This window comes from Magnolia sinica, chromosome 8 (genome assembly GCF_029962835.1).
Source record: "Magnolia sinica isolate HGM2019 chromosome 8, MsV1, whole genome shotgun sequence".
In the NCBI taxonomy this organism is placed as follows: Eukaryota; Viridiplantae; Streptophyta; class Magnoliopsida; order Magnoliales; family Magnoliaceae; genus Magnolia; species Magnolia sinica.
In genome coordinates this window covers 4,518,767-4,643,047 of record NC_080580.1, presented here as the reverse complement: position 1 = coordinate 4,643,047, position 124,281 = coordinate 4,518,767, and the positions used below count along the sequence as shown (strand labels likewise).

Here is a 124,281-nt window from a genome sequence, read left to right as displayed (position 1 = left end):
GATTTTTCCATAAGTGCACGTCTATTCTCCACTTCCATTTGGCAACGTGGGCACGAAGGCGGTTTTTTTTGGAGGAAATGGATTGGCTACTTCCCCCTGACATCAGCCAATGGCTGCTGGTCGGTGCTCTGTGGGCCTCACCATGATGTATGTGTTTAATCCATGCCGTCCATATATTTTTACAAATCATTTTCAGGTATGAGGCCAAAAATTATTTATATTCCAATCTCAAGTGGACTACGTTACAGGAAAAAGTGTTGAATGAGCGTCAAACATTAAAAACATTTTGGGACATAAAAGTTTTGGATCAAGTTGATTTTTGTTTTTTCCCTCATCTGGGCCTGTATGATCTAATCAACATATTGGATGTCAAATAAATAGTACAGTGGGCCTTAGGAGAATTTTAATGGTGGATATCCAATCACTATTGTTTTCATGTGGTGTGGTCCACCTGATATTTATATCCCTCTCATTTTTTGAATATGGTCTAAAATAATCTGTAAAAATGGATGAACGTAATGGATGAAACACATACATCCTGTTGGGGCCCACAGAGCACCGACCACCCGCCCCGGGGCTGGTGTCAGGGGGAGTAGCCAATCCGTTTCCGTTTTTGGATCGTCCACCTGGAAGTCTCTGCCATGAATGAGCCACGTGGCACAACTTTCACTAATTGGATGGCCGGGAAGTGGAATTCATCAGTGCAGGTGGATTTTTTGGTACGAACTAAAGGCGCAGTTTCCTGATGTCTATGATTCATAATTCCAGGGCATGGTTTGGTGATCTAAACCGTTGATCTGATGAGAAGCACGGTTTATGATGGCTGCCTTCAAAATATTCTAGATATGAATGTACTTACCTTTCGATCGATGGCCCTAAATAGACGATGAAGAAGACGGTCCATATTTTAAGGAGAATGATGGCCTAACGATCAAAAGGTTGAAATATTTCAATCTGATATTTTTATAGTCCCCCATCCATGGCGAGGCACATCGTTTGAACGGTTTGGATCGTTGAAACATGTCTAGAATGTACGGTTTCCTGTGCGTCAGCAAACGTCACGATGCACACAGCAAAATTCACTCCGCATTCCCATCTAAATATAGGCAAAAGAGAACGTGGGGCACGTGTGACGTATTGTATTATAATAATCCTGAGAGCTTATTACATTCAGGACACGGCAACTCGTGTACCCTGCCGGTTTACCACTCGTGTGAGAAATCACTACCATGAAAACGATCAGCCCCATCAGGAAGATGACCATTCTCTAAATTCAGGAAGATCCGCTCTCCAAATGGGCCTACCCAACCCAGTATCACGGCCCAAACTCGGAAAATGGGCTCACAAAATTTTTGATTGCCGAATCCGGCACCGACAGCCTCCATAGTACCCCATTCTCGGATCTCGGCACTCGTATACCAAATTTCAATCCCGAGATTCTACAAAGAGGATTTTTAGTATGTTTTTTTTTTTGTAATGGAACATAACTACAAGCATAACCAAGTCATAAAACAATATCACTACATATCCACTATATCAAAAACTTTAAGTACAATGCGAAAAGAGAAATACAAGGTGATCAGAAGGCTCCAAAATACATTGATACACGCTCCTGCTTCAGCGCTGCTGCGATCCAACAACACTTGCACGGAACGGTCGTGCATAAACTTACAAAAACTTAGAGGATGGTATAAGTGTGTGCGCAAGGTAAGTGTCAAATATGCAGTATCAGAGTAATGCAAAAATATGCGGGTAAGTTCATGAATACTATCAGCCGTACCAAGGCTATGTGATGCGAGACATGAATGATATCGTCATACCAAGGCCATGCGATGCGAGATATGAATGTTATTGGTCATACCGAGGCCATGCGATGCACGGCGTATGTAGCCAAATGTTATATGCGAGATGCAAAGCATGCATGCCAATCCTCATCAAGTACACATATCAGTACAGTTTCTCTCTGAGATATCACTAGGGTCTAATACACTTCACACTGATTACCGCCTCCCTAGCCGCACAGCCTAGCAAGTGGAAGAGACCACACTATCCGCCTGACCAGTAGTCTATCAATACCTACCCGGCTCGTTGATAGCGGACTCAGTCTAGCTTATAACCCCCTCACTCGAGCGGATAAGGCCACACCCCCTTCCAACCGACCACGACACAATGGGAGAAGCGGCCTACTGGTATTCGACACTCGGGCGCTCGTATATCCACTCGATCTAGACATTAGAGCATTTCCTGGTACCAAAAAGGTTCTAGGACTTTCACTCAATGACATCCTAAGTGCCCACAATGTTAGAACTAAGTATTTTCAGTATTCGATACGACCATCCATGATGTGTCTGTGGAGTCACGGCCCTGATGTCGCTAGGGCGTACAATGATCATGACACACAAATGCGAGTCCATGAATCACACTGTCCAGTCATGCAACAATCCTGCGCATACTACGCACTCATGTGGGTAACTCCTATCAGTGAGTCTCATAATGGTCTACCCAATGGCATATGCTATGATCAGTCACTCCTCATGCCAAGCATACATATGATGCGAATGGGTATGAATCATAGAATCATATTAAGCATGTTATAAAGTGATGAACTATCAACAAGTATGGGCCTATCAATGGGCCCTAAGGAGAGTTACAATGCGAACATTTAACCAACATTGTACTTACAATGTGGCCGTCAAACCATCATTGCTCCCAAGGCATAGCTTGTCATAAACATTATTACATAACCATGGTGGAATCACACATTGCAATGGGCCTTATGTACATCTCATTGAACCTCGACCCATGGGCATCAGATACATCAAATGGGCCTTATAACATGGGGCTTATATATATCTAGGTGGACCTCAACAAATGGGTCATAACTACATCAAGATGGGCCTAATCATATGGGCCTCATATATATACCAAGTGGGCCTCAACAACGGGACACAAATACATCAAGATAGGCCTAATCACATGGGCCTTATATGTATGTGAATCATATTAAAAGATTAGTTGGACCGCACTCCAAATAACAGTGGTGAGAATGAATTCCACCATTTAAAACTCTCAAGGCCCACCATAACATTTATTTTCTACCCAATCTGACAAGGTCACATGGACTTGAATCAAGGGAAAAAACAAATTTCCTAATGATCCAAAACTTTTGTGACAATAAAGGTTTCAATGGTAGACACTCAATCCCCACTGCTTTTGTTGTGTGGTCCACTTGATACTGGATCTGTCTCATTTTTTAACTCAAGCCTTAAAATGAGCTTTCAAAATGGTTGGATGGTTTGGATGCAACACATGCATCATGGTGGGTCCCATAGATGGACGACGTGGATGATACAGGTGGGACCCATGGAACTTGGTGATGCCACTACAACAGCTATAGCTGGAGTGAGGTACACCAGCCGTCCCACTCCACACGTGGGGACGGTGTGGTAACACACTTACATCAATGGGTCCCACGTGGGGCCCACCATAATGTTTATATGCCATCCAATCTGTTGATAAGGTCACGCAGACCCAAATGAGGAGGAAAAACAAATTTCATAATGATTCAAAACTTCTGTGAAAACCCAAATGGGTTTCAATGATAGACGTTCGATCCCACTGTTTCCTGTGATGTGGGCCACCCGAGTTATGTACACGGCTGATTTTTGGGCCAAATGCAAGGTGTTAATGTTCCACACACATTACGGTGGGGCCCATAGCTGGGACCCACGTCCCTGGCTGTTCACGCCCAGCGCAGGAGCGTAGCAGGATGCTGCGCAGCGTCCTCTGGTGCTAGCAGCAGCACCTGTTGCCTCTTTTTTAAAAAAATAGATTTTTCTACGGTTTTTCCCATGTGGGGCCCGCATCGGTGGATCGACTCCACTCATTGCATTATACAACTTATAACAGATCCAACAAGCCCAATATTGAGTATGTTTCGGTGTATACAAATATCAGAGTGGATTTCAACGATAAAACCACTATCTTCTATGCTATGGCCCGCCAAATGATCGGATTGGCTTCATTTTTCGGCTCAACGCCTAAAATAATCTGGGAAATAGGATGGACGGAGTGGATTTGATCCTTGCATCAAGGTGGGGCCTGCAAGAGCGGCCCACCAAAAATCTTTAAATATTATATATTTTTTTTGTCGAACACCCACTATCTGTTCAAACTTCACAACCACGTCCAGCGTCCCTAAACGCTGGACGGACGGCGTGTATATACAATTCATCAAGGTGGGTCCCACATGGACGTGGCCCACCTGATTTGGATCAACCTGATATTTGTGTCTTCCCATCATCATTAAGGTAGGGCCCACGTGGCCCAGACGGTGTAGATCCTACACGTCCATCAAGTGGATCCCACGAAGATGGACAACATGGATAAAATACACACATCATGAGGCCATGAACAAGGGAAAAGAGAGAAAGAGAAAGAGAGAGATCGAGTGATGGAGGGACCCCGGCACTATGGGTCCTCCCTTATATGATTTACAACATACATCAAGTGGGTCCCATTACATATGGGCCCACCGATCAAAATCAACAATGGCGATCCTTTCTCCATCGAAATGCAAGGTTTAGATGACCCTATCCATGCAAGGAAAATAAACATCATGATGGGGTCCATGGGAAATGTCCCCATCATGGAATGATCATGAGGATCGAGGTGGGCCATCGGTCACGCCTAGGGTCCAAAGTGAGATCCATACCATCAATCGGTAGGCCTCACTTGGCCCATTATCAAAACATGAAAATCTAAAGCACCCACCGTTCGATCTTTTTGGTCTGATAAACGTCGATCTCCTTGTGTCCCTCTTTGATGGAGGGTGATGAGAATGTAATGGCTAGGATGAAAGATTTTGGGGTGGGAAGTGGGCCACACAAAACACACTTTTCTCTCACTTAAGATGCTTGGACGTCCACCACTTTTGCTTGAGATTTGAAAAGTGTGTTGAGAAAGAGAGAGAGAGAAGGATGGTTATAAAAGAGAGGTGATGGATGTGAGTGATGGATGTGAGGTGATAGTGTACTTGACATGAGAGTTGATTTGGTGTTACTTGACTTGGGGAGAAAGAAAGCATGGGTATGTACTTTGATTGATTGATTGATTGATTGATGAGATGGGTTGTAGAGATTCTCTTGGGATTGCAAACACGCAGTGTTTCTTCGAAATAAACGCGGGCCCACATCTATTGGCTTGAGTATCGAATCGGTATGCAAGACGCAGCATTGGAACCCCGGTAATGGTGCGGTCGCAATGATACAAGCCTCGGATTAAGCTGACTCAAATCTACAGGATATGACTTAGTGTCACACGCAAACATCGATTATAGGTCGCGGGTTACCGAAATTCATCAGGAATAATCGCGGGAGTCGACGAAACAGTACGGACTAGGATACGGGCCTTACACCCAGTCTTGAAATAAACCTAACCGGAACTTAACCCGACTCAGTACCAAGTCCAGCGTGCCTAACCCAATTCAAGTCCAGGTCTGTCGTGGACTAACTTGGATTGAGTCCGACCTAGTCACAGGGATTGAGTCAGGTCAAGTTCAACATCGAATCGAGCCGAGATGACATTTTTTTAGGGTTTAAGATTTAAGTTTAAGGTTTAGAAATGGCTCAACACGATTCAGCCCGGCTGCACCCAAGCTAGCCTGAACACATCACAACCAGCCTGGACAAACCCGAGCCAGTCCAGACCAAATACAAGCACCAGACCCATTCCAAATTATAATAATATAGCATGATATATTTCACAAGAATATATGAAAACCATAAAACAAAAGTCTTCCCGAATACAAAATTACCTTGATTAGTTGATTTGAAGAACTTTATGACTGTCGAGAGTCGGCAGTGAGTGGGTGGGTGTGGATGAGCTGCTCAGTCGAAATGAGTTATCGAGCTAGTGGTTATCAAGTCAGGATCGTCAAGTGTGGGAGATGAGGGAGGGAGTGGAGGAGAGAGGAGGAGGACGAAGGAAGGAATGAGGTAGGGTCGAGTGCGGTAGGTAGGTTCGATTAGATTTGGGTGTTTATACACACACACAGACTACTTGAACCGGAGTCAATCGACTCGAGTCAGTACCAAGTCGGATTTCAGGTAAAGTTGAGTTACTGGGTGACTCGGACTTGACTTAGTTTGATTTTGGATTTAAGCAAAGTCTACTCGGTTCGGATCAACTCACCCACTTGGTTCAGGTCGAGTTGGGTCTAAATGAGTCGGACGAGTCAAGTTTGGTGAGGCGACTCATCCCGTGCCCACCTTTAGGAAAGACAATGTGGTCCTGGTCAATTACTAATATATACGTGATATTCATGATCTCACCCGTACACAATGATCATCACCAACCCTATGTACAAATGTTGCAATGCTATAATTTATATATATATATATATATAACTGTCTGCTTTTAGGACAATGGGTCAAATATGCATGATTTTAAAGTATTTGAAGTAACCTAAGACTAATGATTTGACATGGGATCCAACCTCAACTGTATGCAAGCCCACCTTAATGTTTGTGAGAAATCCACTCTGTCCATCTATTTTGCTGTCCCATTTTAGGGCATGGACCCAAGAATGAGGTAGAACCATTGATGCTTGAAGTGGGCCAATGATGGCCCCAAGATGTTTTAACGGTGCGATACAATCCCAGTATTTTTTGTTGTGTGGCCTAGTTGAGCTTTGGAGCAGCGTCAATTTTGGCCACGCCCTTAAATGAGATGTTAAAATAGATGAATGAGGTAGATTTCTCACCCGCTATGTATGGCCGTGGAGTTATTGCTCTAACAACTACTTTGATAATGAGGTTTGCTTATCCCACACGGTTGTAAGAGGGAGACCATCTACACACTACATCACGTGCCATCTTTGGCAAATGTGTGTGAGATCCATCCCATCCATAAAATGGCTCCCATGAGAACTTCCTAGAGCCACCATGATGTATGTATGTGATCGAAATTTTCCATCAGTTATGGCAGCTCATGTTAGGCCATCAGCAGATCCTTAATCTTGCTCCGATGGTAGACTCTCAAGAGTTTCAACACCCGGTCAAGGGTTCGACCTAATCCATTTTTTTGTCAACTGCTTTTAGGGCATAAGTCAAAAAGCAAAGCAAATCCTGATAGGAAATAAAACATACCAAACTAAATAGTGGAGATATTGAAGCCCACCATTGAAACTTTCCTAAGGCCTACCTGCGATTCAAATCTGCCTCATTTTAGAGTTCATGGCTAAAAATGAGATGATAAAACGGATGGATGACCACACACATTCATTAAGGTAGGCCCTATTAACACCCATCTTGGAAAGCCACCACGTGTTGACACTACGGGTTTGATACTCGTGAAAAGCATATTCGTGCTTCGAAGATATGTTCAACGAATCTTCCTTCGACGATACACATTCCATTATTAATGTGGTGGCACAAACTCTTATGCATACCTCTATGGGAGTGAATCATTACATGCCATGTGGCCATGATTAGCTAGCCAATTAATGAGGCAGCGTGCCTGACACATCTATAACGACCCACTGAGTTGAGAGGACGAATCTTATCACGAATCCAATTATGATAAACTCAGTAAGGCTATCTCTCATAGTCCTTCTAAAATGGTAGATTTTTCTAGAGACGTTTGAAGAGTTTGTGAAGATTATAAAGATTTCGAATATTTGAATATCATACCAATATCCTTACAAATTCGGTTGTAGTTCGGACCCAAATCAAGAGAAGCGGACATTAAGTAGACTGGGTCCCAATTCATACAATAATTGGAATTAAGAGAATGGGAGATTCCGATGAAATACCCACAAATATGGGATTAGGATCTGGTAGATCCAGTCCATCAGCCCCTCCAAGACCATGATTATAAGGGAGTGGGAGTTAAATATAGGAGGTGTTTTGATTAGTCTATCTAAATTACCATAGTCGATTTAAGGGCCAAAATTAAGGGAAAAGGTTTCCTTGGTGGGTATGTTTGAGATGCAACATCATCTAGGAAATTGTCTACACAAATATCCAAGAGCCAATGGTCCAAGATGCATACATAAATGATTCCAAATTTATATGCAGTTGTTTCCTAAAAAGAATTAACTATGAGAAAAAGATCTAAAGAGCCAACAGTTTTGGAGTTATCCGAAGACCTTTCTATTTAGAATACATGTTGAAAGTGCGGAAGATCCAAGATTAGTAAGAAAACCCAACGAGGGTTTAGTTGCCTCAACAACTATTAAAAGGAGCATGTGAATAAGAGCTTGAGGCCCCATGCTAAATACAATTATTTTTTATAACATTTATCTTTTCGCTTATCCTATAATAGCATAGTTTTATCATAGATCACTATTATCCAGCATCCACCACTACAGTACCATGAGATTAGATTAAATGTCCACAACCTTAAGTTGTTGCATCCCGATCAACTAAGTTCTTACTTGGGCAATCACACCTCTCTGTTCACATCCTACTCACCATTCACCTCGATCATCTATTCTTATAGACAGATCATGTATTTATCTCTCGTTTTTTTATTTATTTAAATTTCTTTATGTTAATTTGATATTCTATCAATTGTAATGAGCTACATATTCAATTTTTGATAAAAAGCAGCATTGTTTGGCCTTTTTTATTTATTTTTTCATCTTCATTCTTTTGAGAATTTTATTGCAATTATTGGTGAGATTTTTTTTAAAAAAAAAGTAATAAGCCAAAAATAATCCATCAGGAAGGACTGATCAATACCGTTTCACAAATCGCTTTATTGTTGATCATAATTGGTGGTTAAGAGGATAACTAGTTTATGCTTCCAATCTCAAATCAGTCTAACTCAATGCAGAGGGCACCAACGTTCCATCAAACATTGAGTCGAGCACTACGACTCTGGCATGCCAACACATCATGATCGCACACGAATTCTAAATACAAGCCTTCGATCGCACATGTGGCTTTGTTTTGATTGAATTGTTAGCAATAAACTCCGTGTCGAATTTGCTGCATGTCCACCCATTTCAAATAGAGTATAACTATTAAAATAAAATGGTATAGGGGAAAATTTGACTTTTTGACACGCTAACGACGTTTTTCTATCATTAATCATCAGCCAACATCAAATGAGCACTTTTTTCACCGTATTTGTAAATGTGAGGTGGGTTACTTTAAATACTTTAAAAGCAGGCATTTTCGATCGATGGTTCTAAAGGTAAACAATCATATGAAAAAGACCCTAATAAATATATAAAAGTATTTTAAACATATACAGGCATAAAATAAATAAGAGTGATTACTCTAGTTGTTCTTTAAATTTTGAGATTAGATACAATGTTACTCACCAAGTGAGTGTTATGGGCCATGTATCTTAGTATCATTTGCTCCATGGCCACCTAAAAAGTTATGGGATATATTTGTTGTTGCTATTATATTATTATGTGGCCATCTCATATTATAAGGACGCTTTTGAAATATTAGTATAGACGGTCTCTACAATTGGGCTCTTATATTAGCAGGTGACTTGCCCTACTTTTTCATAAGAGTATGAGTGTATCATGGAAATAGGCTCTTGGTGTTAGACTTATCGAGTACCTGGATCTGTTGATGGAATTTAAGTCTTTAGACTCTGAAGGCCATTGTGTTTGGATTATAATTGACTCGTGGATAATTTTTAGACCTAAGGATATGTTGGGAGTTTAATGTCTTAATTATTTGTACTATGACTCGCTTTATAAGACCTTTTATAATCAATACAAGTAGGTGTGGTGGGGTGTGCACATTATATTTCAATTAAGATAACATGCTCTAGCAAGAGATTTAAATTTTTTATTGAAAACTATCTTATGGCTTGAATGTTAGGACTAAACTTTCATCAAGTGGTATTTTTTTGCTCATTGAGCTTAATACATAGCTTTTAAATGGTTTTACAAACATTTTCAATCGTTAAACTTATATTTTAACTATTGAAAAAGTTTTGATTGTACTTGATAATATAATAGTTTGGTTATGAAAATCTACTCCTTGAGTTACACAGCTATTTGATCAATGGTTGATGACCATGATAATAAAATGATTTGATTGAATATAGGATATATGGTTAAGGAATGATTATAAACATCCAATGGAGTATAATATATGAAAGATTGTAAGATGATAGAGTATTATAACTGGTGTCTTCTTAAAATCCAAATTCTTTATGCATAAATCTTATTAAATAGGCAAAGGGCAGTGGAGAGAGCATTGATTGTCCCACCCCTCGGACTTCACTTGTAGACATAGAGAAAGATGGAAAATAGAAGAAGGAGAGAGAAAGATGGTATCCGCCTTGCAACGGTTTTATACATTTTTTTTTTAAATTATGTTCTTGAATTGCTCTCACCTTCTCCTTCATTTAGAATAGATTAGGAAGAGACCTTAAAGTTTGAATGATCCACGTTGATAAGTAAACAAGTTTTTAGTAGCTCCAATCAAGATAATTATATGGTCATAGTATTGATAATATCAAACGGATATATATCTATATATTTGTAAATTTAAAATCTCAATTTTTGAAAGCTTTAATTTTCCACTGCATTTTAAAAATCACAACAAGGCTCGTTAATATATTTTAATGTCCCAAAGCTAAAGTCATATATAGGTTCGAGGGCCGTGTGGGGTGTTTGAAAAAAGGAAAAAAAACGCATGTTAAATGATAACGAAGAAAAGCCAACTCATTTTAATTCAAAGGCCCATAAATATATTATTATTACGATCGTCCACCCATCTATCATCTAATTACTCTTATATTCTAAAAATGTTATAACATTGTCTCTTGTATTGTTAGTCAATGTTATTAATAGATTAAAAGCATTAAAATGACAAAAATACATATTTAATTGAAACCTTACTTCTCGTTTGCCAAAAAGCTGCCTAGCATGTTGCATGCTCCAAGCAACTTCACGAGATCCATGCTATCCGTAAGGTGCATTATATTTTGGCTTTGACCCTTAGTTTCAGGTGGGCCTCACCATATGACATAATGTGAAAATCATACCTAAAAGCTAGTATGGCCCACCTGAGTTTCAGAACAAATTGATTTTTGGAAGGTCTCTTCATCCCTGTGACTCAAGTCAGATGAACAGGTTTGATGGATATATAAACCATGTTGACCACACAATCAACTGATAGTGAGCATCCGATCCTAACTTCCATGTGGAGGTATATGTGAATTGCTTTAGGCTGCATTTAGATGCAAAAGTGAATTGAATTGCACAACAATGACATAGTTTAAGGTTTTCCATATAGAGGTATGTGTGACATTGCTTTAAGCTGCATTTGGATGTAGAAGTGAATTGAATTGTACTTCAATGGCATAGTAATCCTCGAATCATTCATTTCAAGTCCAGCCTAAAATAAGCTCAATTATGATTTGAAGCTCAATCTCTCAATGATCCTATCTTTTTCATTGGAATAACTGAGGCTTTAAACATTTCAATGATTGTATTGACTGGAAACATTTCAAACTTTTTCATTCCATGCCCAGTGAAAATCATCTCAACATAGACTAAAAACAAAAATGCATTCAACGATTTTGTTTCACCATGCATTTTTTCAATAATTTACGTGTCAAAGAACAAATGCAAGTATGGATTGAAAGTTAAGTCATCTCAAGAAAATTCAATTTTAGCATATTCGCATTAACAACATAAAGTATTTTAAATGCTTTTTGATGTCCTTATCCATGCCTACTGAACAAAGATGGAAACCTTGCAACCCCCCTTCATGCTTTTCAATCAATCTTTCTTCACAAAGATTTTTCAAAATTCAAAAAATAAAAAATAAAAAATCTTTCTTCACTTTGCAGTCCCTGTTGTTTGATTATAAGGAGGAGCTTGGAAACCGTGACCTTTAAAACAATGGGTACAAAAAACTGCTGGATGATTGTTCTGTTCTTTTTCTTGTATAACTGTACAATCATTTAGGCCTAACAAAAAGGGCTGGTCCACTCCAATCTAAAAAAAAAACCTCAAAAAGGAAACTGTACATTATGGCTGATTGAACAAACCCTGCAGGAATTTAACCGCACTTCGAAATCTTATTGTCAATCGGGAAGGCTTGACAAAAAGAGTTGGCCTACCCCTCACAATAGTTACATCTCTACCTGCATCCAAGATAAAAATTGTGTTACATCAGACAATTTGAGTTATACCAAAATTTGTACTATCAACATAGAATACTACTTAGAAAACATGCTTACCTTTAAGAAAAAAAATACTAATTACTCGAACGTTGATGGTAATCTTCACAACCCAATGATTGATTGTTATCATATGGTGGTAATGATGGCTGCATATGAAAATTCACATATCAATTAATATGATTTTTAACCATTCATAAATTCAAAAAGTATATTCAATAATATGCCAAAAACAAACGATCCTTTTTACCTGGCTAGGCAAGACACTTCTCGTAGATGAATCATGTAGGGTGCTTGAGGGAATTTGTTGGTAGAAGTTAATACTTGGTTGAGATACGGAACAACTCATTCCGGTAATATTTGAACTCTAAAAGAGCAATAAGACAATAATGATAATTCCAATAAGCAAAATTTATATAAATGTTATATGTAATATTACAAGTTCTTCCTTTTTATTTTTAAGATGAAAATAGGAAATATTACAAGTTTACTAAATTAACTTTCACTTTTACCCGACATTCGATGTTGAAAAGGTTTTGTTGGAACATGCTAGCATTAGGTAGTTGGTACCATAACTGCCGTTCCACTAAGGCTTTCACCTCCAATTGCATCCTCTGTGATGATCTGAACCTTCCACTTTCTTTATACGGAGTTTCTATAGAACGTTATCACGTGCGTTGTAAACAGGACATAGCTATGGATCTCTACCATACATGTGGCATATAGCTTAATCTCGAACCGTCCAACTCACTTGGATGGATTTTAACGCAAAGTTCACCCACTGTTACCTAAGATCTAACGCATGATATTAGAAAGAAAAAAAAAAACCAAGACGTAGTATGTGGTTCCCTCCAAACTCAGCTGATCCAAAACTCCGATGGGCTACATCACATGAACTTGGATTTTTTAGGCGTAAATTTTACATTGTTCCAGTTAGTGTGGCCTATATGAGTTTTCTATCAGGCTAAGATTTCTTATATAGCGGGGACAAAATGTTTCTAACCTGATAGATGGACAGGATTTCATATATACATCATGATAGGCCTCATAGAGCATGCTTGTTTTACGTGATGACTAGGCTAGCCATGTCCAATAAGGACTAAAATGCATCAGATCCACCTCGTTCATCAAATGCAACATCACAATTTCACGGTGGATCCTAAAAATCAATCAAATCAAAGACTCAGGTGGGTCAAAATATAGAGAACGATGTAAAATCGTTCCTAAAACCTCTAAATTCATGTGGTGTGGCTCAATAGCAAACTGACCAGACTTTGTGGGGCTTATTGTGATGTATGTCTTATACATGTTGTCCACAGGTTTTATGGGCTCATTTTAAGATATGAACTCAAAATTAAAGCATATCGAAACCTTGAGAGGACCACACCCTCATGGCCCCCAGATCCATGGGTTCTGCCCCCTCGTGGGCGCCAAATTCATGGGCTCTGTCTTACACGAGTCACCCGCCTTGTAGAGTCCCAAATGGGATTAGGATCTGGTGGATCCAGTCCATCAACCCCTCTAAGACCATGATCAGAAGGGAGTGAGAGTTAAATATAGGAGGTGTTTTGATTAGTCTATCTAAATGGGTTACCATAGTCGATTTGAGGGCCGGGATTAAGAGAAAAAGTTTCCTTGGTGGGTATGTTTCAGATGTAACATCATCTAGGAAATTGTCTACATGAATATCCAGGAGCCAATGGTCCAAGATGCGTATATAAATGATCCCAAATTTATACACAGTTGTTTCCCAAAAAGAATTAATTATGAGAAAAAGATCCGAAGAGCCAACAGTTTTGGAGTTATCCGAAGACCTTCCTATTCAGAATACATGTTGAAAGTGCGGAAGATCCAAGATTAGTAAGAAAAACCAACAAGGGTTTAGTCACCTTGACAACTATTAAAAGGAGCATGTGAATAAGAGCTTGAGGCCTCATGCCAAATATAGTTAATTTTTATAACATTTATCTTTTCGCTTATCCTATAATAGCATAGTTTTATCATAGATCACTATTATCCAGCATCCACCACTACAACACCATGAGATTAGATTAAATGTCCACAACCTTAAGTTGTTGGATCCCAATCAACTAAGTTCTTACTTAGGCGATCACACCTCTCTGTTCACATCCTACTCACCATTCACCTCGATCGTCTGTTCTTATAGACAGATCATGCATTTATCTCTCATTTTTTTTAAAAATAAATAAATTTCTTTATGTTAATTTGATATTCTATCAATTGTAATGAGCCACATATTCAATTTTTAATAAAAAGTAGCATTGTTTAGCCTCTTTTTTTTTCGTCTTCATTCTTTTGAGAATTTTATTGCAATTATTGGTGAGATTTTTGTTTTTTAAGTAATAAGTAAAAAATAATCCATCAGGAAGGACTTATCAATACCATTTCACAAATCGCCTTATTGCTGATCATAATTAGTGGTTAAGAGGATAACTAATTTATGCATCCAGTCTTAAATCAGTCCAACTTAATGCAGGGGGCACCAACGTTTCATCATACATTGAGTCGAGCACTACGACTCTGGCATGCCAACACATCATGATCGCACACAAATTCCAAATACAAGCCTTCGATCGCACATGTGGCCTTATTTTGATTGAATTGCTAGCAATAAACCCCATATCGAATCTTCTGCATGTCCACCCCTTTCAAATGGAGTATAACTATTAAAATAAAATGGTATAGGGGAAAATCTAACTTTTTGACATGCTAACGGCGTTTTTCTATCATTAATCGTCAGCCAACATCAAATGAGCACTTTTTTCAACATATTTGTAAATGTGAGGTGGGTTACTTTAAATACTTTAAAAGCAGTCATTTTCGATCGATGGTTCTAAAGGCAAACAATCATATGAAAAAGACCCTTATTAATATATGGAAGTATTTTAAACATATACAGGAATAAATTAAAAAAGAGGGATTACTCTAGTTGTCCTTTAAATTTTGAGATTGGACACAATGTTACTCACCAAGTGAGTGTTATGGGCCATGTATCTTAGTACCATTTGCTCCATAGCCACCTAAAAAGTTATGGGATAGACTTGTTGTTGCTATTATATTATTATGTGGCCATCTCATATTATAAGGGCGCTTTTGAAATATTAGTACAGAAGGTCTTTACAATTGGGCTCTTATATTAGTAGGTGACTTGCTCTGCTTTTTCATAAGAGTACGGGTATACCATGGAAATAGGCTCTTGGTGTTAGACTTATCAAGTACCTGGATTTGTTGATGGAAGTTAAGTCTTTATACTCTGAATCCCATTATGCTTGGATTATAATTGACTCGTGGATAATTTTTAGACCTAAGAATATGTTAAGAGTTCAATGTCTTAACTATTTGTACTCTGGCTCGCTTTATAAGACCATTTTATAATCAATAAAAGTAGGTGTGGTGGGGTGTGCACATTATATTTAAATTAAGATGGCATGCTCAAGCAAGAGATTCAAAAAATTTATTGGAAACTATTTTATGGCTTGAATGTTAAGACTTCACCAAGTGGTATTTTTTTGCTCATTGAGCTCAATACATAGCTTTTAAATGATTTTACAAACATTTTCAATCGTTAAACTTATATTTTAAATATTGAAAAAGTTTTGATTGTACTTAATAATATAATATTTTGGTTATGGAAATCTACTCCTTGAGCTGCACAGCTATTTGATCAATGGTTGATGACCATGATAATAAAATGATTTGATTGAATATATGATATATGGTTAAGGAATGATTATAAACTTCTGATAGAGTATAATATATGAAAGATCGTAAGATAATAGAGTATCATAACTGGTGTCTTTTTAAAAGCCAAATTATTTATGCATAAATCTTATTATATAGGCAAATGCAGTGGAGAGAGCATTGATTGTCCCACCCCTCGGACGTCACTTATAGACATAGAAAAAGATGGAAAATATAAGAAAGAGAGAGAAAGATAGTATCCGCCATGCAACGGTTTTATACATTTTTTAAATTATGCTCTTGAATTGCTCTCACCTTCTCCTTCATCTAGAATAGATTACGAAGAGACCTTAAAGTTTGAATGATCTACATTGGCAAGTAAATAAGTTTTTAGTGGCACCAATCAAGGTAATTATATGGTCATGGCATTGATAATATCAAACGGATACATATTTATACATTTGTAAATCTAAAATCTCAAATTTTGAAAGCTTTAATTTTCTACTACATTTTAAAAATCAAAACAAGGCTTGGTACTATATTTCAATGTTTCAAAGCTAAAGTCATGTGCAGGTTCAAGGGCTATGTGGGGTGTTTGAGAAAAGAAAAAAAACGCATGTTATATGATAGCGAAGAAAAGCCAACTCATTTTCTTTCAAAGGCCCATAAATATATTATTATTACGGTCGTCCACCTATCTATCATCTAATTACACTTATATCCTAAAAATGTTATAACATTGTCTCTTGTATTGTTAGTCAATGTTATTAATATATTAAAAGCATTAAAATGACAAAAATACATTTTTAATTGAAACCTTACTTCTCGTTTGCCAAAAAGCTGCCTAGCATGTTGCATGCTTCAAGCAACTTCACAAGATCCATGCTATCTATCAGGTGCATTATATTTTGGCTTTGACCCTTAGTTTCAGGTGGGCCTCACCATAGGAAATAATGTGAAAATCATACCTAGAAGCTAGTGTGGCCCACCTGAGTTTCAGAACAAATTGATTTTTCGAAGGTCTCTTCATCCCTGTGACTTAAGTCAGATGAACAGGTTGGATGGGATATATAAACCATGTTGACCACACAATCAACTAATAGTGAGCATCCCATCCTAACTTTTCTGTACAGTACCATAACTGCCGTTCCACTGAGGCTTTCACCTCCAATTGCAGCCCCTGTGATGATCTGAACCGTCCACTTTCTTCATACGGAGTTTCTGTAGAACATCATCACGTGCGTTCTAGACAAGACATAGTTGTGGATCTCTACCGTACATGTGGCATATAGCTTAATCTCGAACCGTCCAACTCGTCTTACTCACTTGGATGGATTTTAACCCAAAATTTACCCACTGTTACCTAAGATCTAACGCATGATATTAGGAAAAAAAAAAAAACAAGATGTAGTATTTGGTTCCCTTCGAACTCAGCCAATCCAAAACTCCGGTGGGCTACATCACATGAACTTGGATTTTTTAGGCGTAAATTTTACATTGTTCCAGTTGGTGTGGCCCATCTGAGTTTTCTATCAGGCTAAGATTTCTTATATACCCGGGACAAAATGTTTCTAACCTGATAGATGGACAGGATTTCATATATACATCACGGTAGGCCTCACAGAGCATGCTTGTTTTGTGTGATGACTAGGCTAGCCATGTGCGATAAGGACTAAAATGCATCAGATCCACCTCGTTCATCAGATGCAACATCACAATTTCACGGTGGATCCTAAAAATCAATCAAATCAAAGACTCAGGTGGGTCACAATATAGAGAACCACGTAAAATCGATCCTAAAACCTCTAAATTCATGTGGTGTGGCCCAATAGCAGATTGACCAAACTATGTGGGGCTGATTGTGATGTATGTCTTATACATGTTGTCCATGGGTTTTATGAGCTCATTTTAAGGTATGAGCTCAAAATTAAAGCATATCGAAACCCTAAGAGGACCACACCCTCATGGCCCCCAAATTCATGGGTTTCGCCTCCTCGTGGGCCCCAAATTCATGGGCTTCACCTCACATGAGTCACCCACCTCCTAGGGCCTCAAATTCATAGGTTATGCGGGCCACCCACCCCGAATGTGCCCCTACATCCCACAGGCTACCCCACTCGAGCCCATCATTGAAACCTTCCTAAGGTCTATGGTAATGTTTATTTGTTATATAACTTATTCACGAGGTCATTAAAACATTGACCAATGAAAATGCAAATATTTGTTTGATCTAAATTTATGCCCTTGGAGAAGTTTTCAATATTAGATATTCGATTATCACTATTTATTGTGGAATGGTCTGATTGAGCTTTGGGTGTGCTTCAATTTTTGGATAGCCATTCTGAAATGAGCTTAAAAAGTGTATGGATGGTGTGGATACGACACGTACATCATGGTGGTCCCCAAAAAGTTATTGAGTTAGTAGTATCCTGTCTACTTTCTTTATCCTTGTACCACCCATGAGTAGACTGGATGGCATACAAACACCATGGTGGACCCCACACCACTTGATTGCATACTAAGTTACTCAATGCACTAGCTATGACATAGCTCGTTACATGGGATATTGAGTAAACTCTATGGGACCCACCATAATGTATGCTTTCCATCCATTTTATCGACTCATTTTAGTACATGAGCTAAAATTACGCTTAGGTAAACCACAACACGGGAATCCATGGGGGTAATGACATTCATTACTGAAACCTTCCTATATCCCGTAATAATGTTTATTTGTCATCCAATCTATTCACAAGATCACACGTACATGAATGAAGGGAAAACACAAATGACTTAATTCAAAACTTCTATTTTTATAGCCCTTTAAAAGTTTTCAAGGATATGCATTCAAGTAGTTTTCAAGAGTAGGCATTCAAGTAGCTCCAATCCCAACCATTCAACAATCTTTTGTCCTTAAGATCACTAAGAATTATAAAAAAAACTGAGTTGAGAGATTATAAATAGCCTTCTCCCCTTCTCATTTCAAGGACGTACCCATCCCCATTCAAGAGATTCAAAAAAGATCTCTTAACCTTAACCTTAGCTATTTAGTCATCCTCCACCAAAGAAAATGAGAATGAGAAAGAGAGAGAGCCTGCCTATTCCTAATCTAGCCTGTACATGCTTAAATTTTGAGCTGATGCCATGGGATAAGTAAAAACAAATGTGTAAGTGATATGGGCAAGACACATATATCAAGGTGGGCCCCACAAAGTTACTGGGTTACTCATTAAGTAATCCGTGCTATTTATCCTCTCACCTTTGATGAGTGGACTGGATGGCATATAAACGCCATGGTAGACCCCACACAAAACTTTGACAATTTTAACGGTGGGACTTCCCATCCTAACTCTTTCACATGTTGTAGCCTACTTTAGTGTTGAATCCGTCTTGTCTTTTAGCCTTATACCAACTACACGTGGAGGGGAAACAGATGGATGGCATGGATCCCGTTGACACGAAGTCATGTCATACACGTCAGAAGCACAATAAAAAAGGCAAACGATTGTCTCCAAGGTTCCTAAGAATGGGTATTTTCATCATTTCATTATTGTAGTATGTTATCTTTGGTTATAGCATTTGTGAGATCCGCTACCAGATACCAGAGCAATCTGATATCACACACGCACCTATGTGTGTGTGTGTATGGGGAAAAAGGTTATATGCAGTCGAGCTCATGGAAACTTCCCATGAGGTCAAGCTGTGTGGGCCCTACCGTGATACGTGTCAAACATCAACACTGAGCATTTGTGCATTTGATGGGTTCCCTTTAGATGATGGTGTTGTGTTTTTAAGAATAAAAAAAATAAATTTCAAAAATAAAAGTTATTTTTAGAAAGTAAATAAATCTATTAATTATTTAAACTTTCCATAAATGGTGTGTATAGCCTGTCGGTAAGAGAAGGGGTTTTTGCTTATGCAACGAGGGTTCAAATCTCCTCGAGGACGATGCGAAGCACTATCCGCGCACGCGCTCGCGGCGTGGGCTGTAGGGCTGCTTGGGTGCTTTATTAGGCGCACTTAGCACTTCGCACGTGTGCATCGTCGCGAGGAGCTAAGAGAGCCTTAGTCTTTTTGGCACTCGGTTCATATATTTTGGGCCATGGTACCCTGATGTTTTATTACCTTTTTTTGTTGATTAAGAGTAATTGTGACATAATTGTACATGTGTCACCTATGCCATGTGTTGCTTATGTTGATACAGTTTTTCCTATTGGTTAATTGCTCCTGTCTAGATGTGTACAAAAATAATTGCCATAGGACAAAGAGTCATGTCCTTTCATGAAAAAGGCAATTATTTACTGTGAATGGGTATGGATTTCTTGAAGAGGCACTTTAGCACTTCTTTAGGAAGAAATCCATAACCTTTCAATTGATATAAATCCTGGATACTATAATCCAGAAGAAAATACTCTTAATCTTTGAGATTATATCATCTTCTATGCAATTACTCTCGATCTAATCTCTTGCTGAGTTTTTCTGAACGTTTTAAGGCATATCGGTGTCAAAACTATAGATCTGTTCAACACTTAAATGTGTAAATTTTTGTATTGAAAATCGGATTGAGAGTTCATTGTATCCTGAAGACAATTTGCAGATTTCTTTCGTTTGCACTTGCTGGAACTTCTAGAAAAGGGCAGCAAATCTGTCTTGGAAAATTAACTATTCAAGTCGAGCCTTGAACTTGATAGATCTGATTATTTTGTTATCGCTTTCTTCTATCCTCCATTGTGTACAAGATACTCTTACTATTCTAACATTCAAGACAGAATTTTTATCTTTTCACAATGGAGGCAATTCATTCCATTCAAGTTATGAACCAAGACTTTGTACGACTGGATCGTTTCGACGATCAATTCTTCTCAAGATGGCAGCAGAAGATGCTTTTCTTTCTGACAACTCTGAAATTATCTTACATCTTAGATGATGATCTGCCTTCTCTGACTGAGCCAAAACACGATGACTCAGAACAAGTGAAGGCAGAACGAAAGAAAAGGAAGGAGGATGATTTTCTATACAAAGGTCATGTCTTAAACGTCCTCTCTAATTCCATCTATAACTCATACTGTAAAATATCCTTTGCCAAAGATCTGTGGACAAAATTAGATAAAAGATATAAAACTGAAGAGATCAGTACTCAGAAATTTATAATCGACAATTATGTCCACTTCAAGTTTAAAAATGATCAGCCAATTCTCTCCCAAGTAATCGAACTACAGAACTTGGTTGATGAATTGAAGATTAGTGGGATAGATCTTCCTGAAGAATTCCTGGTCGGTGTAGTAATTGTAAAATTACCCTCATCATGGTTTGATTATAAAAAGAAACTGAAACATGATAAAATGAATTACACTTTTGAAGGGCTTCAACGACATCTTCGTATAGAAGAAGAGTACAGAAACCGAGACAAGAAAGAAAGTGCTTCAGAAAATTATTCCAAAGCAAATATAGTAGAAGATGACAAGCCAAAATCTCAAAACTCCAAATCTATTCCCCCAGAGAAAGATACAGAGTTTAAGAAAAAGGGAAAGAAAAAGGGTAAGTGTCACTTCTGCAATAAGCCTGGACACCACGTAAAGGAATGTCGACACAGGAAGAAATAACTGAAAGCTCAGGCTAACATAGCAGAAGACCAACTTGTAGCAATGGTCACTGAAGCTAACACAGTAATATCCGATCGTGAATGGTGGCTAGATACTGGTGCAACCATTCATATATCGAAGGACCGAAACATTTTCAAGACCTATGAAGGTATAACAACTGGACAAGAAGTGAAGATGGGTAATAACGTTCGTGCGAACATTGTTGTAAAAGGAACAGTAGAGTTTTAGTTTACATCAGGCAAAAGACTAACACTAACAAATGTATTGCATGTACCTGACATGTCTAAAAATCTAGTGTGAGGCGATCTTCTCAATAAGAGATGATTCAAAATAGTGATTGAGTCTAATAAGTTAGTTATCACCAAGAATGGTATGTTTGTTGGCAAAGGATATTCATGTAATGGTATGATTAAACTAAATATTAATAATAATAATGATGTTTCCGTTTATATAGTGGATTCAGTATCTTTATGGCATGCTAGACTAAGTCATGTTAATTATCATTCAATGAAAAGAATGATGATCCTGAGACTTATACCTAAATATAAAAGATAACAAGAAGGAAAATATGATGTGTGTGTCCATTCTAAAATAATCAGAAAACCGTTTGGGATTGGCATGAGAAAAACATAACCCTTGGAGTTAATTCATTCCGATATTTGTGATTTAAATAATACCTTAACTCATGGAGGAAAAATGTATTTTATCACATTTATTGATGACTTCACTAGATTTTCATATGTATACTTGATAAAATCTAAAGATGAAGCCTTTGAAAAGTTTAAGCTTTATAAGGCCGAAGTGGAAAATCAGTTGAATGTAAAGATTAAAGCCCTCAGAAGTGATAGAGGATGTGAGTACTCTTCTAATGAATTCAATGAATTCTGTGAATCAAATGCTATAATCCATGAATTTATGGCACCTTACACACTTCAACAAAATGGCCCAGCGGAACGCAAAAATAGGACATTAGTTGAGATGATCAACTGTATGATATCAAATTCTGAATTACCACTAATTTGTGGGGGGAAACATTATTAACAGCAAACCGTATTTTAAATGTTATCCTACACAAAAAATTGGATATCTCTCCATATGAATTATGGAAAAAGAAGAAACCATATCTTCATTACTTCAAAGTGTGGGGAAGTATAGCAGGAGTCAGGATTATTGATTCTAAGAGAGTAAAATTAGGTCCTAGAGGAATCAGGTGTGCCTTTGTGGGTTATGGGATTAATAGTCCCGTATATAGATTCCTGGTTCTAGAACAAACTTCTTTTGCTTACAAAAACATGATTATAGAGTCTAAGGATGCTATATTTTTTGAAAATATAGTATACAAAGATTATATGAATAATTATACAAAAAGGCAGGTTGATGAAAATATAATAGAACCAATGAACGAAGAGCTTAACAACTTTCATGATAAATCTAATGCTCATCCAGAAGGAAATGAACTAAGGAAATTGAAAAGGGCAAGAAAAGAAACATCTTTTGGCCCAGATTTCTATATATTCCTTATAGAAGGGGATAGAAATGAAATGAGAAAGGAGAATACTCTACCAGTAAGTATTGAAAATAATCGATCAACACTTAGTGAAGCTCTCTCATCCCCTGATGTATAGTTTTAGAGAGAAGTCATCGACGATGAAATGGATTTCATAGTCTCCAATAACACTTGGTGTTTGGTCGATCTTCCACTAGGTTCAAAGCCTATAGGATGTAAATGAATTTTTAAAAAAAAGTTCGATGGAACCATAAATAAGTTTAAAGCTCGATTGGTAGCCAAAAGATTTAGACAAAAGGAAGGTATCAATTTTTTCGATACATATGCTCCTGTTGCTCATTTATCTACCATTATGACTTTAATTGTTCTTGCAGCAATTCACCACCTAGTAATCCATCAAATGGATGTCAAAACGGCATTATTAAATGGTGATCTAGATGAAGAAGTCTATATAGAACAACCTGAAGGGTTTGTTCAACCTGGGCAAGAGAAGAAAGTGTGTAAACTGGTCAAATTTCTCTATGGGCTCAAGCAAGCTCCTAAACAATGGCATGAGAAGTTTGATCAAGTAGTACAATCTAATGATTTTAGAGTAAACCAAGCAGATAAATGCATATATATTAAAGGTCAAATCATTATCTGCCTATACGTAGATGATATGCAAATAATTTGACCAAATGAGGACTGTGTGAAAGAAACTAAAAAGTTTCTAAGTACCAACTTCGACATGAAGGATAGGGGTAAAGCCGATGTAATATTAAGTATTAAGATTTATAATCTTAATGATGGAATAGCCTTAACACAATCTCATTACCTAGAAAAAGTGTTAAAGAAGTTTAATCATTATGATAGTAAACCGGTTTCAACCCCATTTGATACAAGTATTAAATTGGTTAAAAATACTGGTAGATGTAAAGTACAACAAGAATATGCGAGTGCTATTGGGAGTTTAATGTATGCAATGAATTGCACTAGATCCGATATAGCATTCACAGTGAGAATGCTAAGCAGGTATACTAGTAATTCAGGACAAGTATAGTGGAATGCGATTTCGAGAGTTTTAAAGTATCTAAAAGGAACCATAGACTATGGACTGCATTATAAATCATATCCCCCTATACTTGAAGGCTACAGCGATGCAAGCTGGAATGCAGGTAGCACAGAATCTAAATCTACAAGTGGCTGGATATTCACTCTTGGAGGAGGAGCAATATCATGGGCATCTAAGAAACAAACGTGCATATCTCACTCTACAATGAAAAGTGAGTTTATTGCACTTGGTGCTGCTTATAAAGAAGGTGAATGACTAAGATACCTACTGTTGAAAATCGTGTATTGGCCAAAACCTACTCTTGCCATTTATATCTTTTGTGATAGTCAGGCTACTCTTTGTCGTGCAATGAGTAAGACTTATAATGGTAAGTCTAGAAATGTAGGTCTAAGGCATAACTTTGTTAAAAGATTGCTCAGAGATGGAGTAATCACAGTGGAATATGTTAAATCCATCCTGAACTTAGTAGATCCCTTAACAAAAGGTTTATCAAGAGATTAAATAAGAAGAACCACTAAAGGAATGAGACTAAGATCCATAAAGATGTAACTTTCACTCTTAATGGCAACCCTACCTGTGTTTTGAAATATAGACTAGGTTTAAAGGGACAAACAAGTCAAGTATGTGACTGAAATATACACTAGAAAAAGAAAATTTGAGCCTCATTCCTAAAAGTCTAATGTTTGGTTTCTGCATTTCATAAGAGGCTGAATACTAACTCTTAATAGATTTATAAGTAGACTTTGTTGAGATGAAGCAGAATCATCTTTGATAAATCTACCTATATGAGTAGAGAAGTGAGGCTGCTTTTGAAGAGATTGGTATCATCTCTAGAATACTCATGAAATAAGGATACGCACAAGGCCAGAAATGTGCGAACTTTTAAGATCTCCAGTTATATATGAATAGATGTGGGTTATGTGTCCGGTGAGTCATATAAGGTCTTTAGTTCAAGACTAATGGGTTACTAAGTACCTGACATAACTTTGATACGTATACACTAAAGTAAAGGTTCAAATCTAAAAGATACCTTTACTTATGTACCTATTTATACTGATATGTCATTCGTTCAAAAATAATTTTATTTTTAAAATTGTGGAGAATTGTTGTGTTTTTAAGAAAAAAATAATAAATTTAAAAAATAAAAGTTATTTTTAGAAAGTAAATAAATATATTAATTATTTAAACTTTCCATAAATAATGTGTATAGCCTGTCGGTAAGAGAAGAGGTTTTTACTTATGCAACCAGGGTTCAAATCTCCTCGCGGACGGTGCGCGGCGTAGGCTGTAGGGCTGCTTGGGCGCTTTTTGGCACTTTATTAGGCGCACTTCCCACGTGCGCATCATTGCGAGGAGCTAAGACAGCCTTAGTCTTTTTGGCACTCAGTTCATATTTTTTGGGTCATGGTACCCTGATGTTTTATTACCTTTTTTTGTTGATTGAGAGTAATTGTGACATAATTGTACATGTGTCACCTATGTCATGTGTCGCTTATGTTGATACAAATTTTCTTGTTGGTTAACTGTTCCTGTCTGAATGGGTACAAAAATAATTGCCATAGGACAAAGAGTCATGTCCTTTCATGAAAAAGTAATTATTTACTGTGAATGGGTATGGGTTTCTTGAAGAGACACTTTAGCACCTCTTTAGGAAGAAATCCATAACATTTCAATTGATATAAATCCTAGATACTATAATCCAGAAGAAAATACTTTTAATCCTTAAGATTATATCATCTTCTATGTAATTACTCTCGATCTAATCTCTTGTTCAGTTTTTCTGAACGTTTTAATGTATATCGGTGTCAAAACTAGAGATCTGTTCAACACTTAAATGTGCAAATTTTCGTGTTGAAAATTGGATTGAGAGTTCATTGTATCCTGAAGACAATTTGCAGATTTCCTTCGTTTGCACTTGCTGGAACTTCCAGAAAAAGGGCAGCAAATCTGTCTTGAGAAATTGACTATTCAAGTCGAGCCTTGAACTTGATAGATTTGATCATTTCGTTATCATTTTCTTCTATCCTCCGTTATGTACAAGATACTCTTACCATTCTAACAGATGGGATATCCCAAAAATCAGCCGTATAAGAAAGAAACTCAGGTGAGCTATACCATCTAAAAATAATGTGATGATGTGCCTAAAACATATAAAAGCATTTAGTAATGTTCACTTAAAATTTGAATGCATATGAAACTTGGTTGACCTCTCTTCCTAGTGAGACACACGTAATGGATGGGCTGAACTTGTGAACCACACTTCGGTGGGCCCAATAAATGATTATGAATGTCTTAATGGGAGGATAACTCCTCTCAACTTTTGTATGTGGTGTGGCCCACAAAAGTCATAAATTGACTTGATTTTTAAGCACGAGGCCTACCATGGAATATATATATATATATATATATATATATATATATATATATGTGTGTGTGTGTGTGTGTGTGTGGCATGAGCTCAAAAATGAGATAGAGGCAAATCTCAAGTGGATATTACTAAAGTTTTGAATCAAGCTGATATTTATTTTTTTGTCCCCTTCATTCACGTTTTTATAACCTAATCAATAGCTTGGATGTCAAATAAACATTAGAAGGGGGCATTAAGAGGTTTTTAATGGTGGACATTTAATCACTACTGTTTTCCTGTGGTGTGGTGCACTTGAGATTCAAATATATCTTATTTTTTGTACAAAGACCTAAAATAATTTGAAAAAAAATGAATGAACAGTTGAGATAAAACACATACATCATGGTGGGGCCCACAGAGCATGGACTAGTGGCTACCTGTCTAATGGCAGTGTCTGTAGCTAATCCGCGTCCCTATTTATAAGGGGGAGCCAGCACCGGGCCTGACTCAAGATGGTGTGGCCAATACCGTGGGGCCCACAGTCCATCTGTTTTTCATTTCATTTTATTGCATGAGCCCCAAAATGAAGAAGATTCAAATTTCAGATGGACTATGCTATTGCAAACAATGGTGATTGAATATAAAAAACTTCACCAGGTTCACTGTAGTGTCCAACCTATTGAAAATGTCAAAAAAACCTAGATGAAAGTAAAAAACAAATACTACCTTGCTTTAAAACTTTTTTGGCCCATTAATGGTATAGTCCACATGAGAATTGGATTTACTTCATTTTGGAGATGGAGGGAGTGCTTATAGAATACATACATTGAGGTGGACCCCTTGGTAAGGGTCGCACCATCTTGAGTGAGGCAGGCCACGCCTGTCCGCTCTCCTATTATAGATGGCCCAAGATTGGTCCTAGCATGGCTTGCAAAGTAAAACATAGTCTCGAGCCCATCATGGGTCCAAAGAAACGAGTCTAAATAGCTAAGCTTGGTCCAATAAATAAATGAGCTTGAATTTTAGGCCTGAGCAGCACAAACTATACGGCCCTAAGAGAGTGTAGGGGCTAATATGATGGATGGATTGGATGTCTTGCACCTATCATAGTGATTTTTTCATCTAAACACTACTTATAAATCCTTTATAACTAGAGTATTTTACCAGCATCCAAACAAGCCTTAAATGTTTTAGTACTTGTGGACCCCACCGTGACCTGTGAAGGAGATCGGCCCATTAATTAGATGTACTCTTCCATGGTGAGCCATGGGCCAAACTATCAGGTCTATCCATGACTTAGGTGCAGCACACTACATAACCCGGTAGAGAGTCAATGCCAGCCCATTAAAACCTTCTTGATCATCCATAGGGCCTGGTAAAATATGGTTTTGATATCTAGCCCATCCATTGTGCCTCACTTGGATGAGGGGTCATACCAAATTTTAGGCATGATTTTTTGGATGCGAATCGCATCCTACCCCATCCGTCTCTAGTCACGAATGGGCAATTCTGTATAGAGGTTTACATGAGTCAAGTCGAGCTTGTGCCAAGCTCAACTCAGCTCGACCACTAGCTTACCCCAACTTGAACTTGGCTCGGCTTGGTCCTTGAGCTTGACTGGTCAGCTCGGCTCGGTTCAGTCAGTAGCTCGGGCCAGTTTGAGTTGAGTTTGAGCCAAGATCGAGCCGAGTTCGCCAATATAGCATTTTCATGAATACATGGACTACACATTCAAGTTCTCGTTGTATGTAAAACAGCAGCAACAATTTTACAAGTATTCCATCAAACACCTTGTAAGCAATACCAAAATCAAGAAAAAAAAATGGTATTTCCTTCATGTACATACCTTCCTTGCAACAGCCGACACGTTGTTGAGTCATTTGATTAAACACTTGGTGAGCAACATCGATTTCAAAGTAACCGAGTCATCGAACTAGTTCGATCCAAGTTTGGGTTCGAACCGAGTTGTGTCCAGCACGGTTTTTTCGAGCTAAAAAAATCAGCTCGACTTGGTTGAAACTTAGTTTCGAATTAAGTCAAATCAAGCTTTTTCAAGCCAAGTCGAGCGAGCTAACCTAGCTAACTCGGTTCATGTACAGCCCTAGTTCTGTGGGTGGGGCCACCGATGCTGTCCATCCCTTCTCTCATGTAATTTTAAAATATGTGCAAAAAAAAAAGCAGATACAAAGCTACCACATCAAAATAATAAGCTTGACTTGCATTAAATGCAAGAGTAATCTTTGGTGTGGTTCGTTTGTCCGTTACACCTAACTTCATTTTGTGCTCATACGTTCAAATAATCTAAGAAAAGGGATGGACATCATGGCTAAACAAATACATCACATTGCATCGGCCCACAGAAGTGCCTGTTCGTGGCTAGATACGAGTGGGTAGGATGCGGATTACGTCCTTATTTTTTATGATTTCGGACGTATACCCACTTGAGTTTCATCTAAGGGCTGGTTTTTGGCACATCCCACAGCTTACAGGGGACTTACCAAATGCATAACATGGATGTCCATCACACATCAAGGTGGGCCCCACAGAACTCGACCTCATAGTTGTACTTTCTATGTTTTGGGTGTTGTTTGGACAGTCCGATGGCTAATTGGGCTGATCTTAGGCTTACACTCAGGGTTCAATCAATAGAGTTTCAGCCCCTGGCCAAAGGACATTACTTGAACGCTATTGTAGGTGCACCATGATCAAAGCACCCATTTCTTATGAGTGGGGGCCATGTTTCACTGATCGAAACGGTTGAAACTATGGGACCCAGTGCCAATAGGGGATAACCCAAAAAAGTTCCAGATTGGAAGATACTAGCCATCGATTTATTTTCCCCTTTTCACACCGTTCCTGATATTAATCGGGCCGAAAGACTGTGCCAGGTCTGGCCCATTGATTCATTGGTCTTTACATCAACACGGATCTACTTCAAGATTAAACCCAACCAAAATCAGGCCAGATACAAAACCCAACGGGCCAACCCGGACAGTTGCTAGTCCTGGTGGGCAACTGATCAAAGGGTTAGTAACATGGGCCTGGCGGGCTCACAGGATTTTGGGCCTAACCGTTTGTTAATCAGGCCATGCACGGGCAATTCTTAGTAGGGGTGCACATCGAACCGGTAGAAATGTGGAACCGGACTGGAACCAATCAAACGGTTTGGTTTGGTCCAGTTCTAGTAGGGGTGCACATCAAACCGATAGAACTGTGGAACCAGACAGGAACCGTTGAATCGGTCCGGTTCTAGACATCACCGGTTCCGGTTCCAATTCCAAAATTTCAAGAACCGTTGGATACAGATTGGTTCCGATTTAGGGCCTTGTAGAACCGAATCGAACCGTTGATCCGAACCGTGGATCCGAACATTGGATCCGAACCATTGATCTAGATATGACTTTAAAATATAAAAAAAACCTAATCTAATCTCTCTCGCCTGATTGCCGCCCCTGCCCTCACTCTCGCCGACTGCTGCCTCTGCCCCTGCCCCTGCCTTTACACACACACACACACACACACACACACACACTCTCTCTCTCTCTCACCGTCTCTATTTGCTGCTGCCGGCAGCCTAGGCCCCTGCCTAAGCTCCCGCGCAAGCTCTGTGGCGCCCTTCCCAAGTCCCTACCTAAGCTCTACGGCGCCCTCTCTCTCTCTCTCTCTCTCTCTCTCTCTCTCTCTCTCCGTATCTGGGTGCTGTTGCGGCACTTGCAAACCCCTACCTATATCTCTGCGGCGCCCAGGCCCCTGCCTAAACCCCTGCCTGTATCTCATTTATATTTTGAGCGTCTCTTGACCTTCCATAACACTGAACAATTTTAGTTTGAAATATTCGATCCATTTGTTGGTTGGCAATATGATGTTTTCAATTTGAATTGAAACAATCCATCATAATTACTCCTTTTAATTAAATACGTGACAACATTTCATGGGAAATTTGTAGCTTATGTATTGATGTTGGCAAGTTCAAACTTGAAACAACTTGATTTTTAGGCCAGAACCGTGGAACCGATCCGGAACCGAACTGTTTTTCACGATCCGAACTTGTTCGATTCCGGTTCCAAAAATTGTAGAACCGTTAGGAACGGTTTGGTTTCGATTTCACCCCAGAACCAGATCGAACCGACTCGTGTGCACCCCTAAGTTCTAGAGTGCACCAGTTCCGGTTCCAAAAAACAAAGAATGTATAGTACGGTTTGATTCCGATTTAGGAATATGTAGAACCGAACCGAACCGTAGATCTGAACCTAGAATCGAATGAGGAACCGGACCTAAGTTTATAAAAAAAAAAGAAAAAAAAGAAAACCTTAAGTCTACCCAACCCAACCCTACTACATGTGGCTACCCCTCCTTTATCTCTCACTACTCTATCTCTCAATGGGTGGTGTTAGCGACCGTCGGAATTTATACATTTGGGCTGGATTTTACAAAGCCCAAAACTATTGGGCTGGATTTTACAAAGCCCAAAACTATGGAACCGATCCGGAACTGAATCGGTTTTCATGGTCCGGTTCCGGTTCGGTTCTAGGGTGCTAATAGTCTGGTTTTGGTTCCAAAATTCTTAGAACCACATGTAACGGCTCTGCTCCGTTTCACCTTAGAATCGGATGAACCAACCCGTGTGCACCCCTGACTCCTAGAGCTATACGGCCCAGCACAGCCCAGCCCAGCCCAGACCCAATCCACATTCAAGGTGTCAAGAGCGTTTGTATCATTTATCATGCATGGCGGGGCACACTTAATGAACAGCCAGGATCATCCATAAAAGTGGGTGGCCAGGCTTGGGTTGGGCAATGTATATGTTTTGTGGCTGAGATTCGATCTGTTTCATTTGGTCCGTGATGGGCGGCCAGGTTTCACTTTACGGGCCAGGGGTCTGTCCGGCCCGTTGATAGTCCAGTAATGATCGGCAGAGATCGTAGGGTTCCGATCTTTGTGGGCCCCAGTGATGTCCATGTAACACCCATTGCACCATCAGTCTCAACCATTCATGTTAGGACAGGAGCTTCCAAATCAGCCGGCTGCAAACTTAAGAAACGGTGGGTATTGAACGCACACCGTTGAAACCTTCCTAAGGGCCCACAATGACAAAATAAAAATATCAATCCGATCCAAAACTTGGAAGATTTGAACGGTGAACGTTCAATCCCTACTGATTCTTGTATTGTGGCCCACTCGAGTTTTGGATCTTCCTAATTTTTGGTCTGTCGCCCTAACACGATCTGTAAAAACTGATGGACAGATTGGATATAATATAGCCATAGCAGAGGGCCCCACAGGAATGAATTCGCGGTGGGCCGCGGTAATTCCCGTTATTTTCCAACAGAAAGAGGGGCATTTCTCCGCTCTCCCTTCCTATAAAAGAGCTGCCTTCTCCAACCCTAGGGTTTCTCTGCGCCTTCTAGGGTTTTTTGCACCTGTTTCTCTTTTGGCAAAACCCTCTGCGGCGAAAATGGTGAAAGGGCGCCAGGGCGAGCGTGTCAGGTCCAATCTCTCTCTCTCTCTCTCTCTCTCTCTCTCCACACCCTAGAATTCTCTCTCATCTCCTTTCTCTATCCGTCTTTCTTGCAGGCTGTACGTGCGAGGAACGATTCTCGGATACAAGAGGCAAATCCCATCCATCCAGAAAATTCCAACACTTCTTTCATTATCTATTCGCGATCTTGAATTTTTGGAACTTTGTTTCTGATTTTGGACGGTGCAGATCGAAGTCGAACCAGTACCCATCGACATCTCTGGTTCAGATCGAGGGCGTGAATACGAAGGAGGAGGTGACCTGGTACTGCGGCAAGAGGATGGCGTACATCTACAAGGCCAAGGTCAAGAAGGACGGTTCTCATTATAGGTGCATTTGGGGGAAGGTCACCCGCCCGCACGGGAATTCTGGGATTGTGCGGGCTCAGTTCAAATCCAACTTGCCCCCCAAATCCATGGTATTTACCGCTTTCTGCCGTTGAAGAATTTTCGTTTTTTCTTTTTCTTTTTTGATTGATTGATTGATTTTTTTGGTGGGTTTGTTTGCAGGGAAGTAAGGTTAGGGTATTTATGTATCCAAGCAACATATAAGGTTATATTCGCTATTTCCTTTTATTTATTTTTATTTATTTTTTAGGACAGTTTCTGTGCTCTGTCTGTGCCGAGATTCGGTACCCACAGTATCCAGACATCCATTGATGGTGGGCAGGAATCTCAGTTCGCATCTCGGAAGTGGGTTTCCGAAATGTCTGGTAGATTCATGCTGGCTGTCTTGAAATGGTGGGATGTGTGCGCACTGACTCTGTGTACACTGTGCGTATCAAAGCTGTGACTTGCTTTACTCTAGTTTTAGTGATTTCTGGTAGTTGGGTTTTGGGTTTGGTTGAATACGATTGTTTTGGTAGCTTGTGGGAAACATGAATGAATTGGTTGTGGTGATTGCAAACTGTTTGTCTGCTGGATCTCGCTGTGGTGGCCTGGGAATTACCCTGTTGTCTTTTCTGTGGTATGCAAATGGTTGGCTAGAACTAGAAATGGTTAGGGGTGCTAATGCCCCTGAACTTAATTGAAACTAGGTGTTCGAGTAAGAGATCAAGTACCAGGAGATAGCAGCAGAAATGATTTCATTATTTAAGACTAATTCCACAAACAATCATTGTTTGGAAATCATCTGATATGAGTTGGTAGTGTCTGAGTTGTAAAACGAGTTTCCACGCCAATATGGTGCAATAATAGGACTAAAACAGACCGAGTTGGGTGAATTGTAACATTTTCAGTGTCCGGGCAAGTTGCTATCCTGCATTGCTTCTTAAATCCATGCCACCTCATATATCTTCTCAAAATCAAGAAAACCTATGATGGCGGTTTCTGTCATCTTCTGCTTTGTTGTTGCTTCAGTCCACTCAAACAGACTTGCCTTCATGCATTCGGCGATGGATGCCAAAATAGAGATAAAGTTCCTGATGAACCTCTTGTCAATTGTGGCCAAGCCACGGAAGCTTTCAACTTCTTGAATATTTGTCGGGAGAGGCCAATTAGATTTTTCGTTGAAGTGCACTTCACTTAGAACTCATCACATTTTGAAGATGCCTGATATAGTCATTGTTTGGACGGTTTTAGAGAAGGATGTTGTCAAAATATACAACGAGAATTTTTCCTAGTAAAGGCTGGGGGATTCAACTCATAACATGAATAAAGGTGCTTGATGCAATGGTCATAGCCAGAAAGGCATGACTAACCACTTGTGCAGGCCATCTTTGATTCTGAATATTGTTGTCCATTATTTCCCTGAGGGATTATGATATGGTGATAGCCGCTAGAGCTGATCTTCGAGTAAGAGATCTTTGTGTTGGACACCATATCTAGCACATTCAGTTATGAGATGGGAAAGCGGTATTTCATCTTTTTATTTGTTGATGACATGACTGTCAACATGCTTTTTCCAGTTGCCATGTTTCTTCGGTGTTGATAACGCTGGAATGATTCATGGGCTAAGTCTTTCATGAATAAAGACTTTTGCTAGCAAGCCATATAACCATTAGAGAATCTTGCTATGCGCCATCTCATTCATTGATATGCTGGTAGATTCAACAAAGATGCTCCTGGCACCAAATCTACAGCGTGTTGGATATCATGCATGGGTGGCAGATTGTTCAACAGCTTATTTGGAACCATATCTTGATATTGGAACAAGACGTCCTGAATTATAGATGGGGGGTCCTAAGCTTCAGCTTGTAGATCATGCCTTACAAGTCTACATTAATGCTGCTCCTGCAATCCATGATAACCTTCATGCCTTGTCCTCCACAGTTCATGTGTTTGGAAAGTATTGGTTTGCTACCAATCTCCTTGCTCTCTTCGGATGCTGTCAGCATGCACCTAACTACGCATGACATGGGTTCTCCAGTAGGCTATCCAGTGCTAAATCGACATTTTCCCCACACCTTGATCTACATGGCCCTCATTCACTGTCCTCTTTATGCATGCTTTCGGGACTGACCTCCATCTCTCGCTGTATATCCACCCTCACCCTGTGACATTTAACCTTGCAATCCATTGTATTTCTGTGTAATTCATGTCACTGTCAAGTTGTACAATTTCTGTGCATTCCTCCAGAGTCAGGTTCTTGTGTACAGTTGGTTAAAAGGTGCTATATGCAGGTGCCTTTTGGAATGGTTGAGGCACTAGGCGAAGCCTAGCTACACGACTGCAGTAGCCAAGAATAGTTCTTTTTAGTTATGAATAGTGTTGTTAAAGGTGCGAGGCAAGTGTCCTCGAGGTCTGGAATGCTCCAGGTGGTTGGTGAAGCCTAGGCATACACCCAGAGTAGCCAAGAATTAAGTATTTTTTTACCTTAATGTATTATACATATCGCTGCATATTAATTTATAATAAAATTAATTTTAACATAATGAAATAAGACTAAGGGCATGTTTGGATTATGATTTATGACTATAATGTAGTGTAAAAGTGTCTTCATTGCAGTTTTACGATGTTTGTTGATCCAAGTAATTTGGCGGTCCAATGCAGATGTAATATGAATATATGATACAAGTAAAGGAATTTGTAATAATTACAATTTTACATTGTATTGTGGTGGAAACAACGTTTTAAATACCGGTAGCGTGATGCGTAGCGCTCAGCCCTCTATAACGTGTAGCGTAAATACGTAGCGTGTAGCGTAAGCTACACGATACCTCTATTTTTTAATTTAAAAATAGGACAAATATAATAAATAGTGAAAAAATGGAAAAAATATAAAAATGCCTAAAAGATGATTCATTTTATCAATTATAAGCATGTTAAAAAAGTTATTAGTTATCATTTATCAAAAGCCAATCCACATATATAAGCCAAATCAAATAATTATCACATCAACAACTTTCTAAGAAAACCATAGGTGGTGAAATTCCACTAAGGTGTGAGTGTGTGGTGGTGTGTGTGTGTGTGTGTTTAAAAAAATAAAAAAAACAACTTTCTAAGAAAGCCACTTTAATTAATAATGTTTAATTGAAACCACAAGTCACAATTATGAAAAGAAATAAAAATCCCATAGGTTAAAAGTATCAAGTACAATACAAGTGTCACATTCCTCAACATTAGAAACAAAGAAAACGTGAAAAAATAAAAAAAAACTAAAATAGTAAAAAAAATACATTGTAGCTTACTCTATGGACGCTACGCGCTACGTAGATGTAGCATATGCTACGACCCCTGTAGCGTGCGCTACAGGGGATTTACGCTATTTGGGACGCACTATGGCCACGCTACATCGCGTATGCTACTGCTACGCTACGGGCGCTATTTGAAACACTGGGTGGAAATCCCCTATCCAAACACACAGATCAGTGTAATATTTACCACAGTGATTAGGCATTTTTTTCTTGTTGATTTGACCTTATAGTATTCTAAAAGTATCATCATTACAAGTTTACCATTCCTATCCAAACATAGGAATCATCAGTCAAATTACTTGATTTCGCTCTTGCAGGTATTGTAATTTGTAATGACGACACTTTTTAATTACATTACGGTTGTTAACCGTATCTGAACACGCCCTAATTGTATAGCTATTTCATATCTTAGAGAGGTTGATAATTAAGTGATCACTTCAAAAAACTCTCAAATGAGAGTTATACACCACTTAAACACCCTAATGAATCCAGTAATGGAAGCTCAAATTGCTCCCATGAAGTTCAATGGGGTGGTGATTTTACTACACTTATTAAAGAAATCAAGGAGACGATCTCATGATTGTACAAAAAAGATTTAAGAAATTTGGGAGGAAAGGTATTTTTCATAATTCAAAGCTTTGATCTAAAGAAGTGAGGAAATTAAAGGTTTTTATATGACATGCCCAGGTCTTTCTTCTATAAGTGAATGTAAAAATGTCCAAAATACTATTTTATTCGAGATAACCCTAGGGGTATGCCATTTCTTTTATTGCAATGGCGTGCAGTTGAGCGAACGTCCATGGCATTTTGGCCAACCATGATAAGTATAAGATGGATTTGATGTTGATATTTCAGATTGTCTGTCTTCACTTCCAACATTGCATTTGATGATGTTTGCTTGATTGCCGCCATGTTTTTGTATTGCTTGTTGAAGTTCCCTTGGCTATGTATTTGTCAAAAAGGATTCTCATGTGAATCACTTGATTTTTGGTGCAGGGTAATGGTGCCCTGTCCGTGGTGAAGTTGAGTTAGAGGGATTTTGCTGGTTATTTCTAGTTCAAGGTTTGAAAGTTTTTTTTTGTAATTGGCCGCCAAACTAGTAGTTTGTTAGAATTTCTTTTCCTCTTGAATGGAAATGCAACATTCCTTGCGATATGGTTGTCAGTTTTCTCTGTTTGGGATTCTTTTCTTCCCTTGTTTTGCTGAGTTGCAAGCGGGAAACTCCCGTCGTGACTTCAGTCACAAGTTATTCAAGTAGACTAGTGTTTACAATTTGTGTTGATATTTCGTAGTGAGAGTTGTTTTCATATGCTTTCTTGTATGGGATTGGGCTCGTACAAGGAGCAATGTGCAGTCTATCTGTTCACCTATGGCCCACTGTATTTTGGAACAATCTGGATGGCGGACCCCACTTTCCATCTGGAAGTTTCTATGATGGATACCCCTTTCTCGGCTGGATGGTTGGCTCTAATAACATTGCTGAGCGCGTCATGCATGGTTTGTTACATGATTACACATGACGGAGCTTTGGGGCCCACTTTCCATCTGGATGGGTGGCATACATGCAACAAACAAGGTGGGCCCTGCTTTCCATCTGGAAGGTTCTATGATGGCAAACTCTTTTCTCAGATAGATGGTTATATCTGTAATAACATTGTTGGGTGGGTTATACATGGTATATTACATTTCGAGTGTTATTGTTGTGTAATTAGTGACATTGATTGCATGCTTTGTTCAAATTAACCACATGTGGGAAGATGCTCCACAAGGAGCAATGTGTAATCTATGGCCTGCCATATTTTGGAACGACTTGGGTTTGGGTGGCAATGGCATGCATGCCAACAAACATGGTGAACCCCACATTCCATCTCTAAGTTCTTGTGTGGCTACTCCTTGGCTAGCCCTGAGAAGGTTGTTGGGCGTGGAATACTTGGCATATTACATTCAAGTTTGTTATTTCTATGGAACAAATGACTTAAATACATGACGGAGTTAAGGACCAGAAATACATATGCTTTAATCAATCCATAATCTGGAAGACAAGTCAGTTCTCACATCTTCAATCTGATGGCGAAGATGATATGCCGATGACAGTAGTCCAAAAAGATACTGTTACTCTTACCTCTTTTCCTCGAGGAAGAGCAGATGCTGCATCCCAACACGAGGAGGCGCATTAGCAATGCGCTTCCCAGTCCGAAGTGGGGTGTGCTTTCATGGTGAGGGCCAGCGCACAAATACAAAATGCTATCCAAATGTAGTTCAGAGCAGGCATGTGCTAAAAAAATTATGCAGATCCAAAGCTCTAGTGGACCCCACACAAGTTTTGGATCAAGCTTTTATTTGTGCTCTCTTCATCCAGCTGTGTGACCTTATGAACAGACATCGCAGTGGGCCCTACTGTTTTGTGATGTGATCTACTTGAACTTTGGACCTGCATCATTTTTTTGGCTTGGCGACATGGACGGACGGTGTGGATAAAACACATACATCGCGTTGGTCCCTACAGATATTGGGCCACTTCGTTCCACGGGGAAATCCTTGTGGAGGGTGCTGCAGGCAATCCGCATCTGGGTTATTCCTCTTCCTCTATAGCCACGTGCAGGGGCACTATATATCGATTGCCGCTGATTGTACGGTCAAGATTTATCCTCGAGGCGAGGCCTAATCATGTCTTAATTGAGTATCCTAGTATTAGCTACTATTAGGAGTGAGTAGTTTTGAAGGAGTCGAAAATCATATCAAAATCAGATAGAAATCTTTTCTCATAAAGATTGCATTTGTGGCTCAAGCATATTTTTGTGGACCACGCCGAGGTCGGTCCAAGCACAGTCAGCAAATTAAAACCTAGGCACGAGCCCCACAGGCCTAACCTGGTCCCGCCGAATCCAGCCTTAGCCCGACCGCCAAGTGCAACATCTGGACCGCTCGTTAAGTGGGCCCCATTGTCCATGTTGCATCACAAAAATGCCCCTGAAATTACAAACAGTCTGGTGTGGAGTCGGGTGAGCCTGGCCTGGTTATTTAACGGGTTTCAATTTTAAGCCCGGGCTTCTCCTTCAGGCCTAGCAGGCCAGGCCCAAAATCCAGCAGGCCCACCCATCCAATGAGCGTGCTGTGTAAACTCTGTGGGGGCCCACTGTGCTGTATGTGTCTTATCCACGCCGTCCATACGTTTTAACAGCTCATTTTATGGCAATAACCCAAAATAGAATCATATCCAAAGCTCAGGTGGACCACACCATAAGAAACAGTGTGAATTGAACACCAACCGTTGAAAACTTTCAACTACTTGAGGGCCACATAAGCTTTGGATCAAGCTGATATCTGCGTATTCCCTTCATCAATGTATGTGTGACCTTTTGATCAGGTTGGATGACAAATAAACATCACTGTGGGCCTTAGGAAGGTTTCAACGGTGGACATCACTATCCCCACTTTTTCCTATGGTGTGGTCCACTTGAGCTTTGGATATGCTTCAAATATAGGTTCATACACTAAAATAAGCCATCAAAATGGATGGACTGCGTCGATATGATGCATACATCCACGGTGGGCCAGTCCCCTTCCCCTGACTACTGAGGACTTGGACGAACTCGTTTGGTCCAGAGGAGTCGAGTCGAGCCATGACTTGGTCGAATCACTCCCTACTCTTTCCGTTCTGGGTTGAGCAGGATAGGGTGGGTCTGACCATGTCTCATCCGGGTCTTAAAACCTTGCAACGCCTCTTTTGGGACAGATGGCCCAATGGATGTGACTTTTGAAACCCGTCTCATCCACAATAGTGGGCCCTACATTTTTGGATCAAGTGCATTCTTGCCACGTGTGTGGTGGATTTGATCACGAATACATCCACCATAGTTTTGTGCCATGCATGATTGCATGAGTGAAAATAATGCCAAAGAGAATGTTGAAAATGGGGCCCCACATCATCATCTTAATAGCCTTATCTTCTAATGCAAGCAAACGTGTCAGAATCTCCTCTGTCCAAATCCACAGTCACCAACCACACTTTCTACACATAGCGTTACGGTAACTCCTCTGTAGTTTAACACCAGTTAAAAATGGCAGTGACTCTGCCACTGTAGGCATGGCATAGTTTTATAATAATCCAGACCGTCAAAAACACTGATCCAACTGTGGATGGAGAATGAGCGTGAAATTACACTAGCAGATAATCACCCCCGTCTAATTTTTTAATTGGAACTTGAACCGTCGGTTGTACTTTTAACCATTCATTTCTCAACCGTTAATCGGATTGATAGGGGATTGATCCGTTTAGTTTCGAGATGTGATCCACAATCTGGAGTGTTTGTATAGCCGTACGTAAGTGCCACGTGCGCGCGTATGAGTCACCACCATTCTCAAGCTGGTGGTAAACTAACACAGAATTCTTGGCCAGCCTTGCAAGTTGCAATGTCGTAAAGGACATTGGAATGTCGGTCACAATTCAAATTTTAAGAGAAAAACTTTGATACTCCGGCAGAGTGTTATGGTTGATACACAGGCACTAAGATACAGACTGCATATGAAGCATGTAAGTAAAACTGTCAAAACTATGGATCTCAGTTTAGATTTAAATGAAGGGAAAAATAAGGTCATTTTATTATCGTGACGGGGGACATTTATTGGACGGTTGAAAATGGAGATATCCAATGGCCTTATTTCAACAAATAAGTGTCTGCTAATCTGCGGTTAGGATTATTCAACCAACCTGATTTCTTGATTTCTAATTAATGACGGTCTGTACTACAATTTATCCGGTTTAATTTAAGCTAAAACATGCTACGTGTACAATTTCTGAGTGCTTGCGTCTCAAGCGTCATGCGCTGCCAGAGTATCAATCACTTCACAAATTGTAATGGGCCGAAGACAACGGTCAACTTTGAGCGGTTTGGACTGTGTGATGATAATTGATAATAGTTTAGGGGTTGTGCCGTATCCGCTCTGGAACCCACGATTTCAACGGTCCAGATCAATTGCTTGAGTGCCACATCTACAGTCAACGTGCACTTGAGTAAGATCCACGGTACCCTGGCATGCATTTACGCTAATCCAACGGTACATAAAGAAATTTCTAACTCATCTTCGTTTGAAGGGTGATGAATCTAGATCATCAGTTCCGTCCCATGTTTACATAAATTCTAGTTGAACGGTCTCGATCATTATTTAGATGGGACAGAAGTGGAGAGCCGCATTCATCCCATCTGATAAAAGGGAAGAAATATCTACAGCTAACATCTTCCAATCTGAGATGTTTTAAGTAAATTTTCCATCCATGATGTGGCCTACAATATCAACCGTTTGGATCAACAAGATATGGGCCCCACCAGTACAAACTCAAAACAGAACGAACTCCCCACCCGAGCACGGCATAAGAGCTTATCATTTAAAGCAGACACGCTGTCTTCTAGAAGCAGCTTCTTCGCTCCGCATTCACATCACACAAATCCAACCAACATTGGGCCCGGTTCGGGCCAAGCATTGGATGTAATTGGGCCCATGCGGGCCAGGGCCCACTTATGTAACTACAATCGAGGCCCAGGGACAATTAGGTATAAGTTTTTATTCACTCACTTGTTACATGTGGGGTCCACCATTCAATGATCTGTACAGTTGAAGGAATGGGCCTTCAGGGCCCACCTAGACCTTTGCCTGTGATCACATGTGATCACATGGATATTGTGAGATCACTAAGGTGGTGAATGGATGCAATGATTTTTAAGAATACTGCGAAAGCAAACTATCAATATCATGTAGAAAGGAATATGTGCTTGGGAACCCCACACTTGTTATGCAAATCTCTGTTGGTAGTATGATCAAATGAGCGTTGGGTCGACACTACTATCTCTCAAGATAAATCTCTCGAGTAATTTTTTCACGTAACGTGTACTCGTCGGTAAAAAATCAACACTAGTAAGACGCCGTACAACACTACACATATCTTTCTTATACTCACAAAGAAAACTAGTTTTGATTTAAGATGAAAAATGGAGAAGAAGATGTTGGTAAGAAAGGAGGATTTTTCTTTCTTTTGCAATTTATAAACCTTAATCTTAATCCATCTTTAAATACTTGAAGCCATGTCTTGAAAAGGCCATGTGGCCGTGACGTTTTACATGCCTGAATAACAATAATCTGTTTAGCACAAAATTAAGTAAAACCTATGATCAATTGGGCTAAACCTAGTCCCCGTGTCTGTGAGTATACGCAAGCATGCATGTACTCACACACTTGCTTAAAAATTTTCAGGCCAAATTTCTCACCAGCTACACTCCCTATGCATGCATATAGATTTGGGCATAGTTTAATATACTTAACTCGAGTTTATGTTGTGCAAATATATATAAGCTATTTTTCTTCTCTTATACCATCCAACGTGGGATTAAAGAAAAGCATAAAAAACATAAAATCAAAACCAACACTTGAGCTCAGAAAACCAAAAAGTTTAGTTGAAATGCACGTGATAACGTGGGACCCACTATCATCAAATTCTCCTCCCTTGAATGCATGGGCGTGCTATGTTACGCGCAAACTGGCTAGCTTTCAATGGATCAGAGAAATGTACGAACAGGGCCCATCTGCAAGTGGGCCGCGGATGAAGTCGTGTCAAGCCCATTGGTATGCCCACTTATCTACGTGACATGGGGCAGTACGTAATTGCAAGAGTAAGCTAAGGCGATTCCAGCGGGGATTCTCAAAGTGGTTATTCGCAGCAGAAATGAGACACCCATGTGAGATGATGGCCGTTCATGAGGTAGGTTTAGACTATGGATGGGCCACTCATCGGATGAGCACACTATTTTTTTTTCTAGTAACATATGGACAATTTCCATTTCATGATGTTCTCACTACAATGCCTATCTAATGAGCGTCTTAGATCTCTTATACGTGTTCAAAGTTGGCACCTGTGCCGCGAATCCTCTCTTAAACATATACCCGCGCGAGTCACCATTTCATTTTATGGTCCTCCAGCGACAGAATTAGAGCTCCGACCGAGGAGCGGAGTATTTGGGAAAGTACGCGGATTAGATACTGACAGGTTGAGTAGCGAGTCGGCAACTGAAGTTACGTCACTAAGTTCCGTGGGCGCCACTATGATGTATGTGTTGTATCCACACGGTCCATCCATTTTGAGATATCATTTTAGGCGCCACTATGATGTATGTGTTGTATCCACACGGTACATCCATTTTGAGATATCATTTTAGGCATGACTCGAAGAATGAGGCAGATGAAAGCTGTAGTAGACCCCACCACAGAAAACAGCGGCAAGAGCGATTCCCACCGTTGAAACTATACTAAGGCCCAGCATAATGTTTATTTGAAATCCAACCTGTTCAAAAGTTAAAAAAGACATGCAATAAGAGAAAACATAAATATCAGCTTGATCTAAAACTTTTGTGGCCTTTAGAAAGTTCAAAAGTTTTAATGGTGGGTGTCACTGTCCCCATTGTTTTCTGTGCTGGGTCCTTGAGGTTTGGATTTAACTCATTCTTTGTATATTTCCCTAAAATAATCTTTCCAAATGGATGGAAGGTGTGGATACAAAATATACATCATGGTGGGCCCAAAGAACGTAGTGACGTCACTTCAGTAGCGAGTCTCGAGTCTCGCTACTCAACCTGTCAGTATCTAATGTGCGCCTATTGGGAAGACAGATGAACCGTATGGCACACAACGTCCACACCTTTGTACAGTGTACATGTGCTTTTTATTCTGTTAACTGGGACCCTACTCTCGATAATCCAGACCATTGGTATGTAATCATAGATGGAATATTTTATTAATTTTTTAATAATATTTATATAATCATAGGGTCCCACAAATAAAATTCCAGTACTCTATATATCTTATTAACCGTCTATCTGTAGGCCACAATTCAAACGTTAGAATCATTGGATAGAAGATATATTTAGGTTTCCAACGGTCAAGATTTCCAAACCATGGGCCTCACATCAGTAATAAAAACCATATACACCTACAAACATGCGGGCCTCGTGCAAAAGACGGGATACGTACGTCTCAAAGATCCAAATCAACGCTCTCACGCTTTTTCCTCTCTCTCGCAGACATATTCGGTACTCTGGTAGAGTATGGTACTTGATACACAGTCACTCATAAACTTCACACGTGGTTTACATGAACCCATATTAAATGTGAAATATCGGTTAAACAATCATAATCTCTAACTCATGGAAGCATGTTTGCTGAAATTGGACCACTGGAAGCTTTTCATTTCTAACCGTCCAACAAATGCCATTAAATGCGATAGAAAATACTCAATTAAACATAATTTTCAGTTCATGGTACATGAACATCCAAACTGGGGGCACATAATTTGGACAGTTTAGATTAATTTTTTTTATTGTCATATACGAAAATATAAGTGCCTGCGTATCATCTATCACACTCAACCAGAGTATCAAAGTTCTTTTCCTACCTCTTTCACTCACCACCGATTCGGAAAGGTGGGAACGAAAGTTTTCGGACGGTGAAAGTGACAAATGGAAGTGAATTTGGTTATAAATACAGCTGATGTAGATTTCCATCTGTCCGTCGCCGTTGTCTCTGATAGCGATTTTCTAATCGGAACTAGAAAAACCCGACTCGGGTCCGAGAAGAATCGGGATTTCAGTTCACACAGAAAATCACAGCGGGAGGCATTGCGATTTCGCGGAAAACGGCATTTCGCGGGAGTGAGGTAACGGAAAAATCTTCTTGAAATTTCTCTTCTCTGCGCTTCTTTCTTGTTAACGAACGCGAATTTCCTACATGTTCAGTATAAAGTTATTTGGGCCCCACCGTGATGTGTGTGAGATATCCACTCCGTCCATCAGTTTGGGCTGCTCATGTTATATGGTGAGGTAAAAAATCAGGAAGATCAGGGACTCGAGTGGGCCACGCCGTAGGAAACAGTGGAGATGGGATGGTCACCGTTGGAACCTTCTTGTGGTCCATCGAAGTTTCGGATGAGGCTGATGTTTTGTATTTTGCCTAGATCTTGCTGAGACTCACCTTATTAACGGGTTGGATGGCATATAAACATCACGGTGGGCCCCAGGAAGTTTTGCTGGACAACTGTCCGTACACATGGTTTTGATGTTTGGTGAATCTGGACCGTCCAACCAGTCGATCATGCTGCAGACAGCTTGTTGTAGAAACAGCACTCAAATAGAGCAATCCTAGCTGTCCAATTTGTGTCCTTTGAAGACAGTGAGAATTATAACGGGTCAATGTTCCAGATCGAGAAGGAAAAATTATATTAATTGGATGGATAGGATTTTTGGTTATGGAGGACCCACTGGATGGATGGCCTGGATTCACCAACGACATATACGGCGGTTGTCATTCGCAACTCGCATGTGTCGGCCACATGGACAGTTAGATCATAGTTTTGGACCGAAGATTTGGGCATTCTTCGTGGTGCATTGGCCAAAATCTAACCAAAGTCGGCGATCCTAACGAGCTGATCTATGATCTGCTGTAAGCAGAAAGGCACCCTTATTGATCTGTACCATAAATCCTGTGGGCCCCTCCTCGTATTTCCTATGACCCTCATGGATCATTTCGATTGATGATCCTAACCATATGGTTTATGGATGGCTAACACAGAATGCTGTTGCTTTAATATTCGTAATCATCCGAACCGTCTGATCTTAACACACTGTTCCAGCAGTAAGCCGGACTGACTTCACAGTCAAGATCAACAACTGGATGGTCCACATGTCCAATATATGTAATTTTGCACCATAATCCTCATACACGACATGTGCCATCCTGGCAAGCGTGTTGGACATTTGTGCAATGCATAAGACGGTCCCCACTGTCAAGGCGACTGTATATAAAATCAGGCCAGCCTGCTGATTGGGCAAGCCCGATCATATCAATCATTGGCAATTTCATTTAAACCATCCATTCTTTTTGTGTAGGATTTGATGTTTGAAGTTTCTTTTACTATACTTTGTTAGGATGATGGACTTGAAGTTGCAAGTAGTTCCCATATCGATCGCACTCATAAACAGATGATGCTACCCGTATAAAAATCAATTGAAGTATTGGTTTGGTTGGTCCAACCAACCGTTTCACATGGAAATGAATTGAGTAGCTGGGGCCTGCTTACATCAGTTCAGCTCAATTGGTTTTGAAAATTTTTCGGTGGTTGGCTCAAATGTCCTTATTTTGGTTGAGCTGGTCAGCCTGGATTGCTTTTTAGAACATAAAATCTGTAATTTAGGCCGTGTTTGGATAAACAGTATCCCGAGCAAAAGGAAAATGTTTTCCTTTGATTTTACAATCGGTCATGTTTGGATGTCAATGAAGACCATGGATCCCAAGGTAACATTTCCATCCGTTTACGGGTACACATTTCTTGCGAAAGGAACGTAGCTGTGGGGAGATTGGGATTTCCACTTGCAAAACAAACATGACCCATGAAAATGGAATCTATTTTTGCATAATCATTAACCTTTCCGTTTCCAGACCCTGGATTCTGTCTATCGAAACATGGCCTCAAGTCTACTGGGTTTTTCGATAGATGGGTCTTTCGAAGCTAAGCACCTTGAAGAATGGAGTGGATGACAGAAGGATTTTATCTCAATAGGTGGAATTTGATGGGACATATTTCTTATATCTCATTGGGCCTATGTAACAGTTGGGAAATTTTCAATTGATTCACCCCTATATATACTTTAGTTCCGAAGCATCTAATAGAGTTGGTTGTCTTCACGAATTCAAAATACTGGCAGTATTTCTCTCATGTATTGAAGTATTTCTGTCATTTCTGCCGTATTATTCAATCTAAAGTGTGTTGTAGGCATTTGCTATTGAATGATAGATTCATGAATTCTTCTGTCTCAGTTGAAGGAATACGGCCAGCATTGAATGAGGCCCACCTGATCTCTTTGTTGATCACAATGGAGTTATCTTCCCTCATCTACCACATCCAGAGGCCATGTTCGACTATGTGGTTTTGCCTTTTGCTATTGCTAGTTCTAAAGGATTCCAGAGGAACGGTCTCGGATTCCCCGTATTTGATTGGGCTTGGGAGCTATGACATTACAGGACCAGCAGCGGATGTCAATATGATGGGATATGCTAATAGCGGACAGACTGCTTCTGGAGTTCACTTTAGGCTCCGGGCCCGCGCATTTATTGTTGCAGAGCCTCAAGGGCACCGTGTAGCATTTGTGAATCTCGACGCTTGCATGGCCTCACAGCTTGTCACAATTAAAGTGCTAGAAAGACTGAAGGCGAGGTTGGTTTTGATCTCTCTGTGTTCTAACTCCCTCTCTTTGTCGATTTCGATCTCTCTATGTTCTAACTCCCTCTCTTTGTTGGTTTCGATCTCTCTATGTTCTAACTCCCTCTCTTTGTTGGTTTTGATCTCTCTATGTTCTAACTCTGTCTCTCTCTTTCTTTCGCATTAATATTTTTTAAGTTGCCACACTATGTGTTAGTCTAATCACCAGTGGCATCTCGAAAGCTGATTACATTGTGTTCAAAGGTTCCGATATACTACCTTTTTCTTTGTGAATTGAAGGATTCTGTTCACTCAATTGTGTAGAAAATCAGGTACTAGGCACATGATGTTGTGGTCAGAGAAGAACACACTGTGATTTACAAGGATGATTATTTTGAAGTTATTGTTACCTGAATCTTCAGTGGCACCAAGCAGAAGTGGGGCCCAGAAGTGGGGCCCACTTGATTTATATGCACCTTCCACCCAGTCAATCAGATGCATCACCTCAGAAATCCCCAGGACCCCAAAAACAGCTGGATCAAAAACTCAGGGGGGCCATTATATAGGGAACAAGTTGAGATGGAATGCCACCTTTGATTTTCATAGGGGTTCAAGTAAGACGCAAAGCCTCCCGATTTTTGGCCTACCCCTTCATCCAAACTGGATGAGGGTTCTGAATGGCCAGGACTCCATATAAACTAGACGGGTCTGAGCGTCCCATCTCACCTTGTACCTTGTTCTGTGACCCACTCGCATTTTGGATCGAGCAGTTTTTTGGGCCTTGAGGGTTTTTTGAGGTGACACATCTGATGGACATGTTAGATTACGTTCAAACATTGCATGGGCCCCACATCTTCCCCGGTACCACTGGAGCGCGCCCCATAAAATGCCGTGCATGCAGGACATATAATGATAACATCCATCATTTCACGCACAAATTACAATATCAATCCACATATTAAACCATATATAGTTTATATGTGATGTAGAGCAGGTCGCGGACAGTTTCATGGCCAAGATGGATCAGAAAAGGCCCGGTCGACGACAGAAGTGATCCGGACCGTCAGACCTTAAATTGGGCATATCTCGCAATCTGGAATGAGTTATTCGACGTCCCATATATGATTTTGGGGTAGGACAAGCTACTTTAGCCACCCAATGCCGGGTTGCCCACACTGAATTTGTGAAATACCACCAGATCGCGGTCGAAATCCCGTTTTAAATCTGTTTTTACTACAAATAGTAAGTTTTAGTTTGATTATAACTCTTCATCCGTTGGGCTTTAGGAGTTGCGCCCAACGTGAAAAGTGCTTAGAATAATTAGGAGAACAACGTGGTGAAGCCAAATTGGACGCTTACTAATTTTGGCCGAAATGTTACACACTAGTAGACATCACGACCGTCTATAAATAGTAAGTTGTGAATTCTAGGAGTTTTAGTTGCAGTTTGATTCTAAAATTTCTTCCATTGCTTAGTATCCCTATTTAAAGGGTTGTGAACTCGTTTATTTCATTCATCAATCAAATTACGAATTTTATAGAATTTATTTCTATTTTGCTTCTTTTTTTCGTTGTGGATTCGAGAAGTCTTTGTGAGGAGTCCAGAGAAGCTCCGTGGATTTGGAGTAGTTATCCTTGGGGAAGACGGTGATCGACCTCATCATGTTTATACCTGCGTCAATATGCTAGTTCAACCTACATGAGCCTGCCTACCCCTAGCGTACCCATACCATGTGCCAGAGGGATGCACGATCCTGGTAACCTTGGATTTTTTCGTTGCCTGTGCAACTTCCATAGAAACTCTTGTATCACTTTAGTAAAGATTATAGATATCATTTTAATCAATTTTAACCAAGGTTCAAAACCCACCGGACCGAGTCGACTCAATTTTTCTCAAGAACAAATTGAGTTGCTCCTAGATCATGTAATTTCACAGATCAGTCACAGGAAATCGTCAGTTTCTGTTGAAATGAAGTGAATTGTAATGTTTCAGCTCCTGGGTGAGTCGCATTCTGAAACCGAGTTTTAAAACTGTGATTTTGAGATATTAATCCTCGCATATCCAAACCATCGAATCTGGCCTTTAAATTGATTTTACGGTCACTAACATCATTTCTCGAGAATTATAGAGGATCTCATGCTATTCTTTCCGTTTTGGTAGGTATGGAGAGCTGTATACTGAACAAAATGTGGCTATTAGCGGCATTCACACTCATGCAGGACCTGGCGGTTACCTTCAATATGTAGTATATATTGTAACATCTCTTGGATTTGTTCGTCAGTCATTCGATGTTATTGTCGATGGCATTGAGAAAACTATTGTACAAGCTCATGAAAATCTCCGCCCTGGATCGATCTTTGTGAATAACGGTAAGAGGATATCCATATTTTCATTGTCTTTATTGTATGTATGCCATCTTTGTCGGATTGTCATATCTATTCCATACCGTCATTTTCATTATTTCCACTTCTTAGGAATTTGAGCTTCTGATTACAGGTGAGATCTTAGATGCTGGTGTAAACCGGAGTCCAAGTGCTTATCTCAATAATCCTTCGGAAGAACGGAACCAGTATAAGTATGATGTCGATAAAGAAATGACTCTCTTGAAGTTTGTTGATAAGGAGTGGGGCCCGGTAGGGAGTTTCAGCTGGTTCGCAACTCATGGGACTTCCATGAGTCGTACAAATTCATTGATAAGTGGTGATAACAAAGGAGCGGCTGCACGCTTTATGGAGGACTGGTCTAAACAGAATGGTTTTACGGAAGGTGTCAAAAGCATGTTCCCAGATGCATTTGGAACTGGTCTTAGCGAACCAAATAGACTTCCCCGAAGAGTCTCAACAATCATTCCTCATCCACACGAAAACCGTAGGTTCCTAATTGTTTTTGTTATCTTTCCACTTCTTTTCCAGTATTCTTACCCAACAATTTTTTTTTTTTTGGCAATTGTGGGGCCAGAAATGGCACTGGTGGGACAAAAAGGATTGAAACTCAGTTTTGATGTACTGTATCATTCACCATCAAAACTGAGTCATATCGATCCGTTTTGGGCCCATATTGACTATGGCCAAAACCAGTTCATATCGAGCTATGCTTAGCAGTTTGAGCCAATGCTTTAAACCTTGGGTGGGACCCACCTGTTGGTAAACTAGTATGTTGGTTATTTGCCCCATCATGGAATGTGCGTTTCACTATGTCACCTATCAACTGATACTAGCCATCTGTAGACAACTGTGACAGAGAGTCCACGTTTAAATGGGGCCGAATCAGGCTGTTAGAATTTATCTGATGGAGGAGATGCATCCACCATGCGGTCCATCATATGAATGATTGGTATCACTAGATGATGCACTCCATATGTACCGTCTTTCACATGAAACAAAAACTTTTGGCAGTGAATATCTTATTTATTTCTTTTAACATGCAGACAATGAGTTGGTGGAGCTTGCAGCCTCCTTTCCGGCTTCTGGCGGGATGCCAGTTATGAGGTCTGTAAGTGTCAGAAGGCGTGTCCGGCGTGTCCTCCAGCAGCGTAGCAGGCCAAGATTTGTGTCTGCATTTTGCCAATCAAATTGTGGAGATGTTAGCCCGAATGTGCTCGGAGCCTTCTGCATAGACACTGGCCTACCTTGTGATTTCAATCACAGTACCTGCAACGGAAAAAATGAACAGTGCTATGGCCGTGGCCCAGGGTAATTATCGTGCTTGCCCCATTTTCTCAAAATATGTGCTCTCACATTCATTAGATTGAAAGGGGAGTTATATGATACTCAGGAAGCTTATAACGCTTGATACACAGGCACTTAGAAGTTGTACATGTGGCATTCATTAACTCAAATTAAACCAACTAGATTGTGGAATCCACCATCACTAAATCCAAGTCCCAAAAGCAGATTGGTTGAACAATCCTAACCATGGTTTTTAGACTCAGATCAACTTGTCCGTGTCTTGAGTCGAGGTGTGTATCCGTATCATCCCAACTCACCCGAGTTGTGGGTGACTGGTCGTATCAAACTGGATCGGGTAGTACCAAATCCAAATCGACTTGGGTGAGTCGTATCGGACTGGTGGTATCAAACCAGATAGGGTAGTACCAAATCCGAGTCTTAAATCATGATCCTAACCTCTTATTCATGGACACTTATTGAAATAGAACCATTCGATATTTTTAATTTTTAACCATCCAGTAAATGTCTACCAATTCGATGGCCAAATAATAAAATAAAAGCGTAATTTTTTTGTTCATTATAAATTTAAACTTGGACCCATAATTTTGACAGTTTAATTTGACTTCTATGCCATGTATGCAATGTAAGTGCCCGCATATCGAAGTAATTTTTAAGTGCTTGCATATCATCCATCACACTCTATCAGAGTATCAAAAAAAAATCTCACATGTGAAATGTACACTTTTTTTTTTTTTTTTTCCTTTCAATCTGCTAGATACCCAGATGAATTTGAGAGTACTCGCATCATCGGAGATAGGCAATTTAAGAAAGCAGTGGACCTATTCAACAAAGCAACTGAGCAGTTAAAAGGGAAGGTGGATTACCGTCATAGTTATCTGGACTTCACGAATCTTGAGGTTATGATTCCTTCGAATGGTGGAGGCAGTGTGGTAGTCAAAACCTGCCCTGCTGCCATGGGATTTGCTTTTGCTGCAGGAACGACTGACGGTCCGGGAGCTTTCGATTTCAAGCAAGGAGATAACACGGTAATTGTTATGAAGTTAGATGGAATAATACCCCTCCTACTGTCAATGAGCCAAGGCAATGGTTGAAAAACAGTTTCAGTGTACTATATTGTTTGTCACCAAAACTGGGTCTTATCTCCCCATGCCTCCCCATTTCGGGCCGTATTGGCAGACAGATCCATATTGTCAATGGATGACACCGGTTTGTATCGGTGACACGTACCAGTTTTGAACGATACTTTAAACTTTAAGCCTGGCTGGCCCGCGGGGCTTCTGAGCTCAAGCCTCATTTTTAGACCCACTGGTCAGTCCTGTGCCCGGTTTTCAGGCCTGGCATGTAAATAAGGTGGTCCTCTGCCCAGGTTTGACAACATCTTTTATTGGGGCATGGCCCAAGCCAGGTCCAGTCAACCATGGTTTGAAAAATCAGCCAATATGACTCTGACAATATGAGTCGTATTGGTTTCAGTCTAAAACAAATTTTAGTCACCACACCAATACTGGACCGAGTCGGATCTGTTTCATTCTCCAGTCCTGTCACACTCCGACACCACTACATAAATCCATGATTATGACTGTTATGCAATGGCTTCAGGTCCGGGTTCTGGCCGACCCAAGCCCAACCTTAAATCAGCCCCTTGACACCCTGAATATGTGATTTGGACTCTGCTATGCATATAAATAGTTTGCTGATTTTTTTTTAAGTTTGATGCTATTCCAGGGTAATCCTTTCTGGAAATTGGTGCGGAATGTACTAAAAACACCAGATAAGAAACAAGTTGACTGTCAAAGTCCAAAGCCAATCTTACTTGATACTGGCGAAATAAAAACTCCATACGACTGGGCGGTGAGTTACTTCGTTTGGTTTCTTTTCCTTTTCGCATCCAATGCAGAGAAACATTCCATTATCTCTGTTCAATTAACTTGCATGCTGTGTGGTCCAATGTGGGTTTATGTTAGATGCCATATTTGCATGTTTGATGCGACACCTAAAAGCATGTGTTGTTACTTCGTTTGGTTTCTTTTCCTTTTCGCATCCAATGCAGAGAAACATTCCATTATCTCTGTTCAATTAACTTGCATGCTGTGTGGTCCAATGTGGGTTTATGTTAGATGCCATATTTGCATGTTTGATGCGACACCTAAAAGCATGTGTTGTCGTAAGAAATCAGTCCAACTATCCTATATATCCATCGAACTATCCCATCTATCCATCCAAACATCCATCTATATTTTAGAATATCGACAACACACGACATTTCGTCGGCAAATCGTCAACAACTGGAAAGGAAATGGAAAATTGTGGTCTCGTTATAGCCCTTGTTGCGAAAACGATAATATCACGATATTATTGTCAACAAAATTGAACACTACATACAACCATGCACCCATTAAAAATTTTTTGAAATGAAATTCTTTTTAATAAAACAGATTTTTGGCGATATTATCGAAAGATTGCCGATAGACTGGCAATACAAGTGACGCCTAAAATTTACACGGTCGAAAATATTGGCGATACATTGGTGATATCAATACATTGGCAATACAAGTGACACCTGGAATTTACACTATCGAAAATATTGGCAATATGGATACATTGGAGATACTTAGCAATACATCGTCGATACCTAGAATTTCTAATACTACCAGTATTATTGGCAGCGCTGCTGGTGTTATCGGTATTGCCAAGCTAGAGATACGGATAATATCAGGGATATTTCGATAATATTGGGGATACTTCGAACAATGGTTAGTTGAATTTGAATGGTCTGGATTAAGGAGAATATGGGCCACATCATACACTTTTAGTGGAATGTAATGTTCATTGAGAGGGTGAATGGTTATCATTTACACACAATCTGATTGATAGGTGTCCTCTTAGATTTTGTAACTGCTTGATCAATTGCTCAACTTTTGGATGCTCAACAAGGGCGCCCACATGTTTGTGCGTGTATGGAAATGGTACTATGAGGTCGATTGGTACTAAGAGGTGTGTGGAAATGGTACTATGAGGTCGACCTCATAGGAAGTTTATGGTTTAGACATCCAGCCCATCCATTGTGTGTCCCCCACCTGGATGAGGCCCCACCTAGATGTTTTAGGAGTGCTTTCCCATGATTTCAGACAGTGTGGCTTACCTGAGTTCTGGATAGGGCTGATTTTTAGCTCATCCCATAACCTAGAGGGGACCTACCAATTGCATAGCATGGATGTCCATCACACATCACAGTGGGGCTCACAGTACCATTTCCCATATGTGTGTGCGTGCGCACGCTTTTGCAAGCATTCAGTTTTACTTTTGGAAGGATTGCGACCAGTTTTACTTATGATTACGTCTAATCATGATTTTTGCAGCCTTCAATACTGCCAATTCAAATACTCCGGATAGGGCAACTGGTTATTCTCAGTGTACCTGGAGGTATGAGTAACGCATCCTCATGCATGAGATCAATTATTTAAATTTTTTTTTTTTTTCGCAATTTTATATCCATGTGGATAGTAACATTAAGAAAAGGAAACATGCAATCTTGGACCAACCATTTGCTCAGTATAACAAATGTACACGTGGGGTTCTCCCTTGGTTGGATGTATACCTACTTGTCATCCAATACGAGAGATCTTGGGCTTGGTTCACCAGATAAATGGTTTATATTATTAAAAGGCGGGCCACACAGCCCACACCTGAAAAAGGTGTTTTTGGACTGTGAATCAGAGTTATATAATACCACTGTTAAACATTTCTGCATCTGGGGCTTCTCCTCTCTTGGCTCCTGCCTCACTATCCATCCCACCTCCTCGTTCTATGCATCTATCCGAAGAGCATTCTGTATTTTCTGATGTTGTTTCTCCCCACAGAATTCACCACAATGGCTGGGAGGCGTCTCCGGAATGCCATGAAAGCAGTGCTAACTAGTGCGGGTCATGGACAGTTTGGCAGCAATGTTCATGTTGTTATCGCTGGATTGACGAACACATACTCACAGTATGTGACGACATTCGAAGAGTACCAGATCCAAAGATATGAGGTATTTTGTATTTTCAATCAATCATGCAAAAGCTGTTTTTTTTTTTCTTTCTTTCTTTTTAAAAAAAAAAAAAAAAGTAACCTGAATGCATGACTGGGTGACTCGGGCCAACTTGTCCTGTCTTGAGTCGAGTTTTTCCAGACGAGTCGGGTGGCAGCTCAGCCAAGTTGCCCCCTACTTCCTATTCTGAAAAAGGAGAGCCCATGGTTCGGTAATCCAGACCATTGGTCTGTTGATTTTCGCATCTTGGATGGGCATGCCCCCCAAAACTTTTCAGCTTGGAACAATTCAGCAGCCTATATAATGTCAGTTGAATGTGTACTGTTGTTCTTAACCATTTATATGAGTATCTATGGGCCACTGATCTGGAAAGTATTTGGAGTGTGGTCCATACATAACAGTCCATAACATATCAATAGTCGTGAGGCAAAGAAAAGGAAAATAGATTTCATTAGTGATGCAGGTCAATTAACCACTTGCCACCCGCCTCACACGGACCGTCCACCCTGAGTGTACCCCTGCATCCCATAGGCAACCCCACTCGAGCCTGGTGTGAAAATGCCCCTGCATTAATTAGTTCATGGAACACCCCAACACTCCAGTGTGGGGCCGTAAGAGCGGATCTGTGCATATCCGAATCTTATTCAATTAAGAATAACTGAGATCCGAAGCCGATCCGATATCCAACAGATCCCAAACACCCCAAATTCAAATTGGTTGAAGACTCAAAAACCTGAATCAGAATTTGATCTGAATATACTGACTACTGTCACTATTTTTTAAATACCTTTGCAATTTGCGAGGATAAAATTGTCTTGACATTATATAGAGATTCCGGGTCAGATCTTTATCGAATCGACTTGGGTAGATCTGAATCCGATCCAATTATATACACATCCTGTTTCCGTGACCCAAATTCAATCCAATAGATACGATTATCAATCCGAATCCTGATTTAAGACCGAATTCAAATCAGATCCGGATCATGATGAAGATAGTCTATTATGCTGCAAGTCAGGGTGATATACATCCATACATGCACATGGTTGTGTGCATGTTGCATGCATACATATGCTTAAATCTACATTGGTGATATACGCATGTATGATCATACCACTGCCTATAACGAGAATTTGACGACGACGACGACAACGACGACGATGATGAATCCGACCTGGTACTGTTGCATTCTCATTTTTGGGCCAGATCAGAAGTGTTTAGTGCATCCAGCCATGCACATTCCATGGGAAGCGCCAAAGGGGTCCGCTCCACAAAATGTGCATGGATGATTGATCGCCTTGTTCTATTCAATTGTCATGCTGGGTTGCATTGAAACAAGCACTACAATCCTCTGGTATTTGTATGTATACAAAATTCAGGTCCCTAAGGTCATCACATTTGTTTTTTGACATATTACTGTTGGTTTTCTCAGGGGGCCTCAACGCTCTACGGGCCCCACACGCTCAGTGCCTACATTCAGGAGTTCAAGAAGCTCGCAACTGCTCTGAGCAGTGGCCAGACCGTCGCACCGGGCCCACTGCCCCCAGATCTCTTATCCAAGCAGATCAGCTTACTCCCACCAGTTGTCGTCGACTCAACGCCCATCGGTGTCAAATTCGGCCACGTTAGGACCGACGTTCCCCAGAACTCTACATTCAAGAGGGGTGATATGGTGACAGTTGTTTTCTGGTCTGCTTGTCCGAGAAATGATCTCTTGACTGAAGGAACGTTCTCCCTTGTGGAAAATCTACAAGGTAGCCAGACGTGGGTCCCAGCTTATGACGATGATGATTGGTCCCTTCGTTTCAAGTGGTCGAGGCCGTCGAATCTCAGTCCTCAGAGTCATGCAACTATAGAGTGGAGAATCCCCTCAACAGCTGTTTCGGGTGTGTATCGAATAAGGCATTTCGGTGCTTCAAAGAGTTTATTGGGGACGATTAGACATTTCACTGGTACATCTGGCGCATTCGTTGTGATCTAGTGGGCCACACAAGTATGTCTAATGAAATATAATTATTAAGATATCTGTTTCAACTGTTGTAGATTTGGTCATTTCCATGCTGTTTCAGTCCATCCATCAGGTGCTCCCTCTTATGGTAACTTTACATGACAAATTCAGCCTGATAAAAAACTTGGGTGGGCCACACCATGGTGATGTAAAATCATGCCTAAACATCTAAGTTTATGCATTGTGGCCCTCCTGAGTAATGGATCAGGCTGATTTTTGTAGTGTTCATTCCTCCTGTTGAGGTTCACCTGATGAACAGGTTGGATGGAGTATAAACACCATGACGGAACTATGCTAAAACCAATGGTCAGCATCTCTTCCCCATTGTTGCTTGTGGTGTGGCTAATCTGGGCTGATTTTTGGGGGTGCTGGGTGCCAGGATGGTGCCCATGGGTGTCCCCATCCCCACTGTTCTCTGTAATCTGACCGCCGCAATTTTTTATCTGATGGATTCATGTCCTAACATGAAGTGCCACAACTAATGGATGGAGTGGATGTCACACAAACATCACATTGGGCCCACATTGCTCGGGCGTTTCGGGCTCTTCCTACAGCAGGTGGTTGACAGGACTCTTATCCCATCACCTGGGCTTGTGCTCAATAGAAAAGTTGCCAAAGCAGTGCTCTAGCGCACCATATCTATTTGTGGGACCCGAAAATCAGACCCACTCCCCAGCACACATTCCTAATGATGCCGCGGAAGCTGTCTATGGCGTAGTTTAACACTGTTTTAAGCCACCTGATGGGAACAAAAAACATTCCAAGTGGCACCCAAACACCTTAAGTTCTGAAATGGCGAAGATCGAACCGTTCTAATCTCAAATCCACAGCCCAGTCAGACCTGACCCAGTTCAGAAGGGTGAGTTAACACACCACCCCTAGGACAGTTCACCACTGAGTCAGGTGAGCCATGATTCAACTCGGTCCAAGTCACCGAGTCATTTAACCATGTTTCTCATTATCTCAATCCATGTCCTTTTGGGGCCTTTTACTTGCCCTTTCAGAGCCATCAACTTGAATCAACTCACTCCTGACCATTGTTATTCTGCCAAACCATCTCAGTCTACCTTTTCTCATCATGTTACCTATCGGTGCCACTTCTCTCAAATCCGTTCATATCTACTTCTATCCTTTCTCATTTTGCCACTCATCCATTTCAACATTTCAGCTATAGATTCAGCCACAAATCAGACACATTTCCGATAAAATCCTGTTCTTGTTGAAGGAGACATACATGACAACAGGGGCAAAAGAGTAATTTTGCTGTGTAATATAAGTAACTCCCATTATTTTCTGCCACCATTGCCAAACTGTCAATCAAGCGCTCCTCATACCCCAACACCCATTTGGGTTGAGGAGAGATGTTTGCTAGGCCCACAAGTAATGCAGTAGCCATCCACACGCCACCACACGTACCAACGTGGCACGTAGCCGTGATATCAGAGCCGTCCATTAAGTGGGTCCCATTGTGTAGATGCCCTGGGCCAAGAATCAGACTGGTCACTCATTAATACTTAGGCAAGTTCATTCAATCATCCTCTTTTTTGGTGTGTGTGCGCGTGTAAACCATGGCCCACCTAATGAGCTGAGCAGTCTGCTTTCTAGACCTGGGCATCAACAGGGTGGGCCCCATCTGTTGGCCCTTTGGATCTCATGCCTGTGCACTAGTGTATGGATGGGCTGCCCTATACAGGCCTGTGGGCTTATCAAAGCTCACCACCAGTAAATATCAATAATCAGTAAATATAAACAGTAGATACCAAAAATCCTCAAAATTTTGTTTCTTATATGCATAATCAGCCTATATTCTGAGCTGTTGATTACAAAAGTTAGTTTAACAAACACATCAATATATTTCCCGACTGAGAATGCATGGCAGTTATCACAAGTTTGAGATGTGTGGGGCCCACCGATAATGTGATCATTTCTTTGATCTAAACCGCTTCATGTCCATCATGCATCCCAAGAATCATCATGATCCAAAACTCAGGTGGGAGTTGGGACACACCACACAGAGCAAAGTACAATCAGGCTCAAAATCTATATATTCACATGGTGTGGCCCACCTGACTTTCCAAACGGTCTAAGCTTCATGTGTCCCCCCATCTTGATGGGACTCACCTGATGACTGGGTTGGATGTCATACACACAACATGGTCAATCCTACATTCCATTCAGAAGTTCCTATAGTGCATGTCAGTCCCCCCAATGTCCATTCCCTGTTGTGTGGCCCACCCGAGTTATGGGTCAGGCTAGATTTTTGGGTGTATGCTTAACATGGGAGTGCATCTAATGGATGGATTGGATGGCACACATCCATCATGGTAGGCCCCACAGAACACACGTGATTACTCCCCCTTGATTATATATATCCATGCTATCAAAGAGAAAAATGCAAGCAAAGAAAGGCAGACTATCTTCTCTCTAGACATGACATGAAAGCCCTGGCAACCTTGGAGCTAACAGCAAAAAACACAGCATTATGTTTACCAGCTTTCATCATATGGGTCATATATACACTACACTATAAATACAAAATACGCCGTGGCTTGAATGTCAAACAATGTAGGTACCATTATGGAAGCCTTCTTGCTTGCCAATATGGAATTCTACCCATATTGCATTTGAATACACCACCACCACTGGTTCAGCATGTTAGGTCTCAGCGACGGGAAAGTACAACTTTATTGATTCAGGACTGAGTGGGACGGGATCTGACGACATTCAGCACCCCTCGTGCAGTTGCCTGCCATTATTAGACACAATAGCAGCTCATGAGCTGTTGAAATCGACAACTGGCATTAGAAGAACATCAAGGCATTCCAAGCATGAAACTTTACCTCAAAGAAGGAATTGAAATTGAGGCGCAAGAGGAATCTTCTCAGAAACGGGGCCCTTTGGCTCCCCGCAAGCCTGCTACTGCGCAGTATTGTGTATAGGGAGTTTGATTTCTTGTTGAGTTCCTTCAAAATGTAATGAGAAGACATTAAAGCTCTGGAACAAAGAAAGCTGCATTATGCACTGAATGCAGAACCATGAAAGAGAGCTGGAACTGGTGGTCATGCATCTTATAATGTCTGAAAAGGCAATGTAACGATATCTTAGGAGAAAAAAAATCGATTGGGATCTCTCGTATCAAGAAATCTCTTGTATTGGGATCACAATTTGGCTGTGGTTGGTGATCCAGATCGTTAATCTGACGGCCCCTGCTGCCGACAGGGGGTGCTCTAAAAATGCCCAAAAATATGTAAATTAGCATCACTAGAAGCACACACTACCCACAAGCAATGTTGTTGAATTGCAAATGCGATTGCATATTGCTATAGCCTCTCTTTTTTTTTCTTTTTTTTTTTTGAAAAAAAAGAGAGAAAAATCAGAAGAAAAAAAATTAATTAGGAAAAACCATGAATAATTACTACAAGTGATCGGATTGGATTCTTTTACCTATTTGTTGTAGTTTGAGACTTTCCCGCATCAGGCACTAATCTATTTTTAACGCCTAATTAGATCAAGTAATCATTCGAATTATGAACTGAGCTCATTGCTTTTGGTTTCCTTATAATTGGAGCCATTAGGGTTCTATCCATTTATTCCCTCGACCCAAGTGTGAATTGATTTGGTACGGTTCCAAGAATCAAAACAAGATTTTCAAACAACCCGGTAAGGATGAAGTATTCTCAGAGTTCTCCATTGATACGACATGCTGTTTTTCCCATTCATTCCCTTTCAGGATCAGTTGTGGTCCTACAAACCATACTAATGGTATGGACGAATCTGTTGCTTCATCGAAATGTGTAAAAGATCCTTGCCTATTAGACCATGTATAAATTAAGTTATATACTTAATTATTTAAATATTCATATTATATTTACATAAAATTTAACAACATAATCAACAAGTTACATTAAGACTTAAGAAAGAATTAATTATTAGAAATTTCAAACATAGAAATTTTAATGATAAATGATTACTTGAACAACTTACAAACTACAACTTAATTTACAATTTACAAAAAACAAGCACAGCTTACAAAGTATGCCATCACATATGGAGTATTATGCCATTGCTAGAGTTGTACACGAGTCGAGCTTGGCACAGCTCAGCTCGGCTCGGCCAGCAGCCAACCCCAGCACAAACTTGGCTCGGCATGGTTTGGACAGCAGCTAACGGAGGAGGGCTCGGATTCCGTGATCGCCGGATCGGAGGGATTGGCCAGATCTTTGGACAGACAGAGGGAGAGAGAAGTGGGTGGGGTGGTGGGTTAGGGTCCAGCCAGGCGCTAGAGAGAGGAGAAAGGGGGGTGGGTTCTGGATAGAGACAAGAAAGGGCGGGGGGGTCGTCCTGGACGACCGGGTATTTATACCCAGTCAAACGAGTCGAACCGAGATGGGTTCGAGCCAAGGACCAAGTTAGCTCGGACTCTACTCAAATTAGCTCGACTCGGCCTGAACCCAGTTTCGAGCCAAGCCGAACGAGTTAATCGAGCTGACTTGGTTCATGTACAGCTCTAGCCATTGCATACTCACATATGCGATCGCATACATATTGCAGAAAAAAGTATGTCATCGCATACTCTCCTAATGGCATTTGCGATCCTTTTTTTAAAAAATAGCATATGCAATCGCACATGACAATAATGGCCATAAGATAGAAACATGGACCAGAAGTACCTCAGTGATATGTTCCAGCTCGAGTGTATTTGGGTTGCTCTCCTGATGTTCGATGTTCCAGCAGAACTGCAGGCACAGTTTCATTATGCTGTCCAGTATCCTAGAGACAGACCCAATGTCTAAGAAAGACTGTGAAATCAAGGCGGACAGGTATCTGCAGATCACATTCACAAACAAGTAAGAAATTGCCAATTTTCGAACATCTAACTGTGCCACATCATTAATAATATGAAGAGAAGAAGTAACAAGTAAGAATAATGTCCCACCCTAACTTTGATCACTAAGAAAACTTGAGAGCAAGAAAATTGGATAATCTCGCAATTTGAATGCAGTTTGTGATGCAACCCTGAAGAGGAAGATACTACGACCAGGTCGAATATGATTCCAGTCTATCTTGCACTGCCTGCTCGCTGTTTCCATAATTTCCCCACTCCTTTTTTACGTAGAGAAAACAAAGGGAAAAGGAGATGTATGATGGCTGGGGATTTGAACCCACAACCATTTATGAAAAAAGCAACTATTTACTATTCAAGTAATCTGTGATCCCTCTTTTTAGGAATGTCCAAGATCAAATGATGGATAATCTCCATTACTTTATAGAATCAACACTCCTTAATCTTTCATGACCTTCAGCGTTTCTTGATAATATTTCATAATTGCATTATATTCTTCTACCTTGGACAACCTGAACAATGACTATCATCTCATATACAGCATAATCATTTGAAAATCAAATAAATATATTCTGGATATTTATGCTTCCTTGGGATTTCCTTTTCTTCCTCCACCTAAGCTTTGTCCTATATCATATTTCTTTCATAATAAAAATATTTTATTTTAATTAGACAAAAACTAATGTTATAACAATTTCATGATTATAATCATCATCATAGCTGATAGCGTTGAATCAGCAATTTGGGGTCAGCTTTTCGAATCCTGTTCTTCCAAATAGGAAATACTAATAGAAATGTTCTTTTATATCTTTTGCACTTTCCTTTTCAGTTTTACATACGGCCTTTGTTTTATTTTCATAAAGAGTTAAAATTTTGATTCTGGTCCGAGGCATTGAGTAAGCTAGATTGAGTCAAACTCTTGCTTGAAAAAGTCAATCCCAGGCCACAATTCTTCATGGAAGATCAACAAGAAATATTTTTTTCTTTTTTCTTTTTATGACGACAAGGTGTCCCCGCCCCTCTTGAGGCAAGACTATTCCCTACGGATGCACGCAATCACCTGCCAACCACATGCATCAGGCAATCCACGGGGAAGGGAATCGAACTCGTGTCTGTGGGGAGCAAACCCACAACCCAAGCCATTCGCCCAAACCATGACAGGTTGCTCTGACACACAAAAAAAAGGGTTGCAAAAAAAGGTTGATCATCAAGAAACAATTACTTCCTTGAAACAGAAAAAGGTTGCTCTGACATGAAAAATAAAATAAAATCAGACAATTGAAAAACAATAAGTCAATTGTACGGTAAAGACCCAACCAGATTACTTACTCTTGGTGAAAGCCCACGAGTTCTGTAAAATCATGAGAATCTTGAACGCGAGCTTGCAAAACATTCCACTGGGATTCGATAACATCAACCTGGAAACATGGAATTTCATAATGAGAAATAGAACATGAATGCAATAATGTCGACAAATTGCAATGGGGACAATAGAAACTTTGGTATAAACAAGAATCAGTCACAAGGATAAAATAGAGTAAACATGTACAAGCCTACTTGGCATTATTTTTTAAAGCTCCCATCATTGTGACCTGGTCATTCAATGGACACAGCCAAATTCATATGTGCAAGCTCATTACCAGCATCAGTGGCTATCAATCTTTAGCATACAGTGACAGAAACAATGTGTGGCTGAACCGCCGTATGGCAAACTTGTTTTCCACTTAGTTCATGCTAGTAGGAGAAACTCCAAAAAGGCCCTATGAATTCACCATCCTGATAACTAGCTGCAAGACTTTCTACCAAAGTATGTCCAGTGACCAATCGCCAAAAAAACTGCCTGAAGGTCCACCAAATACAGGTAAAGTTGATGTCCCCATCATGAATGTTAGGTGAACCTTGCTTAAGACAGGACACCTATATCCACCATAACTACACAACCAGATGAACAATCACATACTATTGCATGTCTCCTGATCATTTTGAGGTACAATGGTTCTGTTTTAATGACCCTTAACCTAGAAGGAATCTTGAATCTGTCATCTCACCACTAGAAGTTATCAAAAGAAGCCTATAATGGCAGATCAGCATCTGAAGAAAAATTCCTACTATATTGAAATGCATATCATTAAATTGTTCTTTTTTCTTCTTCTTTGAATTGAGTAAAATGAGTAATATGGTGGAGATCAGTGGGATTCTCTACATGTATTATATTAAACCTAACTGACTATAGAATAATGGACTGGCATCAAACCAACCTGGATATAAAATTGCAGGTTTCTAATCAGAAAAGCCATATGCTCTCGAACATGCCACATTGGTCTGGAGCGTAGCCGACGCTGCTGAGAAATGGAGCAGTTCATGCGATCTTTGCGATTTTTAGCAAAATCTGTGTGATCTTGATGCATCACTGAAGCCCATGATTTCTCCAATTCCATTTGTGTTCGTTTGAGCCGAAGCAAGTACTGGAACACCCTGCGGTACCTGAACAAAATTCATTGTTTCCATAAATGAGATATGAAGAGAGCAATTCCACATTTCTTATTATTATCCAAACACGAAACCTTTTTTTTAAAGATTTTCCAGATATGAAACTCTTAAAGAACTTCCAATATAGAAAATCTTCCATCTCATGACTTTCACATTTACCATTGACAATAAACTGCATGAAGAAAAAATTGGGGAAAAAAAAAACAATACTGATAATCAAGGAACCTTACTTAGAGAGCACTTCTTGGGTAAAGAACAGCTGTAAGGGCCAATCAACAGAATATTCAAGAGCAATGCCATCCCAACCATCAAGGGACATCTCCGAAGCACTTCCTTGTGCAACAACACCTGAGTTTCCATCAGTGCTAATTTTCACTTTCGATAAATCCAGTTGAGAGGATGTGACAGCAATCCCAAATGAAGGCATCCTGGTAGTCGTAGAAAAAAAATACATATGCATGTGTTGTTTCCAATATCAACTAAAAAAAAAAAAAAGAGTAAAAGAACTGGTGCAAGGGATGATGAAAGAAGAAAATCTACTTGGTCGAACAATATCTGTAGTTGACGGAACAGCACTGACCTTAGTGATACTCTTGAGAAGTATTTGTCTTCATCACCTATAGTCTTTATTGCAGCCTGCATTATATCGTTGCCAATTATTCGTTTCACATCATATAATTCCTTTTGCAGCTAGGACAGGTAGATTAACATTAAGTTATTGCGGATTTGGCAAGTACAATCGTTAAAAAAATGGTCTTTAACAAAAGACGAATACCTATAACCCAATGGCAAAGCAAGAAATGCTCCCTCTGACCATTGTGTTCTTTGAGGACAGCCTCCTTAAACGGCATCTCATTCTTTTGTCAAGTGAAGTCTTTCTTTTTCTCTCTTTTATTTAAAAAAAAAATTACCAAGAGTGATCATTATTTAGTGGGTTTTTTTTTTTTTTTTTTTGGAAAGACTGCAGCTCATCTCTTTTGAACCTATTGATAAATGGAGGCGACCCACAGATAATGAAAGGTCTTGCTTCTCATGAAGCGAAGCGGCAATGGATTTGGATGCGGGAGTGGGCAAGTGGCCGTTTCAAAATGTTAGCAAGTATAAAAAGCTACGAAGCGGGAGCAGGAGTGTGAGTTTGAATCATGATTCAAAGTGGGAGGGGCGCCTATTGAAAAGAATCATGCAACTACGCCCTTGGATGATTACCTTCTAAGGATTTAGAAGATTTGGTTTGGAGAAAATGCTCAAGCATCAAAGGATGGGTAGCATTCATCCCAAGCATCGATCAGATCTATAGGTTCTCATGCCAGTTGATAGTGCGCAATCTTGATGGGAGCATAGAAGGGAACCAAGGGTATGTGAGCTACAAAGGTACTCTTTACTCCACGTGGACAGCTATTGTTAAACACGTCAACTTCGTGGTATTTGTAAATTGTAACAATAATAGGTAGACCCCTCAAAGGGAACTCCATTGAGATTTACTAATCTACAAGAGATGGTATGTAAAATGACCAAAATACCCTCAAGAACAAACAGGTACAAAATAAATATTGCAAGACTAATGGAAATACAAGTCAAGCACTTCTAGTCTTCTAATAATTTGTAGACTATCCAACAACAAAGGTTGGGGTTGTTGTTGGGGCTCCTCATTGGGGCCTCAATAGTTTCATCACCCTCTGCCCACTTTGGATTGATGGATACTCTCCAACATTCTCTGCCTGTCAGTGGCGAGGATGAGGGTTCGCAGGAAGAAGGGCGAGCCAATTCCGGCTCAGATCTAGGTCCTAGTAGATGGCAAGGAGTTATCCCTACCCATTCAGCAGGAGGACAGTTGTGTTCCTTATCTGAGGTGGGGAGATCTCTGGCGAGCCAGAGAATCTCCTCTCAAATCCGGGCTGACGGTCTCCACTGGAGCAAAGCATGGAGGAACTCCGTCTCCTTTCTCCCGCAGAACACCAGACCAGATGCCAGCTTCTCCGCAGGTGACATTCAATGCAGTTGTCAGCGATACATCTCCTCAGCATACACGTGGTGCAGAGAGAGATGCCCATCTCTCCATTTCCAGCACGCATGGGACAGGTGGCATCCCCTCAGAGTCTGTCTCATTGAGTGGTACAGACGCTCATCCCGAGAAGCGAAATTACCATCCGTTGGGCGGCTTAGAAGAGGAGATCGAGACATGTGGCGTGCTCGTCCCGAGAGTTGACTATATCACGAAAGGCGGAAGCTTCGTGTTCTCGGATCTTAATTCGGATTCCAAACCCGACTCCGTCGCGGGTCCAAATACCTATGATAATCTTTGCTCGGATCCGGGTTCTCTAAGCAAATCGGGTCTTCTCTCTAGCGGGTCTAACTTAACAGTCACGCGGCTCTTTAATCTCAATCTCCCCATCCCAATCATCCCGTCACCCCCATCCGATGCTCTCATGCTCCTCCCTGCCACTCACGAGGACCATTCTTCTCACGACGGTCAGCATAATCAACATGATCTCCCCACTCCCTACAGATCCAAGCCGATGAAGATATTCCAAGAACCCAACACTTCAGAGATTGACTAGGGCTCTTACTACGTCGATAATCCGTCGTCGTTAAATTATTCCTCTCATGCGTCTATCAGTGAATGGTCAGATCAAGGCCTTCTTGAATTATTCCAAGAGCATCCAGATTTAAAAATTCTTGAAGCTGAACCCCTACAGTCTAGGGTAGAAGGCGATCGGACCATATCCAAACAAATCTCGCAGCAAATTAAAGGCTCGGACAGAGTAGATCTGATTGATAAGATCCATAATAAGAAATGGATTAGAGATGCTATGGAACATGTGGGCAGAGCCCTAGGGTTATCTTTTAGCGATTGTCCAGAGGACTTCATAGCCCTCTTCCAATGCATCGAGGCTAGTGGAAGACCGCTACCAGAACAGAATTCTACTAGAGGCCGTAGATCAACTTCCCAATCCAACCGGGGAAGGCAATCTTTACGTCCTAATAGGGAACTGTTGAGTTTAATATCAAGGCAAAGAACTTCAGAACTTCCTTCGAAAAGGCTAGCGTCGCAGGGTACTCGGGGAAGCTCAGTGTCCAAATGAAGGTGATTTCCTGGAATGTAAGGGGAGTGGGGTCGAAACAGAAAAGAAGGATAATAAAGGACACTTGTGACAGATATAACCCAAATATCGTTTGTTTTCAGGAAACCAAGAGCTCCATTTTTTATGACAGGTTGATGGGTTCCCTTTGGCGGGCTTCAGATGTAAAATGGGTGGCTAAAAATGCAATCGGCAGTGCTGGAGGTATCCTCCTAGCTTGGAAGTCCTCTGTATGGCAGGTTCTCAACAGCTGGATCGGTATTTTCTCAGTCTCAGTTATACTTCAACACATCTCTTCAGGGTTCACGTGTCTCTTTTGCTCAATTTATGGGCCGATTCAGGAGGGGGGCAGGGGGTCTTTCTGGGAGGATCTCTCAGCCTCCAAACAGAAATTTCCAGGAGCATGTTGTATAGCAGGGGATTTCAATACTATTAGGAATGTCAATGAAAAATCTCACCACAACTCTGTCTCATCAGCTATGAAATCATTTTCTTCTTGGATTGAAAATGAGGAATTGGTGGATCTTCCCCTTCTTGGGGCTAGATTTACTTGGTCCAACGGGAGAGTGCCTCCGACGATGTGTAGACTGGATAGATTCCTCCTCTCTTCTGAATGGATAGATCAATACCCCCTAACCTCCCAACTTATCCTTACCACATCAGATCATTGTCCCATTTGCTTAGACGTGGAAGAGCAGAACTGGGGCCCTAAGCCTTTCCGTTTCGATTTATCTTGGCTCAAAATCCTTGGGTTTTCAAAGAAGGTTGCTGATTGGTGGGTTGGCTTCAAAGTCAATGGGTATGTTGATTTCAAGTTATCCTCTAAACTAAAGATGCTGAAAAACGAATTAAAACAGTGGTATCGGAATGAGCTTCAAAATAAGAACCAGGAGATTGAAGATCCGTTTGCTGATCTGTCCCCCATAGACGCCCAGGCTGAAAGCCAGAATTTGGCTCCAGATGCTCAGGCCAAAAGAGTGTAGATAATTCAAGCCATTGCCAACAGTATCCTTCAAAATGAAATTTCATGGAAACAAAAGGCCCGTTTGAAATGGCTGAAAGAAGGCAATAGGATGTTTTTTCCATGTGATGGCAAGTATACAAGCGACAAACAATAAAATCTCTAGTATCTTGGTAGATGGAGCCTGGGTAGAAGATAAAGAGGAGATGATATCCTACTACAGATCCCTCCTCAAGGGAGAAGATTGGGTCAGGCCCAAGCTAGATGGGATTGGTTTCAGTTCTATCTCGGAGAAGGAGGCAGCTTCCGTGGAAGCTCCTTTCTCGGGTGTCGAAATCAAACGGGCCATCGATTCCTTGGGGGCTGATAAGGCGCCTGGACCGGATGGTTTCCCCATCTCCTTCTACGCTCACTTTTGGGAAGTGATCCAATCAGATGTTATCGCCTGGTTCAACGATTTCCATAACAGAAGCAGGATTTCTACCAGCTTCGAGGCGACTTTTATAGCCTTGATCCCAAAGATGTCGGGCGCCGCAGCTCCAAAAGATTTTAGGCCTATCAGCCTGCTGGGGGGGCCTTATAAGATTCTGGCAAAGGTGTTAGCTATGAGGCTGACGAAGGTTATTGGGAAGCTCATATCTGACAACCAGTGTGCCTTCATAGCCGGCAGACAGATAATCGATGCAACTCTTTCTGCTAATGAAGTTTTGGATGCAGGTGTTAGATCGGGTCGGAAGCATATCTTTTGCAAACTGGATATCGAAAAGGCTTATGACCATGTTCACCGGGGTTTCTTGCAGTACATGTTGCAACGTATGGGGTTCGGGGACAAGTGGAGAGCTTGGATGAAGGAAAGTACTAGATCAGCTTATTTTTCCATTCTTGTGAACGGTTCGCCAAAAGGATTTTTCAAAAGTTCCAGAGGCTTAAGGCAAGGAGATCATCTCTCCCCCTTCCTCTTTCTTATTGTGGGAGAGGCCTTGTCTCGCATGCTCCAAAAGGGTCAAGAGCAGAGGTATGCAGTGGCCTATTACGCACATTCAATATGTGGACGACTCCCTTATATTTTCCGATGCTTCATTTGAGATGGTTTTCAATTTGCGAACTAATCTTCTTTGTTTCCAGGCTGTTTTCGGCTTAAAGGCGAATTTGGTAAAATCCAAAATATTCGGGATCAATATGGATAGAGCAGAGGTAGAAGATCTCGCTCATCTCTTCGGCTGCAAGTCTGATATTTTGCCATCATCTTTTGTGGGCCTGACGTTGTGTCGGAAAACCTCATAAATCCCAGTGGAACAAAATAATAACCAGGATTCAGTCATATCTCTCGCGGTGGAAGAGTCGATATCTATCGCTAGGAGGTCGCCTTACGTTAATTAAAGCTGCTCCCTCCAATCTCCTGATTTATTTTATGTCGCTTTTGAAATGCCCGGCATCGGTTAGGGAGTCCATTGACAAAGTGAGGCGGGAATTTCTATGGCAAGGTAAGAAAGCTAGGAAGAAGTCTCATCTATTAAAGTGGTCGGAAATCTGTCTCCATCTGGCTGATGGGGGTGCTGGGGTCAAAGATTTAAAAGATATGAATAAAGCGCTCCTAGGTAAGTGGATATGGAGGCTTGGGACAGAAGAGGGATCTCTTTGGAACTCCATCATTGAAGGAAAATATGGTACTTCTCCTGGTGGCTGGTGGGTTAAACAATTACCCTCTCAAAAAGTCTCACACATTTGGAAAGAAATCATGGATATGATGAGGACTATTCAGTCGAGCATTGGTTTTGTCCTTGGCAAAGCTAATAAAATCCGGTTTTGAGATGACATTTGGATAGGAGAGCAGACCCTCAGAAGCAGATTTCCCTTCTCCTACCAGATCGTTGTTTTCAAGAAGTCATACGTTGCGGACAACTACTATGAAAGGGACGGAAAAATCGTTTGGAATGTGATTTGCCGAAGAGGCCTCCAAGACTGGGAGATTCCGGACTTCACGAGTCTCCTGGAATGTCTTTATTCGTCAGCCCCTTCCCCCATGTCTCAAGATGCTATCTTCTGGAAACCTAACAAATCGTCTTCCTTTTCGGTTCGGTCTCTGTATAACCAGATGCACAGACTGAAGCACAAGCTAAAGCCAAATCTCTCTTTTCTTTGGAAATATGAAGCCCCCCCAAAAATCATAGTGTTTGGCTGGCTAGTAGGGAAAAAGAAGATTCTTACAGTGGACAATCTAAGGAAGAAAGGGATGATCTTATCCAATATTTGTTTATGTTGTATGCGGGCTGAAGAGACTGTGGATCACCTGATGCTGCACTGCCATTTTGCTAGTTTGATATGGGCAGAGATTTTATCTGCTTTCAATGTTCACTGGTGTTCTCCGGGGGAGGTTAGTCATTTCCTTCAAGCATGGCAGGGAGTGTACTGGGTAAGGTGAAGACGATTATTTGGAGAATGTCGGTTCTTGCAGTCTGGTGGTCAATGTGGGGGGAGAGGAATAGTAGATGTTTTAGGAATATCTCCAGCTCGGCTGGTTCGGTCGCGACTAAGGCTAAGCGCCTCATGATTGAGTGGGCCTCCAATAGTTAGGACCTTTACGGTCAAGATTTCTTCTTCCTAAGGGTGTAATGGTCGGCTGCTTTCTCAGCAGCCGTGCTATGTTTTTTGTTTTTCTCTGTTAATGAAGCCCTTCATCTTTCAAAAAAAAAAAAACATTCTCTGCCTATCATTCAATCCTTTAGGAGGGATTACTCTCATATTTAAGTAGCTAGTCAACATATTTAACAAGTCTTTTGTATTGTTCGCAAAGGAAGTTCCAGGAGAGTCTATGTCTAATCAAGGCATAGACTATGCGAATTATGTGGCTGTTAAGCAAGCTAATCAAGGCATGTCGATATCTAGTCATAGTTTCCAGGAGAGTCTGCATTATGGGGTAGCTTTACATTATTTTCAGGCTAAGCAATTAAACATCATCGTCGCAAGATTTCAGTCTTAGATCCTACCAATTCAGAAACAATCACACAAATTCCACGTCCCACATGAAAATTCAAACATTCAATTAAAAAGGGGAATCTATGCGGGTCCAGGCCGACACAGGCTAGGACTGGACCAATAAAAATTATAAACCAAACGATGTCAAAGCGAAATAAAATCAACTACTCATGCATAAAAATCAGTCCCTAATCCAAGGGATCTCCTAATTTCAATTCAAGGAACTCTAAGGTGATAAAAATGGGCAAATCAATTAGGGATCATGTAATCTAGGGTTAGAATTCATGAAAAACGGCTATGAGAGGATAAAAGAAGATAAAAACCTGAGTCAAAAGATGATCCCGCGTGTGGACAGCAACAATGGCCCAGACGGACGTGCGTGTGATCCCGGCCGCACGTGTGTGGGGCCCACTATTTAGAAAAAGGCCACCTTGGCCCTGGTCGGCCAGGGATGGACTCCAAAACCCCCAAATCTCAGCTCGATCCGATGTACGGTTTGTGCGTGGTGCTCCGCCGAAGTTTCAGCTCGCCTGCGGGCCGAAATCTGGAAACCTGCTGTAATGAAGAAATCTGATGCAACAAAAGGACAAATTCGAAGTACGGATGGTGGGGGAAGATGGAAAAAAAGATGATGGAAGATGGGGGTGAATTGGGATCGATGTGGCTTCGCACCACGGTAGTTAGCCCTTCGAAAAGGGAGGGCTTCGCACCCACTTTTGAATTCTTCCACAACTCACGAAGAGAGCAAAAAAATAAAGCAGAAATTTTTTTATTAACTTCAATGAATGAAAAGAACTACAAGGGGTGCCTATTTATAGGGAGAACCCTATACCCAAAAACTCGCACCATGTGCGACACCTATTACTTGGCGATGAAGTAAACTAAAATAAAAACCAAACAAGGAAATCTAAAGCGTTCACGATGTTCTAAATAATAACAATAAGCAAAACCTAAAATATAAAACCAATCCGACGAGTGGGCCACGATCATGAGATCCCATGGTGGGCTTTTCTTGACTATCGGGCCACTTTTCTAAACCAAAACTTGACTTCTAGCTAGGAGGTCCTCCCTGAATGTCGTCATCTAATTAGATCAATGGTGGGGTCCTCCTTCTACGTACGTACGTGCGTAGGGGGGCGGCGTGAGTGCGCGTGTGCGCTGGGGTAGCTTTACATTATTTTCAGGCTAAGCAATTAAACATCATCGTCGCCGTCATCATCACCACCACCACCACCACCACCATCAAGCCTAATACCAATTAGGGTCAGCTACAAAAATCCTGTTCTATCATCCCACTCTATTGAGGACCATATCCTCAGATAAAATGTCAGATTATCATGATTCATGATAAAACTTGTGGCGGAAGTTTGAACAAAAAATGAAAAATAAAAATAAAAGATCCTCAAACAGAGGAGGAAATAAGCTTGAGGGCAAAGCATCTGAGATAGATTCATATTGGCAAGAAATCTGAGTTATCCGCCCATGGCTCAGTGGTAGACCCTCTGGGTTTCAACACTGAGGTCATGGGTTCGAGTACCCATGTAGCGTGTGTGGGTGTGAAGGTGTGTGTGTGTGTGTGTTTTTTTTTTTTTTTAAGTTCCCATTCACAGACAATATATAGGTCTCCAATTTTTCAAGAAACAAGCACAACAAAACTCAGAAAAACTTTAAGCTTGCAGTATCAACATATGTTCAATAACATGTTGCTTTCTCAATGATCAGCTAACTGAATGGACAGCAGTACATACATGAAATCACAATTAAAACAATTGATCGTTAATTTTTGGCTAGAATGGTATTTATGATAACTTTACCAACTGAAATGGGACCATGAGATCAGCTTCAGCAGTTGACTGGCGAGGCGGCAGGCGCATTAATTGGCGGCTGTCCTCAAGAAAACACTGGCATATCAAATGGGTTATATATTAGTGAAAAAAAAAAAATATATACAGCGCATGGATATGTGGACCACTCTATCAAGTAGTTTACACATCTTTAAGAAGTGCAATACTTGCATCATGTTCCAAGGACTCCATTCAAAAGAAAATGAGAAGAAAGAGAGGAGGAGAATTGCTATTCTCAAAAGAAAGTCAAAAGTGATAATAAGTAAAATTAGATTTCAGTTACAGTGATTTTAGAAAGATGAAGACAATATAAATAAAGAATTCTGGGAACAAGGACAATGCCTCCATTACCTGGAAGAAGTCTCCTTTGGCTAAAAGAAAATAATCTTTAAGGGCCTTCAGATGGCCATTCAAGTCGGCATGAATGACCACAAGCTGTAAGAAATTAGGGCCAAATATTAAATTGATGCACAAAGAGACTAACGAAAGATTCCTCATGTTCATTACCTGCCAAAGATGACTGGCTGCAATAGTACGTATGGAGTCAACCGCACATTCAAATGATCGCTTATGAAACTCAGCCGACTCCTGCAAATAAAAAACCAGCCATACATGAAGGAAAGAGACAAAAAATAGTTAACAAAATCGGAAAACTATCAGCATAGGAAACAGCATTAATGAATGCAGGAAAGGCAATGTGAAACAACTACCATTCGGACGGATATCTGCAATCATGATGTACCGTAATGGCCTCAACATAAAGGTAATGGTGGCAACCGTTACACGTTCCGGGATCATAATGGCCGTTACGAAAAAAAAGGACCCGTTACACCCCCATAAAGGCTGTAACGGCCCCTTAACAATCCATTAGAGGGCTGATAATCTATATCATAAACGTAACAGTGATGGCCATTACGGCCATTGTTACCGTTCTGGAATACCTTGTCTGCAATGATTAATGAGAATAAGAAATAAATAAATAAAACCTTCAGATCCAGGAGCATAGCATCAATTTTATCAGCCTCGGATTGTGGAAGTAGTTCTTCTCCAATCAGTTTCATATCTGTAGAGGGCTCTTTCTGGAAAGAAAATCGTCCAATGGACCCTTGAACTCTGTGCAGTCCTCTCGGTATATGCGTGTGAAGAACAGAATTCTGACACCTGAAATCAGGGCTTGGATTTCGGAGGACTCTTACTGCTTTACCAGCAAAAAGAATTGATTCTGCAACACGCATGTGAATATACTCGGGTAACATGTCCTGCATAAAGAATGTTAAATAATAAGAATTATAATAATAGATTGTCTACAAAAACTTTGACAGCCTGGTTGCTAAGTAATGGTATAGGAAGCAAAAGCCTTTGAGGGCAGAAAAGGTTTCTTTAGCATCCTTGTGCGTGGAAGAGTAGAACAAAAGGTAATGTTCCGAAAGACAAAGATACAGTTGAAAGAAGCATGACTATGAATGAGACTTGAACAATACAAATATGCATAATTCCTCTAATATGCAACAGATTTCATAGCTTGCACACCAGGGGTGTGTTTGGATATGTGGATTTCATTTTTCCTTATTAGCAAAGAAAAGCAAAGCTCAGGGGGTCAATCAGTGGGTCTTTTACAGGGTTCTGAAGTTGCTAATTTTCTTCAATGAGTTAGCCATCTCCAATTTGTTGATGATACCGTTTTTTTTTTTTTTTTTTTTTTTAAAGCTGATGGGTCCATGGTGGATAACCTTAGAAAAATTATTAGATGCTCTGGGGTTGATTCAGGCCTTGAGAGTTAATCTGGTTAAAAGCGTAATTATTGGGATCCATCTGTGAAAGAGGTTTCTCGGTTGGCTGGTATTTTTGGGTGTCGGGCTGGATCTCTCCCTTCATCTCTCTGTGTTAGGAAGCCTGCGAAGCACTTAATGGGATAAGGTGATTGAGAGAATGGAAAGGAAGCTCTCTCCGTAGAAAAGTTTTTTTTTGATAGATAACAAATTTTTTTATTGAAACAGAGAAAAGAAAACAAAGAGATAGGAGGCTGAACGGCTGAGATAGCCAATCAACTAATCTCCTAAAAAGAGAAGGTTACAATCCTGAATTTTATCTGAAAAAGAAGCCCATTCGACTAAAAGATGAGTCACCCTAAGGATCGTAGCCTCGGCTGATTTAGAAATATTGTTAAAGCATCTTCCATTCCTTTCTTCCCACACGGCCCACCAAACAGCCAGGAGGGACATTCTCCATAATTTAGATCTTTGCTTCCCACATCTAACTCCATGCCAGGCTTGAAGAAGGTCATTAGCAGACTTTGGAAAAGTCCAAGGGACCTTAAAGCGGGCTAGAATGGCTGTCCAAATCTGATATGTAAATTGGCAGTGAATAAAGAGGTGATCCACTGATTCTTCTTGTGCCATGCAGCATAAACAAATGTTAGTAATGATCATACCCCTCTTTCTCAGATTATCAATTGTGAGAACCTTATCCTTGTCAACCAACCATCCAAAAACTGCAATTTTGGGGGGGAACTTGATACTTCCATCCATGATATAATGAGATCCCTACGCTTGGAGAAGGGCTGCTCGCAAGATGACTATAAAGAGATTTCACAGTAAATTTACCATTTTTGTCCAGACGCCAACCTAAATTGTCCACCGCATGCTGATTTGGGCTGACGCTATAAATCCGATTAAGGAGGGCAGCATATTCTTCTACACTCTATGTTCCACACCAAGACTCCTATAATCGAATAGCAAGCATCCACTGTGATGTGCTGATTTTTTACAATACGAAAGATGCGTGGAAAAGCGACGCACAGGGCTACCTCCCCCATCCAAATATCTACCCAAAACCGAGTACGTTTGCCATTACCAATAACGACGCCGGCACAATTGATAACCTCTGCCTTAGTGGAAAAAACTCTTTTCCAAAGAGCCGAAGCTTTGTAATTGGAGGAGTTCTTTGTCCACCAACCCCCATCTGAGCGGCCATATTTATTTTTGATTAAATCATTCTAAAGGGTCCCATCCTCTGTCCCTAGTCTCCAAATCCATTTGCCTAAAAGAGCTCGATTCATTTGTTTTAGATCTTTTACACCCGCTCCTCCTTCTTGAACACTCTTACACGTTTCCTTCCAACTGACCAGATGAATTTTTTTCTTATTTTCCTTGCCGTGCCATAGAAAATCCTGTTTTAGCCTTTCCATGATTTTCAAGATCGAAGCCGGGCATTTGAAAAGAGACATAAAATACAGGGGGAGGTTAGACAATGTTGCCTTGATTAGAGTGAGCCAACCACCCAATGAGAGATATTTGCTTTTCCATCTAGCGAGATATGAGCCAAATCCGTCGATAACCTAGTCCCATAAAGACTTTGGGGGCTTACCAATACACAACGGAAGACCCACAAATGTAGAAGGGAAGCATGTGGGCAAGTGGAGGAGTTGGGATTAACCGTCTCAATGACATTAATTCTGCCTTGATGGGCAAGTGGGTATGGAAGTTTGGGGTAGAGGTGGGTAGCATGTGGAGGACCACTACCATTGGCAAATATAGCTCCTCTTCTATGGGTTGGAGGACCAAGGGATTGTCCCTTTACCGTGCTTCCCATGTTTGAAAGGCTGTTACTCAGGTTGCAACCAAAGTGTTTGATGGGTTGGATTTTGTTGTCAGGGATGGAGTTGAGGTTAGGTTTTGGGATGATGTTTGGTGTGGGGAGTCCACACTTAAATCAGATTTCCCTAGGCTAGTTGGGATTTGTCCTATAGTCGTTGTTTTTTGTCGCCCATTGTTTCTCGGCCTCCCAGGGATGGGGGCGTGTGGGTTCCCCCTTGCCGGCAGAATTTGTTCAATGCGGAGATCGATTATATGGTTTGCTTTCCTTCACGATTACAGGGGCTCCAGCCTTCTCCAGGTGTGATTGATTTGATGATTTGGCGGTTTGATAAGTATGGTATCTTCTCGGTGAGATCTTTTCATTCTCTTATCTCCCAATCTGTGAATCAAAGGCTTTGCAGTCATACTAGTGCTATATGGTCCTATGGTGCTCCTCCAAATGTGGCAACTTTCGCTTGGCTCACTGACAGGAATAAGGTCCTAACCATCGACAGCCTTTGCAGAAGGGCTACGTTGTTGCCTAACATGTCTTCTCTGCTTCAAAGACACAGAGTCAGTGGATCATCTATTCATCCATTGCCTCCTCGCAAGAAACATCTGGAGTAGCATTCTACTGGCGTTTAACGTATCCTAGGTGATGCATGGCTCAATTAAGGGGCTATTTCGAGCCTAGCATGCATGACGACAGGGAAGCAAGACCATATCCAGATAGAGAGTTGCTATGCTCGCCATCCTTTGGTCTCTTTGGGGCAAGAGGAATGATTGTTGTTTCCGGAATATAAGTTGTTCTTAGATTGGGGTTATTAGTAGGGTTAATTAATGTATCAAGGATTGGGCACCTTAAGCAGTTGTTTGTATTTTTATTTTCTTTTCCTTCTGTTTTTTTTTTTTTTAAAATAAAATAAAATTCTTTTTCAACCTGTTTGCTCCAGAATAAATTCAGTATCTTTCAAAAAAAGAAAAGAAAAAGAAGCAAAGCTTAGAGAGAGAAGTAGTTTAGCTGAACTATCAGCATATTTAGAGGGAAGATCGAAACTAAAACAACTAAAGAGTTGAAATATACAGGTAGGATGTTTAAACTATGATCTTTTCTGTGGGACAAAGTAGCTTACAATTTGAGAGAACCAAACTCAATGAAACAGCTTTCCTTGGCTTCAGCATGCATTATGCTGAATTACTCAAAACAAAATGACAACTATGAATTTGTTTTCTAGGTGTTTTGTTAATTGAAACAAACCAGAAGATGCGTCATATTACATAGAGGCTATGGTAGAGTTAACTTAAGAAGGAGATTAAAAAATACTAGACAATCAATTGAAAGGTGTGACCACTTGAGCAATTGACAATATAGCATCAAGAATGATGAAGGATAATGTAGGTAATGAAAAGATGGGCGATGAATATAAGGGCCCGTTTGGATGCACCCTCAAAAGGGCATTTGACATCTAAATGGCATTTTGATACGAACTGCAGCTCTCATTGAGCATTTGGATGCACTTTTGCAAACACCTATCTCATCCCCACCTTGGCAAAATAGGTTAAAAAAAGCCGACTCGATGATTACCAATCAGATTGGTTTTTGTCAAGTCAACCGAAAGAAAAAGGGGCTAACAGTGGAGTGTGTACTGACATGGGTGTGTACTAACAAGCTAACCCGAAAAAAAAGGGGGCATGAAAATCTTTTTTGCGGAAGTGCATCGAAACGGACCCTAAATCTTAAAGTTATGAAGTGGCTTTGCACCATATGAGGAACTATGTGACCATAACTGTTTTCTAGAAGTCTAAATATACCAAGAAGATATGGAACCCCAAGTGCCAATCCGTCAGTGACGCATCATCAGGAGACTTCTGGGTCAACTTTTCAAACATATCCGGACGGGATGGTTCATTCTCTGCATCGCTGTCTTCCTGTCTGCAATCATAAACAGGATATGAGTTTTTTGACGAAAATATGTAAAAGAATTAGAGTGCCACTGCACAACAGTAATATTAGTACTGCAAGATTTTTCCTGATAGATAATCTATATAGAGTTTAATATTTAATTTCTTGTCAACAGCAATCAAACATGACATGCCGATGCTGTCATGACTCATGACATGCAATGTTTCATTGAATGTGAATACAACCATAAACATAGAGGCAAAAGGAATCCTCTGATAGCCCCTGGAAATGCATTTTCTTCAATGCCAAGGGGATAAACATAGGAAACTACTGCCTGTAAAGTGCATAAAATTTTCAAATCATGACATACATAAGGCTTACAAATGTAATATCAAATTCAAATGTTGATATGATTCATATTCGAAACTCAAGAATACCTTCTGATGAAAAACTCTCCATGCTGATCTTGAAGAATTCCATAAACCATCCAAGATGCAAGTTGGTGATACATGACCTGATGTCCATGCCAAAGAAGCCTATGCTTTGGGCACATGACAACCAACAAAGGAAACATGGTTAGATAGCATAGCACATATCCATGAAACACGGTGCTTGCATTTTACAGGTAAATCAGCCTAGAGCATAATTAACACAAGATTGCTACATAAGTTCCTAAATGATGGTGTCAATTCTGTTCAGATATTGCCATAAGTAAGTATATCTAAGCCTACCAATTATCACAAATCACAAGATTGGGTAATGGGTATTGCTATTTCATGCACACTGAAATTCAGATTCAAGAAATAAGACACTAATCAAAAGGCCAAATACAAACATATTAGACATGCAAAACAATATATAAAACGTGGTCAATAGTTTTAGTAACACCAAAGCAACAAATCAAAAAGAAAATACACAAATTTTTGGTGAATATGCTTTTCAAATTGTAGGAATATCAACTGGATCATCTCACACCATAGCAATTGGAATGCAGTTAAAATTCCAATGAACACGCAACGTGGAATTGGCTTTTTTTTTATTATGGAATATATTATGCTTATTTATGTAGAATGTGCTGTAGAACAAACAATGTGTGATGATTATCATATTTGTACATAGTAATGTATATTTTAACACTTTTCTCTCATAGTTTTCTAGTACTTGTTCCTTAATTTCATCAAACACCCTAGTATTTTGTGACTCAGAGAGTCAGAATCCTTAACTTATTCAGCCAAGTGAGAATCATCTTAAACTGGACCTCACCAATGTTCAAGTCAAGAGTTGATACTCTAACAACCATTGAAGATTTTGTTTGGCCTACTAAAAGAAAAATGCATCAAAGTTTAAGTGCCTGGCATTTTTGGCCATGCAATAAAGCTGATATTTGTATAAGCAAACTACTGGGCGGAAAGTATCAGCAGAAACGTAGGGGCTAAACATAGCATTTTATTAGGAAAGATAGTACAATTACAACAGAAGGCGATCCCCAATCAACAGCAATTGGAGCTGGGTACCAAGCCTCACCAATCCATGAGCTATTCTTTCCCTAAAAAGTGAACGAATGAGATAGCAAGAGCCTCCCTCCTTTACTTATTTCCTCCACCCATCATGTGAAATCCAAGGATACTTACTAAAGAGGAAAATATTTAAGAACCCCTCTTAAAATTGCAACTTCACACCATATTTCCCTCCTTGATCAATGTTGGAGAAATGTAGGTTGAGAGCCTGATGTCATTTCATGTCCCTTTCCAATATTGTGGCTCAAGCATGACTCAGGCTAGTTAGAGCTAACTCAAACAGCATGGTTGTGGTTGAAAGCTAAGGTTAGACCAAGTGCAAGTTTACTTGAGACTACATTCTGCAAACAACTGGATTTCCGCACTATTTTAGGCTGATAGCAAGGAAGAGACCAAAAGGTCCTAGTTTATCCCCCCCACAAAAAATAATATTTATCATTATTATTTATAAAGTATGAATGCAATGCAATTTTGCAAGAGTGAGCAATACACAAGTAACATACTTCTATGACAAAAATGAATCTTCCAAACAAAAAACAGAAACCAAATTTGGTACCTTTGAATGCAAGCTTGTAATTCAGGCACTCCACAATGACATCGCTTGTGCAAGAGGTTGAGAAGTTGCCCTCCCCGAACATCATCACGCTCAATCTCCACGATGAGCTCGTAAAGAGGAGGCAACAACACATCAAACTGGGACAGCTCCGACCGATTTGCAGCAAGGAAAGAAAATAAACATCAAGCTATCGAGAAATCTGACTACAACAAAAGAAAACACACGGTATGTATAGAAACAAGTCTTACAAATTATGTCACATGCATGGCTGCTAAAAAGATTTAAATAAAATAAATTTAGGTGCACTTTTACGAAGATAACAATGTCCTAAGCATACCACTTCACTTGACCGTAATGAGAAACAATACTGGCTGAAGAGGAGAAAAAGAGCCCTTCTTTTTGGTAGAAGAAGAGCCCAGTAAGGGTATCAATGCATGGGCCCAGTCCATGCCAGGATCTGCTCAAGCCCACACTAATTATCGGTAACACCTGAATATAAGCCTGGGTGTGGCCCATGAGCCTGAAAATCAGTATTGGGGCTGGCCTATGACAGATATAAGGAAGCAAGCATGCAAGCTCAGGACAGTGTCAATTGAAAGAAAAAAAAAACTTTGTAAAATCCAGGCACAAGACTGGCCCATTTTTTGGGCCTGGTAACCTGGCCATGCTCTGTTCCACAGGTTCAAAATGAGAGCCGTGCCCAGCCCATAGCAAGATAGGATAGAAGCCATTAGGCCATCCTGTCCATTGACAGCCCTGGCAATGAAGGAAACAAAAAAGCAAACCATGAAATGCTGAGAAATTTTCCAAGTTAGATCAAACCAGAATCCAATTTTTAAAGATTAGGTTTTCAATAGTAATGTCAACAAAAAAAAGTAATGGCAAGAAATTGTTCTACACTTTTTTTTGAAAGATGAAAATTTTATTGAAAGAAACAAACAGAAACAAAGCCTACAGGGCAAGAGAGAAAAAACAGCAAGCTATAGGAAACAAGGAAAAACAAAAACTACAAAAAACTGCCCCACGGTAGCCAAACCCAGCAAAAACAATATTACGGAGCCCAATCCCGAAACAGAACTAGCACTCTAGAGAACACTCCTGCAGCTGAGACTGAGGAATTCCTAAAGCAGCGATTATTACGCTCCGCCCATATAGCCCAAAAGACAGCAAGAAGAATGATATGCCATTTCCTTTTGCCCAAAGCTCCTCCAGAATCCGCATGCCAGGCACAAAGGAGATCATCTGTAGAGTATGGCATAACCCAGGAAACCCCAGCGAGACAGAGGACACTCCACCAGATATCCGAAGAGGATGGACAATGCAGAAGAAGATGATCTATAGTTTCTTCCACTTGAAGACAAAGCACCCACGCATTTGGAATTCTACACTTACCATCAAAAGCATTTGATCTACACTTACTGAAACTAATAAAAAGAAGTAATGTTGTACAACGAATTTAAATGACTACAATTTAATTAAAACACGAGTTCTACATGATCGAATCGACTTCGAAATTAAACAAAATATGAAATTGTCCAACTAAATTGCTTGTTTTTTATCAGCGTCCAACTCAATTGCATCATTTGCCATGACATAAAGAATGAGTTCGCCGAGAAAATTATTAGACAAATGCAGACAGTGATTAAGATTGCAATTATTGACAGCTACAAAGAAGAAGCATTCACGAGCACTAGCTCTGGAAGAGCACACAAAACCAATGATTAAAACTTCAGATGAGCTAGAACTTGTTTCAGCACGTAGACAATTTTCAACTCACTACATAAATCGTGATCATTGCCATAGCAATGTCCAAGCTATTTCAGGTTGGCTTTACAAATCCTATTTAGCCAATCATTCCCATCTAAGGCCCTTTCTTTTTGGTAAGTGAACAAGACTTCTTATCCCTTTTCAACACCTCAATCCAGTCCTTTTAGGTTTTCCCCTCATCCTCATTTTAGGCCCTTCAACCCTGGATAGAGGTCACCTTGAAACTAGGGCTAACTCCAGCTGGCTTAGCAAATCTATGCAAAATATGCTTGAAAATGGAACTTTTTGGAATCGTGAGCACCATGCTACTCCAAGGCCCGTAGAAAACATCAACACCTTCAGAGTATATTTAGCTTTGTAAAGAACAGCTATAATAAATTCACAATCACATACGCTGTTTGCTCGAATAACAGAATGGTTAATCTAGATTGAAGCATCAAATTTACATGTAAAATCAGAAACTGAAAGCATCCCTATTTGCAAGTGCATCGAATAGTAGCATTTCCTAGACAACACTAAGGAAGTGTTTGGATACAAGGAATCCAAGGGGGAAATATGGAAAAAACAATAATTACCTAATGATTATTTCCATGAACACTGTTGAAAAGGGGATTCCATATTTGGGGGTCCTGTTTGGAAAGCTAGTGGAATTCTAAGCCAGTGGAATTCTCATATTGACGTATTCATACCTAGTTCCTTGTGCCAAAAAAACTTAACTGTAAATAAGTGTAATGATTACTTTGTAGAACCCACATATCCAAACAGCCCAACTACCTTTTTCAGTGGAAAACCATTTCCGTATGGATTCCATGTACCCAAAAACACCCTAAGATTTACATGCATGCAACATGGGTAAGAAAATGCAAGACATACAAGGTTAGGGGAAAAGGGTAACCCAATACAGGGGACTTAATAAGGCTGACAAATGTCACTGATATTAATAAAAATTTAGAAGGAAAAAAAAAAAAAAGAGTTAAGCAAATAGGAATCCAAGAATATTGGTTTCTAATTCGACTTACATCAACCAACCTTATTGAGGCCACGAGTTACAGTTGCCAAAATGGGCACCGGATCTGAAAGCAATTTCTGCTCAACTTGTAGAACAGCAGATCTATAAACTGATAAAATCTCAACGATTCCATTAGCTATGGCCCTACGGTAGACACTTGGCTTTTTCTTTTTCCTCTTCAACAACTCAGTAGTTCGCAATAAAGGGGCATCACCCATAGAGCGTATCCAACTTAAATTGCGCGACTTAGTTGCAAATCGATCGAGCTCCCTATAGTAAAATCCTAGACAAAGAAGCCTTTCAATAGCGTCCCTGCAGTCATCAACATGTTCTTTCATAATTTCAATAAGCGGTTATCCCTCGTCTAACTATAGAAGGTTTGCTGGCCCCACACACACTTCACACATGCCAACCTGGCATGTATGTAGGACATTGAGAAGTGTACAAGCTCGCATCCAGAGCAAAGATGGCCTGACACAAGATTCAGGTACACAATCAGGCAGACATCAAGGTTCTAAATCGGAGAACTATGTCTCTAATCATTCACCACCAATACAGCCCTGAACTGGGCTGTTTTGGGCTGATACAATATGCATTGGGCGATATATACTGGTTTCGGGCAATACTGTAAACCTTAGACACATGTATACATTGCAAGTGACCTTTCACAAGGTTTTTTAAATCGTCCATACAATGAGTTAACCAGACTAATTTTCATGACAGGTCATCTGATGAGTTGACCAGCATGTCCCACACGGCCTACACGTGTGCTTCATGTAGACTGTGAGGAAGAAGGTGAATGTAGGGCTAGCAAACCTTCTAACTGCATATCCATGCATGCAAGCAAAAATTCGAATATGAGATACAAAGGGAAGAATAAAAGAGTATAAAAGATAAAATAGTGCAAGGATAGTAATAATCATTAACCAATGCAGAACAAGGGATAACGTCATTTTCTATTGCCGACATGTTCCAATACAAACGTCAGAGTATAAAATGTATCGTTTTGCATCGTTTTTCTCTTATTCTTATTTTCGGACATTTCATAATTAGTTTATCAGTGAAGACGTTCTACAATTCCCTCTCTTCTCCGGAAGTTTCAGCATCGTCCCACACGGGACCGTTATGGTCCTATGGTGTGCCCCCCAAGGTTGCGGCTTTCGGATGGTTGGCTGGTAGGAGCTGTATTCTTACGATTGATAATCTTAGATGGAGAGGTTTCGTTATCCCAAACGAATGTATTCTCTGTTTGGGAAGAAAGAAACAGTAGATGTTTTGAGAATTCGTCTTCTCCCGCTGATGTGGTGACCGTCAAAGCTAAACGTCTATTGATTGAATGGGCTACTCAAGTAGACGTTTTTAAGGATTTTAATTTTCTTTTCCTTGAGGTGTAGTTGTTTTTGCTCTCTCAGCAGTCTCTCACTTCTTTTTTTGTATCTTTTCTTTCCCTCTTAATATATATCGTCATCTTTCACAAAAAAAAAAAAAAAAAAAACGTATTCTCTGTTCAAGTGCGGAAGAATTGGTTGACTCCTTGTTCATACATTGTCCGTTTTCCGCTGACATTTGGTGGAGCATCCTCCGCTATGCTGGCATTTCATAGTCAATGCTGGAATCAGTAGAAGCCCTCTTCTTCAATTGGCATGATGATCCTGGTCGAGCACTTGGGAAAAGGAAATGGAGGATCATCCTCCTAGTGGCTTTTTGGGCTATTTGGCCTGAAAGAAATAATCAGTGCTTCAGGAATATCAGTGTTTCTACAGCTGGGGTTTTCTCTAGGGTCCTAGTTTTGTTCAGAGACTGGGTTCCATAATCTGGTTGTCCTTTGTGGGTTTATCTTGCCAGGCATGGGTCTGCTTGTGTAGTTTCTTTCTTTCTTCTCTTTAATATAATCTCATCTTTCAAAAAATAATAATAATTAGTTCATAACCATTAAACCCATCATGCATCAAATCCTATGTTTTATCGAGGAAACCATTGATAAGATGACTACTACATCAAAGATTCATAAGAGAGATGATATTAGATATGGCCCAGCATACGTGAACTTCACATACAGGCCATATATCCTGCCCTTGTGTCACATGCATAGGAAGTGTGAGTGATGCAAAGGGTAGGCCGCACCATGAACATCAGATCGATCCAATCATTAGGTCGGCGAGATAACGTACATTGGTTCTGACGGTCGGCTGTTCATTGAACCTGACAGTGTGAGACACCTGATGAGTGGACCAGCCGAATATTTTGTGCCAGACTGCCAGGTCACCTTCAAGGTGGGACCCACCCTCTTCACAGTCAGATTTCCTACACATATAACAAGTTGGAAGGAGAGTTGGGGTTGTGTGCAACGTTAACATACAGTGGGCTGTTTGTAATATGATTGTATAGGAGGACGGTTCCTCCACAACTCATGTAGAATAAGCTTATTGTACAATGTTGAATGTGGCTACCCAATGTGATGTACGGCCCACATCAACTCCATCCATAACGTGTGCCCCTTCAAGTTCATTCCATATTCCAAAAATCAGGCCGATTCAAAGCAGAGGGATTGAGATTCGATCTCTTACCTTTCGGACGGCTGGATGAAGGAGATATCAGGGGCGAGCTTGAAGACGCATTCTCCCGAGTTCAGGCCATCGTACGGTGAATGCAGGCCTACGGAATTCCGGTGCTCCGTCACGTCGATGACGAGATCGCCCGTGTACCCCAGCAACGCCATGAGAAGCTCGTGCAGCATTATTTCCTGCTCGGTAATGAAAATGGGGTAGACGAAGAGGGGGAGTTCGGACCGGGTTCGGCCGGAATCAGTGCTTCTCCGGTTCGATTTGAGAAAAGACCGTTCACAGATCGAAAAGCATCCGAGCCGCTCGGTTCGTCCGGCCCGGGGTTCAGACGAAAAGAAGGTCACGGGGAGGGGAGGGGAGGGGAGGGAAAGTGGACGCGGATCGGCTACTGACAGGTTGAGTAGCGAGAATGCAACTGAAATGACGTCACCAAGTTCTGTGGGCCCCACCATGATGTATGTTTTGTATCCATGCCGTCCATCCATCTGGAGAGATCATTTTTAGATAAGACCCAAAGAATGAGTCACATCGAAACCTCCAGTGGACCCCACCACAGAAAACTGTAGGGAGAGTGACGCCACCGTTAAAAACTTCTAAAGGCTACAAAAGTTTTTGATCAAGCTGATATCTGTTTTTCCCTTCTTTAATGTATTTGCTGACTTTTGAGCAGGTGATTTTGAAAAAAACATCACGGTGGACCTGAGGAAAGTTTCAACGGTGGGCATCAATCTCCCCGCTGTTTTCCATGGCGGGGTCCACTAAAGCTTTGGATCTGCATGATTCTTTAACTCATATCTTAAAATGATATCTACAATTGAATGGACGTCGTGGATACAACACATACATCATACTGAGGTCCACGTAACTCGGTGACATCACTTCACTGGCGAGTCTCGCTACTCAACCTGACAGTATCTAGTCCCCCTTCTGCGAAAGCCTTTGGCAGGAACCGGATTGGCCGGTGTACGGACGCGGCCTTTAGCAGTTGCTGCGCTGGAAACACAGGTGGGGGCACACTGTGATGTTTGTGAAAAATCCTCCTCGTCCATCCGGTTTGTAAGCTCAATTTAGACATGTCGCAAAAATGAACCGTATCCAAAACGTCCATGGTTGAAATATTCACGGGGCCACGTAAGTTTTTATTCATGCTAATATTTTTGTTTTCAGTTCATCCTAATAGGATTTATGTTATTAACGGTGTGGATGGCATCTAAACACAACGGTTGGAATTTCTCTAACCACATTTTCCTTTAGTACGGCTTACTTAAGCTTAGGATAGGATTCATTTTTGACAACATGTCTTAAAATTAAATCACAAAACGAATATACGGAGAGGACTTCTCACAAACATCACAGTGGCCCCACCTAAGTTCCCAGTGCAGGAAGACGTCCACAAGCTTTGTGGGTCTGATCATGAGGTATGTATTATATCCAAACCATCCATCCATTTGGCAAGCTCATCTTAAGTCTTGAGACGAAAAGTAAGACAGATCTAAATATCAACTGGACCACACTAAAAGAAGTAGGGGATTGAATGTCTACCATTGAAACCCTTTTTGGGGTCACAGAAGTTTTGGATCAATATGAAATTTGTTTTTCCTCTTCAGTCAGGTCTTTGTGACCTTATAAACAGATTGGATGGAAAGTAAATGTTATGGTGGGCCCTACGAATTTTTTAACGGTGAAAATCATTATCTCCACTGCTATTTGTAGTGTGGTCCATATAATCTTTGGATATGATTAATTTTTTGGATAATGCTCTAAAATGATCTCTAAAAATAAATGATCGGCGTAGATATAATAAATACATCACTGTGGGGCCTATGCTCATCTTCGCACGACACGAACCTACAACAGCTATATAGCAGGTGCGTGGTACACCAGCCAATCCGCTTCCGGGAAAATTTTTGTTTTTTTATTTGAAAAGGACAACTTTGATACTCGGACAGAGTGCAGCGGATGGTACGCAGGCACAATTAGAAATGGACTGGAATTAAGACAGTCATAGGATCAGGTTCGGGTGGGGTTTTCATCAATCTTACTTCCCTACTATACTAATTAATATATCTATATTGTTTAATATATAAAAAATATATCAAGAAAAGCATGACATATAATTAATTTCACTATTCATAGGGATGTGGTCTTTTCTCTTTATCAATGCATTTCAAATATACACTATAGATATATTTACATAAATTATGGTGGATTATTACCGTCCATCAAATACAACTCTTGATTTTAATTCATATGGATTCTATAATAATTACCAATGCATATCAAATACATTCTCATCTAGAAGCATAACTCAGATGGGCCACGCATGTAAAGCAATGCCGATGAGATGAATGAATCAATGTTGCCTAAGTCGTTGGAAAAAGGGTTTCGTGGAAAAGCCCCTCCACGGCGATTGTATGTAGACGTGCCCTGATCTATAAACAGTTGTATGCCATTGCATCTTATGGACAGTAGAATATTCAATTTTTATGTAAATATTGAACTCTTTGGATTGGCATTAGGGGTCATTTGGATACTTATAAGGTCATTAAGTTGTAATCTGATTACAAGCAATTTAATTACGGATGTAAAGTGTTTACATAAGGTTCTATTTGGCTTAAGCTATAATCTGATTATAGGAAACAATTTTTTGTGCTTGGATAACTTAAAATCTGTTTACAGCCTATATAAGTTAAGTATTCACTTATAACAAAACTTAAAGTGGTAAATTCTTTACAAAGAATTAAAAAAGCATATAAAAATTTTATGTGAGATAGATCATTGGAATAAGTCCAAACTAATAAAGCATGTGATTGATTTTTAAGATCAACAAATCATTTGGTGGGCTACAAAAGTAAGCCCACTAATTCAAATACAACACTAATATTTGATAACATCCCAACATATAAGAAGTTTCAACCCTAATAACAATAACAAAGAATGAGAATGAGAGGTTTGTCTTCTTTTTCTTCTTTCGTTTTGGATCCTTGTAATCGTTGAAAAATGATATGCAACTTTCTTTAATTTGATTTTTTTTTTTAATTATAGTTGGTGCTTGAAACCTGTAATATAAAATATAACTCTTTCTCATGTTTCAGATTACAAATAAAAATCATAATCGAATTACTACCTGCAATATGATTACAGGAATATATTACCAACCAAATGGACCATGCAATCTAATTACATGCAAAGAGATTTCTACTTAAGTACTTCATGTGCATCCTAGGGACTCCTTATTCAACCTGGACTCGATTTTTGTGCCTGAAAAGGACGCCTACTTGAATTTAGTGGCATTTCCGATTCATGGTCGGGCACTTGAGCTAGTGGGGCTGCGTAAGGCCTAAATTTCATGTCTGAAATTTATTTAAAAATAAAAAATAAAAAATAAAAAAATCCCAACCTTGGGTTGATCTGAACATGACCACGCTTTCATACCACATCATTGGCCATTTGCTTCCTATTGGCTGTGGACAATGTCCTCCAAAGTATCCTCCACAGCACAATCCCAACCTTTTGGATTTGCATTCAACAAAAAAATATATATATATAAATAAAGCAACCATGAATGACATTCGATCGAGAAAGCCCAAAGACCGATGGCTAGCTAATAGGCGTCGTGGCATGGTCTATCCACCATATTATGTGAACGATCAAAGGTCAGGATTATAGGAAATATGGCCCCAGATGCATAGGATTATGTTGCTTGCTGCTCCTAAGTGGCGTAACCAATGCGAGCATTTGAGATGACGGATATCAATACCAATAGAACAAAGAAATTCCTTGTATCAGGTATTACCACTAGGGCTTTATAAATCTTGTGATATTATTGGGGAATTTTGATTACAAAAATATTGTCCCAGTGTATCAAACAATTTTATCACGCTAAAATTGCAAGATTTTCAAATTCTTAAATGTTTTAAATATTTCTTGATTTTATTGTGAAATTAACATAATTTTAATGAAAGATTTATTTATACAGGTTAGGATAATTCAGTTTATATGGTTTATATTCATTTTTAAAAATATATTTAGTTATTTTTAATAAATATTTTTAAAGGGCATTTCAACTATGGGCATTTCATCCTAAGACACCAGAACCAAAGGGTCTCGTTAAAAGGAAACATAGCAATAGTATAAATATGTGCTTAACTATGCTCCTGATCCAAAACAGTTTTAGGTTGAAGTTTTTGCCACAACAATGTTATAAATCGCTTTCCTTCTCGTACTCTTAGGGTGTGTTTGGATACCATCAAATAAGTTACTTTCTAACTCACAGGAGTTTCAACACGAGGTCATGAGTTTGAGCTTCCATTCTGGTGTGAGTGGGCGAGTATGTGAAGTGTTTACACTAGGTTGAAAGTTGGGCGAGTTCAACTCGACTGACCCGTGACTGACCCGACATTGGGTTAGGCTCGGGCAGGATGTATCGGGTTTGGTCTTAGGCTTGGGCTATACAAACACTAACATGATTAAACTTGGGTCGAGCTCGGGTTGAGGTCTTGGGTTGCCCAAACCCGATCGATATATAACTTACTTATATATTATAATTGAGTGTGGATCATCTGTGTTGAAAGCATATGAAATTCTAGAGTTGTTGGGTCGGTCTCATTGGTGCACGTCATGGCTCAAGCTAACAAGATACGTCAGATTTCTCCATCCCAAAATAGATTGCGTGCTACACAATATGAATTTTAAAGGAGTTGTCCTATATTTTAGCTTGCTTGTTTAGAAAAAATGAAGTTCTTTATGATAAATAATTACATATATAATTAATAAAATCATAAATACAAAAAATAAGACGTGTATTGAAATATAATATACTAATGTAATAATGAAAATATTAGCATGTATCCACTCGACCTACTCGACCGAGCCCGCTTGAGTTGAGAAATCCCAACCTGATGTTGGGTTAGCTTGGGTTAGGTTTGAGGTATAGAAACCTCGGGTTAGGTTAGGGTTGAGCACTAACCCGATCCAACCCACTCGACTTTCAGCTCTAGTTTATACTCATTTTCGGCGCCCTGACGTGGACCAATATGAAGATGTCACATAGAGATATTACATATTTGGCATAGTCAGAATCATACTCACACCACCATAAAATGAGGGATGTGCCTGACATGGTTAAAAAAGACCTATCGGACGAGCATATCTTATCTCACAAACTAGATATGATCTCGTCTGCAAAGCTATCTCTTGCAGTCCTTCCAAAGTTGGAGATTTCCTCAAACACGTTCGGAGAACCAGCAGTGATCTATAAGATTTCGAAGACCATGGAGGTAAATCGGCATCCAAGCCAACTTGGAGTCCTAGGCTCGAATTGTAAAGGAATGGCTAAACCTATATCAGGTCTCGTTCTATACGATGATCAGGATTAAGATAATAGAATAACTAAATCCAACGTAGTCCAATAATAGATCGGGATTAGGTATCAAATCCCATCTCATATCAAACCATCACCTCAAGGACAGTTAAGAGTAAGAGGTTGTTTGATCCAGACCATCCAACATCTCAAGGTTGACAATATGGGCTATCATTAGAGACATTGACTAGCCGTGATCGGTCCTAACTAGCCCTGGAGGTTCTTATGTCTAATCTTTAGTGGGCCACGAACATATCCACAAAGTATCAACTACAGAAAATTATTTGAAAAACTAACGAGTATGAAGTCCTTTCTTTCCAATGTAAGTCCCAGTTTGTTAAGGAATATATTACGTGTCCAGAAAGCCCACACGAAGGATTCAAAAGCCCAGTGGGGGGGCTTTCATCGCCTTGAGAGAGCTATAGAAGGAACATGTGAAAAAAAAAAAAGAAGGCTCGATACCACACACTAAACATATCTATTTACATGTTTACCTTACATTCATGCATATTTTACTTTTCCAAGCATAGTTCACCACTGCCAAGTGGCTCTCGTTGCAGTACATTTATATTATGAGTAGTTTAAATATCTACAAACTTAAGATACCATATCTCCATGTCCATTTGAGTTCTGATTCAATTGTTCATACCTTAGTCATATCTTACTGCCCATTTGCCTTGATTGTCTGTTCGATAGGCGTGTCATATAATTCTTCTTACTTCTCACTTTAATAAGAGTATAAATCACAATGGTTAAAATATTGCCGATACATTAATAAAGATCAATCGTGTTTATGCTAGTCTCTATTTTGTTATGTGTCAATCTTCTATTCTAAATGAAGAATATCATGTTAAAGCATTAGTGAAATAGAAAGTCCTTAGCCCGATTGATTTAGTAATTACTGGTATAAGGCAAAAAAGAGCTGATTCGTGAGGGCTAACCATTTACCTTCCTCAAATCGTTTGAATGTAATGCACATAAAATCAACAGGTCGGTGGTCAAGACGACTCTGGGTCCATATTTAATCTCCAATATGTCAATCTTAGCGTAGAGGTACCGGCCAATTCAGTCAATATCCTTGAGTTGAGTAGACTCTAGCATGCTTGCACAATCATATACAAGTGTACTCCAGATTTAGACCCTTGGTCACACAAGTGACCTTGAAGGGTTAAATTATGAGCAATATGAGAGTGTGAATGCATGTAAAAAAAGTTACTTTCTTACTCATGTTAAGTACTTAAGTTACTTTTTCACTAAAGTTAATTCGGTAATCATTATTATAAAAGTAACTGACGCACTAAAAGCTACTTGTCTCAACAAGTTTTTTTGTTTTTTTAAAGCTTTTTTAACTTGTTACTTTTTACCCCCCCCCCCCGGTGTGTGTGTGTGTGTGTCCATGTTAAAGCAAGCTCTCTCTCACTCCATATCAAAGTAGGCCCCACATTATAGAGTGTCCGCATCAAAGGTAGACTCACATGATGGATGGTTCACATCACACATGATAGATGCCCCTATATTAATGTGGGCCCACATAATGGATGGTCTACATCAAAAGTCGGCCCATAATGATAAATAGCCCACATCCCAAGTGGGCTGGTATGATGGACGACCCACTTCAAAGGTGGGCCCTGCATGATGGATGGTCAACATCAAAGGTAGGCTCCACGTGATGGGCATTGAACATTGAAGATGGGTACGCATGATGGATGACCCATATAGAGGTGGCCCCACATGATGGATGGTCCACATTAAAGGATGGCCCTTGATGATGAATCGCCTACATCCAAGGCGAGCCCCACATAATGGGCAACCCACATTGAAAGTGTGGCCCACATGATGGATAGTCCACATCAAAGCTGGGCCACACAAGATAGGCGATTAATAATGCCGGCCCCCCATAATGGATGATCCACATCAAGATGGGCCCCACATGATGGACAGTCCACATCAAAGGTTGGCCCTAATAATGACTGACCCATATCCAAGGGGGGCCCAGCATGATGGACAACTTACATCAAAGGTGGGGTCCACATTATGGACGACCGACATCAAAGGTGGGATCCACATAATAGGTGATGAATATTGAAGATGGGTCCCATATAATGGACAATAACATTGATGGTGGTCCATATGATGGATGACCAATATCAAAGATGAGCCCTACATAATGAACGATGCACATTAAAAGTCAGCTCATGAGGATGAATGACCCACATTAAAGGTGGGGCCCACATAATGAGCGATCCACCTCAAATGTTGGCCCCACATGATGGATAGCAGATGAGAGGGAGACCAAACACACTTGAGGGAAACCAAACATGCATGTCTACTTTTTGGAGGGTAAGCATGTTATTCACCAAGCATACTTATCCATTAAACGAGTAGAAACCAATATAAGGTATTTTATCTAAACTTAATTTACTATCCAAATGCTCCTTTAATATAAAAGTCCATTTCATAAATTATTTAGCAGAAAGCCAAATTATGGGTCTTTATTCTTGTTACTGGCCTACTTAGGTTTTAGATCTACTTAATTTTTGGGCTCATGTTAAGAAACTGATGGACGAAGTGGATGTCTTATCTATATCAAGGTAGACCCCACAAAGCATCTGCCTGCTTGGACTCCCTGTAGGCAAGGTTATAAGGAAATTTCCACCCCTCCCATCAGGTACACCACCCATTCTTTGGCTTTGATATAAAAAATCAGTCTGATTCAATGCTCATGTAGGCCACCTCATAAAATCATACCTTAAACCTCTAACATAGCCCCATTAGGTCAAAAATACTGTGATTTTTTGATAATTCTTCTACTTTGCAGCAGATGAATGGAACTTATACAAAACTAATGGTGAGCGGCCCATCTCAACCATTTCCCATTGTATGGCCCACCTTATTGTTGGACCATCATTATTTTTGAGTTCCTAAATGAACACAAGGCAGTGTACCTGATGGACCGGCCCACGCGGCTCGCCGTTAACCAAAGTAATGTAGTGAGCAGGACACTAAGATTGTACAAACTTCACTACACCTAGAGGTGTACACGAACCGAGCTAGCTCGGTTAGCTCGCTTGACTCGACTCAAAAAAGCTCGACTCGACTCAGGTAGAAGTTGAGTTCGAAATGAGTCGAGCTAATTTTTTTTTAGCTCGAAAATGAGTTCGAGCTTGCCCCAGCTCGACTCGACTCGAATCGAATCCAGCTCGAACTCGGCTTGACTCGGTTTGACTCGGCTCAACTCGATGCAGGGGTATATAAGCCCTTTAAAAAAAGAAAAGAAAAAAAAACCTAATCCCTTACTCATTACTCCCTTTCCCTTATCCGAACGAACCCACACCCGATGCCCCGAAACCCTTACCCGAACGAACCCACGCCCGAGCTCCCCTCTTCCAATCTTCCTCCCTCTCTCTCTAGTCTTTCCCTCCTCTCTCAACCTGGTCCGGCACCGCTCACCTCATCCATCACCCTCTACTAGAGCATTAAAGGAATACCTATTCTCCTCCTAGGAGAGAGAGAGAGAGAGAGAGAGAGAGAGAGAGAGAGAGAGAGAGCTGGTCTGCCCCACCTCCATGCTCACTTCCAACGCCGCTCTCGCCCTCCAATTGAATTCTCACTCTGCCACTCGCCAACATGTCATATCCAACTCTCTTTTCTTCTTTTCCTCGATTTCTGATGGATCCAACGGATGTGATGATCTGAATTCAGATCAGTAATCCCATGGGCCCCACCATGGACACATGCTAGCTTCCCTTGTTAGTTTGTCACCAATAAAAAAATGGTGGTGACCAATCCTCCTCATTCATGGCATTAATCTAAATCTATCCAAAGACACTCTAGATTGCGGGTCTCATTGTAGATGGGGCTATTATCTTCAAAATCATGTTGATTAAGCGATCCGAACCATCCAATTAATGGCTATGAAATGGGTGGTTAGAAATAAAATGGTGAGTGGTCCACATTTGAAGGAGAAATAATAACTTGGCTTGAAAAGTGAACTCAAACTTGGCTCAAAAGCTCGAAAGCTCAAACCTGCCTTGAACTCGGCTCAAACGGGTCCGATTGCTGACTGAGCTGAGTCGAGTTGGAGATGCTAGCTCGGTCATCGAGCCGAGCCGAGTTCAAGCTAGGTTAGCCTGGTGACCGAGTGAAGCCGAGCTGGCTCAGCTCAGCTCAACTGGATGTACACCCCTAACTACACCTAATAGGGCTTGGTTAGAAATAACCAAGTTATTAGCATACATCTGTAAAATATACTTCAAGTCTGTAATTTAGATCTTAGGATTTATTATTAAATCATGTACAATTAATTATAATTGATTATAGGTTAAAAAATTCTTATTTTAATCATCTTTCATATAAGAAGAGCACTTCTCCGTAATGAAAACACACAAGAAAATTACTTCAATTAATTTAACATGGTATTAGAGCTATTCCATTCGGCTTTTTGATGCTTTCGCCGGAATCCGGCCGTTATCACCAATCCCTCACTCGGAGACTCTTTGGAGTGTGTTGATTTTCAGATGGTCCATTCATCCTGCCATTGCACATCATATTAGTGGATTGGAAATAATTTCTATGATTTTAACGGTGTTGATTTCTCATCTCAACCGTTTCCCTTGTTGTCACCCACCTGAGTATTGGATCGGCTTGATAATGATCCCACTGTTGAAACCTTCTTGGGGCCCATCATGATTTTTAATCTTCAATCCAAACCTCTTCATAAGGTTGCATAGACCGACATGGATGATGAGAAAACATAAATATAAGCATGATCCAATACTTATGTGGCCCCAAGAGTTTTTTAACGGTAGGCATTCAATCCCCACTGTTTCTTATGGTGTGGTTCATTTTAGCATTCAATCCAGCTAATTTTTTATATTATTACCTAAAATTATTTTCAAAATGGATGGACGGCGTGGATTGCGCACTCCCTCACCCGTCTCTAGCCATGAAGGGGCAGTTCTGTGGGTGGGCCTACTGTGATGTATCTATATATCCATTCTGTCCATCCCTTTTCTAAGATCATTTTAAGTTATTTACACAAAAATAAGGCATATCAAATGCTCAAGTGGACCACACCAAAATTGACTATTGTATTTAATGCAACCCAAACTTATTACCTAAAGTGGTCCACTTGAGTGTTGGATATGCCTCATTTTTGGGCACATACCTTAAAATGATTTGGGAGAAGGGATCGACGACATGGACATACAGATGCATCATGGTGGGCCCGCCCACGGAACTGCCCGTTCGCGGCTAGAGACGGGTGGGGGTAGAACGCATTCTACATTGTCTCAAGCTAGGTCGTGGTGGATGCGAATTGCGTGCTAACATTGTAAGTAGAGCTGGGCAGGACCCGACTTGACTCGGGGGATCCGACTCGACCGACTCGGTTGGATCCGACTCGACCTGAACCAAATGCCGATTTCAGATCGGATTGAGTAGACCCACACGGATCCGAATCCCGACCAAATCGAGTTTGGGTTACACAATAACCCGACTCGACTCGAACCAAAATCCGATTAGGTCGGACTCGATTCGATTCAAAACTCGACTCAGACCAGTAATCAGGTACTATATATTCAAAAGAAAAAAACCTAAATCTACCTGTCCCTAACCCTAACAGTCGGCCACCGCACTCAACCTGATCCTAGAGTCCCATTCTTCGGCACCCGTCCGTCCAGCTCCTCCTCCTCCTCCTCCTCTCTCTCTCTCTATCTCTCTCCTCCACCCGTTCGTACATGTAGCAACCTCGGTCTGGCCACCCATCTGCACAACAACATACAGATACAGGTAATTTTTTGAATTGAATGGCCTGCTATGATTGATTGGCCTGGCCCACTGTGGTTCATTCGGGCTGACTCGGGATCGGCCTGGGTTTACTCTGTGGTGCGGTCGGCCTTGCTCGTGCCTGGTGTGGTGCGCCTAGCCTGGTTCGAGTGCCCCGGTGCGATGAGGTCGGGCTCGTTGTGGCCTGGCTCGGGTGCGCCGATGTGGCGAGGTTGGGCTTACTCGGTCAACCCGTCGAACCGATCTACTTGAGCTTTTGACCTGATTCGAATCGTAGCCAACTCGATTCGACTTGGTATCTCTGACTGAGTCATAATCGATTCAGATCAGCCTAGCCAAGATCCGGTTCGGATTGAGTTAGGCCCGCTGGACTCGGTCCCAAGTCAGATCAAGTTCGGGTCAGGTTTTCACAATACTGGTTCGGATCGAGTCGGACCGAGCTCACCTCTGAGCCTATGTAGCTAAGTGCCTACCAAGAGTGCTCTGCTGGCTACGCATGATATATGTGTCTTTTATTGAAGCCGTCCATCTATTTTTTTATTTTTATTTTTATTTTTATTTATTTATTTATTTTTCATATTATTATAGAGCACGAATCCAAAAATGAGGTAGATCCAAATATCTAGTGGACCACACCATAAGAAAACAACAGCGCTTGAATGGCCACCATTAAAAACTTACCAAGACCCACTGTAATGTTTATGTGTCATCCAAGCTATTGATTAGGTCGCGAACACCTGGATGGAGATAAAAAAAACAAATATAATCTTAATACAATACTTTTGTGGACGCGGATTGCGTACTGACAGTGTCAGTAGCAATGTGGCTACTGACAATACTCTGTGGGCCCCGCATGGTGTATTTGTGTTTTATCCAAGCCGTTCATATATTTTTACAGATCATTATAGAGCATTATAAGAAAAATGAGGGATATTAATGTCTCCAGTGGACCACACCACAAGAAAACTGTGGAGATTGAATGTTCACCATTAAAAACTTTCTAGGGCTCACTGTAATGTTTATTTGTCATCCAACCTGTTGATTAGGTCACTCACACATGGTAGAAGAGAAAAAACAAATATAATCTTAATTTAAAACTTTTTTGGCCTTTAAGAAGTTTTTAATGGTAAGTGTTCAATCACCACTCTTTCCTGTGGTGTGGTCCATATGAGATTTTGATCCGCCTCATTTATGGTCTTATGAAATAAAATAGTCTGAAAAAATAGATGAATGGCATGGATAGGACACATACATCATAATGGGACCCACAGAGCACTGTCAGTAGCCACCTCCCTACCGACGCTGTCAGTACGCAATCCGCGTCCTACTTTTGTGGCCTTAATAAGTTTTTAATGGCGAGTGTTCAATCACCACTCTTTCCTGTGATGTGGTCCATATGAGAATTATATTACCTCATTTTTAGGATATAACATCAAATAGTCTTGGAAAAATGGATGGAAGGTGTGGATACGATACATACATCATGATGGGGCCCACAGAGCACTGTCAGTAGCCACCTCGCTACTGACACCGTCAGTACGCAATCCGCATCCGGTCGTGGTGGGGGCTGATTGTCAACCTTTGGGCTCTTTTGTCATTTTTGAAACGGAAGAAAAGAAAGTCCTCTCCTCTCTCTCTCTCTCTCTCTCTCTCTCTCTTTCAGATCTACGTCTCTGCTCTCTCGGAGGCCGAGTAGTCCGAGTCAGAAACTCGGCTGCGACGGACCAAACGAGCGCTTTCTGGTGAGTTTGATACGCTCTGCTTTAATTTCATTTTTATTGGAAATTCGGAATTCAATCGTTCGTTTAATACCTAAGAAAATGCTACCCAAACCCACCCCTGTTGATTTCCATAAACCCATTTTCTTGTTTTTTGAATTGAGATAGTACAAAAGCTTACGTGCTATCTCAATTCCAGAAAATGGAAAATGGATGTGTGCAAATCAATCAGATTGGGTATAAATGTCAATTTGGGGGGTGGAATAATCAAAAGAGCTTGTTCAAATAGACGGTTCGGATTTAGTTGCTAGGGTTCTATTTAGGAAGTCAAATTGGGCCTGATATTAGGCCCATTTAGTTTTGGGCCTGATGTTAGGCCCAAGCTTATTAAAATACATTTAATGGGCCTGGGCCTGGGTATGTATATGGGCTGGTTCTTGATGGAAAAGATGTCAAAACATAGCTCCCCACCCGGCCAACCTCTCCATGGAGCCTTGAATTTGGAGCTGAGCCCAGCCCAATGATAGGACGGTCGTCCGGGCCAGCCCTATGTTGGGGTCAGGATTTTTAAATGGGTTTGTTCCATATCGCATCATTCACCGATGACTGGGCTGTATCACTCCCAGTTTGGGCCCATATCAGGGCGACACACCCACATTGTCCATAGACAATGCCGGTGTGTATCGGACGAAATGTCAAAGCATGGTTACGGTAAGTTTAGTGGGCCTTCAGGCTGGCCCAGTCAAATTGACAATCTAGTCGTTTTGGCCCATCGCCTTTGACAGCAGATATTTCTCTCAGGCAGCTGATCATTGCCATGGACTGGACATTTCATGGAACCTAGGCATATTTGTCACTTGTGGAGTTGTGGTACACTAGAGACCATGTATATAGTGGTTAGAGTCGTGTAGAGAATTCTGGAGAATGGTAGAAGAATTTATAGTAAGGTAGAGATCTCAAAAATGTTATAGAGTTGTGTAATTGGGTCTAGGTAGAGACTAGAGTAGAATGGTCTAAAAGTTTTTTAGAAAGTTTCTGGATGCAGGCTAATTGCCACACAGCCTCATCCTATCCATCCATGCGAAGTAGTTAGAAGGTTTAGGGTTTAGGGTTTAGGGTCTTAGGTCTATATAAGGAGGTTCTCTGCAAGATAGCCAAGTCTCTCTTGTATACTCTCTCAGGTAGCTTAGCTAACACTTTGGTGATTGGTTGACTCATCCACAAAGGGGTTGTGAATCAAGTACCACACGGTCTACACTTGGGGAAGCACTTGGCCTTGACGCTGTAGACGTGTTTTTGTTTGTAGTGTTTGATTGATTTCCATAAAGTGCCAATTACAACGTCTCTCCTACACACTTGGGACATTTGCCTAGTATTTGGGACCATTGATTTTGCAGGCCATCATACAGATAGGCAGTAGGCTAAAAACTAAGATTGGATTTACCGTGGGCAACCATTTGGGCAATTATTCTTCATTGCTTAGTGTTTCAAAATCGAATGCAGTTCTATTTGAATCTTAAATTTTGAATAATTTCTTATTGGAAACAATTGAATCTTATGCTGCAATTACTCTCCCCACAATCCCAATTTTGGATTCTCTTTTTCCTTGGTCTTGCTTATGAAGCTGCTTGGCCCTTCTCAGCCTCAAATGACATCTCTGTTAATTGCATTAAGCAATCTTGAGAATAGCATCAATTGAAGGCAAGTTACATTGGATTTTTCCTTGCTTAGGATTATAGCGAGGCCCACCAATACCATTGCATATAAGAGCACTGATATTGTGACTTAGTCGCTTAAAAGAAGAAGAAGAAGAAGAAGATATTGTGACTTAGAGCTTCTTCAACATCAGCATCATCGTTGTCATTGTAGCCTTGTCCTAGCTATTTTGGGGTCAGCTTTAGGAATCCCGTTTTGCCAGTAAGAACTCTTATGATTGATTGGTTCTTTGTTCCTTCTCAGCCCCATATCAGCCTCTTGAGAATGGCTTGCTTAGGATGATTGCAATGCTCACTGATACCATTGCATATGAGATGATTGGTATTGTGACTCGGAGCTTCTTCAACATCAAGATTATCATCATCACCATCACCATCACCATCACAGCCTTGTCCCAGCTATTTGGTATCAGCTTTACGAATCTTGTTTCGCCATTCATAAGACCAATCTATAATGCATTGTTGGGGGTCCCATTGTTAGATTCTATAATTACCATCTGAAAAACCGTAAGGGCTTCCATCTAGTAATGGAGGACTTCATTTATTTCTGTGTGAAATTTGGGTTAGTAGACAAAAGTTCTGGGGCTAGTAACATTTTTACATGATTCCAAACAACATTGGTAAGATTTATGGATGACCACTATGATCTTAAGCTACAACAATCTTCTATTATGCCTAGCCCATTTTCCATACTGTGTTAGTTTTTTCTGCTATTCAAAGCATTGATTTCAATCTCTTTTCCTCAGCATGATGTGAAGTGTTTAGTACAAAGGTACCATTTTCTGCATGTGCTCACTGGCTCTGTCAATCATGACATTTTGTTGATACTGGTACTGTTTACTCCTAAAATGCTAGTAGATACATTTGAAACAAGCCGTGGGGTATTAGATTTTTTTTTTTTACTAACGTTTTCTCTTAGATTCTTGTGTTTCGCTAGGGTTGCAACTCAGACAAGTTGGATTGGGTTGAAGGTCAGCCCGAGCCCATCCCAACCTCAAGAGGATCCAACCTGCAACATAACCCGACCCAAATTCCAACCTGAGGTGTCCAACCTGAAGTCCTCTATACTTGACCTGACCCAACCCAAATGCATGTGATTATTCCAAACCCAACCTGGCCCAACCTGATTTTTCTTAACGTATACCCGGACCGAATTCAATTCAGGCTGGCATTTTTCAACCCAAACCCAACTGGAGGACCTTGACAATACGGCCCAACCTGACCCAAACTTGGGTTGAGTCTCGATGCTCCATTGAATTAAATTGCGAGTATGATATAATGAAATTGGAAATTGCTGAATTGGAAATTGCTGAAGTGTGGTTACCATCCTTACCATTTCTATCAAGGGATTGGGGTCCGACTTGCTAATACATTACTTTAGAGATCGACTTGCAACTGCAATTTGAGGGCATTTCTCATTACAATTACGAAGGAAATGTCACTCTCATTTTGATAGAGGAGTCCTATTGCATAATTGTCTCTGAGTCCCTGTTAGCAACAGCCTTGACATCACAGCCGAACCTGACCTGAACTTGGTTGGGTCTCGATGCACCATCAAATTAAATTGCAAGTATGATCTAATGAAATTGGAAATTGCTGAAGTGTGGTTACCTCCTTACCATTTCTATCAAGGGATTGGGGTCAACTTGCCAATACATTACTTTAGAGTTGGACTTGCAACTGCAATTTGAGGGCATTTTTCATTACATTTACAAAGGAAATGTCACTGTCATTTTGAGAGAGGAGTCCTATTGCATTATTGTCTCCGAGTCCCTGTTAGTAACCATATCTTGGCATCATAACTAGTACCTAAACAAAAGAATTTGAAATATCTGATAGTCTTCCGCTTCTTCCCCCAACAATGTTTTTCTTATCCTTCTCTTTTGTTCTTTGCCTTTTATTTTCTATTCTTTTTTCAGGTTTATTCTGTTCCTTTTTAATTGGGATTTGTGAGAATATGCCCTTAGGATATTCTTGTTTGAGGTAATACAGACATGGTAGAATTACACACAAACTCGAACAGCTACATGTGATTGTATGCTTATGAGAAGTGAAATATGACGACCATGAAATTCCCAAAGCGGTACTTGATCGTTTTTCTAATGTCCATCTGCACATGCATTTGCTACATCGAACGCGTGGGCTTCCCGATCGCTTACACGGTAGCTGCAGATGCTGTTGGGGTGGACCAATCAAGCAAGGGCCTGATACTGTCGACTTACTACTATGGATATGCTATCTCACAGCTGCCTGGAGGATGGGCTGCACAGCTCATAGGGGGGAGGCACGTTCTGCTTCTCTCATTCGTGTTGTGGTCAACCACTTCTGCTCTAGTTCCACTCGACCCCAGCCGAGTCCGGATCTTGGTGATTGCTCGGTTGCTTGTTGGGGTGGCACAGGGCTGTATCTTTCCATCCATCCACACTGTTCTAGCACAGTGGGTCCCACCCTACGAACGCTCACGGTCTGTTTCCGTCACAATGTCGGGCATGTACCTCGGTGCTGCAACTGGCATGCTCATCCTGCCAAGCTTGGTGAAGTTTAAGGGCCCACGATCAGTATTTTTAGCCGAAGCAGCATTGGGTGCTATTTGGTCGCTTCTTTGGTTCAAATTCGCTAGTGACCCATCACATTTAGATCAACAGAAAGCAACTGCTGTTGGCTTTGGGAAGTCTTCATTGCCAGTCACAGATTTAAAAGAAAACAAAGGGGCCTTGCAGAAGACAAAAGTGGAAAATAGGGAAAGCAGGGCCCATGTTGCCAAAATCCCATGGAAGAGACTAATTCTCAGCTGGCCCATTTGGGCGATCATAGTGAATAACTTCACTTTTCATTACGCATTATACGTGCTCATGAATTGGCTCCCGACGTACTTCGAACAAGGCCTTCAACTTAGTCTTCAGGAGATGGGCTCGTTGAAGATGTTGCCTTATCTAAACATGTTCCTATTCTCCAACATAGGTGGAGTGGTCGCCGATCATCTGATCACAAGAAGGATCTTGTCCGTGACCATGACACGGAAGTTCTTGAACACAATAGGGTTCGTCGTCGCTGCTATTGCATTGATGGCACTCCCTGTTTTCAGAAATTCCAGTGGTGCTGTGTTATGTTCATCAGTTTCTCTTGGTTTCTTGGCACTAGGCAGAGCTGGGTTTGCTGTGAATCACATGGATGTTGCTCCAAGATACGCAGGAATAGTGATGGGGATTTCCAATACCGCAGGGACAGTGGCCGGCATTGTCGGGGTTGGGCTCACGGGCTGGATTCTCGAATCTGCGAAAACTGCCCATATGGATCTTTCAAGTCCAGAAAGCTGGAAACCTGTGTTCCGCATTCCGGGGTTCCTCTGCATATTCAGTTCGCTTGTGTTTTTAGTATTCTCAACTGGGGAAAGAATTTTTGAGTGATGAAGAACATTTTCAAGCCCATAGATATCCCAACACGTGTTTTGGACCAATCTTCCATGGCCCGCCAATATTCATGATCTGGTAAAGAACTACCCTTGCGATATTTCTGCATTAACATGTCAGTCATTCGGCTCTCACACACGTCTTTGTAGCATTGTACCCCCCTTCAAGGGGTCGATATCTTAATCAACATCTTTATACAAAGATGGTAGGAATGTTGAAGTTTATAGTGGACTGTAACCTTGAGCAACGTAGAGCGGCAGGGAAGGCGGAAATTAGCCAGCAATTGTGATAGGGTAAGCCAACCTTCATTCAATTGATCTTTTTTTCTTGAGAGTTTAGTTGAATTACTTGAGCTAATACACTCGTGATTGGGTGTTTACTTGATGAACTGTGTTGACGAATTTAGCTGCCTTTTCATCCTTGCACACTTTTATGCATTTTCTTTCCGAAGGATTCTGAAAGTTGTTGAGGATTTATAAGCTCTCTTATTTCCTTTTTTTTTCCCCCTTTTTTCATGTTATTTTGACATAGTTGCATTGTTTCATCATCATCATCATCGTACCTTTGCCCCAACTATTTGGGGTTGGCTTTGGGAGAAACTTCTCCCAGGGTGATTTGGGATAAATTCCTCTTGTTCGAAACGAGCCGGGTGATGCCCCAAAAGGTGGGGGATCTTTTGTCGATGTGGCATTTGCACACTCTGGTCAGAAGAAAATGTTGATCTGGCGCCCTGCTGTATTAGCTGTTCCATGTGCTGCTTGGTTAGAGCAGAACAACAGTTTTTTTTTTTTAAGAACGTAGCGACTCCGGAGCATGTGTTGATAAAGGTTAGGTGGCTAGCTGTAGAATAGACTACAGCTACCAATCTGTTTAAGGGAGCCTGTTGGAGCTTCTTGAGTGTAGCTTGGGGTTTCAGTCCCGGTTCTATTAGTCGGATGATCTCTTATTATCCTTTTTTTAAAATCTTCTTTCCTCTTGGTTTCAATAAAATTTTGAGTTACCCTTAAAAAAAGAAAAGGAAAAAAAAAAAAACTATTTAGGGTCAGCTTTACAGATCCCGATTGGTCAATCAATCTTATCTAGGGCCATATCCTTGGCAAGTGAACAAGCCTTCATATCCTTTTCACCACTTCAACCCAAGTCTTTTTAGTTCTTCCTTTCATCCTCTTTTCAAGCCCTTCAACCCTACTCAATGTTCCCTCAACATCAAAGGCATCTCTGATCCTTTGTCCCCCACACCACCAAATCATATCAATATGCTCTTCATCACTCTTGTTGGGATTGCTAGGTTGCTTCGAATGACCTTACTCATGAATCTATCCTTGTTGGTTTTCCCACACATTCGTCTCAACATCCTCGTCTATGCAACATTCAATCTCCATTTCCTGGTTACTTTTAACCACCTAGCACTCACCCTCATATAGTATGGCTGGTTGACTCTCTTACAAAATGTCCCCGCAAGCCTGTTTATTAGAGAGAAAATCAATTTCCTTTTCCTAACTTTTTCTCAAAAAAAAAAATGAGCGAAGTCATTTCCAAGATGGTGTATTAAATGTAGTTTTCAGTAGTTATGAGAGAGCTTTTCTTGTTTGACCCTTAAACTTATTGGGTAAATCAAGGATTATTTAAGGACATGGAATGGTTTAAACTAAATATTAGGATGGTAAGGTAATTTGAGGTGAATTTGTGTTTTCTACCGAACATCATTTTTCCCATTCATGAGTGAGCTGGAGCGCAGCCATCTTATCCACTAAACTAGCGTTAAGCTATTGCTTCAGGTCGAAGCACTAAGACTGGGGGTGGCATAGGAACCACAACAGGACCTAGGAGGGAGAAAGATGAAGCCTTTTAACACTCCAGCATATCATGAACATTTTTCACATGCATGGAGAAATCGTACACTCGGCATAAAAGTAGCTCAAAAACCATTCAATGTGATATATGTGATTTGGGTAAGAAACAAACACATTGTGCTGATTTGATTACCAACAACTGATAGGTCGGCAATCAAGGACTGAATTTCATAAACATGTGTGCTAATTGGAGGTTAGGATTTCTCAGAGGGTTTTTGAATTGTTACCCATTCACAGCTGGCTTTTCAATTTGGACAGCTGAAATTATATATGCCCATATACAAGTTCTAAATGCTTGCATAGCATGAGGTGTCATACGCTACTGGAGTATCAAATAACTCCCATTTACAGTCTCTCCTCCAGAAATCTTCCACATCTACCCACTGGTAAGATAATAATAGTAGAAAGCTTTAATCCCCAAACCTCTTAAATTTTTAATAGGTAAGATAGGCTCAAACCCAAGAACTCAATGTTGAAATGCAGATGGGTGCAAACTCTTCAAGTCCCATTTGTATGAACCCTCCAAAATGGCCTTTGAGGCATAAACCCCGCTTTTAGCAAAACCAGGGTTTCTGATGAGGGTTTGGATACACTTTGCAAACCCCAGTTTTACCATCCCACTGGACAAAATAGGTGCTAAAATGCTGTGAGAAAAACCAAACTCAATTGGCTTTCATCGAGTCAAACTGAAAAGAAGGCTCGAATCGGGTCCTTACCCATGTCATGGGTTCAAGTACCCATTGTGGTGAAATCCCACTGGTGTGAATGCGTGTAAACAAAAAGAAAAAAGAAAAAAGAGAGGCTAGAATCCTCCTTTCAGCAGAAACGCCAGCAAATGCTTCCCAACAGGCCCTTAAATAGTTCTTACAAACCTCTAATTTTCAGCCCGAGGGACAAAAAAAAAAGAAAATCAAAAATTGCAAAAATGATATGGATGCTGGACAGCCAAAGCCCTATAAAGAAAGGGAGCTGATCACTTGACAGTTACTGGCACCAGTACTGCAACTTGGCAGGGGACTGATTTGTGTAGCAGTTGATCTTCATGGTGGGACCTACCATTTCCATGGCACTGATATCCTACACGAGTGCATGTTGCTGGAAAGGATGATCTGGTACCCCAGCTTGTGGTACCGTAGGTGATCAGTTGTTGTAAACAAATGCCAGTTGCTAGAAACAAAACCTCCGTTCAACTATTAGAAAAATAACATCCAACACTTCCCACAACCAAGGGGCATTTTACACTCGCCAGAGCTTAGAAATCCCCTTCACCACTGATAGGAGATTGAGAACAGACTAAAACAAGATTCAGAGACAAGGACAGATAAGATTAAAGAAAACAAGAAAACAGGAAAAAAAACCGTTACAATAAAGAGAAGAAGAGAACAAGTCCACACTGATCTCTAGTCCTCACCCCCTACTTCTACCTTAGGCCTTTTTGCTGCTTGAGGCTGCGTTTCTTCCTCCTCGTCTTCAATCTTGGGAGCCAGGTAAAACCGGATATAACCCATATCTGCAATCTTGTATTCAACAACAACGGGCAGCTCCGAAGACAGGCTAATGGTCACTGTATTTGACAATGGTGTTGCCTTGGTGAATGAGTTCATGTACCGGAGAGCGAAGGTCAATGTTACAGGCTCGTTCATCTCTATGACAGTAGCTTCCTCCGGCTGTTTTAGGAGAAAATATGATAGATTAGGTGAACGATGTTCAAAAACTACAATGGTGCGCAGTCATGTAAATCCTCAAACAGAACTGAGAGCTGCTGAGCGCACACTAATATAGACAATCTTATAACAATGTCTGGTAGGAAGTTGGTCGTTGAACTTTTCCATCCAAAGTGAGTGGCTGGATCCAATGCAAAGCTTTGTATTTGTACAATGTGCAGTGTGTCTAAGCATATCCAAGTGCATCTGAGTGCAGCCTAAGTGTGTGTAAGTGCATTGTAAGTCTGTTTACATTCATCTAAATGCAATATACTTAGATTGATTCAGATGCACTTAGACCACACTCAGAGATGCACTTGAATGCACTTAGACAACATTGTACACATACAAAGATGCTGGTCTTCGAATTGGTGAAAACGTATGTAAAGGAACTTTCCTTTAACATGACAATTTGTGTTCTTTTGATGGCAAGGAAAAAAGGTGGATTCCACAAAGCTATCATAACCCTTGTCATTATTTTCGATTCTTGGCACAAGAAACTAGGTGAGTATTGTGAGAGGAAATATGAGATTTCCACTTGCTAGCCAAATAAAAACTCAAAATTGAATTCTATGTTTTAATACTTCTCATGGATATCCTCATTACATAATTATAAAAAAAATTTCCTTTCTTTTCCATTGAATTCCACATATCCAAGCATGCCTTAGTGCAATAAAGTAGAAATTGATCACATTGTGGTTGCATTTGTTTTAAGTTGGATTGGAAGTGAATGTAAATGCAATTTGAGGATAGGCTCCTCATTGCAAATACCAGGTACAAATTGGTCATTTCTCCCAAATAGATCCATAATTCAATTTTGCATCCAAATGCTAATGCTTGTCAAGCCAATTGCATCATGAGAAAAATAGCTGTTATCTTCAGGTGAATATTAGCAAAAACTTGGAAGCAGGACAAGAAACTCACCTTATCTACGGAGGTATTCTGCCTGCAAACTATATTTGCACTTCCTATATCACCCCTTGTCGAAAACTTCACTCCTTCCTTAGTCACTGAAATGACAACTGCCACCACCCACAAAAAAAAATGCAATTAATTAATTAAAATAATAACAAATATAATATGATGATGACGATTTTATTGAAAGTATGATGGTGGTGATACCAGTATCGCCAATGCTACTGAGATCCTTGCAAATCCTAGCAAATTCAGCTGATGGCATCCGTACAATGGCATGATACTCAGCTTCCGGAATTCCTAGATGCTCACTATCGATGTCCATCAGCTTCATCTCAAAATCAGCAATCTTATCTTGACCTTTGAAAAAAGAAGACAATAAAGAATTATATGAGATCAATATCAGTAAAAGATAAAGGAGAAGGATAAACAGAATTCTCATTTGGTTCTCCTTCGTACCCAAAAAGACGGAAAAAAAGAAGTAGATAATATTTGCAGTAAGGTTCAAAATATTAGAATGCATTTGTTGATGCATTCAAAAGAATACTTCTTTGATGTCGTTTGCAAAACACGAGTAGAAAAAGTTTAGTCCCATGTTGGAAATCACCTAGATATTCTGATGCTTACAAATCATCTCTTCAAGTATTGCTTTTGATAAATATCAATATTATAATCTTTACTCAAACACATGTTTGTCTGGCCTGAGAGGCAAGCCGACCAGAAGACTAGTTAACTAGACGCATGCACATGATAATAAAACACAAGGCAGTGAAAATTCACATGTGAAGTCTGTTCGTGTAACAGACTCCCATTAACACTTGTGCCTTATCTTTATTTTTTTGTTGTGCCACCCCATCTATTAAAGAAGAGACATACAGGGCCACGTAGGCTAGAGAGGCCTTTCCTTCATGCATGAAAATTTGTGTAGCATACTCCAATTTACAGTAGAGCCCTATCTCCTTGGGACTGTTCCAGGGAATTATATTACTATCATGCATCATACCATATCATGATTGTATTGTGACAAATTCATTCATTGGTTCAATAAAAAAATGTTTCTATCACAATATGGCAATGTATCGAAACCCATCCTTTGTATTGGTTTGTATTGTTGATATATTCCAATACAATCACATAATATCAGGATGCACCATAAATACATTCTGTAAAAATGCATCGCATCAGAGTGTGTTGTGAATGCAATCCTGTACGAATGCATAGCATCAAAGAATAATTATAATGAAATTCAATGTTAAATCAAGATTGATTATTACAAAATGCATTGTATCGTATCAAGAATGGTTGCAGTGGATTCACATGGCGAAATCTTGAACCTTGCTTTTCTGTAAACAAGAAATGTTCAGGACCTCGATGCACTGGACCATGATTAGTGCCCTGATCTTCCAATTTGCATCTTATCCATTAGTCTGAAGGAAACCATAACCAATGGGTGATGCCTAAAAAGCCTCCCTGATTAAATGATTCCAACCATTGGATCATGGCATGGGAATAAATGGCTAGGGAGAAAACAAAGGTCTGAAAACAACAGTCATAAACACTGCAACAAATGCCGCCAAAGCATTGAGAATCTCATGATATTTTCGCAAAAATATTAATCAAATGACATTAGCACGCTAATATCACGAGATTTTCAAAAAATTTAGATAATAATTGCAAGCACGTATATTTAAAATTTTTAAATGAATTTGTCAATTTTAATAATTATTTTAGTTTTCATATTTCCAGCGAGATTTTCCCAATATATCCCGAGAAATTGCCTGAGAACTAGGCTTGCAGTTTGGTCGTAGCTAGGACTGAAAGGATCATCCAAGGGCCATAATCCATCCAGTGCGGTGCATATCAAGCCAACGGTCTGGATCAGCCAAACATGGGCCCCATTTGTGCGGAACAGATGCATCAGAGCTTAAATTTCTTCCATTTCTAACCCTAACAAAAAATTTAAAAAAACAAAATAAAATAGAAAAGGCTTACTGGGGCTCTCGAACATGAAGGTGACGGTGTCGCTGCCATCATCCGCCTTGATGGTGATGATATCGTCATTCCCGGCGCATTTTAGCATCTTAGACATGTTGTTGAGGTTCATGCCCATGGAGAGGTTCCGATCGCAGCGGTAGTGCTCGAAGCCCTCCGATCTGAGGAGGAGGGCCACGAGCGCCACGTGGCTCGAATCCATGGCCTGAAGGGAGAATCCCGTGGCCGAGCAGTCGAAGTTCGCATCGGTCACCAGGTCCTTGATTGATTCTAGAACCTTCTTCAACAGGCTCCCTTGAACTAGCCTCAGCTCCAGCATCTTCTAGGGTTAGGGTTAGAGTTTCTCTGAGAGAGAGAGAGAGATTTATGGGAGGGGCAAAATGGGAATGAGAATGAAAGAGAAAGGGTTAGAAGGAGAGGTTTTGCGGAGAAGGTTTGAGCGTTCTGAAGGAGGAGGAATTATAAAATACGCGGCCGGTGCCATTGCACGGTATACGAGGGTTTAAAATTCTGATTACTGGAGCCCATGATTCAGTAATCCAGACCATTGATCGGTTGCGTTCCACCATGGATTGATTATGATATGAAATGTGATATAATTAAATATTTCAATATTTCTGTTTCTGTGACATAAATAGACGGCTATGAAGAGAAATGCAACAGCTCGCTGGTTACCTAGATGGACGTGAATTTTCTACAACAGACCTTGAAGGGCCATACGCGATGTGTGTGTGGGGCATCGACTCCGTAGATCATTTGATCCGTACCATTTCAAAACATGAGGCCGAAGATGAAGCTGGGATAAAATTTAAGTAGGCCACACCATAGGGAACAGTACACACGAAGACACCACCGTTGAAGCCTTCCCAGAGCCATCCAGTCCATTCACAAGGTGATTCACACACGGATGAAGGAAAATGTCCAAATATCAGCCTGCACGAAAACCTCGTTAGGTCCCAATAAGTTTTCAACGGTAGGCATCCTAATCCCTTTTTCTTACGGTGTGGGCCACTTGAGTTTTTATTTTTGGTTTCGAGCACTAAAATGAGAGGGCGAACATGATGGACGGAGTGGATGTCACACAATCAACAAGGTGGGATTTTTTTGCTGTTGTACGGTCTCACTTCAGTAGTTTCGTCTAGATTGGTAGCTTGGGGTCTTCATCTCTAGATTTCTGGAGTATGGTCCATCGACGGTGGGATGCATCAGTCCAATGGTCCGGATTTTCGCTCCCTGGACCCCACTTGTCAGAATTGAAAACATGGTCTCATGCGCCAAGACGCGAATCGCGACTGGTATGCGATCCTTCCCGGGAAAGATAGGAAATTTTCAGAGCTTGGGACTATTGGAAATTTTTAGAGCATGGGACTGGAACACATGCATCTAGACACTGTGACATGTTATAGGAAAATCTCAATCTGAACCTTCTGAATTGTGGGTCCCATTTGAATCGATTATACCCAAATATTTACGACAGTTGATGATCGTATTATTCCTTTTGGGTGCCAATTAAATGGACGGCTGGAGTAATCAGATCTGTGGTCCAAAGTCACTGAGGGATGTCTGTTAACTGGATATTAGAATTCTCTAAGCAATCTGTTCGTATGATCTGAATTTGGGCCCACCATAAGTCAGTTTGGATTTATGTACCTTCATGAAGGTCACAGTACCGATTTGAGTGTGTATAGATGATCATACTCCGCCAGAGTACTGATGTTTCTTCCCAATCTTTATTATTCCCTGTTGAAACAGTGGAAAAGGGGTTGGCGGGAAATCTTTTTGCCGCCATTATTTTTGCAGGGGATTTTGAAGAGAGGGAAAGGCATTGACTTGAGATGCCCGGGGAATGTGCGCGGATTGGCTACTGACAGGTTGAGCATTGAGACTGCTACTGAAGTGACGTCACCTCTATAGGCCCCATCATGATGTATGTTTTGTATCCACGCCGTCCATCCATCTGGATATATCATTTTAGAGTGAAACCTAAAGAATTAAATGCATTCAAAGATCCAGTGCACCACACTACAGAAAACAGTGGGCAGAGTGACACCACCATAAAAACTTCTAAAGGCGACAAAAGTTTTCGATCAAGCTGATATCTGTGTTTTCCCTTATTTAATGTTTTTTTTTAACGTTTGAACAGGTTGGATTTGGAAAAAACATCATGGTGGGCCTTAGGAGGTTTCAACGGTGAGCATCAATCTTCCCGCTGTTTTCTGTGGTGGGGTCTACCAAAGCTTTGGATCCGACTCATTATCTGAGTAATGCATTAAAATAATATCTCCAAATGAATGGACGTTGTGGATACAATACATACATCATAGTGGGGTCCACAGAACTTGGTGACGTCACTTCAGTAGCGAGTCTCGCTACTCAACTTGTCAGTATCTAATCCGCGTCCCCGGGGAATAGGTGCTTTAACCGCATAACCGGATTTCTCTTCTCACGTTGTGATAAATATCAGCAACATTTTGAAATATCGCGATATTTTCACGGAATATCATTAAATGATATCATCACGAGAATATTACGTGATTTTCAATATCTCCTGACGTTTTTTTTTATTTCAAGTCCCCCTCCCTTCCGATAAAAACAATAATCACAACGAAAATCATAGCCCGTGATGCATTTCTAAGGAAAGCCGGCTACTTGAGTTTCCTCATCACCTCCAAGTCTTCAAAGGGGAAAACAAAATCTACATTTACCCAGTATTTTTTATTTTCAAATTACTATTTGGGTTTAAGGTTTGAAAAAAATTTATACAACGTAGAAATATAAGAGAGTGCTCTTGTAAGCGATTTTGACCTTAAAAATGATTTGAATCATCAATATGCTTCAAATGTTTGGAATTATAAAAAAGAGTTGAGATAGTAAACTTAGGAAGTGTTTGGAAGATTCTAAGTTAGGGATAACTAAGGAAAGTTAAATATAATTTTGTTTGGATATAAGTTATAACTAACTTTCGTATAATTTAGTTTTTGTGTCTGGATAACTTTAAAATTAGTTACAGCTAATAAGCCCTATATTCATATTACACTAACTAAAGTTTAGAGTATGGAATCGTTTAAAAAATAGATTGAGCCATAAAAAACTTAAATAAAAATATGTCATTTTATTAAGCTTACATATATGAATGATTTAACCGATTCTTAAACTAAACTAATCATCAAGTGGTTATAAAAGTAGACACACATATTAGAAATACATGTAATGTAAAAAAAAAAAAACCTTAAGGTAAGCAAAATGAAATAATTTTGGGGCCTATGGTTCAGTGATCCAGACCCTTCATTAAAGGGTTAGGACCATCCAATCAAGAACAATTTTGGGGCATCTCCCAATTGACACTAGGACCATTAATTCAATTGTTCAAACAAAAATCAATGTGTTTCAATATATATTTAAAACCTTGTACTATTTAAAACTTTTTAGGAGCCACAAAAGTGTGTTTCAATATATATTTAAAACTTCGTACTATTAAAAACTTTTTAGGAGCCATAAAAGTTTTAGATCAAACTTATATGTGTTTTTTGCCCTTCATCCAGGCCTTTAAGACAATCAATAGGTTGGATGACGAATAAACATTACAGTAGGCCTTATGAGGTTTTTAGTGGTGGACATTCAATCACTATTGTTTTCCTATGGTGTGGTCCACCTGAGATTGTGATCTACCTTATTTTTGGAATAAACCTAAAATAATTTGAAAAAATTGGATGAATGGAGTGGATAAAATACATACAACTTGGTGGGGCCTATATAGCACCAACCAGTAGCCACGTGGCTAGTGGCGAACATCACTAGCCAAATGGGTGCAACTCCAATGGATCCCCAGATCCACTACAATGAGTGGGATCCCTAGTTGTGGAGCCTACTGTGATGTATTTTCCTTAGATCCACATAGTACTCTGTCCATATTGAAAGCTCATTTTAGGGCGTGATCCAAAAAATGAAAAAGATCCAGATCTTAGGTGGACCATACTATAGGAAACAATAGCGATTGATTGTTAAAAACTTCTCATGGGCTACAGTTTTTGGATGAAGATGATATTTGTGTGGTCTCTTCATTCAGGTCTTTGTGACCTTATTAATAGATGGTAGATAAACATTCAAGTGGACCCCATGGAGTTTTTAATGGTGGAGATTCCATCAAGATTATGTCCTGTGGTGTGGCCCACCTGAGATTTGGATTTGTTTCATTCTTTTGGATCATGCCCTAAAATGAGCTTTCAATATGGATGGACAACGTGGATGTAAGGCAAGTACATCATAGTGGGCTTCACAGTTAGGGATCCCACCCAATTCGGTGTCGAGGATCCACCGAAACCGTGTTTGTTCGACATTGATGCCAAAGAAAAAAATGATGAAGACGAAAACCAAGGAAAACAAAAAAGATGAACAAGAAAATAATGAGAAAGAAAAAAAAAACCAAAAGGGTTAAGGCTTACCTATGCTGGAGATGAGAGAGAGAGAGAGAGAGAGAGAGAGAGAGAGAGAGAAGAAGAAGAAGAAGAAGACGACGCTGCGTTTAAGCAGGTAGGTGCTCCTTCAATGCAACTACATTTCCACCTACCTTTCCCAAATTCGATATAGATAGTCGTTGCCAGTAACACATCTTCCCTTTTAAATTGCTTGCAATCAATTGTCAATTAAACATAAGTGTTTTAGGAGATAGAAAAAGAAAATTATAATCATTACACTTGTCAATTGATTCTTGTGGAAATCCCAAATCCTAATAGGCACAATAGTACAAGAATTTGATTATTTAACATTAATGTAATGGATAAGTGACATCATTGTAGTTTTTAATTTTATGTTGATAAATTAAACACAACAATTATGGTCAAATGCATATGCTTTTAGGAGATAGGTAGAAAAATCTATAATCACTTCACTTATATATATATATATATATATATATATATATATATATATATATATATATATATATATATATATATATATATGACATTTCTCAATGTAAATAAGTCCTAAAGTGTAACAGTTTGCAGATAACTGCAATTTGAATAGACTTTTGTATTCAACAATTGAGTTATATACCCACTTAGCCATCATTGACACCAACAATAAGGCTAAGAAATTGCATATTACAATCAATTGCAAAACCCTAGAGGCATGAAAAATAATAGCTAAAAGCCGAGGAAAAATAAGACCAACATATTGGAAAATGGTTGTAGTACGTGATGGAGAAGGAGAATTTAAGACAAAATTATCGGATTTTGCGGGTTCCGGTCTTGAATTGAATAATCTATGTTTTAATACAGAATTGATCTCCTTTTTTATATTCCAACATATGTAAAAGAATAAAGATGGCATATTGTCTTCGAGATGCAATGAATTCATATATCTAAAATTTCAACACAAAAATCTGTACTTCTTAGCATTGAACAAATCTTTAAAAGAAGGCATACACGTGCCACACAACTCAAAAGAATAATTGCAAGAGAGCATAAGCCAGAGTACATGCAATGGATGACTTACTTTAAGAATGCGTATTATTTTTGGACTATAATATCCAGGATATATAGAATTTGAAAGGACATGATGTTTTTTATGGAGAGACTCTCATGCTTCTTCAGGACATTCACACATCCCTTCACACGAAACAACCATATTTGTCATCTTATGAGAGTTATTTCTTTTTTAAATTGAGACAGTTAAACAATGAAACATTTATGATCCATCCTCCATTTTTTATAAATATTTCATATTTACAATGAAATTTATGAAGATCTTGCCTTTTGTTATTCTCTATAAGCACATCCCACCCAATTCACTAATTCATGGGAAAATGTTAAACTTTTGTAATTTAAAAATATTTTAGAAGATATCTTTAAAGTAGAGAGGGATTGATAGAGTACTCCTAAATTGTAATTTCCAATCTATATGGTGATACATCACAGGCACGTTGGGAACGTAGATAATTATAACCATGTGTACATATGAAATAATAGTAATGGAGGACCAATCACCAGGCTTTATTTATAAAGTCTCGATTCCATAGAAATTGAAGCCCAAGGATATATGAACTAGCTCATACTCAACCAGCCAAATAGATGAACAACCCGAGACATGTGACACTAATGCCACACGTACCATGTGTCAGAGACACTTAACCAATAGCGTGGTTAGAACCCTAGATTCTAGTGAGTTTAACCACAGTTTAGACCCCGATTCACTCCCTAAGTGTACCTTAGATCAGATGGTCCGAACCATATGCCAAAAAGATTAAGCTTTTTAAACTCCTTGTGAGAATGCATACCTCCGTATAATACAACACCAAAAAGTGCCCTTGTAAAGATTTGAACCCAAGTTCTGGTGGCAAAACCCTCTCCTCTTATCACTAATTCAATGAGTATTTTTTAAAAAAGTTTCCACATGTAATTGTGGAACCCTTGTCGCATGCAGAGTGGGCCGTGCCACCGCAGTTGCTTTCGTTTTCTCCTTTACTTGCATTGACTAATGGGGGTGGCATTGACTATAGAATAGTGATTAGGGAATTTTGAGTTGTCTTTAGCTAATTAAGCCTAGGATCTTTGATCAACTAGAAACCGCCTTGGAGTCATAGGATCTGAGGAATTTTTGACTTGAGTGACTCTTATGATTGATTTATGCTTGAAGATCCTAAAGACCTTGGTGATGGGAAATGAATGGTCAAGCATCCTTTTCCATCGACTAGGAGTGCAGTTTCTACTTTATGGGATTTTGAATTTTTCATAGATCTACAAAGTTCCACAGACGATTACATATGAGGATTAAGTAACAAATGTTGGAATAAAAATAGCAAAGTATAAAGAGTAGGAGAAGAAAGTGTGAATAATGTATGTGGGAGTGTCAATGGAACTTTGGGAAATGTGAGGAATAAATAGGGAAACCAAGTATTCTTATATGGAAAGAGATGGTTGAACATCTATGATTTTAACTTTACACCGAAAATCACTAAGCTTCGTTGAAAATCGACAGCCCTCTGACATGGAAAATTCATTTTTGTGGAACCTTTGAGGTGGATAACTTTCTTAGCCAAAAGACTATCAGGGGACCACGGCAGCACACATAGATGAATCTATAAGAGTAATTCAATCACACAAACCAAGTACTAAGAAAACACAACAAATTTAACATGTAAAAACCATGACACAAAGCGACAGAAGATCACTATGAAAGCATATATTACAAAGAAAAGGAGCTTAACTGATTCAAACAACCTCAAATCTTACCATTGCTACACCCTTGAAACCCCATGAATGAATTAGAAACCCTAGTCATACCTCCTAGATCCGTTTACACCAATATGTATAGCCTCTAGGAGAATCCCAATCAAAATTAGAAACAAATCCTGCAAATACGCAACTCTGAGCAAATTTGCTTGAAAACTTTCGATAACATCGAAAAAATGCCCTGATGGTTCAGTGACCAACTAGAGAAAATTCAAAAAATCTCAATAGGATTGAGCACTGTTCGATGCCATAGAATGTGACATTGAGCAGTTTGTCTTTGGCATCGACATGTCTCGTATCTAACTTGATTTAAGACATCAAATATAATGAAGACTGGCTACAATTGCACTTTCCCTCTTTCTATGGCCGACCTAAGTGTTATCGAGCCCCATTGGTGTATATGGAATAGATGAAATCATTGTCAAATCGATGAAAATGAAGAAAATGAGGTGCTATTTTATAGACTGCGATAATGAAATTTTTATTCTCAATGGTGTTGATGTGGCACTTTTTCACATTTTTTAAAAGTTTGTCGGGTGATAATAACTGTTGCCTTGGTTGATAAGAGCACTTTTGAGGATTGGTGAGAATTTTATTCATGCCAGTATTTTTTTCTTGCATCTTAAGGTATTTTTGCTATCTTAATAGCCATACAATGTACCTGTTAGTTTTTGGTGGGCCAAGATAACCGGTGAAAATTTTATTTTCACTATTCCCCTTAATTTGGGCTGAATTGTCATATGTTTCCAAGAGGATGCAGAGATCTTTTCCGTTTGGCCCATTTAGCATTACAACGCTTCTCCTATCAATAAGAGGCTAGCTTTTGAAGTTATATCGAAATTCTATAAATTTGTCTCCTGTTATCTCATAGGGGTTGTTTATCCTAATATATTGATTTAATTTCTAAAAAAAAATATTTTATTTTAAAAATTAATTTTCTTATAAAAATGCAACAATACCGGTAATAAACATAAATACCAATGATTAAAATATACATTATCAATGTAACCGTTTAAGCACTACATGACCTTTTGAAGACTTCATTGCCACATGTCCTATTAATTGCTTTAAACCTCATTATCGACTTGACCACATTTCACTTGGTTGCTCCGTCGAGCTCCTGGATGATTATCTGCTTTTGAATTTCTCTCAACTGCTTCTCATTTTATCATACCGTCAATTGTTAATACATAAAAAATACTCCAAACATTCTTAAAGATATTTAGCCTGTAATATATTTCCCTTATTACAACACGTGTCATTTTTTATTAGGTTTTCTAAGAACGATAAAAGATACAGTACACCAAGTTTGTACAAGACAATTTACTTTACTAAAATCTTTTGTTATTTATAACCTTAACCCGCCATCTAGATGTTTCTCACATTTTGATGGTTGTTAAAACTGTTTAACACAACTTAACCCTATTTGCTTTTAAACTTGCCATCTATCTTTTAACTCCTTCCGTACAATCACTCTTCACTCAACTGCTTAGTGGATGATGTGACATTGGTTGATGTGCTCCAACTATATCACCGTGGAATCCTTTTGTATATTCCACAAAATAAAAATAAAAAAAATAAATTTCCAAATACATTATATAAATTCATTTAGATTATACACAAGCCATTCTAATTAACTTTTATAGTTAGCTTTTATAGGAATTGGTGACGATAGGGATGAACAATATTCACTATTGAGAAGTTACAGCGCGGGACCAGATTGGATGAATGATCTCATCCTTTGATCCTTGGGAGTCCGTCTGTTGAGATGAGACCAGTTGGTATACTTTATTTTTTAACCATTTAACTAAAATGCTCACCAATCTGAATCACGGCTGTCAATGGGCTGGGTTCAGGCCAAGCAAAATCAAAATTTTGATTAGGGCCAGCCCATCAGGCCCACCGGAAAAATTCAAAATCTAGGCCCAAGACAACTCGAGGTCCGGCCCATTGACAGCGCTAATCCCAATGTCATGTTATTACTTATCAACCAGCATAAATCAGCCACGATACGCTCTGGAGTTATAACCTAAAACAGTCAACGGCTTGGATTGAACAGATCAACGCCCATTAATCAAAGGCTGTGATCATCCAATAAATCCGATCATAAACCTAAATCTTATCCATAGTGGGTCCCTCATTTTCGACCGTTTAAATAGAGATAAACGTATCCTACGCCTACAATTCTGAGTGCATGCTTATAAAGCATCACAGCTCGCCCGTATCTCAACGCGAATACGATACGCTGATGAAGAAGAATCCGCAGAGCGTCGTGGAGTCTGAGACAGACCACCATGCTTATAAAGGGCCGTTGTGCTTGGACGCGGATTTCCCGCGAAAGTGGGGCCCACCGTGATGTTTGTTAGGAATCTACTCCGTCCATCCGTTTTTTCGAGCTTATTTCAAGACATGAAACGAAAAATGAGACGGATCCAGAACTCAAGTGGGTTGTACGAGAAAAACAGAGGGGTTTTAGTGACCACCGTTGAAATATTTGTATGGCCACAAAAAATTTTAATTAGGTTAAATTTTTTATGTTTTCACTTCATCCAAGTGGGAATGACCTTATAAACGGTTTGGATAGGATAAAAACATCAAGGTGGAGTCCGGGAAGGTTTCAACTGTAGGAAACTCTTTCCCCAGTTTCCCCTCTCGCATGGCCTCCTTGAATTTTGGATCCACCTGAATTTTGTCTTCATGTACTAAAATGATTTGCAAAACGGATGGACGGAGTAGATTTCTCAAGAACATCGCGGTGGGCCCACCTAGCATCGCCTTTCTCAGGAAAACCACGTCCGTTCTTAGCATCTCACGCGAGGGGATGGAACACGTGTCAGTGATCCAGGCATCTAACACACATGGCAGAGATGTTTGCCATGGAGTAGGCAAACATGTCATGTGCCCATGATGAGGCCTGCCTAATGGATGCTCCTAAATCTGAAATATGCTGTCCGCGGATGTTTGACACGTGTTTGACACAGGGGCGGGGCCACGGTGATGTATGTGAGAAATCCACTCCGTCCATCCGTATTGCCAGCTCATGTTAGTAAATGAGACAAAAAATGGGGTGGATCTAGGCCAGGTGACAAGAAAAGTGGGGATTAAAAGCGCACCATTGAGCCCAAGATGTTTTGTATTATGTTAATATTCTGTGTTTTCAGTTCATCCCAATACCTTATGAACGGTTTGGATGCCATATGACATGACCTGGCAAAACGAATGGTCTGTGTGGATTTCTCACAAACATCGCGGTCAACCCTCCATAGGCAATCTGCATCCTCCACTATGAACATGTGGGCAAATGTAGGATGTGTATGACATTTGCTCTATTCATATCTACCACAACTTTAGAACTGGGCAGAATCTGACCTGATTCGGCGAATCCGACTTGATTCGATGGATCCGACTCGATCTGAACCGAATCGAACCGAAGGCCTGGATCGGTGCGGATCGAGTAGGACCACTCAAATCCGATTAAACATCGGATCGAGTTCGTATCGTGGTCAATTCGAACCGATCCGATTCGAAATCCGAACGAACCTTAACCCCTCTTTTTCTACTTGAAGGATGCGCCACACCCACTCATCTCTCCTCCTATCTCTCCCTCTTTTTCTCCCGATTTCCCTCCTCTCCTTCCTTCTCTCCTCCTTTCTCTCCCAGTTTCCCACATCTCTCTCTCTCTCTCTCTCTCTCTCTCTCTCTCTCTCTCTCTCTCCCCCTAGACTCAACTCGAACCGACTCGATTCGGTTTCCCAAACTGAGTCGGACTCGGTTCGGGTCAGGCCAGCAAGGATTTGGATCGGATCGAGTCAGCCCTGCTGGACTCAATCCTGGATCAGATCGAGTTCGGGTCAAATTCTTGAAAAATTGGATCGAGTCGAGGTGGACCCAATCCAGTCCGACTCGACTCAATGCCCACCTCTACACAACTTATGTTAGGATGTAAATCTGAAATTCAATACACGACTCTAACCAGTTGCACCACACGTAAATGTTTTTTTACAAGGATCTCCACCATTAAAAACTTTTTGGGACCAACCATTATATTTATATGCCATCCAACTTGTTTATAAGGTGAGCCCCACTAGGATGAGAAGAAAAACCAAAATCAGCTTAATCTAGAACTTCCGTGGATCATAAGAAAGTTTTAGTGAGCAATGGATCCAGTTGATCCATGAGTCATTTGGCCCAACCAACTTCTTAGATGGGCTCATGCCATGTTGGTCAGGTAGTGGATTGGGCTTGAGCTAGAAAATGAGCACATTTAGATACGTGGGTTACGCTTAGATTTAGACCAACTAAATCAAACTCATTTCAATTAACTGTATGCTACATAACCCAACCCATAACTCAAAATAACATATAAATGGTATAATTTTAACTCTAGAATGCTTAAATGTATACAAATTGGTTAAAAGCGAAAGCATCATCATTACAATTTTATCATTGGCAAACTAAATTAGAAAATTATTGAACAATTATAAGTGTATTCAAAAGAAATGAATTTATAATTATTGCACTTTTTTCATGAAATTATCGTGAAAATATTGAATCCAAATAAAAATACCTTTGTATCTTAGTGATGATTCTACATTAAAATAATATAAACATATCATCCTTATAATTTTATTACCACTAAACCAAACACAAAAATCAACAAATGAATGCATATATTATTAGGAGATTGATAAAGCAATTTATAACTACTGTACATTTTCTTTACATTACTGTAGTGATTAGTTAAATAAATAGCATTAAGTACTTTAGTAACTTTTGCCATGGTAAGTGATGTTTACTGTGTTTGTAGACAAGATCTTCTTCTTCTTCTTCTTCTTCTTCTTCTTCTTCTTCTTTTTTTTTTTTTTTTTTTTTTTTTTTTTTATTATTATTATTAAAGAAAACGAAAAGAAAGAAAAAAAGAAGAAAAAATGAGTGATATTTGTTATAAAACAGATGTCTTAAATCTTAATTCACTGATGCTTGACCAGTCGAGGGACTGACTCGATTAGTCGAAAGTCCCTTCGACTGGTCGAAGACAGTTCGACTCGAAGTCCAGCAATGATGTATGTGAGATTTCCGAGATGTTTGACCAGTTGAAGGGGTCTTTCGACCAGTGGAAGCCCAGGCTCGAGCGGTCGAAAGTTACGCAGACGATGCGCGGTTTATGCGCGGACTATGTAAATTTAAGGCGGTTTCTAGTGAGGTGCGTAAGTGGGGTTTCCCCATATGTAAATAGAAGTCCCTAGGGTCATTTTCAGGTATGTTAAGACTTTCTAAAAGGGTTTTAAGGGTTCTTAAAAGTGTTTTAGGGTTTCTAAATGGTGTAGCAAGGGTGAGATTCGAGGTTATTCGAATTGGGTAAGTTTTTTCTCTTTGTAATTTCTATTTTATAGTGGAATTTTGTCGCTTTGTACCATGATTTTTTCTTAAAAGGGTTTTCCACGTTAAATCTTTATATTCTCTTGTATTTGCTTGGTGCCATTGAATTGCTATCCTAGATTCATATTTATGTGATTCCGCAGTATAAGGCTTAACATTATTTACATCTTGAATGCCACCATTCTTGATACAGCCCTCAAAAGGGGACCGGATTAGGTGCTACCCCGTTGTCGCAGCATATCATTGGCATGCATATGTCCATAAGAGAAGAGTCGATCACACAATCAAACTGTGAAACTTGATGGCTTTACTCAAACAGCTTACCTCTGTAAGCCAATGAAATGGTGCCATTTCAGGTGTCATACCTAATCCACTCCTAAACATGTACCAAATGTTGGCACATTTAAATGCTTGCACATCTCGTGTTGCACACTTACAGAGCTTATAAGGGCATAAGTTGAATTTCACAGGCCACGTGATGCGCAATGTACATTTTCAGAACATGTGTCGTGGCACCTATACTACATGTCTTGTTCTCAATGCGCGCAATGCTTGAGCTGTATGGGCCACTGCAATTTGTGTAAAATTCACTCCATCCATCACATGGGACACACCACATTCACTGTACAAAGAAAATCAACTCCATCTCAAATTCAAGAGCCCACACATAAACTTATGGTCATGGTACTTTCCTTATTATTCCCTGTGGTGTGGCCCACCTGAGCTTGTTTGGCCTTTTTTTCTTTTTTGCCATGACTAACAAAGATGGACTCATAGATACGTAACACAGCAGGGCATTGACATGTGGGTATAAAGATAGTGGATTGAGTGAGGCTGGCTGATTGGTTTATGTATGTTGGAGATGGGGCCAAGCAAAGAATGTTTGAAAGTGGTTCAGTCCAACTCATAAACAGCCAACTCCACGAAAGCCATACCAATCAAATCTCCTCATGTCAAGGGCTCACTAAATTTGTTCCCATCATAGATCTCTCTAAGTAAATGAAGGCAAAAAAAAAGAGGTAATGGTTGTACGTACTTAAAGAAAAACAGCACCAGCATAAATCTCTCTCTAAGTAATGAAGGAAAAAAGAAAAAAAAAAGAAAAAAAGAAAGGTAAAGGTTCTACTTGAAGAAAAACGCCATGCAGCTAAGAAATGTGAAACGACGGCATTGTTGAGGCATCAGCAATCCTAAGTAGAACTTACAAACAAAAGGAATACTCTCTTCCATGTTTCTTACGTCGCATACAATGCTATAAATATTAGATATTTTGAGATGCAGATTATGTCCAGCAAGGAGTAAGATGCACTCCATCCGTATGCATGCATCCTGCGTGGAACTCACTATATATGAAAAAGTAAAGAATATGCATCTTTATCCTTCTAGTGCGGCCACACGCTTGTACATGGGCGCATATGGAGCCCTTTCCATTGTTTTTGGGATGGAATGAGACCAGTGCCATGCTAGATCCATTTCCTTTACAATGTTTCCAAAGGATTAGGCCCGTTTTTGCATTGCTAATTATATTAGTAGTGTATTGTAAAAATTGTTTTATTATGATTTTATTGTGTTTGTTTAAGCATATGTTTTGATACCCAAATTATTTATGTATCACTAGACATGTTATTACAATATTA

The 124,281-nt window shown here is 40.2% G+C and overlaps 5 protein-coding genes across 6 annotated transcripts; 3 read left to right on the top strand and 2 right to left on the bottom strand.

Moving 5' to 3' along the window:
* Nucleotides 1-31,716: 31,716 nt before the first annotated feature.
* Nucleotides 31,717-36,809, top strand: LOC131252664 (large ribosomal subunit protein eL33y-like). Its single transcript, XM_058253326.1, has 5 exons — nucleotides 31,717-31,862; nucleotides 31,950-31,985; nucleotides 32,083-32,311; nucleotides 32,403-32,445; nucleotides 36,524-36,809. Exons 1-4 carry the CDS (start codon nucleotides 31,831-31,833, stop codon nucleotides 32,442-32,444), a joined length of 339 nt encoding a protein of 112 aa, XP_058109309.1. The 5' UTR covers nucleotides 31,717-31,830; the 3' UTR covers nucleotide 32,445; nucleotides 36,524-36,809.
* A 7,217-nt stretch (nucleotides 36,810-44,026) lies between these two features.
* LOC131252663 (neutral ceramidase 2-like) lies at nucleotides 44,027-56,527 on the top strand. Its single transcript, XM_058253325.1, has 10 exons — nucleotides 44,027-44,228; nucleotides 46,385-46,781; nucleotides 48,927-49,135; nucleotides 49,263-49,634; nucleotides 50,194-50,458; nucleotides 51,210-51,480; nucleotides 52,181-52,306; nucleotides 53,815-53,878; nucleotides 54,316-54,485; nucleotides 55,918-56,527. The coding sequence occupies exons 2-10, from the start codon at nucleotides 46,441-46,443 to the stop codon at nucleotides 56,464-56,466; spliced, it is 2,367 nt and encodes a 788-aa protein (XP_058109308.1). The 5' UTR covers nucleotides 44,027-44,228; nucleotides 46,385-46,440; the 3' UTR covers nucleotides 56,467-56,527.
* Nucleotides 56,528-58,924: 2,397 nt separating this feature from the next.
* LOC131252662 (gamma-tubulin complex component 4) lies at nucleotides 58,925-85,956 on the bottom strand. 2 transcript variants are annotated; one of them, XM_058253322.1, is made up of 16 exons: nucleotides 85,582-85,956; nucleotides 83,035-83,326; nucleotides 80,239-80,384; nucleotides 78,603-78,701; nucleotides 78,075-78,195; nucleotides 73,674-73,946; nucleotides 73,195-73,275; nucleotides 73,039-73,122; nucleotides 72,658-72,744; nucleotides 64,407-64,462; nucleotides 64,057-64,254; nucleotides 63,595-63,820; nucleotides 62,666-62,754; nucleotides 61,164-61,317; nucleotides 59,334-59,456; nucleotides 58,925-59,239 (listed from the first exon to the last, which is right to left on the bottom strand). In XM_058253322.1, the coding sequence occupies exons 1-16, from the start codon at nucleotides 85,749-85,751 to the stop codon at nucleotides 59,186-59,188; spliced, it is 2,253 nt and encodes a 750-aa protein (XP_058109305.1). In that variant the 5' UTR covers nucleotides 85,752-85,956; the 3' UTR covers nucleotides 58,925-59,185. The 2 variants fall into 2 exon arrangements, with proteins under 2 accessions (XP_058109305.1, XP_058109306.1); XM_058253323.1 differs by having other exon boundaries at nucleotides 80,239-80,375; nucleotides 85,582-85,955.
* A 12,345-nt stretch (nucleotides 85,957-98,301) lies between these two features.
* Nucleotides 98,302-104,062, top strand: LOC131252661 (probable anion transporter 6). The gene is made up of 2 exons (XM_058253321.1): nucleotides 98,302-98,469; nucleotides 102,080-104,062. The coding sequence occupies exon 2, from the start codon at nucleotides 102,218-102,220 to the stop codon at nucleotides 103,565-103,567; it is 1,350 nt and encodes a 449-aa protein (XP_058109304.1). The 5' UTR covers nucleotides 98,302-98,469; nucleotides 102,080-102,217; the 3' UTR covers nucleotides 103,568-104,062.
* A 2,525-nt stretch (nucleotides 104,063-106,587) lies between these two features.
* LOC131252659 (proliferating cell nuclear antigen) lies at nucleotides 106,588-110,434 on the bottom strand. The gene is made up of 4 exons (XM_058253320.1): nucleotides 110,034-110,434; nucleotides 108,249-108,401; nucleotides 108,051-108,148; nucleotides 106,588-107,090 (listed from the first exon to the last, which is right to left on the bottom strand). The coding sequence occupies exons 1-4, from the start codon at nucleotides 110,350-110,352 to the stop codon at nucleotides 106,824-106,826; spliced, it is 837 nt and encodes a 278-aa protein (XP_058109303.1). The 5' UTR covers nucleotides 110,353-110,434; the 3' UTR covers nucleotides 106,588-106,823.
* Nucleotides 110,435-124,281: the final 13,847 nt, after the last annotated feature.

Bases quoted from the DNA above. Each gene is read 5' to 3' on its own strand.
- LOC131252659 (XM_058253320.1), bottom strand. From the start codon at position 110,352: ATGCTGGAGCTGAGGCTAGTTCAAGGGAGCCTGTTGAAGAAGGTTCTA. The intron at 108,402-110,033 runs GTAAGCCTTTTC...CTTTTTTCAAAG, and splicing joins CTTCATGTTCGAGAGCCCCA to GTCAAGATAAGATTGCTGAT. The intron at 108,149-108,248 runs GTATCACCACCA...GGGTGGTGGCAG, and splicing joins CAGTAGCATTGGCGATACTG to TTGTCATTTCAGTGACTAAG.
- LOC131252664 (XM_058253326.1), top strand. From the start codon at position 31,831: ATGGTGAAAGGGCGCCAGGGCGAGCGTGTCAG. The intron at 31,863-31,949 runs GTCCAATCTCTC...TCTTTCTTGCAG, and splicing joins CGCCAGGGCGAGCGTGTCAG to GCTGTACGTGCGAGGAACGA. The intron at 32,312-32,402 runs GTATTTACCGCT...GTTTGTTTGCAG, and splicing joins ACTTGCCCCCCAAATCCATG to GGAAGTAAGGTTAGGGTATT.
- LOC131252662 (XM_058253322.1), bottom strand. From the start codon at position 85,751: ATGCTGCACGAGCTTCTCATGGCGTTGCTGGGGTACACGGGCGATCTC. The intron at 63,821-64,056 runs GTAAGGTTCCTT...AATTTTGTTCAG, and splicing joins ACCCAAGAAGTGCTCTCTAA to GTACCGCAGGGTGTTCCAGT. The intron at 62,755-63,594 runs GTTGGTTTGATG...CCATGTTTCCAG, and splicing joins ACCTGCAATTTTATATCCAG to GTTGATGTTATCGAATCCCA.
- LOC131252663 (XM_058253325.1), top strand. From the start codon at position 46,441: ATGGAGTTATCTTCCCTCATCTACCACATCCAGAGGCCATGTTCGACT. The intron at 51,481-52,180 runs GTAATTGTTATG...ATGCTATTCCAG, and splicing joins TCAAGCAAGGAGATAACACG to GGTAATCCTTTCTGGAAATT. The intron at 52,307-53,814 runs GTGAGTTACTTC...TGATTTTTGCAG, and splicing joins AAACTCCATACGACTGGGCG to CCTTCAATACTGCCAATTCA.
- LOC131252661 (XM_058253321.1), top strand. From the start codon at position 102,218: ATGACGACCATGAAATTCCCAAAGCGGTACTTGATCGTTTTTCTAATG.